At 45.1% G+C, this 144,179-nt stretch overlaps 2 protein-coding genes across 11 annotated transcripts; one reads left to right on the top strand and one right to left on the bottom strand.

Annotated features, from left to right (window-relative positions):
- Nucleotides 1-5,807: 5,807 nt before the first annotated feature.
- On the top strand, nucleotides 5,808-24,541 carry LOC146057908 (mitochondrial ornithine transporter 1-like). Of its 4 annotated transcripts, XM_083169736.1 has the most exons (8): nucleotides 5,808-6,062; nucleotides 9,222-9,298; nucleotides 9,405-9,663; nucleotides 9,863-10,000; nucleotides 12,477-12,649; nucleotides 18,223-18,381; nucleotides 21,976-22,142; nucleotides 22,337-24,541. In XM_083169736.1, exons 2-7 carry the CDS (start codon nucleotides 9,244-9,246, stop codon nucleotides 22,098-22,100), a joined length of 909 nt encoding a protein of 302 aa, XP_083025862.1. In that variant the 5' UTR covers nucleotides 5,808-6,062; nucleotides 9,222-9,243; the 3' UTR covers nucleotides 22,101-22,142; nucleotides 22,337-24,541. The 4 variants fall into 4 exon arrangements, with proteins under 4 accessions (XP_083025862.1, XP_083025859.1, XP_083025860.1 ...); XM_083169733.1 differs by having other exon boundaries at nucleotides 5,809-6,062; nucleotides 21,976-24,541; XM_083169734.1 differs by having other exon boundaries at nucleotides 6,060-6,185; nucleotides 21,976-24,541.
- A 32,770-nt stretch (nucleotides 24,542-57,311) lies between these two features.
- LOC146057907 (phosphatidylinositol 3,4,5-trisphosphate 3-phosphatase TPTE2-like) lies at nucleotides 57,312-140,786 on the bottom strand. Of its 7 annotated transcripts, none has more exons than XM_083169728.1 (20): nucleotides 140,598-140,785; nucleotides 136,477-136,591; nucleotides 121,410-121,479; nucleotides 114,608-114,682; nucleotides 112,002-112,049; nucleotides 93,900-94,061; nucleotides 92,373-92,492; nucleotides 88,903-89,002; nucleotides 87,788-87,851; nucleotides 85,082-85,146; nucleotides 84,308-84,368; nucleotides 81,662-81,743; nucleotides 81,300-81,388; nucleotides 80,164-80,225; nucleotides 77,518-77,598; nucleotides 75,049-75,154; nucleotides 73,900-73,997; nucleotides 68,854-68,949; nucleotides 62,085-62,155; nucleotides 57,312-58,087 (listed from the first exon to the last, which is right to left on the bottom strand). In XM_083169728.1, exons 3-20 carry the CDS (start codon nucleotides 121,457-121,459, stop codon nucleotides 57,961-57,963), a joined length of 1,557 nt encoding a protein of 518 aa, XP_083025854.1. In that variant the 5' UTR covers nucleotides 121,460-121,479; nucleotides 136,477-136,591; nucleotides 140,598-140,785; the 3' UTR covers nucleotides 57,312-57,960. The 7 variants fall into 7 exon arrangements, with proteins under 7 accessions (XP_083025854.1, XP_083025855.1, XP_083025852.1 ...); XM_083169729.1 differs by having other exon boundaries at nucleotides 140,579-140,602; XM_083169726.1 differs by lacking the exon at nucleotides 140,598-140,785 and adding an exon at nucleotides 140,535-140,585.
- Nucleotides 140,787-144,179: the final 3,393 nt, after the last annotated feature.

Here is a 144,179-nt window from a genome sequence, read left to right as displayed (position 1 = left end):
GGTCCCACCGCCCAGCTGGCAAATGACTGGCACGTGCATGCGTGTGAGACACTTACGCGTCCCAGTCTAATGGAGTCCCACTCCACCAGCGCTCACCAGCAGGGACATTCTGACTCCACCTGTATTGGCTACAAATTCATAATAACAAAGAGCCGTTATAAATTCCCCAAAGTGCTACAAAAAGCAATGCCAGACTTGACACATCCTTAAAAGTACAGTATATACACCCATCAGTCATAACATAAAAGCCACTGACAGGTGAAGTGAGTAATACTGATTATCTCTTAACACTGGCACTTGTCAAGAGATGGGATATACAGTATTAGGCAGCAAATACACATTCAGTTCTTGAAGTTGATGATGGAAGCAGGAAAGATGACTGTAAGGATTTAAACAACTTTAGCATGGGACAAACTGTGATGACTAGCATCTCCAAAACGGAAGGTCTTGTTGGGTGAAACCAGTATGCAGCGTTTGGTACCTACCAAAAGTGGCCCACAGTAAGGCACCTGGTTAACTTGCAACAGGGTCATGCGCACACAAGGCTCGCTGATGCTCATGGGGAGTAGGGAGGCCAATTCTGGGATTTGGGATTGATGGTGGCACTAGCAGGCAGCAGCAGGGCGCAGTGTCTGTGTTCCATCCTCCACTTCCCTGCCTGGAGTGTCACTCTCTGCTGTTGTGCTTCTAGCACAGGTCGGGGCTGCAAATTAGAGCTGAAATACAGAAGCAGAGAGCTACACCCCAGATCAGGAAGAGCAACAGTTTAAGTTTTGAAAGATGCAGGGTGCTAGAATTAACAGTAAGTGTAGTGCGGATGGACAGGTGTGGTTTTTACTGGGCTGTTGACCTTTGACATCCCCGTACACATAGCCGGGGGCAGTAGCAGCCGGGCAACATCTCATCCCGCTCTGGCATTACAGAAGAACAAAAAAGGGCATGCGCTAACTAATCCTGAAATCCTGAGATTGGAAGCTCCAATCCCAGAATTCAAATCCTGAAGATTTTTGGCCAAAATCCTGGATCCAGCTGATGTCACGATTGGCAATCCTTGTGTAGAGTAAAGGATAGCCCATCTGGTCCGATGCTACAAATTGTTGCAAAAGTTAATGCTTGCTGTGGTAGAAAGTAGTGAGAACACACAGTGCATAGCAGCTTGCTGTGTATTGGGCTGCACAGCCACAGACTGGCAAAGTGCACATGCTGACACCTGTCCACTGCCAAAAGTGCCTACAATGGACATGTGAGCATCAGAACTGGATCATGGAATGGGAGAAGATGGCCTGGTTGGATGACTTACGTTATGGGTAGCCAGGTGGATGTATGTTATTTACCTGGGGAAGACATGGCACCAGGATGCACTATAGAGAGAAAGCAAGCTGGTGGATGTGGGCAATGTTCTGCTGGCAAACCTTGTGGTTGTTACTTTGACATGTACCACCTACCTAACATTTTTGCATATCAAATACACCCCTCCCTTCATGGCAATGGTATTCCCTGATTGCAGTGGTCTCTTTCAGCATATACTGTAATGAACCTTGCCACACAAAAATTGTTCAGGAATGGTTTGAGGAATATGACAGAGTTTCAGGTGTTGACTTACCCTCCAAACTCCCAGATCTCAATCTGATCGAGCATCTGTGGAATATGCTAGAAAAACATATCCAAACAATGGAGGTTCCACTTCACAATTTACTCAATTTAGAAAATCTTCTGCTCATGTCTTGGTGGCATATACCACAGGACACAAGTCACGTGGAGTCCATGCCTTGGCAGGTCAGATCTATTTTGGTGGCTTGAGGGAGACCTACAAAAAATAGGCAGGTAGTAATGCCGCTAATAAGGGCCCTTACTATGTGGCTTGTAAGGGCCCTTATTAGCGGCAAAATGGCGTTAGATGAACTTCCGGTTATTGCGCCAGAATTTCCGGTGGAAGCAGGACACATGGAACTTCCGCCCAGCGTCCCCCGGTGGAAGTAAGGGACATTCACTTCCAGGAGCGGCTCCAACCACGTGTCTGGGCGACGGACTCCCGCCCAGCTGCCACCATTTGTATTAATGTGTTTTTGGGGGGATAAAAGGACACTCTTTGCCTGTCTGTACCACACTTCTGAAGGAGGACCCCAGCATCCGAAACGGGCCTTCGTTTAGCGTCCGTGCTATGACTCCTCGGACTTACGACCCCGCCTGCTCTGCTTTACGACCTGCTTGCCTACCCTCTCGCGGTTACGACCTGCCCTGCCTGTTTAGCGACCCTCGTCTCAGAAATATTAAGGGGTTTTATATAGGTTTGCTTAACAACCAATTCGCTTAACGACCGGGTCGTAGGAACGGAACCTGGCTGTTAAGTGAGGAATGTCTGTACCTCAATATTGAAGGTCCCAGCCGCCGATCCCATGGTGCTGGTCCAATGACAGTCCCCAGCACTGTAGCAGGACCGGCGCCTGCGCAGGATCGGCCGTGGTACTGCACATGCACTGGCTCCCAGTTTCTATAAGTCTGCAGCCCATAGAAGCTAAATCTTGGTCCTGGTGCCTGTACACAGGGGAGCCGAGAGAGGGGGGGAGCAGGTACTAATTACCCGGGCCCAGGCTTGCTGAAGGGGCCCCGCAGGGGCCCTGGTTCGACCCCTCCCTTCCCCCTCCGTCCCTCCCGGGTATCAACAGTAGCACACACTTCTACAGCATGTGCTGTTCTGACAGCAGGCTCAGCATGAGTGTCTCACTGACAGTGTGAGAGGTCATGCTGAGCCTGCTGTCAGCACAGCACATGCTGTAGGTGTGTGCTGCATCTGAGATTACAGTTTTTAGAGTTTTCTTTTACCCACCTCTAAACATTTTGGGGGTGTGGCCTAAGTGTGGGAGGTGCCCACACCACACACACTTAGGCCACACCCCCAAAATTTTACCGGGGCCCGGCATTCCTCTCGGCTGCCCTGCCTGTACACTGCAGATGACAGGCACCGGGAATGTTGCATGCGCAGTATTAGAATCGGTACTGCGCATGCACAGATCCCGGTGTCTACGGACTGCCGCCAAAGCAGCCCATAGAGGCATCCTGGAGGGAGGGAATATATCCCAATGGGACTGCCTTTGGTGACTAGCAGGTCAGACTTCCAATAGGAAGTCACTGCCAGTCACAGTGAAGACAGTGCAATATCACAGACTGCAACAGGCTTCACTTTGGAGAGCACAGTGGCAGATTTTTCTTGGGGGGGGAGGGGGGGGGCTGCAGCCCATAGGTAAAAAAAAACACTGCATACAACGTTTCTCTGTTTCAGTATTTTCATGTTATGCACTTGTTTCTATCACTTTCTCTATCACTTGCCTTATCTGACTCAATGACCTTTGTATAGATTTTTTTAAAATATACTACATGAGAATCATATCCTCTTTATACCGCGTTCTTAGCTACACAATATGCCTTCCAAGGGCATCAAAAAATAGAATGGAAAGGGATCTGTGCCATCTCCAGAAGAGGAATATTGGGAAAAGGTGAAATTGGGAATTGCACATACTGTATGTACTGTATCTTAATTTTGACTATGATCAAGGGGACAATTTAAATGATAGATTTTACTAGTTACCAGCCCCTCAAAATGTCAGAAATATAGAACATTAATGTTTCCAATCGTGCGGCTGTGCGCATCAAGTGGTTGCCGGCACGCAAAACACTTCAATTCACCACATAGATGTGCATTATTAGACTTTTATTATATAAGATTTCACCACATGCAAACTATAGAATGTATGAATTAGTCAGCTCAATGTGCTGAAGTGCTATTGGTCATATTTTGTAGAGCTGCCCTTGGAATTAAACCCTATTCGGAACCCTAAATCTACCGTTGAAGTTCCTTTTCCTAAAAGGTGTGGGTGCTGGGGGTGCCGAACATAGTGACCGTGCCCAAAGCATTGCGAGCGATGCAAGGGGATGCGGTGCACTTCAAACTGTGTCCATGTCGACTGTGTCGACATTCGGGTCAAAAAACAGTGAAAAACCCCTTGTTGACCTTTTAACGTTCGACCTAGCCCATGTTGACCTATTGCTTGTGTCGACCCAATGTCATGTCGACATAGACCCATGTCGACCTTGACCCATGTCGACATTAACCCATGTCGACCTTGCTGCGTGTCGACCCAATGGTCGTCGACCTAGTTGTTGTAGACCAAGCGATCCACACCCGTTAATATTGTGTAGCCGTCACTAACATGCTACTACTAGTGTTTTGTAGCTGTCATTAATATCTTCTTAGTATTGTGTAGGGGTTAACCCCACGTACGAGTCTTCCACATTTTTTTGGGTACTTGTTTCCTAGCACGGCCACAATCTTCTTGGTCGTGTGCCTTAACTTTAAGGCACACGATGCCCACGATGGACCCGATTTTCTTTCAAATCAGGTCCATTTTACCGGCAAATGGAAAATCGGGTCCATCGCGTCGGTCGTGTGCCTTTAATAAGGCACACGACGCGACCGACGCGATGGACCCGATTCTCCATAGGCTTCAATGTTAAAAATATTTTAACATTGAAGCCTATGGAGAAATCGCGTCCATCGGGTCCATCGCGTCGGTCGCGTCGTGTGCCTTAACATGGCACACGACGCGACCGACGCGATGGACCCGATTTCTCCATAGGCTTCGATGTTAAAATATTTTTAACATTGAAATCGCGTCGGTCGTGTCGGTCTTGTGCCATTATAATGGCACAAGATAAGATGGACTTGATTAAGTCCATCTTCACATAGTAATCAATGGGAAAGGGGCCAATATGGGCCATTTCTCATTGTATATGGCCCCGTCATGCCCCCACATTTTAAACGCCACCCCACTATTGACGCCAACCCGAAGCGTGGCGAGCGCAGCGAGCCCGCGAGGGGCGGCGGTGCGCGTCCTCCGACCTTTTCATTCCCCTACTATCCACGTCGGCGTGGAGTTGAGAATAGAATAGTGTGGCGAGCGCAGCGAGCCACCGAGCCCGAAGCGTGGCGAGCGCAGCGAGCCCCGCGAGGGGACGCGTATAACTTCACAGGGATACGCGTCCGCTCGCCACGCTTCGGGCACGGTGGCTCGCTGCGCTCGCCACACTATTCTATTCTCAACTCCACGCCGACGTGGATAGTAGGGGAATGAAAAGGTCGGAGGACGCGCACCGCCGCCCCTCGCGGGCTCGCTGCGCTCTCCACGCTTCGGGTTGGCGTCTATCGTGGGGTGGGGTGTACGCCGTGACATTTGGGGGGGTTGGGAATATTTTGCATTGAATCCAATGTAAAATCGGGTCCCAGGGACCCGATTTACATTTCATTCAAAAAAAAAAATCGGGTCCAAAATCGGACGGTCGCGTCTATCGCATCGCATGCGACCAAATCGCATGCGATGCGATCGACCCGATTTTTCCGACACGACCACCCCGATGTAAATCGGTGTGGCCGTGCTAGGAAACAAGTACCTTTTTTTGTCCCGACTGTCGACATAGTCAAGATGGACACTGTCTAAGTGAACCAAAACCTCCTTTTGCCATTGTCGACCTAATACTTGTGTCAACCTTCAAACCCTGTCGATCTTAGCCATGTCGACCTATTTCAGGTCTCAACCTAAGCCCTGCTGTCGACCCAGTGCATGTCGGCCTAAATAGGTTCGACCTAGTGACCGTATCCATATGAACTGCCTTCCACCACAACTTTGCCAACATCTATAGGTTCTGGCAATACATATAAGAGGAGTCATAGCAGGAAGGTGACAGCGGCACATCGAGGTTAATCCCCAGCAGTTTACACAGAGCTTGGTGCTGCCCCTCAACCAAACCCCCTTGTGCACATACTGTAATGTCTGTGTGTATGTGCTATACATACATAGCGCAGGCATTGGAGGCCTATCTCCCTATCACACAGGCGGCAGCAGCCCAGCCCTCCCTCCCTATAAAGCGCAGAGAGCCGGACCTGTCACAGCAGCAGCGGCGGTAGCGGCCTTCTATACATGCAGCCATAGGTCTCCCTATAGCGCTGCATGGGGCGGGACACACAGCAGCCTGTCACTGGCAGCGGGGTCAACGGGTGCAGATCCGCGGTGAGTGAGTGCGTGCACCTTGTACAGTATATTACAGTATGGACAGTATATATACAGTAGCTGCACACATGGTGTATTTACCCGGCCATTGCTCCTGATGCTGCCTCCTGCAACTTCTGTAAGGTACCTTCTCCTCTCTGCTGCTGCCTCCTGTGTTATGTTATGCTGTATATAGTGATGTATCCCACCACGTGTGACCGTATCCACATGTATGTCCTGTTCTATTGCTGTGTCCCACATGGGTCAGTATGTCCTCCAGCACCGGCTGCTGGTGTGCTGTGCACTGCTGGCTGATGTAACATACATGGGCCTTTCCCTCCTAGCCTGGCCCTCATTCCTCCTCCTCATCTCATACTATTATTTACCCATCATGGAGCTGTAATATTCCATTCCCTGCATTGCAACAGGTCTTGCTCTGCCTTGCAGCTATGGTAGGACATACTTCCCATGTCCTAGATTGTATGAGAACTTCATGTTTTTGTAGACAAACCTATTTTCTAACAACTATAAAAAGTTGGTTACTTATGCTTATTGATATTGGGTAATAACGGGAACAGTCTGGACCCCAGAACGCCGATGTGACCAACTTTGTGCAGCAAATTCTGCCATTCTGGAGCTTGTAGTGTCCGTCCCCATCCGGCCAGTGTCCCATCCGTGTGGGTGTCTTTGACAGCTGTCACCTGGGAGGCAAAAAGGGAGAGATTACAGTCTTCCCGTATGGTCCGAGGATGGGGTAATAGCTGGAATGGTACAGCCCATACGGGGGAGACTTTACATATTCCAGGTGTCACAAGCACATCCCCGTATAGAGATGAATGGGGACAAGTACTACAAGCTCCAGAATGGCAGAGTTTGCTACAGGGAGTTGGTCCAGCGTTCTGGGGTCCAGACAGTTCCAGTTTTCATCTAATCCCTGCTTAATGCCATCCGCTATATATGCCGGTCATGTTGTGCATACTGTTATAGGAGTATATAGTATTTGGGTTGTACATTTACACATCTGTATACTGTAGATTCATCTTATTTATTTATTACCAGTTATATATATATATATATATATATTAGCGCACACATATTCCGCAGTGCTGTGCAGAGAATATTTGAATATTCACATCAGTCCCTGCCCCAGTGGAGTTTACAAGGTCAAGGTCGACAGGTGTCTATGTCGACGTGGGTAAGGTCGACATGGGGTTTTTCACTGGTTTTTCCCCCGAATGTCGACACAGTCGACATGTTCACTGTTTTAAGTGCACCGTGTCCCCTCAAATGGCTCGATGTGCTCGCCATGCTTTGGGCACAGTGTTTTTTATTCTCCCACCATACCCTGGTGGATGGTAGGGCATGAAATACCGCCTGTCGGCACGTCAGCTCAAAAGACAGTGAAAAACCCCATGTAGACCTAACCCATGTCGACCTAACGCATGTGTCAACATAGACAGCTGTCGACCTTGTCCCCTGTCGAACTAGACTCATGACGACCTTCTGCCATTATTTACCCATTGCTGAACAGTCTGACGTGTTTTGCATATTATCCATTTAATACCTGAGCTTTTCCTTGCTTACTTTTACGTTATTTAAGTGGTGACAAACCTGCTGGCCCGTGACAATGATACTAGCAGGGAAATAGAACTATCTTCCTGAAGAGACCACATTGTTCCAAGTGTATGATGGGGATGCGGTCAATTTACCTACAACCATTGACCGACCGTCAAAATACCGACAAGGTCACAATACCAATACTGAAATGATTTTTTTTCATTGAAACCGACTTGTACATACTTTACCATCCCAGTGGACATGGAGGGGGAATATAATAGCACAAAACATGTGTCTAATTTTTGTCCTGTATATTTTAGATGTAGGTATTTTGACCATGTCGGTATTTTGACCGTCGGGATTTTGGTAAATCATACCGAACCCGTATTATGTACAATGCATTATTACGGGAAAGAAGCTGGGTATGTGGAGGAGCTTCCGCAGCCTAATTCCCCCAACAGAATCCAGTTCTCTCTTTCTCAGATAAATTATTATTTATTCTTTAGCATGGCAGTGGGGTTAATTAATAGTAAGATATTTGTATGTACTTTCAATGTAGAAAGTGTTGGATGACAGTTTATTAACACAATGGGTAGTATTCAATGCCGCTCGCCATGGCCGGCGAGGGGGTTAAACAGCGGGGATCGCAGAAAACCAGCGATCCTCGCTGCTTAACCCCCTCGCTGGCCGCTCGCCCTATTCAAGCAGAGAGACCCGCGGCTAATGTAGCGAACCCGCTGTATTTAGGCGCAAGTCTCACTGCTTCTTCAGCCGCATACGCCGATTCCCCCTCGCTCAAAAAACGGAGCGAGGGGGAATTGGCGTATGTGGGGGGTGAGTTGAATACTGACAGGGCGAGCGGTGACAGCTAACAGGAAGTCCTGCTCGCTGTCACCGCTCGCCCACGGCATTGAATATACCCCACTGGGTGAAATGTAATAGGGTGAGAGAATCAGAAAGTGACAGATTTGGTAAGAAATCTCCAGGTTTTTTTTAAAGCGGCAATTATTTACACTGCAAAACCATTTTGATTTTGCAGTGTAAATGATTGCCGCTTTAAAAAAAAAACCTGGAGATTTCTTACTAAATCTCTCACTTTCTGAATCTCTCATCACATTAAATTTCACCCATTGAATCATATTTTAATCCAGGGGTACATCCGCTCCCTAATTATATTTTGGGTCTGCACAATCCTTACCCAATGCTGATACAGTTTAGCAGGGTCTCTCCAAGGCTTACCAAACTTTTTTTTAATCATGACACCACAGAATATTATAATTTTTGGCGCGGCACTCCTAGGCCAAAAGTTTGTTATGGAGAAATTCACAAAAATATCTGAAAAAAGTAAATCGTGTTTATATGTCATCCTTCGGTTGAGTTATGTGATGAGGGACAGATCTTGCTTCTGTTTGTCCACAAATTAAATGTTTGGCAGCCAGCAGCACCGGTTTTGCCTAATACATTGACTGTAAATAATTTGAATTGGTAGTGAACCCCCAACCCAGGGCACCCCTGCAAGTGCCCTGAGACACCTTTGGAAACCACTGATCCTTATACACACACCATTATGAAAATCTTATTAATCATAAGAGATGACTATGCTGGTTTTTTTTTTGCTTTTAGATAGAGAAAAACCAACCAAATCATGCCGCCAAACTCCACCATACAAGCTGCTATAGACCTGACTGCCGGAGCTGCAGGTAAGTCACTGATTTCACTGTAACAGCTACAATATATATTCGGGACAAAGGTACAAGCTTTCCATGCTATTACCCTGAAGTAATATTAAATAATCTTTATCCTAAGGTGGAACAGCTTGCGTTCTAACTGGGCAGCCGTTTGACACAGCCAAGGTGAAAATGCAGACATTCCCTAAGCTGTACAGAGGCCTTGTAGATTGTGCTGTGAAAACATACAATCAGCTGGGGTTCCGTGGATTCTACAAGGGAACCAGCCCTGCGCTTCTGGCAAACATAGCTGAAAACTCCGTACTGTTCATGAGCTATGGATTCTGTCAGAGGATTGTGAGGAACATCGCTGGTTTAGACAAACATGCAACACTAAGGTGAGTCTGGTAGCGGTGCCTTCATGAGTAGAAAATAGCCATATATTACAAAGTGGAACATACTGTATGTCTTATATACACAATATTCATTGTACGTTCATTGTACGTTTTACAATAAAATGTTGCATTTGTATTAATGCTGTCACGAGTCACGGAAGGTACATTGTAACATTGATCTAGTACTTGTGATTGTTTGCAGTGATCTCCAGAATGCGGCAGCAGGATCTGTTGCTAGTCTTTTTGCTGCCATGGCTCTGTGCCCAACGGAGCTGGTGAAATGCCGCCTCCAAGCCATGCACGAGATGAATGTGTCTGGCAAGCTGGCACAAGGACATAAGTAAGTTTGAATTAGCTATAATGACAATTAAGAAATCATTTTACACTAAGGGTTCAGTGTCCTGTATGGCACATACTATATTTTGTTATCTGGTTAATAGATGGGGTTTATTTACTAAGATGGGCGTTCTATTTCAGATGACCTGTTGCTTTGAGGAAACATTCAGATACTACCTATTATCTTCTAGAACAGTGGTTCTCAACCTCGGTCCTCAGGACCCCCCAATGAGTGCACTCATTATTCACTGACACATTTTAAAAGATCCGCAGGTGGAGTTAATTATTTCACTTGTGATTCTGTGAGGATACCTGCAAAACATGCACTGTGTGGGGTCCTGAGGACCAGGGTTGAGAACCACTGTTCTAGAAGCTGCTAAATAAATAAATAAATAGATTCTGATTGGTTGCCCATAGCAACATCCCATCTTGAGTAGAACTCCCATCTTAGTAAATAAGCCCCAGAGTGTCTGGATAGTCAGTTCAATAGGTCGAAAGGGCCAAAAGTATCACAGGTAAAAGGTAGACCGTGTTCAATAGGTCGACATTACAATGGCCGATACACATATCGTCGATGCAAGTTTTGGAGGAAATTTTTCATATATTTTTCAACTTTTGCTTGATTTACCATTCACTTGGGCTATGCTTGGCAATAGTAACCAGTGCTGTTTGCTCTAATTGTGGTCTCATATGATTAAATATAGAAAACCTAAATAATTTAAAAAGCTTGTGTCAACCTGTTTTGTGGCCACTATTTTCCTATTGCCTATTGACCTTTGCATGCCGACCTTTTGACCTTGTCATCCATCTGGGGTCAACCTATTGACTGTAATTACTGTAGCTCTATGAACCACACCCCTACATTTTCATGACACGCTGCATATTTAGGGGAATTGTACAGCAGTGGTGTCAAACTCACAGGCCAACAGCTGTTGTGGAACTACACATCCCAGCATGCCCTGCCACAGATTTTATATAATGAGTTGCTTAAACTGTGGCAGGGTATGCTGGGATGTGTAGTTCCATAACAGCTGGAGGGACATGAGTTTGACACCACTGATGTACAGTATTTACAAACCTCTAGATCTCAAATCTACCTGCTACAAACTAAGGTGGTTATTCAGTTATCCACACTGTTATCCCACAGATAATTATGGGAGGGCAACATCACTCATACTGCTGGGTAATACTATGACGGTGCCGGGTAACATGAGCAATGATGTTGCCGCCGTCTGTACGAGTGTTCCTACAGCACATCGCCAGCGGTATAGATAAGAGTTTCCTCCATATTAGTCTGTTTACAGGTTCTGGTCCTGGCACATTCAGGGGCAGATTTATTTAAGCTTGGAGAAGTGGAGAAAAGGTAAAAGGAGATAAAGCACCAGCCAATCAACTCCCAACTGTCTTTTTCAAACACAGCTGATTGGCTGGTGCTTTATCTCCTTTTACCCTTTTCTCCGCTTAATCTCCAGTTTATCTCTTCTCCAAGCTTAATAAATTTGCCCCCAGTCACAAGCTGTCCTCTGCCAGACAAGAATTGATAATGACAACAACTGTTTCTTTCTTGTCATTTACACAAAAAAGTACACAGTACCCCAACTTGTTTAGTGGACTGACACGGTCAGGGCTGGACATGTGATTAGATTGTGCAGTTCAGTCCGGTTTGTTCAGATTAACAAAGCTTCTTCTTATACACAGTGGTTTTATATAAATGTATATATGTACAGGGGCGGTACAAGATCTGAGTGTACACAACTGAACTGCAGAACTTACAATGGCTTTGTATGCTTTAGAACAAAGAATACATTAACCATTACATTTCTGGCTTAAGATTTTAACAGAAGACAAGACCTTGTCTGCTTTTTGTATTGCTATTAAAATTTACAAATTGGCATTCCTTTGTATACTGACCTTGTTACAAGTAAACACTTTAGTTTGTACAAGGTACAGCCAAGGAACCCTATCTACTCATGTTAATAAGCTTGCTTAACCCCTTCAGTGTTATTTTTTTCTTAGGGAATGCTCCCCACTGGGCGAGTTTTTTCTGGGGAGCGCTCCCTAAAAAAACCCCACCACTGTAACTGCCTTTCCGAGTGAATCAGAATAACCCCCCAGGTTTTGATGGAGGAAGTATGATTATCCAGTGGGAGAACATGCCTACCGTGTCCTCATTAATGGCAATGCAACCATATCTTTCTAGAATGTCTTTCTATAACCTGTTGTTAAGTGGGGAGGTTGGGGGGGATTACCAAATCTGCTCATGGACCTTGGTATCCTGCCCAATCACTAAAAGGTTGGATTGATCTATTTAGGAATACCTTAGACCGGCAAGTGCAGATGAAAGATGACCAATTGCTGTCATCTTCTGGCTGGATTTGTGCCCATTAACAATCCACAGAAACTTGATTTAATTCTTTGTGGGCCTTATAAGCTTCAATAATAGAGTTTTCCATCTTGAATGTAATGTCTTTCTGTGTCAGCACAGTGTGGTCCGTGATGAAAGATGTTATACAGCGTGACGGTCCCTTTGGCTTCTATCAGGGTCTGACCAGCACGATATGCAGAGAAATGCCCGGGTACTTCCTCTTCTTCGGAGGCTATGAACTGAGCAGGTCTTTCTTTGCTTCAGGGGGGAAATCAAAGGATGAGCTTGGTGAGTATTAATATGCAGGTGCTATAAAGATCTTGCATTGTAGGACATTATACTAATACTTCTATGGTACAACTTAAAGTATGAGCTTAGTATAATGCACGCTATATTATCCATGTTCTGAGGCAGCAAACTCGGTACATATAGCAATGTGAGACAAAGGTCGCAATGTCAGTGATGGCTAACCATGACACTCCAGCTGTTGTTGAACTTCACATCCCAGCATGCTCTGCTACAGTTTTGCTTTTTGGTCATGCTAAAACTGATGCATGGCATGCTGGGATGTGTAGTTCAACAACAGCTGGTAGAGGTATAACGATGGAAAACATTGGGTTCTAGGTAGAGTTTAAAACCTTGGTGACTTCTGGTCAGTAGAGAGGGTGTTGTGGCTATTATGGACTAGGAATGAATTGTGGAGTTTGAGTTAGATTCTGTAGTCTATAAGGAACCAGTGTGCAATTGGCAGAAAGAGGAGACAGGATGAGTTGTAGTTTTGCAAAAACTTGCTGTGCTCTTTCTTGGTCTCTACCCCCACCAGAAAAAAATATATATATATTTGAGAGGTACCAGTAAAAGTATAGGTTCATGGGGCATAGTGCGTTACAGTTAATACGTACAATGTCAGGATGGAGGTTATTCCCTTTTCGGATGATCCACCTTCTCCCTCTCCACAGCCCTTCTCCTGCTTCCAGGGCCCTGCTTTACCCAGCTCAAACCAGCCAATGTGTGGCTATTGACTGTGGGCTGGCACCTCCTCTGAGACTATCCCTGTGCCCTTGTCTCCTCCTACTTCATATGTCTACTTCCTCAGCCCCCCTTCGCCCTCCAATCCCCTGCTCTCTTGACACCCCATGGCCTCTCCCGTTTTCAATAGGGTTTAGCGGAAATTGTAAAGTCTCATTAGCTTCCATGCACAGCCTCAGCCCGGGTGTGAGCTATGAGTGGATAGTGTCTCATCCTCCTGTACATAAAGTCACTCACCTGTGTATTAAATCCATTCTGCGGTCAGAGAAATATGTTTTCCTCACTTTTGAACTTTTCTCCATACAAAATAAAAGCACAAACTGAATAAATAACTCCAGAAGTAAATTATTACTAATAATAAAACACTGTACATTGTTGATTCTGTAAGTCACCAATATTTCTGTTCCGCAAACTGTCTATACAAACATGGAGAAGTATTACCCCTTTCACATCGCACTTTTAAAACGGTATATTGCCGTTTTTTTTCCCTTTTTAAAACGTTTAAGGGTGCACTGTGAATGCACCACAGCCGATTTACCGTTTTAAGTTAACTGGCATTTCGAACCGTGTAAAAAGCAGAGTCCTACACGGTTCCTTGCCGTTTTTTGTGCAATGTGAATGTGTGCAGTTTGTCTGAAACGGTATTTCAGGCAAACAACACAAGCACAAGCACTGATAGCCCCCCCCCCCCCCCCCCCCCCCCCCGGACAATTTTGCAGCTGCCCCCCCCGTTAAAAGACCTCCCCGGGAGCTTGCGTCACACAATCCACTATCTTAAATGCTAGGGGTGCTGACAAACTAAAAGAAATGACATGACTGAGAAATGACATGCAGATACATGACTGCGGACTGCACGTAGACTGGGGTCGCTGAATCATCTACAGAACTGTCTCCTATGCTGTGTCACATTCCCCTGTTGGCAGCTTATGTCTCCCCCGTGTTCAGGCCATACTCACTCCCGCTGCTGCTTCTGATGTCTCCCGTTAAAAGACCTCCCCGGGAGCTGGCAGGGGGGTCCGTGCGGCGCGGAGGTACCTGTTAAGGGAGAGCCAAGGTCCCTGCGCCGCCTAGTATGATGCTGCCGGGGTCCCTGCAGTGAAGTGGAAATAACGCGCTATCTCCAGCGGAGATAGCGCGTTATTTCCACTTCACTGCAGGGACCCCGGCAGCATCATACTCAGCGCCGCAGGCGCAGGGACCTCCAGGCTCTCCCTTAACAGGTACCTCCGCGCCGCCGGACGAGCACCGGGGATGGCGCTGATCAGTGCATAACACTCTGCCTTGAAACGTGTTCAGAATGAAACGTTTCAACTGCAATGTGTAATGACACTGAACCTGCATTTAAAACGTTAATCTTGCCACTATTAAGGCTCTGACCCGTTTTAATTACCGGTTTAAAATACCGGTTTTTAAAACGGGTCTGCGATGTGAAAGTGGTATTAATTAGCTCTTTATAATGTTTACATCCGCATACGGATGTTTTGTTTGTAAACTTTCCTCATTTTACCAATTCCCCATGTACAGGTTGAGTATCCCTTATCCAAAATGCTCGGGACCAGAAGCATTGTGGATAATGGATTATTCTGTATTTTGTAATATTGTTTTATTTGAATGAGGTATCTTGCATTTATGTTGTCTAAGCGCATCAAACACATGAAATACACACAAATATATATTTTACTAGTAAGCCCGCTCGAAGCAAGAGCTTCGAAAGCTAGTTACCTCTGAGTACATATAGCCGCAAATCGCACCCTATATAAAGAGTAGTTTCACTCGCTGCCAACAGATGGCAGTGTTTCTGAGACACACAGACACTAGACATTATATATATATATATATATATATATATATATATATATATAACATCACTTACCCTGCCTCCAAGAAGGAAAGGAACGGACCAGCACTCACAGGTTTTTGAAGAAAAAGTTTGTATTAGTAGTTTACAGCATGGTATAGTACAAGCAGGCTGACCCAACAGCTGTTTCACTGGATGCCTATCCAGTCTTCATCAGGGGTGCATCTGGGTAACACTGGGCACGTTTAAATAACATGAAAAACGGGCGCCAAACCCGCCCAGCTCAATTCAAACAGGGAGCTGTCAATCAGCACCTCGCAACTGAGCACACAGCGCCTGTCAGATGACGCTATCGGGGGTGTGTGTCTGTGCGCGTCATGGGGGAATCCCTGTGACGTGTGCCTGTGTTAGAAGATGGCCTGTGTAGAAAAGCATCAACCCGGGCTGGTAACTACAGAGTGCGTGCAAAGAAAAATAAACATAATAAAAGGGTGACAAAACTGTAACGGACGGGTCCGTTCTGGCAGTGAATAAATGGAGAGGCTAAATGCGGGGAAGAAAAGGTGAAGGACCTGTGTACAGGATCTGTGGGCAAGATCGTAAACACCACTCGATTGTGCTACCACCTGCAGTGTCACTTTGGCGCCCGTTTTCATGTTATTTAAACGTGCCCAGTGTTACCCAGATGCACCCCTGATGAAGACTGGATAGGCATCCAGTTGAAACGGCTGTTGGGTCAGCCTGCTTGTACTATACCATGCTGTAAACTACTAATACAATTTTTTTATTCAAAAACCTGTGAGTGCTGGTCCGTTCCTTTCCTTCTTGGAGGCAGGGTAAGTGATGTTATCAATTTCATATGGACCCTGCACCACTACCAATGCTTATACCCGCATCGGAGTGCCGTCTTGTACATCTATATATATATATATATATATATATATATATATATATATCAGTCTGCCGTGGAAGCATGGGCGTCACTCTGAGTATTTAAAATAAAGTGCTTTATTCAAGAAGAGGGTACAATCCGACAATTGTTTCGAGCCGTGTGCTCGTCCTCTGAGATCCCTGAGGACAAGCACATGGCTCGAAACAATTGTCGGATTGTACCCTCTTCTTGAATAAAGAACTTTAATTTAAATACTCAGAGTGACGCCCCTGCTTCCACGGCAGACTGACTGATATACACGGGCTTGCACCCTTGTGAAGGACCAGAGTGAGTAAATGATCATTGGTTTGGAGTGCCGGATACCGTCTTCAGGACAATAACCAGGTTATTGTCCTGAAGGCCCGAAATGCCGTTGGCACACACAGTAAAATTACTGTTATTCTAAAGCGCCTGGAGTGACGTTTTCTCCCTATTGTTGCACATGCACCAGAGAGTCTCTCTGGTGGAACGGGCACCCGGGCCAAGCTAAGGCCCTTATTCTGAATCGAGCGGTACGGCCCGCGTGCGGCCGTACCGCCGATGTTTTTAGTCTGCACATGCGCAGAGGTCAATCTGCGCATGTGCAGCCCAATTCGCCGCAGACGTAGTTCGTCCGCCGCAAAGGGGGCGTATAGGGGCGTGAGGGGCTTCATACCCTCATTTCCCTATGCATACGCCCCGCGTTTCATGGGCGTTCCCATGCAAACGCGGGGCGTATGCATGCTAATGAGGGTATGACGCCAGTGATGGGGGCGGAAAGCTGACGTCGCCGGATGTCAGTTCTCCGGCCCCATACAAGCTATCACACGGACGATTGTCCGTGTGGTCTCAGCTTGCGGGACCTGGTGGGGCGTGCGGCCCTGCCTTCGATGGTCGCCGACCATCGAATGCAGGGGGCAGCTCCCTCCATGGTGGAGGCGTACGCCCCACCATTTTCTTGCGGATCGCCAGCCGTCCGTGTACGGACGGCCGTGGCGATCCGTATCGTGGGCGGGGTTTGGTTTGTGCGGCCGGAGCACCGTGTGCGGCTCCGGCCGCACGATTCAGAATAAGGGCCTAAGTGAGGTAGCGAGAGGTGGCAGGCAGTGCCGGATCCCCACACAGATTATATATATATCTGTATGCGAATTGAAGTGTGACTAAAAATCGCCACTTCAAAAAGTGCACATTTTTTTGCCGCAAATCACACCCTATAAAATATGCGATTTTCGGAAAATGCCCGAAAACTGACGTTTTTGCGGAAAAAAAAATCGCAAAAAAACCCCCCTGCACCCTATTACATTTTGCCCACTGTATTTGAATGCCAAGCAATCATTTCCTGTACATATTTAATGGCAGTTACTTATTTCCCCAGTAGTGCCAGTAACAGATGTACTTAGTAGATTTAAGCAAAAAAAAGTAAAAAAAAAACTACATTCTGGAAACTATGGTTTTCGGAATACAATTTGGATAACGGATATTTGGATCGGGGATACTCGACCTGTACTACAATACTTCATCCTCACTGTGTGGAACAGTAGAAAAAGCATAAATAACAAATATCTGGAAGTCCTTTTATCATACAGTGATTAGGAATGTGTGTTTGTGTGGTTTTTTGGGGGGCTTGCTTCTGCTTTTTTTCAATATTGGATACTTATAGTTACTACTCTCATGTTCTGCTTTTTTTTGACAGAAACTTTTGTACTATTGGCTTATGTAGGGTACACACCACGACGACCCGCTCACGATGCACATTGTGAGCGGGTCGTTAGTGTTTCTTTAGACCCGCTCACGATGATGCGGGGGGGGGCACGACCCGCTCACGATGTGCACCGTGAGCGGGTCCGATCCAATGGCGACCCGCACCCGGCAGTATGGTCGTTATTCAGATCCTACCTGCAGCAGGTAGGATCTGAATAACGACCGACCCGCGGGACCGCGCATCGGATCGGTATCGGTCCACACCAGGACAGAAAAGGGCCCAATCACCACACAATCTACATCCAATTGGTCAGAATTGGATCTAGATTGAGGGGATCGGGCCCTAGTCGTCCTGGTGTGTACCAGGCTTTAGTTTTCAAATCACAATGACATGTATATTATAATGTCACCTTTCATCACAAGGTCCTATTGCCCTGATGATAAGTGGGGGCTTTGGAGGAATCGCTCTGTGGCTGGCTGTATATCCGGTGGACTGTGTTAAATCCAGAATCCAGGTGCTTTCCATGACAGGAAAACAAGCAGGCTTCATAAGAACTTGCTCAAGCATTGTGAAGAATGAAGGTATGAGTGTTAGCTACTTTATTATTTATTAGAAACCATTATTTATATATGTGCATACATATTTGAACATTCACATCAGTCCCTGCCCCAGTGGAGTTTACAATCTATATTCCCTACCACATGTACACACAGACATTCTAGGGTTAATTTTGTTAGAAGCCAATTAACCTACCAGGAGTACGCACAGGAAACCCACGCAATTACGAGGAGAATATACAAACTCCGGTGGGAATCGAACCCATGACCTCAGTGCTGTGAGGCAGTAATGCTAACCATTACACTGTCCATGCTGTTCCAATATACTTATATACTTATATATAGTTATATACAATATACCCGTATAGTTCTTTGAGGACTGCTGTGCCACAGATCCACAGTGGATATCTCTGATATCTGCTGCGGACATTTATTTAATACATGCAGTGAACCGTGTGTATGGCAATAAACCTCAGAAGGTTTACTGCATTGTTAGCTCTGATACATCCCACCCATTGTAATTTGTATATTGTATAACAGGGTTTGACAACATTTTTTAAAATCTAGGAGACAGGATGAAAGTGTATAAGCCAGAGACTTAAGTGTCGCTTACCTACATTCTCGTTGCTTGATGCCAGAGGGTTGCATGCTCATTGCCAGGGAGTTGCATGCTAATTGTCACAAAGGATTACCATCCTCCCTCCCCACCGTCATCCTGTGCGGTAACAGCAACAGCCAGGGAGAGTGGTGGACAACCCATCTGGCTGTATCAAAGCAGGTCCGAGGCTATTTCAAAACTCTAGGCGGCTCACAAGCCAATCGGAGCTTACAGTCCAACAGCCAATCAGGAGCTACTACTGCCACTCCTGATTGGCTGCTGAACCATGAGCCGTGGACCTGTTCTGATACAGCCGGGATGGTTGTCCACAGCTCTGCCCGGCTGTAACCATTACCACAATCACTCTGCCTGGCCAGGGGAATGCCGGACGCCAGAGTGCACCTTGCAAATCTGGTTCCCATGTCGACCTGGCCCTCGGGATTTATTGAGCTCTGTAAATAAGGCTAGTGCCATACATTTACCTTGGTAAAATCTTTTTCATCCAATAGGTGGCGATAGATATATATATATATTATGTCCATGAGAGAGTCACTCAATAGGCCTTCCGAAAAAAGTCAAATGAAGTACACAAATGTGTCCGCACTCAACATTTCAGTTGATTAAACTTTGACAAAGGTTATTAAACTAAAACATTGATGGAACCATTACTTTATTTACAAAGTGATGCAGCCCCAGCTGGACTGCCGAAAGTTAAAGTCTCCTTCACGTGCCACAAGCATTAGATCCTACATGCCAGTTGTATATCCTTCGTAACATGCACATGGGCAGTAGTCTCTGAGTGCCCATACACGTGTGTTGAGCTCCATTACGAGGGGAGCTACATGTGTGTTAGCCTAGGGCACCTGGAACATTTAATCAGGCCCTGTTAATCAGACATATGTGGTATAGGAGCAAATGTACTAAGATGTGAAGAGAGAAGGTATAAGCCAATCCGCTCCTAATTGTAATTTTTCAAACAGCCTGTTAGGAGCTAATTGGCGGGCTTATAACACCAGCCACTTATGTGAGAAAGCACAGGATAGTGAGAGAATTGGATTGTGGTCATTCAGTCTGCCAGACACACAATGATAACTGTTCAGTCATTGGGCAATGAAGATTTTCAGACTTTAATGATTAAACTGTCGTTTTAATGTGGGATCTTGTGCCACACATGCAGTGACCATAGAAAAATCTCATCTAGTATGATCGGATTATGCGTTTTCTGTGGTCAATGTAAGACAAAGTAATGGAGAACTTTATTCCTATGTTATATCATACATTTGTGTAACTAATGGGATGTATTAAAGAAACAGTTTCCGTTTATGATCATACTAGATGAGATACAATTCTTATTAGTAATTTCAACATTACACTGCTAAAATCCAAAGATGATTATAGTTACTAATTAATTGCCTCTTAATCATGCATTCATCATACAGTTATAATAGACTATTTAGGCAAATTATTGGTTGCATTTAAAAATGTTCCCGACTGCAGAATTGATGATGTTGGCAACAAGAGGAGTCAGCAGACACGTATAGCTACGTTACCAAACACAAGAACAATCAGAATAGCCCCCTGGGCGCTGGATGTAAGTTCCTCTCTCCTTTTTCCAGGGGAATGTGGACCCAAAAAAAGAGAGACGAAGAAAACACAATAGTGTGATATTGTAACTTGGTACGAGGCACAAATTTTATTGAAAATAGAATTTGATGATTAAGTTACAATATCACACTATTGTGTTTTCTTCGTCTCTCTTTTTTTGGGTCCACATTCCCCTGGAAAAAGGAGAGAGGAACTTACATCCAGCGCCCAGGGAGCTATTCTGATTGTTCTTGTGTTTGGTATTGTATGTTCTTGAAGTGGTTCTTCATTTAATCAGTACGGCACCCAGAGCTGCTTATAAGCGCACGGTAGATTGGTTTTAACCCAAATTTTCAACGTATAGCTACGTCACCAGAGGAGACCGTAGATACAGCCATGTCACCAGAGGAGGCAGTAGACACGGATAGCTACGTCACCGGAGGAGGCAGTAGACACGGAAAGCCACGCCACCGGAGGAGACAGTAGACGCGTATAGCTACGTCACCAGAGGAGACCGTAGACGCGTATAGCTACATAATCAGAGGAGGCAGTAGACAGGGATAGCTATGTCACCAGAGGAGACAGTAGACACGTGTAGCTACATCACCAGAAGAGGTAGTAGGCATGGATAGCTACGTCACCAGAGGAGGCAGTAGACACGTATAGCTACGTCACCAGAGGAGGCAGTAGGGACGGATAGCTACGTCACCAATTTAATTCAAAGACATTTTAATTTGAGTAAACAATGTATAAGTGGATTATCTTCTTCCTGAAGTAGTCCAAAGGAAATGTAAGCAGAGAGAAGTAGCTTGCTCCTACTATATTTGTGATGGGTATGACTGCATTGTTTTGGAACGGTCCATATATCCACATCAGCTAGTAGCTAAACATATATTAACTCAGTGTTCTAGAGCTGTGTCCTCACACATCAAGCATCAATACACCAGGCAGTACAGGATGCATGATGTGATTGTGTGCAGCTCTGCTGGTAGTGAGTATCTTTATTTTATTTGAGGGGGGAGGGGGGGGGGGGGGGCAAAAAAATGCATGTTAGTTGCCACAAATTGTGTTGATAGAACACATTAGGAGACTGTGCTGATTAATGTGATACAGTATATGATACTTGTATACTGTGTGGCTGAAACTATACAAGGAAAAACAGTATTTGTATTGGATAAATGCAGCGGCTGCTACTTCATGTACAGACTCAGAGACTCAGTCGCACACAGTTTCCTTGTGCGTTCTAGTCACATTGCGTTGCCACTGAGAGATTTTCTGCACAAAAAGAAAAGAAGTTTCTCACACGACCTGGCGTGCCAAGAGCGGCTGTTTGGTGTGACTGCAGCAAACGTGTACGAGGGCACATCTGTACATGTATCCAGCACGTTTTGAATCCCTTATCTGCCAGCTGTAATCACGTGTCCTTTACATTTCAGGAATCCTGACGCTGTATTCAGGACTGAAGCCTACAATGATCCGTGCATTCCCAGCCAATGGTGCTCTCTTCCTAGCCTATGAGTATAGCAGGAAAATCTTGATGCAGCAGACTGACTCGTGCTGACCGTCGGCTCACTCTGTCTGCAGGTTGTGCATCATCTCAGGGGTACGTGGCAGTGCTGCACAAAGTGAATCCTATACATGTCTCTTGTGTTAGAACTGACACTTGGCGCTTATCACCCATTGCTGTGTCTATGAGTGAATAGTTATCAAACATTACATTAGGTATTAGAGTCTGCCATAGTACAGATATTGCTGTTCTTCTGAGAGATGATGTTACATTCACGTGTTCACCAGCAGGACCTCATTTACAAATCAAGGACGCCCTGAAAACACCATTATATGAAGGCTCGTCAGGAACATGCAAGCCAGATGAATGTCTCAGGATACCTCATATGCTCCACGGACATTCCTAAAATAGAGGGTGACTGCTGCTTGATTCATGCTTAACTCACAAACTCTTGTTACAGTTATTTTCCATATAGCAGATTCCCACAAATGGGAAATGTAGAAGAATATCTACTCCTCCATGAGGAGTTACTGCCTGCCTCCACCCGTCTCTCCAAGTTCTAAGCAAAAGTTATCATACGGATCATGGGGGATCAAGTCCTTCACTTTGCCAGGGGCTCCCAGACCCCTAGTTATAACTCTGCTGTTGTGGCACACACCCCCACTAACATTGTGTGCGCATGTTGGGTGCTGGACAGCTTGGACGGAACGGTTATATAGATATTTGCTGTCATTATACAGTTCAGTTTTAAAGAATCTGATGTATGTAGACATGGAAAGTACTGTAGTGCCCACACGAGCTCACAAGTGGGAACCTAGTGGGGTCTGTGGAATAAGCCAGAGGTTAATGAATAACCATTGTTTTTAAATACTCCAAATTGTTTTACTCCTAGGTCCCAGCATGGCCAGCCTGCTTATAAATGGTTAGGCTTGTATTACTAGAAGCTACAGCATATCTGTGGACTGCCAGGGTAAGCTGGTACTTGAGGAACCACATGGAACTCTTAGACCTGTACTGTGCGAGGAGGAACTATGTAAAGGAAAAAGAAGCTCTAGATCACAGTCTATCGATAATTAGCCGGACTGCGAATTTGCAGCCGTGTGATCAGGTCTGGGAAACCCACTTTGTTGCTTTTGCAGTGGAAAAATGATTATACATGTGAGCCTAGTTTTTATATATTGGGGATTGGGGTTAAATCGCACACTCCTTTTACTTGGTCCATAATGAGCTTTTCTTTGTTTTACTTAGACACAAAATAGTGTACACTTTTTTTTTTTAATTGGACATCCCTATACATAAAGGGTCAGATTTTGAGTTGCACACAATTTATGTGTCACAGCTATGAGTGATTCTGCTGCTGTCTACTGACATGTGAATGGGAGTTACTGGTTGGAAGCTAGGCAGCCGTGGGCATTTGCTCATAAGGGATCCCTTGGGCATATTCTGAGTTGTGCATCTGTATACACAGGGCTGCCATCACAAATCATGGGGCCCAGGACGGACAGAATGGGCAGGTCCGCAAGGGGGAAAGGCAGGGTCCTACAGCGTAAGTTGCACACACAAACACATATATACATATATCCACCTGGTACCCTTTTACCTCTTTCTCCCTCATCCCACCTCCTATCACTCATCCCTATACCTTAAACCAGTGGTCGCCACCCCGTCGCTCGCGAGCTACCAGTAGCTCACCTGAGCAAAACGGGTGGCTCGACCACTGCTTTCCACCCAGTCCGCCTGCCCGCTGCCACCTTCCCCCGCTGCTTTAACCCACACTCCTCGTTCCAGATGAGACAGGTGCTAGAAGTCATTTGACCTCTAGCGTCTGACAGGGAGACCCTGCTCCTTATCTTTGCATCTCCTCACTGGTCGTTCCTGCTTTCTGTCCATCAGTCTGTGGCCGCGCAGTCTCCTTGTCCAGGAACCCACCATGAGTGAGATAAGCCAGCACCGCAGTGCGCAGCGACACCAGCAGTACTCTGCTCTATATTTCTAATCCCTAGCTGCTGGCCGCGTACTTCTCTCCACGGCTCCCCTCCACCTGAAAATGCATAGCTACTCACTGCTCCCTCCCTACTCCTCCGATGATCAGCTCCCCTCCACCTCCAAAACTTTTCTTCATGCATCCCCTGTACATCATGTTTACCTCCTGTCCCCAGCACCTCGCTAATGCCTCTGGCCCCCAGCACCTCACTTTTGCCTCTAGCCCCCAGCACCTCACCTCTGCTTTCTGCCCCTGCACTTCACCTCTGCCCCCAGCACCTCACCTCTGCCCCCTGCACTTCACCTCTGCCTCCTGCCCCCAGCACCTCATCTCTGCCCCCAGCACCTCACTTCTGCCTCCTGCCCCCAGCACCTCATCTCTGCTTCCTGCCCCCAGCACCTCATCTCTGCCTCCTGCCCCAAGCACCTCATCTCTGCATCCTGCACCCAGCACCTCACCTCTGCCCCCAGCACCTCACCTCTTCCTCCTGCCCCCAGCACCTCACATCTGCCTCCTGGCCCCAGCACCTCATATCTGCCTCCTGGCCCCAGCACCTCACCTCTGCTTCCTGCCCCTGCACTTCAACTCTGCTCCCAGCACCTCTGCCCCTGCACTTCACCTCTGCCTCCAGCACCTCACCTCTGCCCCCAGCACCTCACCTTGCCCCCAGCACCTCACCTCTGCCTCCTGCCCCCAGCACCTCACTTCTGCCTCCTGCCCCCAGCACCTCACCTCTGCCTCCTGCCCCCAGCACCTCACCTCCTGTACCCCAAGACCTTAAGATGCATCTTAATACACATATTTTCATACTAGATTTCCTTAAACCATGTGGAGCGGTTATTGTACATTTGTTATGTGTGCCTGTATCTGTGATGAGTAAACTTATTATCCTCTGGTCCTTTAATCTCAGTAAAAAGTTAAAACAATATATTTAATAAAAAAAGATGGCTCTCTGTAATAAGCTATCAGCTGGTATTTTAAACAAGTATTACAAGATGTAACAAATATGATTAAATATGATAAAAAGAGAAAGATTCCTCATGTGAAGCCTCAGCAGTAGTCAGAACATTAAATCCACCTGCCTGATATTGTGCAGCTCCTCCGCATGCTGCCATATCGGCTCTAACCTGTAAAAGCATGGAGTCCACAAGACCGCCAGAGGTGTCCTGTGTTATATGCCACCAAGACATTAGCAGCAGATAGACCCTCTTAATCCTGTATGTTATTAGGTGGGTCATCCATGGCTCGGACTTCCAGAAATCCCATAGGCGCCCGATCAGATTGAGCTCTGGGGAATTTGGAAGCTAAGTCAACACCTTGAACTCTGTCATGTTCCTCAAACCATTCTTGAACAGTTCTTGCAGTGTAGCAGGGTGCATTATCTTGGTGAAATACAGTAGGACACTGCCATCAAGGAATACTGTTGACATGAAGGGGTGTACTAGACAACAGGTAGATGGTAGGTTTCAAAGTAACATCCATATAAGTGCCTGGGCCCAAGGTTTCCCTGGAGAACATGGGTTAGGGCATCACACTGGCCTTGGGTGCCCATGATCCTGATGATCCTGAAGGTACAGTACTAACCACTGCTTACTGAGAAGCCTTGCCATTTTGGAGAACCCAATCGCCTAGCCATTACATTAGCAATTTTACCTGCTTCCAACACATCAACTTTAAGAACTGACTGTTCACTTGATGCCTAATATATCCCTCACCCTTTTGACGAGTGCCACTATTAAGAGATAGGTAAGTGGTCGTTAGGTCAACTGTGTCTAAGTTGACAGTCATTAGGTTGACCAGTATTGGATAGCAGGCATTCGATCGACACACGAAAAAAGGTCAACGTGGTCAAGGGGTTGACATGAAGAACAGTTTTTCATACCTTCATTCCTTGTTCATACTTCACCTTCCTAGTGGACAAGGAATATAATAGTTTGTCAAGCACAGCAAGCCAAGCAAGGGGACGCAGTATACTTATACGGTGTCCATATTGACCTACAGATGACCTCTAATTTTTGCTGGTGCTGCGCCAGTGCCAGAATCTGGCGGAGAGGCACACCATCTGAATGAGACGCTCGTGCGTCTCACAAGCACGGGCGTCTCAGTTTCCCGTCGGCCTGGGGACGGGAACCCTGTCCGTCTTCGCTTCAAGGAGACTGACAGGGTTAGGGGGGGGGGGCGGCAAGGTGGTGCGCGTCCCCTTATGGCGGCTGGCGGGGGATGGCGGCTGGTCAGAGCGAGAGGCGCTCCATCTGTACGTCAAATTATACAACCCAAAAAACTTTTAAACTTTTAAAAATCTCTTGTCTAGTGTTTTGACGTCAACCTTTTACATGTCAACCTTTTGCTTGTGTCAGCCTTTTGACCCTGTCGAACTAATGCACATTGGCCTTTTTCATGTGCCGACCTACTGCTAACCTAATGATCCATACCTAAGAGATAATTACATTGCCTTCACCTGTCTGGTTTGGATGTTATGGCTGATGGGTATAAATTTAATTGAGAAAAAAAGACTACGATATTGTACCGTTATCTTTTATATATAGCAGGATAAACAAATGTATCAAAACTCTTAAGGCCCCCATACATAGAGCCGACTTGTCCTAAGGACAAGTCGGACCCTATTCTCCTCCGAGCCGCCCGGCAGCTCCCCGGGAGGCTCACATACGATGAGGACTTTAATGTGCCTTTATCACATGTAAAAAAAATATCAGGGAGCTGCAGGGCGGTGAGGAGCAGTGGGGGCGGGCGGCTGGGGAGGAAGAAGCAGTGGGGCAGCAGCGCGTTACCAGATTGGGGCGGGCGGCGGTGACCATCAGTGTCACTCTCCACTGTCCAGCGCTAGCGGGCGGGCAGCCGCGGCTATTACATCTTTAAAATAACATGTCAAATGACTCTCCGGCTTTTGATTGGCTGAGATAGAGCAGTCTCAGCCAATCAGCGGCCGCGAAGGGAGGCCACTGATTGGCTGAGAGTGCTCTATCTCAGCCAATCATTAGCCGGGCAGTCATTTGACACGTTATTTTAAAGATGTAATAGCCGCGGCTGCCCGCCCGCTAGCGCTGGACAGTGGATAGTGACACTGTCACTGATGGTCACCGCCGCCCGCCCCAATCTGGTAACGCGCTGCTGCCCCACTGCTTCTTCCTCCCCAGCCGCCCGCCCCCACTGCTCCTCACCGCCCCGACTGACCTACATCGCATGTTCCGCCGGTCCGACCCCTGGGGCCGGGTCCGACACGCACAGGACCGCGCATCGGACCGGACCCCATGTCATGAAGAACCGATTTGGGCCGATTTATCGGGCCGATTGATCGCAATCGGCCGAAATCGGTCCAAATTGGGTTGATGTATGCCCAGCTTTAGGGTTTTAATCCGGGGGTTCCGACTGTCGGAACGTCCCAACAGTCCGAATCCTAGGCCGTTTTCACTCCGCTCGACAGGTATAATTCAGTGTTATTTATTAACAGTTTCTTATATAGCGCACACATATTCCGCAGCACTTTACAGAGAATATTTGTCCATTCGGTACTTGTGTAATATGTGGGCGCCCGATTTTGTCATTGTATTGCATCGTATCGCATAGATTTTTCATTGTAAAGACCAGATTTTTAATTGTTGATTTCATACCCCTACTATCCAACTACGCATGGAGTTGATTTTATATAGTGTGGTGAGCGCATCGAGCCACCGAGCCCGAAGCGTGGCGAGCGGACAAAGAATACATGTAAAGTAATCTGCGTCCTCTCGCCACGCTTCGGGCTCGCTGTGCTCGCCACAATATATAAAATCAACTCCATGCGTAGTTGGATAGTGGGGGTATGCAGTGGCAAACGCAGGATTTTCAGAAGGGGGTTTCCAGAGGGGTGGAGCAAAGCACGGAGATGGACACTTAGGTGACCCAGTATATGCCGGGTCAGTTAAAGTATTATAGATAGACCAAATGTATAATAATAATAATTATATATATATATATATATATAATTACACACACATATACATACAGGGGCGTCAACAGCAGTGTGGACCCCTGGTCATAGCAATGTATTGGGGCACCTACTGATCCTCCAGCGGTAGGGGTGGGGGAAGCTTTGCTGTCCCGCGGGTGGTAGGGGGTATTATATCAACCGCTCAGCATGTAAGGCCTGGATCAGTAATTTCCACTAATTACCCCTTTACTGCACAGATGGTGGGAGAAGGGGGCATTAGGCGGAATGAAGGGGCCCTGATACATAACTTCCAGGGTGGTAGAGGATGTTTAATATGCAAAGGAGGGGGTTTATAGTGGAGTGGGCTTATTATTCATAATTTTATGGTGGGAGGACAGCTTTCTTGACTGCAGATATCTCCAGTTCCCGGAAATAGATTTCTTCGATTTTAATGAAATTAAAAACTAGAGAATCCGACCTACCAAATAATACTGGGGACTAGGGGATGAGAGTTCAGTAGGCAGAGCAATCTGCCAATGAGTATATAAAACTACATACCAGGTGTGTGGAACTGGAGCAGTAATCAGCTACTGGAAGGCTGATATCTCTGGTTCTGAGATTAGTAGAGACAAGCTACTAGTGCCCATCAAAGGGGGAGAGTCCCAGCTTTTGGAATATACCCTCAGGAAAACTCTAAGTCAGACAGAACTTGAAATATCTGACTGGGAAGAGCAATTAACAGGCTTGGATGGGGACCACTGCTTTGAAGTCAGATATCTCCGGTTTCCAAGGGCCGATTTTAAAAATTCTTGTACCCATGGAAAGAGGGGACCCTCAGCTTTCAGAATAGTGCCCTTAGACTCCTGGGGGGGTTTCTGGGTACTCAGAAACCCCCCCTGCGTGCGCTACTGGTATGAAATCACCCATGGCTGACTATACAATTAAAAATTGGGTCTTTATAATGAAAAATTGCATTGCATCGCATCGCATGCCTTAAGTAGTGGCATGCAATGAAAAAATCGGGCGCCCAGATAATACACAAGTACTGTCCATTCACATCAGTCCCTGCCCCAATGGAGCTTACAATCTATATTCCTTACCACATGTACACGCACGCACAGACATTCTAGGGTTAATTTTGATGGAAGCCAATTAACCTACCAGTATATTTTTGGATTGTGGGAGGAAACCCACGCAAGTACGTGGAGAATATACAACTCTGCACAGTTCGGGCCATGGTGGGAATCGAACCCATAACCTCAACGCTGTGAGGCAGTAATGCTAACCATTACACCATCCATGCTGTTACGGCTGTCGAGTGTCGGAAAGTAGGGCGTGTCGGCAAAAATTGCGTATTGTCGTTAAATGGCCATGAATTCCTCAATTCGCATCCGTTTCCGACAACATAGATCCGACTTGTTTTAAAAGTGGATCTGTTTTGTAAGAATCTGCTTTCATTGCTGTCGGAAATGGCAGCATTGAATAAGCGGTAGCGTCTATTTCCCCCGGCGGATTGAATACCCCCCTTAATGTGTAAGACTGTAAATGATTTTCAAAATGTAACCCAGCAGCTAAATGAAGTACTTACGCATAGTAGGGCATTTTCTTGATTTAGCGTGAGAACCCATAGACCTGCAAGTGAAAGATTTGCTGCCAGAGATTTGCACAGGTTTAGATACTGTATCTAAATTGAATTACAAATTGTGGGGCCCAATCCATTACAATGGTTTGTTTTTCACTGACTGTCAGCACAAAATACTATTTCCACTGACATTTGTTTTTCAAATAATTAATTCTAGAGAAATATTCAATTTGAAAGGAAATAATAGCCTACAAATTGTGATCATTCATGTAATAGTTATGTAGGTTAGGCTAGTGGTTCCCAAACTTTTTCGAATCATGGCACCCTGGAGTATCAGATTTTTTTTTCACAGCAGCCCAAGACCAATAGTTTATCATTGAGAAAGTTAGAAAAACATATTAAGTTAAGTAAATTGTGTTTATATCTTATCCTAAGGGTCAATTATGTGGTAATGGACAGGATTCACTTATGTTTGTCCACAATTTGTCTATTATATTGGCCATAAATAGCTTGATTTGGTCATGGACCACCAAACCAGGGCACCCCTACAAACTTCATAAGGCACCCCAGGGTGCCACGCAACACAGTTTGGGCACAAACTGAATTATGCAACAAATAGGATTTGTGAGTGTCCATTTATTATGTTGTACAGGTACATGTCTGGTACATGTAGTACATGTGTTGTACTACATGCTGGTAGAGATCAGCATGTTCCTACACGGGCAAATCCTTCTGCTCCAGAGTAACTTATACTAAAATTATCAATACATAAAATTTACATATTGGCCTTTTTTTGCGTTTACCAGGACAATCCCAGAATAACCATGTCCTGCATTTACCAAGATGGGAACATTCCTAGAATAACCATGTCCTGCATTTACCAGGACAATCCCAGAATAACCATGTCCTGCATTTACCAGGACAATCCCAGAACAACCATGTCCTGCATTTACCAGGAGAGGAACATTCCCAGAACAACCATTTCTCCTTCGGGAGACGTCAGGGGCCACAGGCTTTACAATGGGTAGTGGAGTGGGAGAGCACCAGCACCCTAGAGGTTAAACTTCAACTGCCTCCCAGTCAGCCAGGCTCCTCCAGGCCAAGGGACTCAGTTTGGTACTTGTTTCCTAGCACGGCCACACCGATTTACATCGGGGTGGTCGTGTCGGAAAAATCGGGTCGATCGCATCGCATGCGATTTGGTCGCATGCGATGCGATCGACGCGACCGACCCGATTTTCGACCCGATTTTTTGATTGAATGAAATGTAAATCGGGTCCCTGGGACCCGATTTTACATTGGATTCAATGTAAAATATTCCCTAGACCCCCAAATTTAACGACGTAAACCCCACCCCACGATAGACGCCAACCCGAAGCGTGGCGAGCGCAGCGACCCCCGCGAGGGGCGGCGGTGCGCGTCCTCCGACCTTTTCATTCCCCTACTATCCACTAGGGCGTGGAGTGAGAATAGAATAGTGTGGCGAGCGCAGCGAGCCACCGAGCCCGAAGCGTGGCGAGCGCAGCGAGCCCCGCGAGGGGACGCGGATACCTGTGAAGCCCGCGAAGGGACGCGTTTACCTGTGAAGGTATCCGTGTCCGCTCGCCACGCTTCGGGCTCGGTGGCTCGCTGCGCTCGCCACACTATTCTATTCTCACTCCACGCCCTAGTGGATAGTAGGGGAATGAAAAGGTCGGAGGACGCGCACCGCCTCCCCTCGCGGGCTCGCTGCGCTCGCCACGCTTCGGGTTGGCGTCTATCGTGGGGTGACGACGGGGACATCTATAATGTGAAATGGGTCATATTGGCCCATTTCACATTTTTCACATTTTTTAAAGGTGAGATGGACTTAATCAAGTCCATCTCATCTTGTGCCATTCTAATGGCACAAGACCGACGGGATCCTCACGATTTCAATGTTAAAAAATCGGGGGCATCGCGTCGGGACCAATGTTAATGGTCCCGACCGACGCGATGCCCCCGATTTTGTACCTTTGCCGGCAAAATGGACCTGATTTCAAAGGAAATCGGGTCCATCGTGTGGATCGTGTACCTTAACTTAAAGGTACACGATCCATAAGATTGTGGCCGTGCTAGAAAACAAGTACCCTCAGTTTTTTCGGGTGCTGGCAGGAACCAGAAGCACCTTTTAGAGGGGCTGCTATTTTGCAGCTTAACTTTACTTTTATTTTATTTTTTAAAAATGTTCTCACTGACAGTCAGTAACATAGCAGCAGCACTGGGGGTCTGAGCAGACACCTGCGCTGCTGGCTCCATCACCCGGGTCCAGAGCTGCAGTGCCATTTGCGGGTGGGGACCGCAAGTGGGCACTGGGGAGCCACTGCCGCCACCAGGCGCCGGGACAGGTAACGCGTTCCCTGCTGAGAGCGCGCGCGGTCGTGCTAGCGAGACTCATGCGGCTTTGGCAGTTCGGCGGGGGGGACAGCCGACTGCGATGACAAGCGGACAGCTGGTCCGCAACCTGCTCCCACTGGACCACCAGGGTAACAGTTTGTGGGCAGTGGCTTCGGTATGCGGGCCCGCCCTGCGCGCGCTGGATCCCTGCCATTTTACGGGCGCCGCATGTGGACACTTCCCTGGGGGTCATTTGTTAGCAGGGCTAGGTGGCTCCCCCACATCAGCCCCTCCCCCGGGGACAGTAGGCAAGGAACTGTGCTCTGCATAGAGAGTTCCTGCCACTGACATCCCTTCTGCCTGCTGCATGTGAGGAGGGACACAGAGGAGCTCACAGCCACCCAGGGTACCACTCCTTCACTGCCAGGACACTTGGACAAGTACCCCCTGTACCTCTCCTGCGGGACACAGGGTACAGTATTGTGCCCCAGCCAGCCATAGCTGCTGCAGGAGCCTAGTGCCATTATTTCTTGCATTATATGCCTTTGTATGCTTGCCTGTATTGTATATTAACACTTTGGCTGCCTGTCAGTTTATTTTGTGTTAAGCTGTAGTATATAGCCCTCCTGTATTGCCCTAATTATGTCCAAAAGAGGCAAGTCCAAGAGGGCAGAGGCCCCAGCATTGCTGTCATGTACAGCCTGTAATGCAGGCCTATCTCCCCAGGACTATGTACAGGACGGCTTATACGCGAGCTGCTACAATGCGCAGGCACTGCCCACGCCTACGGCCTCCTCACAGGAGCCTGCTTGGGCCACATCACTCACGCAGATGATGGAGCAGCTAATGGATAAAATCTCAGCTGCGCTCCCCCAGCAGCCCGTGATGCTGTCCTCATCCATGGCGGGTGTAGCCCCCCCAGAGCTGGATACCCAGTGGGAGCGCTCAGTACCTGCATATAGACACTGGGCTCTAGTCAGGAAACCCCTGTCATGCAGGCTCCTCCGTCAGCATGACACTGACACAGAGGATGAGGACGCCCAGGATGAGGATTGCTTAGAGGAAGCCGTCGACGACGGTATTGACGAAGGGGAGGCCAGTGATAAAGAGGATTCCCCATCTAGTCTTGATGTGCCGGCATTGGTCTCAGCTGTGAAAGAGGTACTTAACTTAGACGACCCCGCTGAGCCGCCTGCACCTTTGGTCCCTATATTCAAACGCCCTAAGCGTAATCTGGTTTTAGTCCCTAAATCAGAGAACTTGACTAAGGTCATCAGGGAGGCTTGGGAGGTACCTAACAGGAAGTTTAGCTTGCACCTATAAAAGGAATAACACCGAAAAACGTCACCCGCCACCGGAAGTCAGTCCGGCAGTCGCACGCGGCGCCAGGGAAAGCATCAAGAACATCAGCTGCATTTATTGATAAGAAGCGCCGATGAACACCTTAGTAATGGCGCTATATTAAGGGAAACTATAAACACATAATGTGCAGTTTTATAAAGTAGGAGATATTATCCCACCCACATCCGGGATTTGGACAAACAGGAAGTGGGAGGAGATTGAAGAATAAAAGGGAGAAATGCACACAATAATCTGAGCCTTGATGAAGAGACACACTGAGTCTCGAAACATGTCGACTCAGATTTGAGTGTGCAAGGACCGGAGGACCACAACTGATATCAGGTGTGTATGTATAAGTCCACTACCACTTGGGACCGGAATACTATTTGGGAGTGTTGATTGTGCATTATCACCATCTGCTTAAAGTCTGTGGTTCAAACAGTCTTATATTTGGAGGAATATATTTTTAATTGTGTCTGTGTTTTTGCGTGTACTAATAAAAGGTTTTGGAGAAATTGAAAAAGAAAGAAACCTTTATGAGCTTCACACAAACAGATAACATCGTGAGTATGGGTGCGTGTCACCTAGTAGAAAGACACCTTTATACGTTTGTTTAACCACTATCTATAGTGAGTTTGGTACGCGCTTAAATCGCTTAAAGAGCTGTCAGATATATCAAAGTTCTAAGTGGGAAGGATATAACACATTGCCTGTATATACTTTTTTCCACATATTCAAACAAAATCTGGCGGAGAACATAAGAAAAACCGAGGAGCGGCCATCGTCAGAAAAGAACATCATTTGACCACTAAGGGAAGTAGTTTCTTTGTATACCATTTTTTCTTCTTCCCCATCATCTTCAGATCCTTTCTATGCCCATATGAGGAGCGCCTAACATCTGAATTCCATTTTTATTGATCGTTCTTGTTATGCAGTGGGGTACTTTAGGGTAAGACCCCAAGAAATTCAGAAGGGCGAACTTCAAAACACACCAGGCACCACGTTTACCTTCACTCCAAAATTTTTCCAGGAAGTTTAGCTTGCCTAAGCAGTTTCCTCCCTTTACCCCCTCCCCAAGGAGGACAGAGTCCCCTGGGAGACTGTCCCTAAAGTGAACGCACATGTGGCAAAGTTAGTCAAATCATCTACACTGCCCATTCCTACTGCGTCCCTTAAGGACCCAGCTGATAGGAAGTTGAAGAACTTCCTAAAACTCATTCACACCACTTCCGGGGTAGCTTGTCGGCCTGCCCTAGCATCTGCTTGGGTGGCTAAGGCCTTAGTTGCGTGGACAACTACTCTTGCGGCGGATGCTGCAGAGGGGGTGTCTGCAGATGCTGGTTTGATGGTGGGGCATACCCAAGGTGGACTTGATGGTCTCTCACCAAAACCAGAAACTCCCCCTGTACGGGTCCAGGTCTCGCGACCCGGGGGCTTGCCTGGTAGACGCCCTGTCAGCCCCGTGGCCGTTCACACTGATGTATACATTTCCGCGGTTTTTCCCTCCTCTTGCGAATGATCTGCAAGCTGAAGGCGGAGGGCGGCATATTGATTCTGGTAGCTCCGCATTGGCACAGACGGATCTGGTTCTCGAATCTGCAAGCCCTGTCAGTGGCCCCTCGAATTCGCTTACCCCTGCGCCCAGACCTGCTCTCTTAGGGTCCGCGTCTACACCCAGATTTGAGGCATCTGGCTTTGATGGGGTGGCTTGTTGAGACCTCCCTAAGAGCCAGGGGCTTTAACTCGAGAGTGATCTCCACCATGCTCAAGGCGAGGAAACCTTCCTCGACGGGGGTTTATCATCGCATATGGAGGGCTTGCTTTTCCTGGTGTCGAACTCGCCGCTTCAATCCCAGGATTTACCGCCTGGCTAGGGTTCTGTCCTTCTTGCAGAATGGCCTGGAGGCTGGGTTGCGCTTATCTTCTTTACAGGTTCAAGTTTCGGCCTTGTCCATCTTGTTCCATCGACGGTTGGCGCTGTTGCCGGATGTCCCCACATTCCTGCAGGGTGTCTTGCATATCCAGCCTCCCTTTGTTCCCCTGGTTGCCCCGTGGAATCTCTCTCTAGTCCTGTCTGCTCTTCAGGGACCACCTTTTGAGCCCTTACGGTTGGTGGACCTCTGTTGGCTCACCTGGAAGATGGTTTTCTTGTTGGCCAGGAGAGTCTCTGACATGTCAGCTCTGTCCTGTAAGTCCCCTTTCTTGGTCTTCCATTCTGACTGGGCAGTTCTTCCTACCGTCCCTTCTCACCTACCTAAGGTGGTGTCCAGCTTTCATGTCAACCAGGACATTATTGTTCCGGCGTTTAGACAGTCTGATGTTTCTACTGATCGGTCCTCCTTGGATGTTGTCCGGCATTGCGCATCTATGTGCGCCGCACTATGCCATTCCACAAGTCAGACTCTCTCTTTGTACTCTATGGCTTTCAGAAGAGAGGGTGGCGGGTGAAGGTAGTGCTGCTGCAGCGAGAAACAGCAGCGGGCCCAAGCGGCCACTCAGGAAAATTCAGGGCCGCTCAGAGGGGATGTCGGGCATGCTTAGGTGTTTGGGCGCTCATGTGTTCAGGTGCCCGAATGCCTGAGATTTACCAAGTGGTGCCAGAACGGGAGTGATTGGCGGAGGAGAGGAGCGATGGCGGCGGCACTGAGTGCCCCGCTCGGTGGGGAGTGGACAGGGGAGCCACGGCGACGTGGGTTGATGGGGGGGGCATAGTTTGCTACTAGAAGGTGGTGCACCAGTGGGGGCCTAACTGGCACGCACCTACATATCGTGGTATGACCAGGCATACAGCCGAAGCAGTTAAAGGAGTTTGCTTTCCAACCTGAATTGGGCCCAAAGATTTAACAATGTAGTTGGACCCGATTCTGATTTTATATGTAACATCATTTGTTTAATGTACTTTTTTGTTTGTTTTATAGGGTTACTAAATAGAGTAACACTTATGAAGGAAGGAGACTCCTAAAATTCATCATACATGTATGCCCGATTTATCAGGGCATTGTATTTCAGATTTATCATGACCTGAGATGGCCAGATTTACAACTGAGCTCAGAGATCTAGTTATTCGAAGGGTGTGTCAATTTATAAAGAACATACTGTAATAGTTTACTATTTCTTTAGCATGAATATATCGGTAACTCATTAGCGCATAGTGTATAAATATTGTATTATATACACAATGTATTAACAAATATAGGTCAAGGTTCAGGTACATGGAAACATTCTCTGTTCTGTGATCACTTGTTTCCATGATGCATGACTGATAATGATAATTACTGCTGTCACACCCAGTGCAGGGTGTCTGAGTATTGCTGTATAACAATATATCGGATAATTGGATTAATGTCCTGTAGTGTAAATTATGGAACTATTATTAGCCACCAAAGAATTTCAGCACCAGATAGACACAGAAAGACGAGTACATTAGTACATAGAACAGTATTGTAACTTATGTATTTACAGTTTCTTATATACTGTAGCGCAGAATAATCCATTGCGCTTTACAAAAAGAAATAGTGATAAAACAAACTGGGTAGTAACAAACCGACATAGAGGTAGGAGGGCCCTGCTCACAAGCTTATAGGGATAAGCAGGGATATTGTTAGGTGACTTTTAATAACTTTTAAATATAACCTTTTATATTGCCGTAACACTATTTCCATAGTACTCCTTTTACACCAAAGCAATAACATGGGTGTAAATGGGGTAAAAAAAAATACCCAGGGAGGAGATGAATGGATGCGGCATCCATTCACCTCATGGACGGAGGCTGCTCAGCCCAGCAGCTATCCCGGGTGCTGGGCTTGCCCCCAGCATGTCGGTTGGCAGCACGGAGGTCCCGGCTGGAGGTTTTCCCAATGCTTGGAGATGACATCATCCCCAAGCTCTGGCTCAGGACCCGCCTCCACTGGCGTCACGTGCCCGGCATTATGCCGTGTGGGGATGCTGGTGTAAAAGGGGTCGAACTCTGAGACCAAAAACATGGGTGCGACCCAACGTTTTGGTGTAAAAGGGGTATAATACCCGGTACTTGTTTCCTAGCACGGCGCCCATCGTGGGTCATCGCATACCTTAAGTTAAGGTATGCGATGTACACGACCGACGCGATTTTTGGACTATTTTTAGCCTTTTTCCCGACAATTAAAAAATCGCGTCCATCGCTTGCCTTAACTTAAGGTATGCGATGTGACCGACGCGATTTAACATTGAATGCATTGTATTCAATGTTAAATTCCTATGTAAAATCGGGTCCATTGTATGCCATTATAATGGCATACAATGCGACTGATGCGATGGACCCGATTTTACATAGGGAACAATGTTAAATGGCCCAATGGACTCAATTTTTTATTGTATACCCACCCTGATGGGTAATTTGTATGTCAAATGCCCCCCCATTGTTAACGCCACCCCACGCTGAACGCCACCCGAAGCGTGGCGAGAGGCGGCGGTACGCGTCCTCCGACCTTTTCATACCCCCACTATCCAACTGAAAGCAACACATCTGTATATGCTCACTGCACAATCGCTAGATGTGGCTGCATTTGAAGTTGCACTTGACTTAAAGACAGGTAATTAGAAATCACATTGCCTTTGTCCATACACTCCTCTCTAATGCTGCCCATACAGTACATATGTGCGATCAGATGCAATGTCCCATCGCATCAAGTGGTGCCCAGTGCAGCACCCAATGTCGCATGACATCCTGCGATGGACATCGGGTGCTGGAAGAGGGGTGGTGTGGGGCTGTGTAGGCGGGACCGGAGCTGGGGACCATAGCGGTGGAGCTTTCAGGCGGCAGGACTTGTCAGCAGCAGCAGTGACTTTGAAACACTGGGACTTCCCTCTGATTGGTTGAGAGAGCTATCTCTCAGCAGCCTCAGCCAAACAGAGGGCCGTTCAGTGTTTCAAAGTAATTTGCTGCCTGAAAGCTCCACCACTCTGGTCCCCACTACATAGCCGCCATGCCTCCCCTGCTGCTTCATCGTCCCTCCGGTCCCCAGCATTAAGGTACCGGCTCCCAGCCAGCGCTCCGGTACCCATCCCGGCCCCGCTCCCCGAACCCACCGCTGATTGCATTCGAACAATCGCATGTGATTAAAAACCACATGCGATTGCTCATGCAATTTGATAAATATTATGTGCAGCTCATAATATCTATCGATGCGACATTCGACGGCGTGCCTGCGCATCGCATTGAATGTCAGCTTAAAAATGCATGCAATCGTTCGATTTATCGACCAGATGTGGCTGAAATCGAATGATTGCATTCGATATCTCACATATGTATGGGCAGCATTAGATGCATTGCTACATGGAAAAATTGGCACTTTCTATAGTTCTAACTACATAAATGATCTGATTATCATTGTCCTACTCCAAGCATTAGGGCATTATTGGTCTATGTCACCTTTATGTGTTACTGGATGTCTAGCTACCATTCTTAGATCTTAACTCTATTTGAAGATGATATAATCGTTTGCACAGAGCACACATATAAAGCAATCAATTAATATGTATCAATTAACAAAAAAATGCCTCATTGTTTGTAAGGGACTAAATGATGTTTGTAATCTGTACTATGGGCCTGATTCACATATGATCGCTGCAGTGCGAATTGCCGAGCTCTCCGAACAGGTAGCTGCCGCCCCGTGAAATCCTGCCCGGTGCAAGGCTGTGACTCGATTGCGAATCGATTGCTGGGCCGCAAATCCATTCACAGCTCACTCACCATCAAATGATTTCCCCGATCTGTGCAAGTGGGTGTAACTCTGACCCTTCCACAAGTCTGCGACAGAGACAGATTGATCGAGGTCGGAGCTGACACACATTCTCCCTGAAACACCTGGGTACTTCTGCGTTTTTCCCGACACTCGCAGAAAACAGCCTGTAACCACCCACAAACAGTCAATCAAACTGCGGTTGGATTGTGAAAAAAGAATTTGCTGATTTTGGCACTGTTTGGCAGCACTCATGCGCGCTGTGACCCAGATGCATATGCAGTCATTCGATAATCGATCGGCTTGCAAATTCGCACAACAGCAATCAGGTCTGAAAACCCCCCTATGTTTTATAAACCTGTGAATCCAAAATGATATACGGCCATTTTGTATGTAAATAAATGTTGATCATGGGCAACTGTTTTCTACTGGCATAGTATTGGTAATAATTGTATGTATGGTAACACTCCAGCAATGTATGTGATTGTCTGTACTCTCAATGTATTTGTTCTTCAAGAGATTGGCACTAAGCAGCCGGTGGTCTTGGGCAGCAAGCAGCTGGATCCTCCACTGACTGGCAGGGGAGTGACATGTTTCCACCAATGAAAGTGAGGCTGCACCTGCCAGCAGGCTAGGTTATGCACAGGTCATAGGCCCATATGCTCCAATTAGCTGAAAGGGAACCTGAACCTCTGATACTCCCTCAGCTTGAATTAAGTGTGATTGCAGTTCAGGCTTTGGCACTACTCGGTTCAAAGTTGACTGACTGGACAGGTGCAGCTTCACTGCTTGTGTAATGGTGGAGAAACGTCGCTCTCCTACCTGTCGGCAGATAATGCGGGTATTTGCTGCCTAAGCCCACCTGCTATTGTTAGGTGACAATCCTATTTCCTAGAACAAAGACCATAGATCATAGATTCCTGCAAATTACAGGTTTTCCATTGTTTGTATACTATGCACTCTACTAGCAGAGACCCGATACTTGTTTTTCTTTAGAAATATGTTACAATAAAATGATTCCCCAGAATGCTTTGTGTGTGCAGTCAATACTTGTATCTAGTATGTCTATGGTAATAGGTGGAAAAGAGCATCATGGGCTCCATAGCAATAAGATGCAACATTGGCTCCATAGTAATATTTGGGTAAGGGCTGGCGGGTGAGGTATGGGGGTCCGACAGTCAGGATTCCAACGGTCATTAGACCAACGTCGGCATCCCGACTGCCAGGACTCCTCCAGCATAGCAAGCTCAAAGAAGCCCCTTGTGGGCTTGCTCTCCACAGGCTATATTCTCCCTCTATAGGGTTCGTGGACCCCCACGAGGGAGAATAGCCCCTGTAAGTCAGGATTCCGACTGCTGGGCTTATAACAGTCAGGATTCTGATGTTGGTCTACTGACCATCGGAATCCTGACTGTCGGAAGGTCATCAGGCACCCAGGCTGGTGAGGCCATAGTAGAAACAGTAAATAGATTCCAAAGAAACAATACTGATCAGCAGATCAGTTCAGCGGAGACAATCCAGATTTCCTCTTTGGTTTGTCCTGTCACCCATGGAAAAATAACACTGTAGAGCAGGGGTGGCCAAACCTGTCCTTAAGATCTACCAACGGTGCATGTTTTCCAGGCAACCTGTGGACATAGGCGAATCTAGGGGGTGGTCCGGGGGTGCACAGGACCACCCATTTTGTAGCTGAGTAATGGGGCTTTCCAACGAGCCCAGCCGCGTGTCTCTAGCCCCCTGGGAACCGGAGATACTGCCAGGCAAAGCTGGAACGTTTTCCCTATAGGATAACATGGGACCCGCTAACTCCGACCCCCACCCAGTTCAACGGCTGCCAGTTCCCCCTTCGGCATCACTGAAGCTCGAGGTTGATCTCAGTCGAACCCAAATCGCTGGGCCTTCAATCTGATACCAGGCTGGATCCATATGGGTTAATTGGTTCCAGGGATATTGAGGTTAAACCGTTTTGTTTTTTTCATTTCTTAAATGTAATTTCATGACACGTTTATGTTCTTTGAGGACAGATTTCTCTGGAACCAAACAGCCCAGATTCACGGGACCAAAATCATTCAAAGCCAACTCAAAAGTTCTTCAATATGATACTGGTCTCATGTAAATGGGTCATTTGGTTCCGAAGATAGAGCTGGTTGGTTAAAGGGGGGTAGGGAGAGGGGAGTGGTTGTCTCTCCCCCTCACACCAGAAAATGCAGGGACTAGGCTGGTGAATAAGGGGTCAGCCTGGGAATGTCCCTGCATGATCCTGAGACAATATACCCGGGTAAATCCCTGCATTTTCTGTTGTGAAAGGGGTATTATTTCAAACAGTCGTGACCTGCAGTGCTCTGAATACAGCTGGGCAGCCCCCTGCTCTCTGCCCAGCTGTCAATGACTGACACCACTGCAGCTTCAGCTCCAATTCTTCTCCCCGCTTTCCCCTCAGCCCGCCCCCCCCTTTAATCATGTGGTGCTGGCGCCCGGCGTGCTCCCCCGATGTCACGCACAACAACAGCGCGCACAATATTTCAAATGTCCACTCGGCTAGAGGGGACACTAGGAGGGGAGTGAGAGCGTGCTCTGCGCTGCGCTCTGCTCCTCTCCCCATAGAAGCAGCTGCACCGCTCTCCATCTCTCCCTGCAGCAGCAGCGAAGGCAGGGGCGTAGATACTGTAAGGCAGCCCCCGCTACCGCTTGGGGGAGCAGGGGCTGCGTGGGCGCCGGCACCCGCCCGGGCCCGGCACACACACTGACTGAGTCTGCAATTCTGCAGTCAGCCACACTGTGTAGAGCCTGGCTGCTGCTGCCCGTGCTGCCAGCCTAAGTACAGGCGAGTCGGCTTCGGCGCGGGCATCAGTAAAAAAAAAAAAAAGAAATCCCTACTTGGGTGACGGGTGGGCGGTCGCATGGGAGGAAGGTCGGCAGCTGTCACCAGTGATCGGTGATCAGTGTGTCCAGCACCGGAGCGGCGGACAGCAGTAGAGCAGCGGCAATTACAACTTTAAAATAAAGTGTCAAATGACTGCACGGCTATTGATTGGCTTAGATAGAGCACTCTCAGCCAATCAGCGGCCTCCTTCCGCGGCCGCTGATTGGCTGAGAGTGCTCTATCTCAGCCAATGAAGAGCCGGAGAGTCATTTGACACTTTTTTTTTTAAAGTTGCAATTGCCGCTGCTCTACTGCTGTCCGCCGCTCCGGTGCTGGACACACGGATCACCGACGTCCGCCTGCCCACTGCGGTGCTGGACACACTGATCACCGATCACTGGTGACAGCTGCCGACCTTCCTCCCATGCGACCGCCCACCCGTCACCCAAGTAGGGATTTCTTTTTTTTTTTTTTACTGATGCCCACGCCCGCACCGAAGCCGACTCGCCTGTACTTAGGCTGGCAGCACGGGCAGTGTACTGATGTATAGGGACATCTAGATGGGGAAGTAGTGATTATCAGAATTTTTTTTTTAAATCTATAAATATATGTGTGTGTATATATATATATATATATATATATATATATATATATATATATATATATATATATAAAGAAAAGGGGAACAGAGTGCGCTTAGAGGTGAAGGTACACAACTTTTTCCTCAGTTTTAAAATTTATTCAATAAAAGCCTTACAATTCGGCTCATATAAAATACACAATACATATAGTCATTTTAAAGATAACCATTAACATAATGTACAATTTTTCCAATACAACAGCAGGCCCAACGCGTTTCGTCAACTACGTGACTTCATCAGGGGCATTCGATGACTTGGTTGACAAAGGTACAATTGCACTTTATGCAGTATCTCAAAATGAATGGGTACAGAAAAAGTTTTTTTTGCAGGAAAATATATTTCACCAGTTAACAGCGCTCTTGTTATAACTGGCTCATACAAATAAACAGTGTTTTGTCCCAATTACACTGAGCACACCCACTCAGTGGCAGATGTCAACATCCAGGTCAGAAAATGCTGTATGACCAGGAAGTAACCTCTAGTGTATTCAATGGCAGAATGTTTTGGCCCCGAAACGTTGGTCCTTTTGAGACATTTGTAGTTTGTGCGTTAAATATACTTTTTGCCATATACCAAACTTCAGAATGCCACAGCTTCTTCCGAATATGTATATATATATATATATATATATATATATATATATGTATATATATATATATTTCATTTTTTGGTCTTACCAAAATGCCATGGGGGGGGGGAGGGGGGCGCCACAAACTTTTTGGCAGGGGGGAGCAAAATTTATAGTTATGCCACTGAGCGAAGGCTCATATAAAAATTTACAGTAAGTGGCACTTTTGGGGGCATTGCTTAAGGCAGGGGTGGGGAACCTTTTTTGTGCCAAGGGCCATTTGTATGATGAAAAAATTCCTTCGGGGGCCATATGTAAAAATTTCTCTTACAAATTGGCCTGCTGCAGCCATCCCACGCTCTGGCGGCTGCCGCTGAATAGGACTGACAGTCTCCAGCTGCTGTTAATTAAGAGGAAACTCGCAAAAACTACCAATTTCTCACCAGAATTCCCCTGTACTTGACTCCTGGCAAAAGGTTGGGAGGGCCACTCAAATGGCTACAGGGGCCACATACGGCCCCCGAGCCTGAGGTTCCCCACCCCTGGCTTAAGGGATGCTACAAGTGGCGGTATGTGGGGGCATTACGCATAATGTGTGGCTTAATGTGTAAGGGGCATGACGGTGTGCAGCATCATGTGGAAGGGGCATTATGTGTGCAGCATCATGTGTAAGAGCATTATGTGTGCAGCATCATGTGTAAGGGGCATTATGTGTGCAGCATCATGTGTAATGGGTACTATGGTGCGCGGCATCATGTGTAATGGGTACTATGGTGTGCGGCATCATGTGTAATGGGTACTATAGTGTGCGGCATCATGTGTAATGGGTACTATGGTGTGCGGCATCATGTGTAATGGGTACTATGGTGTGCGACATCATGTGTAATGGGTACTATGGTGTGCGGCATCATGTGTAATGGGTACTATGGTGTGCGGCATCATGTGTAATGGGTACTATGGTGCCATCAAGCAAGAACCCCCTAGCAAGGAGCACGTAGGTAAGCAGCACTTATGTGGCAAATATGTAATGGGCATTATGGTTTGTTATATAGTATGTAATGGGCATCATGATGTGTGGCACAATGTGTAATGGGCATTATGGTGTGTGGCCTTATGTGTAATTGGTATTACGGCGTGTGGCTTTATGTGTAATGGGTATTACGGAGTTTGCTAAAATGTGTAATGGGCATTACTGTGTATGGTCTTAAGTGTAATACCACACCCCTTTTTGTGATACCACGCCTCCTTCCCATGAGGCCACACCCCCTTTTTTGACACGCGGCTACGCCGCGCAAAGGACCCCCTGCTTTTATGTCTAGATCTGGGACCACCCATTACCATAATTCTAGATTCGCCTATGCCTGTGGATCTATAGTAGGAATGAATGCAGCAGGTTTTAAAATGTGACAGTTAGTAATGACTACAGTTGTGCACCAGCTAGGTAACCTGGGAAAACGTGGACCGTTGGTAGATCTCGAGGACCGGTTTGGCCACTCCTGCTGTAGAGGGCTAACCAGGCTCTCCCACGAAATAGAAGATAAAGAGTAACTGAGTGCAGGTCTGTTTGCAGTCTCAATCTGCTACGGTCTTAAAGGGATAATCGTCCCTTATCAAAACCCAACAGGCAAAGAAAATATAACGACTGCGCTGTTTGAGATTGAAGCAATTCAAAAATTAATAAACAATAAAAAGTTACAATATAGTTGATCAACCGGCCGGTAAAAAAAAAAAACATAACATTTTTTTTATAAAATATTCTCCCATTTGGGTCAACTTAGTTACCAATTTCTAACAGTCAAACAAGCAAGGGTTAATTGGTGTTTATGTTCCCAACAGCTCTCTCACAGCTGAAATGAATTAGTACCAGAAGGAAAAGCAGATTGATTATCCTCTGACGAGATTAATTAATAACTGAATATGAAGTATGGGTTAAATGTTCTTTAGCAGTAGGATGCAGTAGTGCCGAGTATATGTCAGTGTACTTGTGGCTTGCGGTTTCTTTTTCTTTTTTTTCTCTCTGTTCTTTTTGTCTCTTGTTTAGGTCGGCAAGGGTACGTGAAATATTAGAGGAAATTTGGCTGGGGAGGTGGGAGGGGTGGGGATGAGGAACCACGTTAAAAAAAAAAAAATTGCTAACAAATATATGTAAACTAGGTGATTCATCGCGCCCTACGGGCGCTCTTCACACCGTCGTAAGGGACTGCGCCCCCTTAATTTGTGAACATTTGTATATGAGAAAGATGGTTAGAATTGTATGAAAGATGCCTGTATTGCAACTTCAGTTATACTGTAGGTGAAATGTTTTAAATAGAGAGCATATGATGTGGAAGGGGGTGTGTATTGTTTTGTTTAATTAAAAAGCGGTTACAGAGTAAGATGTACATTGATAGTGTGGATGGTACAGTGACATTTGTGGGTGTGGGGGGGGGGCTGTGTGTGCATGTTGTTTAGGAGTGTGTGTGTGTGCAATAGTATAGTAGGGTGTTTCTGAGTCAGCGGCTCCCCACTGGCGGAGGTCACGACACAGGAAAACAGGAGGCTGGGTAGTGATAGGGGTGTGTGGGAATAAGGGGGACTAAAGAGGAGGGTGGGAGATACTGTGCTGCTTCTGCCAGTGGGTGAGTGTCCAGCGTGGCAGCACAGGAGTACAGGATGGTGGCCCTTAGTCAGTGTCTCCTCCTACTGGGTGGGAGTTCGGGTGCATGAGAGCAGGAGGCTGGGCTATGAGGCATGATAGGGGCATGTGGGCAAAACAGCGTCAGCGACTCCCCAGCGGTGGAAGTTACGGTTCAGGAGAGCAGGAAGCTGGGTAGTGATAGGGGTGTGTGAGTATACGGGGGACTAAAGAGAGGCTTAGGGGTGCCGTGAATTGCGGGAGGGGCGCGGGGGTGCCGTGAATTGCGGGAGGGGCGCGGGGGTGCCGTGAATCAAGGGAGGGAGGGGGCGCAGGTGTCGGCAAATCGCGGGAGAGGGCGGGGGTCCGCAAAGCGTGGGAGGGGGCGTGAATTGCGCGAGGGGGGGTTGCGAATCGCGGGAGGGGGGTGCGCGGGGGGTCCATGAATTGCGGGAGGGGGGGGGGCACGGGGCGCGATGAATCACCTAGTTGGTTATATATTCTTGTAGAAGGATGGTAGGATGTTGCTGTCATTCAGAATGCATTTACATAAACAGTAATAGTAGCAGTAAAAGGTCTGACTTAAAACACCTACAGTAAAACAGAACAGGTGTTATATATTATACAAAGAATTGGTTGATGATGTGTAGGTTGACGTGCACATAGTTCATAGTTGTCACTGGAAAAAAATTGCTACAAGAAAAAATCAACACAGAAAGTTCAACACATGTAAATGTTGACATAAGTGTGGCACTTCATCGGTGTCCATGTCGACACATGAGAATGAATATGAAAACATTCAAAAAAAGAAAAATAAATCTTCAAAAACTCATGTCAACCTTTTTCATTGTCGACCATAGCCGTGCCAGTGTTTTGCATGTGCCATTTAGACCTGGGGTTGCCGTGAATCACGCGCGGGGGTAGGGGAGGGAGGTGAGGGGTGTCTGCGAATCACGGGAGGAGGGGTCGTGGGTGGATGCCGTGAATTGCGGGAGGATGGGTCGCGTGGGGGGGGGGTGCCGCGAATCGTGGGATGGGGGGGGCGCGGGGGGTTGCAGTGAATCGCGGGAGGGTGGGTCGCGGGGGTGGGGGGTTGCTGCAATGACAGGAGGGGGGGTCAGGGGTGGGGAGTCGCGGTAGGGGGGCTCGTGGGGGGCACCGTGAACCGCGGTAGGGGGGGTCGTGGGGGGCACCGTGAACCGCGGGGGTTGGTGCGAATTGCAGGAGGGGGGTGTCACGGGGTGGGGCCACAAATCGCGGGAGTCACCGGGGGTGCCGCGAATTGCGGGGAGTGTGCTGCAAATCGCGGGAGGGGGGTCGCAGGGGGTGCCGCGAATCGCCACAAGAAAAAAATCAACACAGAAAGGTCAACACATGTAAATGTTGACATAAGTGTGGCACTTCATTGGTGTCCATGTGAATGAATATGAAAACATTGAAAAAGTGAAAAATAAATCTTGTCAACCTTTTTCATTGTCGACCATAGCCATGTCAGTGTTTTGCATGTGCCATTTAATCGTGGGGATGCCGTGAATGGGGGGGGGAGGGAGGGAGGGAGGTGCATACCCAACATGACCCTCTCCAGGAGGGACACATTGCTCTGTTTCTGGACTTTCTTCTTAATTTATGGATTACCATCACCTGTGCTTAAACACCTTTCTTATCAATTACCCTGTTTAAAATGACAGGTGATGACAATCATAAATTAAGATGGAAGTCCACAAACATAGCATTCTGTCCCTCCTGGAGAGGGTCATGTTGGGAGGTATGTAAGTGTGGGGCGCTCACCTGGTGTGTCTGGTGTGTAGCTGTGTCTTTGCTGTGTAACATGGAGAGGCAGAGGGTGTCTGGCACTGTCTGTGGGCTCACTGGGCTGGTTCTCTGTCATGTGAGTCAGTCATGTGAGTCAGAGGCTCCACCCAGGGTTATATCTCCAGACACACTTTGAGTGACAGATGTAGCCAAATATATAAGAGATATATGCACGAGCAGTAGATAAGATGCATAAGTATATGTCAGAGAGCCCACTGAATTGGTGGTCATAAGGAAGAGATTACAAAATTTCGCCCTGTGAAGAAGTAGTAGGAAATAGTCCTACTGTGTATGCATGAATGTGTAAGAGTGTAAGGGGGGCTAGGAAGAGGGGGGGTATGGTAATAAAGTATACTTTAACGGGGAAGGTATACAGGGAGTGGGGTGGGGAGTTGGGGCAAAGGGGAAAGTTGCAACATATCACTTCATTAAGGATCACGAAAAAAGGCATGGAATAATGTGTACTGCACGAGATGTAGATATGTATTCACACAAAATATGATTAATCACATAAAATGGTAAAGGTACTATGTTGGAATGTCTGAGGACTTAACGACAGAATTAAAAGAACCACTGTAATGAATGCAATTAAAAAACAAGGGGCACAAATAATATGTTTAAATGAAACACATTTAATAGAGGAGAAAATAGTAGTGTTAAAAAAGGGCTGGGTGGGAGCAGCATATCACTCAACATTCACGAATAATTCAAGAGGGGTCTCAATTTTAATTCATAAAAATTTGCCATTTCAATGTAAAAGGAAAGAAATAGATAAGTATGGGAGGTACAGTATGTCTTTTTAGAGTGGCAGGTAAACAGGATAAATATGTGCATTTTGGCTGTATACATCAGCCCGCCATTTCAATACGAGACTTTAGAACGAGCAGTGGAATTTGTATCCAAATCAAATGGGGCAGAAACAATATGTTTAGGAGACTTCAACAATGTGATGGACCCCAGCCTGGACAGGTGGAATCGCACCAGGGGGGTGGGGAAAACAGGGAATAAGGGGTATGACAGGTTCATGGGGGACATCGGTTGGAGGGATTTATGGAGGTGAGACACCCCAAAAAAATGGAATATTCATGTTTTTCAAGATCCTTGGAAGCCTTATCTCGAATTGACATGGTTATGGTGGATGACAAGATGCTCCCTAGAATAGAAAATATAGAATATTTGTCTCACGGGATATCTGACCCCTCCCCAATGTTGGTACAAATAAGACAACAGGAGGAAAAGGGATGTAATATGTGGAAATGCCACCCTGTATGGTTAGAACAAATGGGAGCAGGATTGGAATTAGAGCAGGAGTGGGAGGAATACTTTAGCAAAAACATAGATTCTGCATCATAGGCGGTGGTACGCAACTACGCATGGAGTTGATTTTATATAGTGTGGCGAGCGCAGCGAGCCACCGTGCCCGAAGCATGGCGAGCACACTCATAAGAAAAACGGGAGCCCAGATATTACATAAGTACCCAAAAAGTTTTCGGGAAAAAAAACAGGAGTTGGAAAAAAATAATAAAACACTAGAGAACCAGTATATGCAAAATAAAACGGAAAAAAATAAGGAAGAGTGGATGCAAGCAAATAGAATGTGGACAAATACTCTGTAGGTAGAAGCCGTGAAACAAGAAGGATTCCTAGCCCACTTTAAATATATTAACGAGGATAGGCCTGGGAGTTACTTGGCCCAGTTGATTAGGAACTCAGCACCCAAAAATTATATTGCACAAAAAGAATCAGAGTCTGGGGTGCTTGTAGACACGACACCAGGAATTACACAGTTATTTGTTAAGTACTATAAAAGATTGTACACATCTACACTGGAGTATGGGATGGAGGAAATTAAACAGTTCCTGGCTGGGATACAGATACCAAAAATATGTAGAGAACAGTGTGTATTAATGGATAGTCCCATCACAGTTGAGGAAGTAAAAGATGCTATAAATCAACTAGCAGGTAATAAAGCACCAGGGTGTGACGGAATCCCGGCAGAAATCTACAAGAAGCATAAGGAAAAAATAGCTCCCTGGTTCAGTCCTGTTTAATAATAGCTTGATAGAAGGGAAATTACCAGAGTCAATGGATGAAGTCCTAATAATAGTAATTCCCAAGGAAGATAAAGACCTGCGCAGACGAGAATCATACAGGCCGATCTCATTGATAAATATGGATGCCAAAATACTTGCTAAAGTATTGGCCCAGAGAATGGAGGTAGTCACTAATGGTGTCATCCACCCAGACCAGACCGGGTTCCGTAGGAGTATGAGTACAGGGGTAAATATTAGACGCTTATATACAAACATCCAGTTAAAACAAGAACAGGAAAATGGAATGGCTATAATATCATTAGATGCGGCAAAGGCATATGACTGTATTGAGTGGATATATCTGTGGGCGGTGATGGAAGTATATGGGTTCGGGCCTAAATTTATAAGTTGGATCAAACTGTTATACAGAGATCCTAGGGCCAGAGTCCAAATTAACGGGTACAGCACAGAACCGTTTGAGTTAACTAGAGGGACAAGACAGGGGTGTCCTATGTCCCCAGCCCTGTTCAACCTTGCAATAGAGTCGCTGGCATGTATATTTAGAACTACGCATGAGATAGCAGGATTTGGACAGGGGAGGGGAGATAGAGAAATAATATCAATGTATGCAGATGACATGTTGATCTACCTGAGAAATCAGACGGTGGAATTGGCTGTCATGCTAAAAATAGTCGAAACATTCGGAAAGTACTCGGGCCTAAGAATAAACTGGGGGAAGTCTAATATGATGCCCTTGAGAGGGAATATAGAAGAACAGGAAAACAATGGGGGCCTGCTGCGCTGGGTGGATGACACTAAATACTTGGGTATTCGAGTTACCAATAAGGCGGAGGAGTTTATAAAAATGAATGTTGAACCACTTATTAAGACGTACCAGAGTAAGGAACAAACATGGATCAGATTACCCTTGACAGTAACAGGGAGGGTAAACCTGATAAAAATGGCAATATTTCCAACATTTTTATACATTTTTCAGAACTCACCAGTATACCTACCCATGAGTATATTTAAAAAGGTAGACAGTATCACAACCTCATTTGTATGGGGGGAAAAGCGGGTAAGAATAAAAAGGAATACCTTAATAAGACCAAAAAAACTGGGGGGGTCTAGGCTTACCACACTTCCGCCTGTAGTATGTGGCAGCTCAACTAACTCATACCCAAGCATGGATAAGGGGGCAAGAAAGGTCCCGGATAAATGACTTAGTCACACAGGAATGTGGGAACATGACCCCAAGACAAGCCATTATAATAGGGAATAAAATCAAAAAACAAAGAATCCACTAATCAAACAGGCCAAAGTAGTATGGGAGAGTGCAAACAAAATAATGGGATATAAAGGCTTAGACCCAGAGATCCCAGTATGGACCAAAAGAGTAAAGGGAGGAAAGTATGAAGCAAGTGAAGAAGAAACTAGGATCTTGTGGAAAAGAATAGGGATAGAAAATATCGGCCAAATGTATCAAGACGGGGTACTGAAGACTTATAGCCAACTAGATCTGGAATATAAGCTACCCAGGGGTTTTTTCTTCCGATTCTTACAACTGCGAGATAACCTTAATCAGACATATGGAGGAAGTAATGTAAATATAGAGGACTCCCCAATTAAGAAAATGCTAGACAAAGAGAAAAAGGTGAAGGTGGCTGAAATATATAAGAGATTAGTAAATGAGCTTGAGAATCCCCAAATAGACAAAATTAAACAAGAGTGGGAGAAAGATGTGGGGGAAATTAGCAATCAACAATGGAATTGAGCACTAGCCTCACCAACAAGGGCCACAGAGTCTATCCGGTTCCAGTTATATATCTTAAGCCCCGTACACACGGGGGAGATATATTGCTCAGCCATATATTGCTAGCAATTTGTTGTTGAGCAATATATTGCTCAGTTTCTCCTCTTCATCAGCGACCAGAGATGGTCACTGATGAAAGCGAACCTCTGCCGGGGGAGCAACAGAGGTAATTAGCTGGTCGCCATTAGAAAGGGGCTGAAAACGGGAGCGCGCACCCAGCGATTTATCGCCGGGGCACACTCCCATCACTGGCAATATGGCCGCCTGCAACCATATTCCCAGCGATTTCAGCCCCTATCGCCCCCGTGTGTACACAGCTTAACAAATATCTGTATTAAAAATTGAGGGAAGTTCCTGATTGTTTGATCAAATTTTGTCTTTGTTACAGCAAGACCAGATATAATGGGGCCTATTCATACCTGTTCATTTGGGTCCGAACTCGTCCCCGATGTTCGGGATTTGCGCATGCGTGATTAGTGATTATGGAGGGGTGGTAGCAGGGGAACGTCCAGCCTTTTATGGTCACCTCCATTAAAACGCCGGGCCCCCTAAGAATGCAGGTGTGGTGATGTCTGTTTGTGGCGGGCGACTGATGTCACATGATGCCAGCGATCAGTCCGAATATGGCGGATGGTGGCCAGAATAAAACTCAGTCTAGACTGACTTTTAATATCGAAGGGGAGAAAAATCATTCGATGGTGTGCGACCATCGAATGATTTTTCTTCCGTTCGGCCACATGCGAGGGGATGTGTTAGCACATTAGAGAGGGGATTTGTGTGGTTGGTGGTGGGCAATTGGCCGTTAACTTTTCTCTAGGCTGCGAACATACACAGCCTAGCAAACAGGTGTGAATCAGGCCCGATGTTCATTATACAGGTATAATGGATGTGAGAAATGTATTTATATAACCTTGTAGCAAGATTAACCTAGTGATAAGCAATCCTGAGTACGCGGCATTATTACCCAGATTCTTCTGGAACATATCATTGTTCACTTAATGCAAGCATCTCATCTTATGCGATCCTTACTGAATTAGGCCCAAAATGGGGAACAGTAAATAATGGGAAACACTAGAACACAGAACGATAATGTGTACTGAGACTCCGCATACAGCCCTGTACAGACTGCGGCCACAACAAGCAGAACGTCTTACAGACACAGGTGAGCGATTGACCAATCGTAGAAAGGATCACTAATGATGCTGCCGCATATTCATGCGATGTACACCCAGATATAAATACAGGTGTGTCAGCCAGCTGGGAGCAGAACAGTTTGTTCCGGTCAACTGTTATTTTAGTAGCAAGAAACAGCTAGAACATTTCAGCTGTGACAACCAATGTCTGATTCCAGTGTTTGCTCAATACTTGTATATATAAACCAGACCTTTCCAGTTTGGTAAGTGTGGTTTATCTCTCCATCCAATTTCTAGAAGGAATTTATTTGTGATAGAACTTCCAATACCGCGCTGGGAGAGAATTACTTTCTAGAAAATCTTTGTAAAAAAAATAAAAGAAACTAGCAATGAAAAGAAAATACCATGCAAATACAATATAGGGCCTAATTCAGAATTTCGGACCTGATCACAGGACACATTTGTTCTCAAAATGGGCAAAATCATGCTGCACTGCAGGTGGGGCAGATGTAACATGTGCAGAGAGAGTCTGCGAAGGGTGCACACATCGCTGCATGCACTGTCTATCTCTGCAGGCAATGGCGACATGCGGGACTGCGCATCGCCATTTTGAGACAAATTTGTCCTGTGATCAGGTCTGAATTAGGCCCGTAGAACTGATATTTGAGATCTGATTTGTCTCAGGTAGGAAAAGGGATACGGTCATTAGGTCAACCGTATTAAAGTAGACATGCATTGTGTCGACCACTGAAGGTTGACACCTGAAATTGGTCGACATGGCTAAGGTCAACAGGGTCGGAAAGGTCAACACATGCATTAGGTCATCAATGGGAAGGCCAACAGCCAAAAGGTCGACATGAGTTTTCACGGTTCTACTAGCCGTTATGTGCCGATAGGCCATATACATGCCCTCCCCTCCACTACGGCATGGTGGGAGAATTTGATAGTGTGACAAGCACAGTGAGCACATGCGAAGGGACATGGTGCACTTAGACGTTGCCCATGTCGACTATGTCGACATTCGGGACAAAACCCGTGAAAACCTCATGTCGACCTTTTGACTGTCGATCTTCCCATTGTCAACCTAATGCTAGTGTCGACATTAGCAATGTCAACCTATTTCAGGTGTCGACCTATGGTCTGTCAACTTTCAGTGGTCGACCCAATGCACGTCGACCTAAATTGGGTCGATCCAATGACTCTGTAGGAAACATACTGGGGGGGGGGGTATTCAGTTTTTTTTAGGCACCTTGTAGAACTGGAGAAGCCTCAGAGGGTAGGGGTCATAGGGTCAACAGTAAGAAGGTTGACAGTTAGTAGGTCGATCATTATTGGTCGACAGTCCATAGGTCAAAGTGCCTTAGGTCGACAGGGTTGCAAGCAATATGTTGACATGGAAAAGGTTGACATGCGGTTTTCCCTGTTTTTGGTGTCTACTGTATGTCGACATGGACAAGGTATAAGTATACCGCTTTGCTCGCCATAGACCTATAGACTGTCTACCCTTTTCTTGTCGACCTGCCAATTGCATCTGTCTCAGCTTATGCAGCCTGGCTAGACCATTTACATTTTGGTAGAGAGAGGGGGTCATTCTGATTCCCTAGGAACAGTCCATCTCTGAATCCCTGTTCCCATTTGTTTGGTTGTAGTCAAGCAATCTTGCCAATATTAGCACAAGGGAATGTTAGTTTCCATCATGGGTCTATTGGATCCACTATTACACATTCAGATTCCAAAACCAGAGCTGATTCTGAGTCACATGTAGGCCCTTATTCAGATCTGATCGCAGTACAAATTTGTTCTCAAAATGGGCAAAACCATGTGCACTGCAGGTGGGGCAGATGTAACATATATAGAGAGAGTTAGATTTGGGTGAGTTATATTGTTTCTGTGCAGGGTAAATACTGGCTGCATTATTTTTACACTGCAATATAAATTTCAGTTTCAACACACCCCACCCAAATCTAACTCTCTCTGCACATGTTACATCCGCCCCACCTGCAGTGCACATGGTTTTGACAAATTTGAGAAAAAAATTGTACTGCGATCAGATCTGAATAAGGCCCATAATGCAGTCGCAATTCATACACCTACAAAAAGCAAATATCTAAAGTAACTACAGCAGAAATAGTCACATAACATGGAAGAAGTAATAACCTCCCTGAGCATCCTGTGCAGCCCAGACCTCCCCCAACTAGGTGAGTTTATAGTCCTTAAAATCTGAACAGAGAGATAAGAGAGCAATAATACTGTCACAAGCATGGAAGACCATATTGTCACTGTGTCCACAGGATTAAAAATAAATCCAACCTATGGAACTCCTCAGTCAGATTGCTCATTTTACCATATAAAACTTCATGCACAGTACTTGGTGTCATCCTCAGTTGGTTGGTGTGATGCTCCCACTTGCTTCTATCTGAGTATGCTTCCTTCCCCTAGAGGTGTGTGCGCAGTACTACACTAGTTTTATTTGGTAGGGAACATTATGGAGATGGCATTTTATACGAGGCTTCCCTGTATGAACAGCTCTCTTCCAAATCACACATTTAGCAATTGTTCTCGCAATGATACTCGCGCAGTACTGCTGTTTCAGTAGCAGTCTCTACCAAACCAAGGGTCATACACAAGTGCCCGCGATAGCTATTGTTGTATATTGAACCATTGTTCTCCCAATTATACTGCACACTGGTGGACTACGTATACAGGGCTATTTAAAAAGGCGCAATAATACTAAGGAAAAGTAATACAAAACTCCAGTCAAGTCACAGTGAGGTCTGGTAATCTTAATTTGTGGAATTCCGCAGGCTCCGCTGAAACGCAGCACAGATTCTCACCACTTGGTCCTCCGAAACTCACGGTCATCCTGGACTTTTTCCTTTACACAGACACCCACTCTCTAGAAACTGTTGAAATCACCACCGAGTGCTCTTAGGAGAGTGTGAATTAATGATGAATCAAACAACTGAACATTCCTAGGGGAGCAACACAACTACAGCGCCCCTGTGGCAGTCATTCGAAATTTAGAAACCTCCTCTTTCAAAGGGTCAGTGACTCATTTCATGACGATGCTTGAGAACTGAAATCAATGCGTCATGAAATAGGTTCATTCTTTTTGAATAACCCTGTAGTTATATAAAATATATTGTATATGCAAGTTTGAACCTTGATTCCAACAGAAAAACCTCCAAAGTTCGGATAGATAGATAGAGTACGGATGGTGTAATGGTTAACATCACTGCCTCACAGTGCTGGGGTCATGGCTTCGATTCCCACCATGGCTCTAACTGTGCGGAGTTTGTATATTCTCCCCGTACTTGTGTGGGTTTCCTCTGGGTACTCCGGTTTTCTCCCAAAATCCAAAAATATACTGGTAGGTCAATTGGCTTCCAACAAAATTAACCCTAGAATGTCTGTGTGTGCATGTACATGTGGTAGGGAATATAGATTGTAAGCTCCTCTGGGGCAGGGACTGATGTGAATGTTCAAATATTCTCTGTAAAGTGCTGCGGAATATGTGTGCGCTATATAAGAAACTGTAAATAAATATATATATATCTACGAAAAGAAATGGACCTTGGTGGTGACGCTCATGTGTGGGATAGTCATCCATTGGGTGTCCGACTGCACGTGGGGTCACGTTATCACTGAGGCCGGTTGCCGTGGTGACGGACGGGACGCCTGACACCCACGGTGCGGGGCTTGATGACGTCAACATGACGTACACTGCACGGAGAGCGTCCCCAGACGCGGGAAACGCAGGGGAACGCACACTTGGGATTGGGGATATAAGGTAAGCTGGTGTTTTGTATTTTTATGCCTGATGACGATTTTAATAATAAAATCGAAACGTTGCTGCTAAATCCTGCTGTCTGATGTTTACTGAATCCCGGGTGCTGCTGTTGCTGCTTGACCAGGCAGCGTGAGTAATTATATATATATATATATATCTCAAAAGAGAACATGTGACACTTCCCCAAATATCTATATTGTTTTCCAAACATAAGAAATGAAAGCATTGTATACATTACAGATTTGTGTAAGCTAATCCACAAGAGCAGTCACCTTTAGAAAGGTCAAGTGTCCTGTTATCCTTGCCCCAGGGAGATGGTATCAATCAACTCTCCACAAAACCGGCCATATAAGTGTTTTGACAAATAGAATTTAAAAATAAAAAAAAATGACTGATATCTATAAGTTTAAGTCAAAACATTATTATTGAGCAGGTTAAACACCCTTTCATTTCACAAACCAAAACAAATTTCACTTTGACAAATTTCAATGCAAGATTACATAACAGGCAGGTTGTACAGAAAATATGCAATATTATTTTATGCAATATAGTGTTGTACAAGCAGAGGGCACATCACAACAGAACTGTTATTCTACTAGTAAACACATTTCTGGAAGTTGTCAACATTTCTACTCTAGTCTATTCCAGATAGAGAAGTAAGATAGGAGACATTTTAATGGAAAACAAAAGAAATGACTGCATCTATACACACAGGATGAGGCCATAGTTATCACCACTGGGGCTGCCTCTTCCGGGAGAGGGCAGCCAGGTCGGCCCAGTGGTGGTCAAAGCAGGGGGCGTGGCTTGGCAGAGGAGAAGGAGCGTAACGTGAAACAAGAGGTCATGGCTGACTTTTTCCAGTCACTGTAGCCATGCCCCCCCCCCCCTGTACAATGCCAGAACCTATAGCTACATCATGTGGACCAATCATTTTGACATAACAACAGGTCACTTGAAATGTGGTCAGAATATATAAGGCACCATAAGTGTTAATCCTGATGCACCATGGAAATTCAATAGTGGTAAAGTACACACTACAAGGATGTGGTATAGGCCACAGACAATGGGGGGGGGGGGGGGGGGGGGGGGGGTGCAATCCCGAATCACACCTTTTGATACCTCCCGACATCCGTGATCCTTGCCTGTTTGTGGTTTGCCCCGACAGCAAATGGGCAAGCAGGATTTAATGTCCCATCTGCACTTGGCACACTTTACCAGCCCCACTCGGATGGTAAAATAAAAAAAGTCCATAAATTGAAGAAAAAAACCTGTAAAAAACTAATGTCGAACTCTTCATGCCTTGACCGTTGCCTATTGCTTGTGTTGAACATTATGCACCTTTTGCCGCTGACCCAATGACTGTTGACCTAAAGACTGTCTATCAGCCATCCGGGTACCCTAAAGGGGTGTATAATGTTCTGACAAAAGCCAGGACGGTCTTCAGAAAACTGGGACTGGCGGGACTGAGCACTGACTGACAGAATGTTCACCCGCAATTTACTAAATGTATTATTGGAAACAAATTCCATGTGTTATCACCAACAAACAAAACGCTCATCTAACCAAGGTTTCCTACTCAAAACACAACAAAATAAACGCACAACGTTATAACAATAGTATTATATACTCACAACAGTATAAAAAAATAGTTTAGAATATTTAAAAAACCACCAAACAACATGGCACGTTGGCAACTTTCAGGCACTTTAATTGGTCACAGAGAGGTCCGCACACTCTCTAGGTGTCTGTCGTCCTTACATCTTGTGCACCTTCAAAGTTTAGCTCCACTGCAAAGTTTTCCTTGTATAGTTTTCCAGATTTCTCCTTGTGGGGATTGTCCAGCTCGTTTTTTGACAGATAAAGCCTAAAATAGAGGTCAGGGTGTAAATGTTTGTGCATTACTGAGGATTACACAGAAACAAAAGGAAAACCTTGAGCACAGCAGAAGAAAGGGTTGAAAAAAAATGTAATTTGGCAGATGTACTATATGTACGCACCGTACACACTAGACGATATATTAACCGATATCCAAGATAACAACCATCGTAACAATTCATGTGTATTTACTAGTGTCTACGCAATACATCATTAACTCCCGGAGGTTGTTAGTGATGTCATCCATTGTCTGTACATGCAAGATATAATATCAGAAGTGGGAGCCCGGACACCCTCACCCCCCTTCCCCTTTGTTCCCAGCAGTTGCAAATGCCATCTACTCCGCTGTGTCCCATATATCAAGCTGGGTACACATCGTCTTATGTGTACTTAGCTTAAGCTTTGAAAGTGATAAAGTGGAGAGGGATAACCTATCAGCGAAGCAGCTCCTTACTGCCATATTACAGCCGGTGATTGAAAAATGTCAGTTAGGAGCTTGTTGGTGGTAGTTTATTGCGCTCCATTTTTAGCATTTTTGAAAGCTTAGTGCATCTGTCTACAAAATGGAGGAAGGCAAGTGTCCAATAACTGTGCCCTGTAGTGCTAAGTAACACTGAATAGTATGTGGTGCTATAGTATACTTAGCTTACTAGTATAAATGATCAGCATAAACAACTACTTCAGGTGCGAAAGATGCATAACAGATATGAGGGGCCAAATATAATAGCCTCCGAGTTTGGCGGCTGTGCGGGATGCCGGACGGACCCGGGTGTTTTTTTAAAGGAAAAATCACTTACAAGGCAAAACCATGCCATGCAAACGATTGACCCTTTAAAAAATTCCGAGTTCAACCGGCATCCTGCAACTGCCGCCAAACTCAGAGGCTATTACATTTTACCTGATATTTCTGTCTGACTAATTAGTACTCTATAACTTCATGAATGATGCATTACTGTATATAACAGTTGCTAATTAGCTTTTCGGCGAGACCTTCTGTTATTATTATTTTCTTGGCACATTCTTCCCCCAAATATCATTATATTGTCTGTGTGCACATCACACTACATGATGCTAATAAAACATTACATAAATAGGAATTTGTTCTGATATCATTGTTGTGAGTGTAGATGACAAACACTGAATTAGGAAAGTGTATATTACAAAAAAAAAAAAAAATGTATCTCTGTCCGGTGTATATTATTGTGGTCATTCTAAGCTTCCTTGGATATCTCTGCGCTCTCATTCAATTATAATCATATAATATAATCAGTTACATACTGTAAATACTTTTGGGCTTGTTCACACCTACAGTACGCGCTGCTCATTCACTATGCCAATGTGTGACAAATGCATAGGGTCAATCCTTTTTAGTATTGTGATCTAAAATGCTTATTAAAATGCAGCACAAACATGAGATGGGTTCCACATTTTGTCAGCGAGCACATGTGATCATACCCATATTGTTTAAGATCAAATAACCCTACTTCAGCGGTCTGGATTCATTACCATCCAAGGGACACTGCATTAGTACTTACAGCTGGGATAACTGGCAGTAGAAGTTTGGCACTGAACTAGTTTAAGCAAAATAACTCTGTCCCTCTTATAACCCCACTTTGGCCATCAAGTCTGCCCCTATCCTTGCAATACACTTTGTTGCCTTGAAAGATCGGTATGCAGTCAGTGGATAGACAATATCTAGGTCAATAGTGTTGCTGACACTGCCACAAGCTTATGATCCGTGCCTGAAGCATGGCGACCTACAATTACATAGACACCTTGCCTATGTCGACCATAAGCTTATGTTGATCTTTTGGCAGTGTCAATACATATGTACGATTACATAGACACCTTTTGTCGGTGTCGACCATTAGCGGTCGACATAGATATTGTCTATCATCTATACCATAACTGAAAGATCACACTGATAGAGAACATAGCACATCATTGGTTTTCCTATTTGTTCTTATGGGTGCCTCCCTAAAGCTGGCCATACATCTAAAGATTTATTGTCAGATCTGACTGGTTGGAACAAAAATCTGGTGATGTCTGAATGACCGTTTTTGTCATTTTTTCAGCATTTCGAAGCAAATGGTCAATTGTTATTTGCTCCCATAAGTTACCACCTTTTTGTTCCAACCAACCAGATCTGACAATAAATCTTTAGATGTATGGTCAGCTTAAGGCCTGAGCTGGCTAGTGCTTCAATTATTAGATCTATAGACATCTGGTTGGCTCAGATTATTTTTGGACATCAGTCTTAGGAGCCCATCTCTGACTCTTGCTATAGGAGAGCAGATACAATTAGCTCTGGTTTATTTGGTGATGCGATCTCTGTGTGGGCAACAATTTCTGCAATTTCTGAAATCTGCTCATAGGTCAGTTTGGTTCAGTCTTGGAACACTAGCCCTTATTTAAAATGTACTTTTGAGGTATCCCATTTGAGAGGGAATTTCTTTTTGGGTTAAAGCTTAGAAAAATGATCTCCCAGGCTACTGGTGGTGAGCCTTAACCCCACAGTTTCTACTCCTAAGACAAAGGCTCCTGTTCTTTTATTGTATGTCAGGATTACACCTTCAGGTACCAACTGGTTTGTCTCTAAGATAAAAGACTAGCCATCTGCATGCTGTTCTGTTGGCCTAGCATGAAAGCAGGTGGTCGGAGCCTGCCTCCTCAAATTCTGGGACATCTGGCATCTGTTGGCTCTAGATCTGTGTGTGAGTGCCATTGTGTCTAATGAGTACATTCAGAACTTGGAGGATCCTGTGCCACACTGTCACTCCTCTTCCCTAAGTTCTGTTTAAACGATGGTCCCTCCTTCTCCCTAAGATCCATCTCGATGATTGTTCCTACTTCTCTTTCGGATTCAGAAGTTATTATTCCGGTTCCAATTGACCAACAAGAGCTGGAGTTTTACTCCAGCCATTTCTAGTGGATAAGTCAGGTGGGTCCTTCCACCCAATCCTAATTCTGAAGTTACTAAACCCATATTCTAGCGAAATTTAAGATGAACTCCTCCTGCTTTGTTATCTGTACCACGGAAGCCGTGGATGTTTTTGCATCCGTAGACATCAAAGATGCATATCTTCAATCAAGAAGGATCATCACCACCTACTCTGCTTTGCATTAGAGGATCTCTATTTTTAGTTTTAGGCCCTGCCCTTTGGCCACTACACAGCTCCAAGGGTATTTCTCCCAAAACAAATGTGTTGATAATTTAGCTGCAAGTTGATTTCATTAATATAAACTGGTACCCAAAAATGTTAGAACTTATTCAAGATATTCAAAAATATACTGGTAGGTTTATTGGCTCCCAACAAAATTTACCCTAGAATGTCTGTGTGTGCGTGTACATGTGGTAGGGAATATAGATTGTAAGCTCCACTGGGGCAGGGACTGATGTGAATGTTGAAATATTCTCTGTAAAGCGCTGCGGAATATGTGTGCGCTATATAAGAAACTTAATAAATAAATAAGATGGAATTTTTGAAAAAAAAAAAATTGCATGGGATGCGGTCAAAATCCAGTAGTTAGTATCCCAACAGTCAGACAAGTGGCAGCAGGATTTTGCAGCAATGGATGGGGTAATAATGACCGAAACTCGAAACTTGATCATCAGACTCCAAAATTATAAGCAACTGTGGTTTTAATATTAAGATCTTGGGAGTCTCAGACCAACGTTGTGTTTTTAAGAGTCTCTCTAACCTCAATTCCTGTAAACACCCCATTGAGGTACATATTTTCTTGCGTGCTGCAATGGGGTGCAAGAGAAAATTTGTAATGTTGATGGCCACAATGTGCTGGCCCTCTGATTGGTTCACCAGCACCTCACAGCCATTGCCGTTAATTCAAATGCCTCCATATAATTCCCTAGGTCTCAAAGTTACCAGAATAATAATGGAATAATGCACTCATGCGCTTTCTCTCTTCAGAAACATCTAACAGCACTCATCAATCATTATGTGCAACAATACATATAGATTCCTTACCTATTGTTTTCTATGAATGAAGTGTTGAACCAGAAATAGAATGGACAATCATCATAGCCTTTGGGTAGACCCTAAAAAGAAAATAGTATGAACATTTTGTAACATCAAAGAGATAATCGAATGATGAATGCTGAAATATTATTCTGCAAATCTATCCCATCTGTGAAGATAATCGGTGTAATTCGGCAACTTTATGCAAATGCAGTTTTAAAGTCCTTCCCTGGTGTACACCCGAGTGTGCATAGACACAGATGACCACTTTGAGTGACTGTAGATGCTGTACTACTGCCTGGTGCAGCTTAGATGCCATCATTGAGCGCACTATGGCAGTTGAGTTTTAGTCACAACTAATTTTAGTTGCAGAGATGGGGCTGTGGCACAGTCCAAAATTCAAATAAAGGAGCTACACGAACTTCCGCCCCAAATGCTGCAAAATGTTACCTTCCGGTACTCCCTGGCAGTTAGTGTGTCTGCCTATTTGAATTTTGGACAGTACTGCAGCCTCACATCTGCTTGCAACTGCGTAGCATATGTGCAACAATAGTTTTTAGGGATTTTCATACATGTGCAGTAGAAAAATAGGCTCAACTCCATGAACATTGCATGCACTCTAATTCAGGCCATTGTGTGTTTTTTTTTTTAACAGCGATGTTGTGAAACACTTGCCATCACACCATAATGACACATCAGTAATAAAATGTTGAACTGACTGCATTGGTGCATACAGTTGTGCTAAGTTTACATACCCTAGCAGAATTTGTGATTTTATGGCCATTTGTCAGAGAATATGAATGATAACTCACAAACTTTTCTTTCACTCATGGTTAGTGGTTGGGTGAAGCCATTTATTGTCAAAAAACTGTGTTTACACTTTTTTATTTAAACTACCCAAATTACCCTGATCAATAGTTTACATACCCCAGTTAATACTGTGTATTGCCCCCTTTAACGTCAATGACAGCTTGAAGTCTTTTGTAGTAGTTGTGCATGAGGCTCTTTATTTTCTCAGATGGTAAAGCTGCCCATTCTTCTTGGCAAAAAGCCTCCAGTTCCTGTAAATTCTTGGGCTGTCTTGCATGAATTGCATGTTTGAGATCTCCCCAGAGTGGCTCAATGATCTTAAGGTCAGGAGACTGAGATGGCCACCCCAGAACCTTCACTTTATTCTGCTGTAGCCAATGACCGTTCAACTTGGCCTTGTGATTTGGATCATTGTCATGTTGGAACGTCCAAGTACGTCCCATGTGCAGCTTCCGGGCTAATGAGTGCAAATTTCCCTCAAGTATTTTCTGAAAACATATTGCATTCATCTTGCCATCAATTTTGACCAAGTTTCCAGTGCCTTTGTAGCTCACACATCCCCAAAACATCAGTGATCCACCTCCGTGTTTCACAGTAGGAATGGTGTACCTTTCATCATAGGCCTTGTTGACTCCTCTAACGTCTATGGTTGTGGCCAAAAAGTAAAATTTTGGACTCGTCACTCCAAATGACTTTGTTCCAGAGGTTTTGAAAAGAAAGGGGGGTATACACTGCGCTGTCACTGACTGGAATAAATTTGTGATAATATCTTATAAATGGGTTTAAATCACGTTGTGCACAATGATGGAGGACACGCTGTAGATAGCAAAAATAATTTTTATATATAAAGACAAAAATAATAATAACATGTAGGTAATAAACAGAAATTGGATGGAAAAAATACACAAAACATTAATATTATACTGATATCAGTGTTAAAAATATATATCACAGTGGATAAAAAGCAGACTTGTGGAGATTCCTTAATTGCTGGCGTCCCAGCTAAAAGTAGATGAAGCAATGATGTTAATTCAGGAAATTTGGCCCATAAATACCAAGCACTAGGAATGGCTCATTACTGCTTGAAAAAGTCTCCAGTTTGCAAGAGACGAAACGCGTTGCCCCACTTCCGCCAGTGCTACCAGCAGACGAGATTCTCACTTCCGCCCTCACTCAGAGACTGGCCGCATCAAGCCGCATCTACATCCGGCCAGCAGCTCCGTCTCCACAGGCGCCGTGGAGCTGAGCGCTACATCTCTATCCAGAAGCCGCACACAGCAAAGTCAATTCTCTGCCGCACAGACTCTCCAACCACCACGGAGGTACTATCCCCACGCTTATTCCACCAGTGGACGTTATTTACATCTCTCCACTTAAGCTACATTCTGGGACTCCGTCTGAGTAAGCATATCATTAACCGTGCTTTTTCCTGCTGACACTAACCCGCAGGCACCAGTGCCAACACCTGCATGAATTGTTGCTTGTTAGCCCACTTGCTAAAACCAGGTTGTTCGGCTTACTAACTTTCCTACCACTGCTACAGATTACTAATCAATTATGTGTGCTTAGCGACCATTTCTGAATTAACATCATTGCTTCATCTACTTTTAGCTGGGACGCCAGCAATTAAGGAATCTCCACAAGTCTGCTTTTTATCCACTGTGATATATATTTTTACCACTGATCTCAGTATAATATTAATGTTTTGTGTATTTTTACCATCCAATTTCTGTTTATTACCTACCTGTTATTATTATTTTTGTCTTTATATATAAAAATTATTTTTGCTATCTACAGCGTGTCCTCCATCATTGTGCACAACGTGATTTAAACCCATTTATAAGATATTATCACAAATTTATTCCAGTCAGTGACAGCGCAGTGTATACCCCCCTTTCTTTTCACTTCTGTATAAGAGAGAAATCTCTTTGAGTCTGGCAGACTCACTACACGTACAGCAGTCACTGTGGTCCTTTACATAACTTATTATATAATTTTTTTCTATATATATAGCGCCGGGGTCCCTGAGAGACCGGCTAACCCCCAGTCTCCCAGGAAAATTCTTCTCTTTTTTTCCAGAAGTTTTGAGGCTTGTCTCTGTTCTGTTTGTAGTATTGTAAGCGGGATGCTTTGTGGCATTTGCATAGTTAATGGCTTTCTTCTGACGACTTGACCATGCAGTCCATTTTTCTTCAAATGCCTCCTTATTGTGCATCTTGAAACAACCACACCACTTTTTTTAAGAGAGTCCTGCATTTCAGCTGAAGTTATTTGTGGATTTTCTTTGCATCCCGAACAATTTTCCTGGAAGTTGTGGCTGAAATTTTTTGTTGGTCTACCTGAACGTGATTTGGTTTCCACAGAATCCCTCATTTTCCACATCTTAATTAGAGTTTGAACACTGCTGATTGGCATTCTCAATTGCTTGGATTTATTTTTATATCGCTTTCACCTTTTCCCACAGATCCTTTGACAATTATTTTGCTTTCCCAATGACTCAGAATCCAGACACGTCAGTGCAGTACTGGATGAAAGATGCAAGGGTCTTTCAGGAGACCAGAAACTCACTGACCTTTTAAACACACACACACACACACACATTACAAGCAGATCACAGGTGAGGATGGTTACTGTTAGTAGCCATTCAAACCTGTTTGTGTTAACTTGTGTGCATGTTATTAAATGTGCCCCTATAAGATAAATAATTGTATAAGCACCGTAATAGGTGCTTACAATGTTAAAAGCACCCCCGCGCCACCCGTGCTATCAACGCCAACCCGAAGTGTGGCGAGCGACGTGTTTGACGATAAATGGCTTCACCCAACCACTAACCATGAGTGAAAAAGGTTTGTGAGTTATCATTCATGTTCTCTGACAAATGGACAGAAAATCTCAAATTCTGCTAGGGTATATAAACTTTTGAGCACAACTGTAATACTATACTTATAATTTATAGCATTAATGATGTACTGATGGTAGCTCTGGGTTCAAATGAGCTACAGGGCCCAGCTATGACCTAATGTAAAATGACAGCTGAAAAGATCTTCACAAAGCTTTTTGCTCAATTGGCTGTATAAATGAGTTCTGTTTAAATGACTGTTGTGTAAATTGCAAATAAAGCTCCATCTGTTATCAGCGGTGTTCATCGTTTACTAGGAGTTGAACATCGGGCTCTGTATAAAATTGTCCTTCCTGTTATGACCTATTTCTGATGCCTTAGAGATGAGTATGAACATGTTCTAATATCCCAACGACAGAATTCCTGTCCATTGCTTAATCTGTTTATAGAACACTGTGGTAGAAAAAAGCAATATGTGATGTAACAATATGGATACTAAGTATGTATAAAGCTAGTCAGTCATGTTACTCCAAAGTCATAATCGCACTTGGATAAGTAAAACACAGTTAAACAAGAGCTCAGCAACAATATACCGGTACATATTTTTTGATCCAAGATAAATGGATCACAATAATTAAATGTAATTGGAAATCTGCTGGGTATTTTGTAATATCCTGTAAACCAGTAGGTAAGGGTCTGCGGATATAGGGAAACTTAAATTTGCAAATCTATATTTAGCGTTATGAGTATGGTCTGCTGCACTGCTTACTACGCTTATGGAAAACTCTCTGTTGGTCCCTGTAGTGGCCAAAATATCCTGAAAATGATGACTAGTTGCTTGACTATACAGTACCATGTCTACAGTTGAAAAAATTAGAGAGCCCTATACTCTAAGACAAGCTATTAAATAACCAGGCAGGTCTCCAGGGATGCGGTCAATATGCCAGCGGTTGAAATACCGACGCCAGAATCCCGACCGCTGCAATGCCGGCACTTTGTCCCTCTATGAGTGTCGACGACACCCATAGAGGGAGAATAAAATAGTGTGCCGAGCGTAGGGAGGCACCGGGCCCGCTGCGTAGCGAGCCCACAAGAGGGGGCAATTCACGGCCCCCCTTGTCGGCATTGCGGCGGTCGGGATTCCGGCGTCGGTATTTCGACTGCCGCATTTCATACCGGACCCGGTCCCCAGCGGTTAGATCACATGCGATACATCATATGTGGTCATTCTGCAAACATTGGGCCTTATTCTAGTTCACTCTTTCTGACAAAATCCTTCTTAGATGGACAAAACCATGTGCACTGCAGGTGGGGCAGATGTTACTGTGCAGAGAGAATTAGATTTGGGTGGGGTTTTACTTCAAAGTGAGATCTATATTGCAATGTAAAAATAAAGCAGCCAGTATTTACCCTGCACAGAAACAAAATAACTCACCCAAATCTAATTCCCTCTGCACATTTTACATCTGCCTCCCTGCAGTGCACATGGTTTTGTCCATCTAAGAACGAATTTGTCAGAAAGAGTGAACTAGAATAAGGCCCAATGTATCACATGCAATCCCATTCACCGCCCTGGGAAACGATGTATCTTTTCGGCAGCAGTCAATCTCCAGATCCAATGTTACGAGCACAGGAATCGGATCGGAATCATAAGTATACCACATACGAATTGGCGCTTTTCACATGATTTACAGTCCCGATGCTTCAAAATGGTGCAGAACAGGGACAAATCATACTAGTGTATGGAAACCTTTAGACATAAGTAATACCATTTGTTCTGAAAAAGATAAAAGGAATCTGCAGAGCTTTTGCAATACAGATAAATTGCCTATCAGTTGAATATAAGGTACTTGTTTCCTAGCACGGCACCAGCGATTAAAATTGTATCCATCGGGTCCCAAAATATTGCGTTGATCGCATCGCATTCAACCAAATTGCATGCGATGCGATCAACGCGATTTTTACATTGGAACCAATGTAAAATGGTCCCTGAGACCCGATTTTACATTGGGCCCAATGTTAAATGCCCCCCAGACCCCAATTTAGTGTGGGAGCGCAGCGAGCTACCGACTCCGGATCGTGGCATGCGCAGCGATTCCCGCGAGGGGACGCGCATTACTTCACAGGGATTGCGCGTCCCCACGCGGGGCTCGCTGCGCTCACCACGCTTCGGGCTTGGTGGCTCGCCACACTATATAAAATCAACTCCACGCCAACGTGAATAGTGGGGGTATGAAAAGGTCGGAGCACGCGTACCGCTGCCCCTCGCGGGCTCGCTGCGCTCGCCACGGTTCGGGTTGGCGTTCATCGTGGGGTGGCGTTAACAATGGGGGGGCATTTGACATGCAAATTACCCATCAGGGTGGGTATACAATCAAAAATCGGGTCCATTGGGCCATTTAACATTGTTCCCTATGTAAAATCGGGTCCATCGCATTGGTCGCATTGTATGCCATTATAATGACATACAATGGACCCGATTTTACATAGGAATTTAACATTGAATACAATGCATTCAATGTTAAATCACGTCGGTCGTGTCGGTCGCATCGCATGCCATTATAATGGCATGTGATGGACGCAAGTTTTTAATTGTCGGGAAAAGGCTAAAAATAGCCCAAAAATCGCGTCGGTCGCGTCCATCGCATACCTTAACTTAAGGTATGCGATGACCCATGATGGGCGCCGTGCTAGGAAACAAGTACTGAATATAATTTTAAATATACATATGCAATTTAGGAAGACATGTTGATTGTGACATCATTATTTCTGATGTGTCAATAAACTGCCTCCACCATTATCAAAACCTGTTGTATATATATATATATATATATATATATATACGTGTGTGTGTGTGTATTTTACTTGTGTGTGTGTGCTTTGATATTGGTGCAGGCATTGATCACACTATGCACCTCAATGTGTGACCATGTTTCATACAGCCGCGCCACCTTGCACCTGATATAGGGGCAGGATGAGCGATATGTGGCACAGTGCAGTGGCAGTTAGGGGAAGCCGTGGTCTACCTGATCTAGCCTGGTGGGGTTGTAGAACGTAAGAGAACAGTGCACATGTGAGAGGTCTTGTTACCCTACTTACAGAATATATACAGTATATATAAATACTCACAGCACTAGACTCAAATCTGATCTTGATGTCTCCAGAGATGAGTGGACAGCCTTCCAAGCTAATTACTGTTGAATTGTTTCCAGGATCAAAGAATAGCTGAGAGACAAGAAGATCACGTTACACAAGTCTTACATGGAGTCTACTGTTCAATGTGCATTTAATACGGAGAGTACTCAACGATACATGGGGCATGGATGGGTCGTTTGCCATTACTGGCATTTGCACTAATAATAATACAACGTTTGTGATGTTGAAAAATAACAATTGTCCATCGAGTTCAACCTATATTAAATATACGTCCAATAGTAATTTTAAGCTATTGGAACCCTCCTTTGGAGGGTATGAAATCTCCTCTTTTCTAATCTAAAGAGGTGCCTGCGTGTCCTATGCATGGGTATGGATCGTTAGGTTGACCCAAGAAAGGTTGACACTTCTTAGGTCGACATCGGAAGGTCGACAGGGACTAAGGGTCGACAGGGTCCTTAGGTCGACTGGTGGAAGGTTGACAATGAAGAAGGTCGACACATATCTTTAGATTATTTCCGGCGTCTAGATCTAGACCTAGGACCAATGAGGAGTTTTTAGATAAAAAATTAACATTTATTGGTACACATACAATAATAATAAGTACAAAATAAAAAAATTAAATATTAAAATGAAAATATAGTTAAATCTGTTTTAAAAGTTCATATTTTCATTGTAATATTTTATTTTTTATTTTGTACTTATTAATATTGTATGTGTACCAATAAATGTTAATTTTTTATCTAAAAACTCCTCATTGGTCCTAGCGCTACCTCATTTTTCTCCCCCTTATTATTGGGACCTACTCAGTCCTATTGGTAACCACCTGACAAGCACCCCTCGCCAGCACCCTTCTAGCTACTTAGTAGCTTTCTTTCCTTCGTCTAGATCTAGACGTCTAGTTCTGGACACTGTCTAAGTGTACAGCAGCCACTCGCATCGCTTCTATTCTCCCTCCATGCCCTAGTGGATGGTAGGGCACGAAAAATCGCCTGTTCTGGAACCAAAGTCGGAAAAAAAAAAAATGCAAAAGCCAGAGTCAAACTTCTGCATTGTCGACCTTCCACCGGTCGACCTAAGGACCCTGTCGACCTTCAGTCCCTGTCGACCTTCTGCCTGCCAACCTAAGGAGTGTCGACCTAATGACAACATCCCCTATGCATAGTCCTCAAAGTAAACAGAAATCCTGACAGTTCTCTATACTGAACCCTGGTATATTTGTAGATGTTGATCATGTCCCCTCTTAAACACCTTGGGTGACATTCTATGGGATGCGATTTTCGTTATTTTGCGGTAATTAGACCACAAAATGGCGATATCGCATTTTCCCATGAAATCGTTTATTTAATGGGATGCGCACAGGGGCTGAAATCGCATATTATGTGCGTTAAGGTCTGGTGAATAAAAATGCGAGATTAATTCGCATTTTTATCGCATCCAGATGTTTTCGCACAGAAAAGTATACAAGGCGCTTATTTAATGCTATGCGCATTTGCACATCGCATTTTTTAAGTGACTAATTATCGCACTTATTTCAGACCTGGGTCTGTTAGGCGAATTAGCCAGAACCCTGCACAGATCGCAATGTTCCGTGCAGGGTTCTGCTGTAAAAAATAAAAGAAATGGTTAAATACCAAAAAAAACGAGCGCGGGGTCCCCCGCCCGAGTCTAACCAGCCCCGGGCTCACTGAGCCGGTGCTGGTGACATAAAATCAGGGTCCCCGACAAATAGGGGTCCCCTTGATTTTATGAAACCAGCACCAGACTCAAGGTCCGGCGCTGGTTCCCAAAATACGGGGGACAAAGTGACTAGGGGTCCCCCGTATTTTAAGAACCAGCACCGGACACAACCAGCCAGCAGGGTAATGCCACAGCCGGGGGAGACTTTTTATACAAGTCCCCCCGGCCAAAGCATTAACCCCCTGGCTGGTCAGCATGGGCAGGGGTCCTGGGGAAGTGGGGACCCCCCCAATGAAGGGGTCCCCCCCCTCCAGGACTTACCAGCCCATGCTGATAGTCCGGGGCTGTCCTCCATGCCCCTGGGCTGTGGGCATGGAGCTGATGATTTGTGTCAAAAAAAGAATGAAAACTATTGTTTTACACTGGCGAACTAGGAGTCCCAGCAAGCCTACCCCGCATGCTGGGACTTGGGGAACCACAAGTCCCAGCATGCGGGGCATTAAAGGGCCCGCTGGCACTTGTAGTTCTGCAGTGTAAAAAATAGTGCACAAAATCACACTGACACCCTGTAAAATAAAACTTTAATACACACAAAACACACACACACTGATACTTACCTACCTTGAGACCATAGGTCGGTCCCTGGGTCCGTCCTCCGGGGCTCCAGGGCAGAAGAGTCCGGTTCCGGGGCCTTGGTCCTGGTTCCGGGGCTGGTCCTGGGGTTCCGGGGCTCCTGGCGTGAAGAATCCGGGGTCCGGGATCCGTGGTAGTCCCCAGGGGTACCTAAGGAGGAAAATCCAACTCACCTGCTCCCCGGCGGCGACCTCCGGTGACAGCGCTGCTCCAGACTGGTACCTGGCTTGCAGGAGTTTGTCCGGCGCTGAGATGTTTCCTCCTCGCCGTCTCTGAACAGAATGATTTCTCAGCCAATCAGGAGCCGAGAAAGTCGGCTCCTGATTGGCCAGAAATCATTCTGAATACAGACGCCGACGAAGTAACATCTCTGCTCTGGATGCGCTGAGATGTTACTTCGTCTGCGTCTGTATTCAGAATGATTTCTGGCCAATCAGGAGCCGACTTTCTCGGCTCCTGATTGGCCGAGAAATCATTCTGTTCAGAGACGGCGAGGAGGAAACATCTCAGCGCCGGACAAACTCCTGCAAGCCGGGTACCAGTCTGGAGCAGCGCTGTCACCGGAGGTCGCCGCCGGGGAGCAGGTGAGTTGGATTTTCCTCCTTAGGTACCCCTGGGGACTACCACGGATCCCGGACTCTTCACGCCAGGAGCCCTGGAACCCCAGGACCAGCCCCGGAACCAGGACCAAGGCCCCGGAACCGGACTCTTCTGCCCTGGAGCCCCGGAGGACGGACCCAGGATCCAGGGACCGACCTACGGGCTCAAGGTAGGTAAGTATCAGTGTGTGTGTGTGTTTTGTGTGTATTAAAGTTTTATTTTACAGGGTGTCAGTGTGATTTTGTGCACTATTTTTTACACTGCAGAACTACAAGTGCCAGCGGGCCCTTTAATGCCCCGCATGCTGGGACTTGTGGTTCCCCAAGTCCCAGCATGCGGGGTAGGCTTGCTGGGACTCCTAGTTCGCCAGTGTAAAACAATAGTTTTCATTCTTTTTTTGACACAAATCATCAGCTCCATGCCCACAGCCCAGGGGCATGGAGGACAGCCCCGGACTATCAGCATGGGCTGGTAAGTCCTGGAGGGGGGGGGGACCCCTTCATTGGGGGGGTCCCCACTTCCCCAGGACCCCTGCCCATGCTGACCAGCCAGGGGGTTAATGCTTTGGCCGGGGGGACTTGTATAAAAAGTCTCCCCCCGGCTGTGGCATTACCCTGCTGGCTGGTTGTGTCCGGTGCTGGTTCTTAAAATACGGGGGACCCCTAGTCACTTTGTCCCCCGTATTTTGGGAACCAGCGCCGGACCTTGAGTCTGGTGCTGGTTTCATAAAATCAAGGGGACCCCTATTTGTCAGGGACCCTGATTTTATGTCACCAGCACCGGCTCAGTGAGCCCGGGGCTGGTTACACTCGGGCGGGGGACCCCGCGCTCGGTTCTTTTTTTTACAACCTTGCGCTGTCCTGCAAATGTGCGATTTTCAGACATGAAAATCGCACATTTTCAGGACTAAAAACAGCGCACCACTTCGCTGCAAATCGCCCCTATTCGCACTTTTCAGCCTCCAATGCGCATCACATTAAATATGCGCATTTAGGCTGAAAAATGCAAATTTAAAATAGGCGATTTGCGGCGATGTGGTGCGCAAATAAAACATGCGCTTTTTGCGCAAAGCATAGAATGTCACCCCTTTTCTCCAGCGTAAACGGAATGGGATCATTCGTCAGACTGAATTTAGGTCTACAAGCATTAGGTCTACACCATTAGGTCGACTTTCATTTAGGTCGACCTGACTGAAGGTCGACATGGGTTAGGTCGACAGGGTCATTAGGTCGACAGAGAAAAAGTAGACATGGTTTGTTTTGTTTTTTTTGTCATTTTTTCAAGCGTCGACACAGTCAACATAGCACCGCGTCCCCTTGCATGGCTCGCTGCGTTCGCCATGCTTCGGGCACGGTGCCTCGCTACACTCGGCACACTATTTTATTCTCCCACCACACCCTAGTGGATGGTAGGGCATGAAATACCACTTATCGGCACATGTCGACTCATAAAACCGTCAAATGACCCCATGTTGATCTTTTGCCTGTCGACCTTCCCCATGTCGACCTTATAAAAGTCGACTTAATGACCCTGTCGACCTAATGACCCTCAATGTAACTCAAGGACTCTAGACCCCTGATCAGTTTAGTTGTGCTTCTCTGTACCTTTTCCAATAATATCCTTTTTATGGTGTGGTGCCTAGAATTGCACACCAAGAGGGGCAGATGTATTAAGCTTGGCGAAGTGATAAATTGGCTGCTAATTTATCACCGGCATATCAACTTTTACCTATCACTTTACCGTGCTTAATAAATCTGCCCCACATAATTCCAGGTGAGGCCTCACCAATGATTTATATAATGGTAACATATACTATACTTTTATTTAGTTTAATCTACAACACATGCACAAAAGAAACTTGTATAATTTCCAATTTATATCATTATCTGTCAATTCCATTTATAACCTCTACACAGGTATTATTCCCACTACACATATGCATGGCATGCTTAAACCCTGCTGAATACACATATTGCATTATTACTGCTCCACCCCTGACAGACCCTAAGGGCTACATTCTGATGTTATTTTGCATACATCTGCTGCCAGGTCACAAACAGAGAGAAGCGCCCTAGATGTTAATTGTTGTTATTCCCCAATATACTGTACCTTGCAGTTTTCTTGTGTCTCACATGTGCACTGGAATACCACTTTCTTTGCAGAGATTATCTGGACTTTCATATCACTTCCATTGCTTTTACCGACTCCTATACCATAAAAATAAAAATAAATAGCGTAAAATTGCATCATGTCACTCTGTGCAAAAACATAAGAAAACACAAGGTATCTACTAAACCAGGGCTGGGCAACACCGGCCCTCCAGATGTTAATGAACTACACATCCCAGCATGCCTTGCATCAGTTTCAGCATGGCCACATAGCAAAACTAAGGCAAAGCATCCTGGGATGTGTAGTTCATTAACATCTGGAGGGCCGGTGTTGCCCAGCCCTGTACTAAACAATGGGAAGGGATAAAGATACTGTTAAGATGCTACTTAATGAGCATTCACAAATAAACAGTCAGAGGGCCAGATGCACTAAGCTTCAAAAGTGATAAAATGGAGAGTGATAAACAGCCAGCCAATCAGCTCCTACCTGCCATGTCACAGACTGTGTTTGAAAAATGTCAGGCAGGAGCTGATTGGTTGGTTGTTTATCACTGTCCATTTTATCACTTTTGAAGCTTAGTGCATCTGGCCCAGAGTTTTTTCAATTGAAAGATGTATTTTTGTCAATAAAGTAGCAAAAAAGACACCCAGTGCTAGAAGATGCTCACATGACCGGGCGTGCCAAGATGGGCTGCTTGGTGTGACTGCAGCAAAGGTGTCCGAGGACACATCTGTAGCTGCCAATGCAATATTGGAAGAAAGGACGATACTTGCGATGGTCCTAACTAATTCATATCTCTCTGAACCTCTTTGTCAAGACACCTATTTTGCGGTCTGTCAGTATTGTTAAAGGAGAATATAATGGCAACATCACGCTTCTCATTTCATCAGTGCCAGAATATATTGTAGCGTCAAGACTCGGGGGTAAATTTACTAAAGCTTCTAGAAATGAGGAGGTGATGTTGCCCCTAACAACCAATCAGATTCAGTCTTTTAATTTTTAAGATGCAATATAGAAATGATGGACAGAATCTGATTGGTTGCTATAGGCAACATCACTTCATTTCTAGAAGCTTTAGTAAATGTACCCCTTAAGCTGGGATCTTATTAATGTTTTAATGAATTACAGAATGTTGAGAACTTATATTACCTTCAATGGAATGGATTCTAAAGCTTCGGATCCTGAGCTGTTTCTGTGGTGGGAGCTGTAACTTGTACTTGTTCTTAACAATTTCATAGTAACTGACATATCTGCTCTAAAATGCAACAGAACAAATACATAAGAAATAAGAGTGTCAAATACAAAAACAGCAAAAAGGAGGGTCAATTTCCCCCATTACCTATAAAACAACAGCCGTGTCTACATGAACTTCTGTAAACTAGAAAATCAACACCCAGCTGTGCTGTACTGTATGGCCTGGTCAACTGTGCTGTACTGTATGGCCTGATCAACTGTGCTGTACCGTATGGACTGGTCAACTGTGCTGTACTGTATGGCCTGATCAACTGTGCTGTACCGTATGGCCTGATCAACTGTGCTGTACCGTATGGACTGGTCAACTGTGCTGTACTGTATGGCCTGATCAACTGTGCTGTACTGTATGGCCTGGTCAACTGTGCTGTACTGTATGGCCTGGTCAACTGTGCTGTACCGTATGGCCTGGTCAACTGTGCTGTACCGTATGGCCTGGTCAACTGTGCTGTACCGTATGGCCTGGTCAACTATGCTGTACCGTATGGCCTGGTCAACTGTGCTGTACTGTATGGCCTGGTCAACTGTGCTGTACCGTATGGCCTGGTCAACTGTGCTGTACCGTATGGCCTGGTCAACTGTGCTGTACCGTATGGCCTATTCAACTGTGCTGTACTGTATGGCCTGGTCAACTGTGCTGTACTGTATGGCCTGGTCAACTGTGCTGTACTGTATGGCCTTTCAACTGCGCTGTACCGTATGGCCTATTTGACTGCGCTGTACCGTATGGCCTATCCGACTGCGCTGTACCGTATAGCCTATTCGACTGCGCTGTACCGTATGGCCTATTCAACTGTGCTGTACTGTATGGCATGTTCAACTGCGCTGTACTATATGGCCTGTTCAACTGCGCTGTACCATATGGCCTGTTCAACTGCGCTGTACTGTATGGCATGTTCAAGATGATCATGGTCATGGTGCTACCGTACCTGACAACAGTACATACATGGTCCCAGCACAGATCCTCTTCAACCACAAATCCGTTCTGCCCTGACCACAACCCAAAATCACCCAGCCATGCACCAAATTTGAACCTGACCCATACGACCTACCGGGTTTGGCCTTAGATGGATGAATACCAGTACTGCACAGCATGTTATGCACTGACTGTTAGTATAAACAAAAATGACGAGACCATTGGCTCCCAATCGGTGTCCTTTAATGCACCCTAACAGTACAGGTTTTGAGGAGATTCATGCTTAATCACAAGTGAAACTTCAAGCACTATGATTATACGAACTGTGAACAATTATGGATATCCTTAAACTAGACTGAAAACCCTGAATTAGACCATAGATACTCCCTACGCAAAGGCTGAGGTAAAACATTTAAGTGGGAAACTGTAATGTCAGCTCTTTATTCTAGTGTGTAATTGTCTGCTACAAAAATGATTAGTATAATATAGTTAATTTTTATAAAAAAAATTATCTATTTAAAATAAGGCTAAGCTCTCCTGCCAGAATTGGGCAAAGTTTGCTCTGAGAGAGTTTCTGATCTTATCTATTGAAGCCAATCCCATTTTTGCAGTTCTGGAATTCGGGATTGAAAAAAACTCTATCTCAGGATTCATGAGGTTGATTCTCCCCAACTATACCCAACAGGAAGTGGAACGCACACATTGACCCCCACAGAAAGAAAAAAAAAACATTATTTATTGCTTCAGCCCCCCAATAAAGAATGACCCTTACCCGTCTGACATCTGTGTCGCTTAAATTTGCAGTGTGCAGATGTCAACAGGGAAAAAAAAGGAGCAGTGCTTCCAGTGCCGGCCACAGAAGCCACTCCCTAGTACTATGGTTTCCAGATCAGAAGATGCAATGTACTCCGTGTGGGCTGGACTGATGGGGAGCGTGCAATTGCATGACCTATGACATTACAGCATAGACCAGGCATTCCCAACCACGGTCCTCAAGGCACACCAACAGTGCATGTTTTAGTGATATCCAGGCTTCAGCACAGATGGTTTAATCAGAATCCCGCAGATACTAATTAAGTCACCTGTGCTCAAGCCTGGTTATTTACAAAACCTGCATTGTTGGTGTGCCTTGAGGACAGTGGTTGGGAATGCCTGGCATAGACGTTCATTGTTCACAGGCTAGGATTCGTCTGAACCATGGAAGATCCCAGGGCTGCCTAAACCAAAATAATTGGCTAGGACTGCAGTGATTGTACCACTGCAGAGGACACTACACTCACTGTACACACACAACAGTTAGCAAAAGCAATTTACAACTTAATATACAATCTTAAATTCTTAAGGTTATGTAGCTGGAACATGACTGCTCTGTACTAACAGGACCTACACATTTCTGGTTATTTGAAGCAACAAAACATTCCTATTAAAATGATCCGCACCACAGGACTAACCTGAGAAGGTGTTTCCACACCTTGAAACTTAGTGCTGACGGATTTGTCTGTCCGGCGCTCACCGAAGTAATCCAAACTTTCCTAAATAAATAAAAGAAGAAAATAACATGGTCACTGAAGATTCTGATTTATTGCAATACAAGGAACACAGCACTAAGCAGGGGACACTCCTTAGTCCAACTATCACAATGTTTTGTAACTGCAGACTAGTTTGCCACACACACACACACACACACACACACAGTTTACCGAAACTGGCAGAATCCAGATTTTTAGGGCAGACCTGGACCCATAGAAGAGTGGCAGCAACTCCTGCATCACGCTTGCGCCATAGTGATGTGTGCAGGATGAGGAAATTGTGCAGGGAAATGTGGTGCCATCTCTAGGGAAATGTGGTGCCTTCTCTAGGGAAATGTGGTGCCATCATCCCCTACCCGTGGAACCAAAATCATTTTATTTTGGAGTAAGGCCTAGCAATGTGCAGCCTGGCAGGATGTGTCTCCTTTTTGGGCTTCCCTCGGAGAGTTTAACTGTCCTACCAATAATATGCACCTACTTTGCTCTAGGAACAACAGTGGTAAATGCACCTGGTTGTGACGTCATAGTGGTAGCAGTACAGTTCATACCCAATATAGAACATGTCTGGACAGTTTTATTAATAACTTATAAAGTTGCATTTACTGAGTAAAAAGAACAGAGGTCAACATTCAAAGATGTAAGTAATGATTTTGTTCTGATCAATACACACTTATGTCGCATTCACCTATTAAAATATCAAATGGAAATCCGCTTTATTGCTGCAGACAGATTTCAAATATTACCATATTGGTGCAAAGAAATTGCCACAACCACATCATTATAGTACTGCATTAGTACAAGTGGGTGTGAAATGGAAGCAATCAGAAGCATTCATTGACCTTCAATAATAACTTGCAGTTTGCACTAGGGCGCTGAGCAGCTGCAACTGGTACAGCTCCAAACAAGCGCACAGCTTAGAAAGTTTTTTACTGCTCTTTGGCTGTGCTTACATGCTTTTCTTACATGCTGATCCTGATGAAGCTTTTTGCGAAGCGTACGCCGACCAACAGCACACGCTGTGCAAACTCCCAGTACCCTTCCCCCCATACCATTGCATTTTGACCTGTACTAGATAGCTGTGAATCCCCGGGTCTCCGCTGTACACGGATTCCTAAATTGAGTGACGCAGTGTCTGGCATTCCAACTGACCGAGGCGGTGTATGCTTACACACCTCGCATCATCCTCTGTAGCGGAAGCCCGGTGATAGGGGTCTGGTATGGTGGGCTGGGCTGAGACAGGATCACCACCCGTAACCAGTGGCAGCCGTGTGCACTGTGCACCCTAACAGTCACCCCTCAATCCCCGTACCCATAGGGGGCACAAGTACTAACCAACCCACATTTATATCTAATAAGTTAATTATTACACTTTGTTCTGTCGGCCTGATATGCAACAATAATTTTATTTGTAACATCACAGTACTAACGGTCTTAATTATGGACGGCCCATAGGGATACTACCCCTTGAGAAGAAAGCTACACTGTACTGTTAACAAACTGTCAACCAATTCTTATTTTCAAATTGTTGCACCTACACACCAGGGGATCTGACAGACTGTACTGGGGTCCCACTGAGTGAGGATTCTTATCCTTTTTAATTCACTAAGTGTGTCTATATATGCATGCTTTGTGGTTTTATTTCACAATGTTTTAAATAAACTGTTTCCCACATCTTATACTATTCAGTGTCTATGGTAGAGCACACCCTCATTGTCTCAAACAAATACTAATTGAAGAGCCTCAAATATGGGGGTCCACTAACAAGAAATTAATATCATTTTCCTGTGCCACCGGCAAAATCTTGCTCTCTGAGATTGAAAATATTACCATATTGGTGCAGAGAAATTGCCACAGCCACATCATTATAGTACTGCATTAATACAAGTGGGTGTGAAATGGAAGCAATCAGAAGCACTGACTCCTGCTTCTCTTTCAGGTCGTTAGCTACATAGACAAAATTTACCTGCATGTTCAGCTGGTGTGGGAGGTCGTTAACAATGCACGAGAGCGCACACCTTAATAACATTGTGCATAAACACAAAAAACATTTTTTTAAAGGTATCTCTCAGAGCGGCCCTGAAGGGTGGGTATCATACCTGCTGTCTAACAGGTAGCAAACATGCAAAAAAAATTACTAAGCTCAGACAGGCATGACTCCAGAAACATCTAGAGGGGCTATGGATCTTACTCAGAACAAGATACATTACAACTTTCTCCTACAATGATCCTATATCTTTCACATTTATACTCCACTGTTTCTATTAACGATGCTTTCTATATATAAAGTAGCACAGTTAAATTAATCGAATAATTTCTATTCCACAGTTGTCTGTTTCTATGAAGTCAGCTGAATAGAATAGCTTCATCAGTGATTCAATAGAAACTGCCGCCATATAGAACAATCCATTGCAGCTGTCATATAGAACTCAATGGCGGTTCCAGTTCAGACAAATGAAAACTGTCATCATTCAGCAGCTGTTTTGAAATGACAACAAACCCATCGCTAAGTAGATTTAGCCCCCAGAGAACTTCATGGAATTACACAGACCATACATTGCTATACAGTACCTCTGCACTCTCAAACTGGTCGGAGTCCACAAGGCAAGTGCAAACCATTGTGCCTGTCCTGCCTAGAACACAGAATGTACATGTCTGTTATTTCATAGATCATAGATGTATATCTAAGTACATAGCCATTTACAGTGTGTTGTCATTGAGGAAACCAGATTCTAGAGACAATGGCCCTTATTCAGATCTGATCACAGTACAAATTTGTTCTCAAAATGGGCAAAACCACCTGCACTGCAGGTGGGGGCAGATGTACCATGTGCAGAGAGAGTTACATTTGGGTGGGGTGTGTTGAAACTGAAATCTAAATTACGGTGTAAAAATAATGCAGCCAGTATTTACCCTGCACAGAAACAAAATAACTCACCCAAATCTAACTCTCTCTATACATGTTACATCTGCCCCACCTGCAGTGCACATGGTTTTGCCCATTTTGAGAACAAATTTGTACTGCGATCAGATCTGAATAAGGGCCAATGAGGCTTATGCTGTGTACACACCAGAACGATTTGGGCTTAATTCCCCTAATTTTGACACGTCTTATGACCTACTGAATGTAAAAATAGCAGAATTGTGCATGTTTTCAATGCGATTCCGATCTGATGCGCGTCCCCGCCGGTTGTTGGGTCGCTTTGGAGATTTACCTGCTCCATCTACATTGGATTGGGTACAGATCATGTACTCCAATCCAATCGTGCAACCATCGAGCGCATCGAGGTTACATGGTGCTACATTACAGTGCCCATGTCGACTGTTTCGACATTCGGGTAAAAAAACTGTAAAAGAAACCCAAGTCGACCTTTTGACTGTCGACCTTGCCCCTGTCAACCTAATGCTTGTGTTGACCTAATGACATGTCGACCTTGCCACATGTCGACCTTTCAGCATGTCGACCTAGTAGTGTCAACCTAATGACTGTCGACCAACATGCTGTAGACCTAATGGTCCACACCCCCTAAAACAGTTACAGCGCGCAGGGCACAGCATGTTGCCAAACAGGATCAGCACACGTGTCATGTGCACACGTGCAGATCTCACACCATTGGAGATGTATATTAAGCACAGCCATAGCGCTCAGCTCTACAACAAGCCCAATATCACTGATACACATAAAACTGTCCTCTTGTTGCTCTTACCTTTGCCTCCTTTACAGTGAATGGCTATAACATTTTTGGGATCCTTCGCCATCCAGGTACGTACGCTGGCTGTAAATTTTAACATGTCCCTAAATATAAAAGTCGGGTCAGTTTCATTTTGTGGACAACGTAAGAGACACCGGGGGAAATTTACTAAGAAGTGTATTCTACTTCACATGTGATATTGCTATGGGCAACCAATCAGAATCGACTTCTTATTTATTTAGCACCCTCTAAAAGATAGTAGACAGGGTCTGATTGGTTGCCCATAGCAACATCACATGTGAAGTAGGATACACATCTTAGTAAATTTCCCCCACCGTGTGCAACTGATGACTGTGTAAAGACTCATAAACACTTACGCCAGAGAAGGTACATTGTGATCATCTATAAAGACTCGCTCCACTCTGCAGTGGAAAAATTTCGGATCATATCCCTTTTCACCTGTAAGAGACATTTCACATATTTCACATTAGTCACCGGTAAATACCGTGCTGCATATGTGTTTCCGAGTGCTTCTTGTAGGAGAAATTACAAAAAGGAAAATTTTAAAAAAAAAGAGAAACTACGAGTGGCAGGTTTCTCAGTGTGTTTTTACCCAGGAATTTCAAACGGCAACCATTGTAAATGCAAAACATGAAGCGTTTTGCTTTTAACCACATTTAAAATTTCAGAGGTAAAACACAAAAAGAAGCGACCAATTGCAATAACCTCCATTTAGTACATTTACCACTAGAGTTTACACAACAGAATATCTACCCTCCAGGGCATCCCAGAGGGGAAGGAGGAGGTATGGGCCCATGAAGACTATCGGTGCAGCCCCGCTTCCTGCTGTGGAATGATATGGCTTGAGGATGGGGCCATTAGTACAAAGAAACGTGCAGGATCCAGTAGGCCGGTCTACTCACTTCCCACTGGTCTACTCCAGGGCCGGTGGAAGGCACCGGAGTGCCCCAGGCGGGGGGGTGTCGCTCCATCACTACACTGGGGGGGGGGGTTTGACGGGTACTCCGGCACCGCTACATGGGGGGGGTGGTGTTGGGTATTCCAGCGCCGCTACACTGGGGGGGGGGGGGTGCCGGGCACTCCGGCGTTCACCTGCTCTGGACGCTCCAAGAGGGGGGAGAGGGTGCCCAGCAATGCGGCGTTCAACGGGAGACGACGGTAGGGGGCGGGTGTGATGCGGTTAGGGCCGCAGAGTAACTCCACGGGGGTGATGCGGCGGTGGCGGCCGCCGAGTCGCTCCAGGGGGAAAATGGGGGATAGAGTTGCTGCTAACCTCCATCGCCGGGGACCTGCTCCTAACTGCCGCCCTGTAGTGGCCAGCGCCCTAGGCAAATGCCTAAGGCTGCCTAGTGGTGGCGCCGGCCCTGGTCTACTCACTTCCCACTGGTTTACTCACTTCCCTGGAATCCAAGAGTCTCCTGCACATTCCGGGAAAGTAGGACAGTAAGGTTTATGTACATATAGGTGGTTATTCTGGTTCACTTGGAAAGGCACAATAACTCTCTAATGGACAAAACCATGTGCACTGCAGGTGGGGCAGAGAGTGAGATTTGGGTGTTTTATCATTTCAGTGCAGAATGAATACTGGCTGCTTTAATTTTACACTGCAATTTAGATATCAGTTTGAAGTACAAACCGCACCCAAATCTCACTCTCTCTGCACATGTTACATCAGCCCCACCTGCAGTGCATATGGTTTTGTCCATTAGAGAGTGATTGTGCCTTTCCGAGTGAACCAGAATAATCTCCATAGTACAGGCAGCAATCTTTGGTTTTATCACTGAAATACTGTTTATAATAGTCAGTGATTTAACCAGATACAAGCTTCCAATTTACAGATATATATACTTACAGTACATTACTGTAAAATGGAAAACTCTATCAGTCACTTGAAGTTCTATATCCTGGCTTACTGGCTACAGCTGGGGTGGCCAAACTGGTCCTCGAGATCTAGTTCATGTTTTCCAGACCACCTAGCTGGTGCACAGGTGTAGTCATTACTAACTGTCACTTTCTACAGAACCACAGGTGGCCTAGAAAACATGGACTGTTGGTTGAGCTTGAGGACCGTTTTACCAGTCCTGGGCTACAAAAACAGGGCACCTAAGTGACTGCTAATATCAATATATTTTACAATGTATTTTACAATGTTCCCCCTCTTCCTCATAATGTGCAGTACACAAACTCCTATTATATGTGACATCCCTATTGGACAACGTGACATGGCTGCTGGCAGTTCTCAACCAAGGGAAGCAAAATAAAGAGGCAGAAATACATTTGAATAATCTGTAGAATTAATCCGAGATGTTAGAAAGAGTAATAGGTGTTATACTGCCTGCAGATACTTTTTGCGCTATCCAATATCGCACTCCCGGGAACGTGCATCGCGTCCACCCCTAAACACGTTCCGATTATCGTGCAGGCGATGCGTTTTGTACTTTAAAAGTACACAATGGATCCGATAATCGGAACGTGTATGGGCACCTTTAGTGTAAACCTACACCCACATTTTGTGGGCTAATCCAATATTCAGTTTATCCACTATGTATTAATTAACTAGGAAATAATAATATGCTGAGACATGAATAATGTTATTATTTCTTTGTTAATTGATAGGCTGCATTTATTCTAAATATTGGTTCAGCCCACAAAATGTCTGCCTCCCAGTGGGTGATGGGTATCATCAGGGCAGGTGAGAGGTATGGGGGGTGGCTTAATTGTGGGGGCGGGGCCACCTCCCACAATTAGGCCATGCCCCAAATGTTTATGGGGGGTGAAAACACATTTTAAAGTCGAGGGGGGAGTGTTATTCCCCCCCCCCCCCCCCCCCTCAGAAGCAGCAGCACATACCTACAGCATGTGCTGTGCATGTGTGCCGCTGCTGCCCAGGAGAGACGGAAGGGAAAGGGGGGGGTCGGACCAGCATGCCTGGGCCCGGGTACTTAGTACCCTCCCCCCCCCCCCCCCTGTGACCTGTGGACTGCTCATTCCCGGCTACTTACTGCACAAATTGTAGACCTTGTAGTGATCTTTATGCTTGGAGTCCAAAAATCTTGCAACATCCTGAAACAAAATATAATAAATAAAATCATAGAGATGTAATATAAGAGAAATTACTTGAATTAAGAAGACAAGCCCATTTTATCAGTGTTTTAAACAGGTTAATGGATAATAAAGGTGTTTCTACACAGGTGATATTAATAAAAAAATCAAGGTGCAGTCCAGGAATAGAGCATTCTGTCCCTCCTGGAGAAGTTTATGTTGGGAGGTATGTAATTCTGAGCCAGGGTGGGAAAAGGGCCCACGTGGGCCTGTGGCTGAAAATATTTAAGGCCTCTTATGAGAATGGGAGGAGTTGTCACAGTGCTGTGTGGGTGTGACCATTGCCATGTGGGTGATTACAGTGATGTGGGGGTGTGGCCAAAGCCAAGTCATTTGTTTCCCAAATCTGAAAATGGACAACAACTGTCACTAGACAATGTACTGTAGTTGGACCTATTTGATTTAAACAATTTCATTGAATGTTTTTGTCCATTCTCCTGATTTTGTGAGCAAATTGCTTATTGGCATTTGCCCCCATACAGTACCAGATTTTCAGTCCAACCAACCAACTAGTTGGATGGTTGGAGGAAAGTTGGTCTGATGTGTGGCCAGCATTAGATTGCAGGTTTGTGGTATCAGCATAACTTGAAATGTTAAAACAACCACAGGAAAACCTTAAATCTCTTAATGCAGTTAAATATACAGTAGTTACCACCTCCTCTATCACCACTTACCGATATAGGATTCCTATAGAAGGACTGCTGTCCTGATGATGGAAATGACATGGCAATTATACGATCTACAAAAAAACAAAGAAATAACACATTTTTGAAAGCATGAAAATCCAAAAATTACAGCAGCGACATAAATGACAACAATATTTTATAAATTTAGGGGGATGCTGGTAGGTTCCGAAGGGTGCTGGGATGAGCAAGGGTTGCTGAGAGAGTTCTCCCAGCGACTGGCTGTAGGGGAGGTAACACTACATGGGGGATGCACATGCACTGGGGGTCAATCAAACACACACACACACACCCCTCAGACACTTCATACACACTTACAAATTCTCTCACACATCCTGCTGCAGAAAACCTGGCTTCCAACTCCCGAAGCTGGATGCAGAAGACACTGCTTCGAAAGATGAGTAATTACTGCCTAATTAGTCTAATTGGACTCAGAGACCATATTGCCCGCGATATTACACAAAATTGCCCTCGTGTCTACACAGCCTTAGGTTTGGCAGAACATGTTAGCTAATTTATTGAAATCACTTTAAGCTAATTAATTTTATTATAATTAATTAATGGTGGCCAAGAAAGAACGGCTAATTATCTAAGCTCCACCCCAGAACTGACAGATGTAAACAAACAATCCCTAAACAAGCGGTATCCGCTCCACCCACTGCTTTGACTGCCCACCCATCCGAGTGGGGTCGCTGCCCCGAGCGGGTGATCCAGCGAAGGCCTATAGTCAATGAGAGGCGAGCGCACAGAAAAACAACCATATACACTGCATCATCACTTAAGGAAGATCTAAATCAATTAACCTGCCATTCTTTCCCACCTATCAGCCAACACAATCAACACCCACCCACAAACAAACAAGCCCACAAGGGAGGGAGGGCGGGGACATTTTCAGGACCCTGATATCCCAGCTAACTTCTTATTGGATCCGAGTCACATGCTTCCCTAGGTACACACAGCCTTGGATGTTTAACCCTCTCCATGCCTATTGCAATCATTTCGTTATTCTTCTAAAAGGTATAAAAAGAGTAATATTGTTTCATTAGCTAAGTTTATGATGTACTACATTGCGCACGTGTTTACAAAAAGGCCTATAAACTGTTTTTATTGATTCTGAAGGGTAACTATAATTTGGCATAAAGACAATTGGTCTGATTCAGCAATGTACACACATTTTCTCTGTAGGAACACGTTGTCCTGTCATCAATACCCGAGATTTACAGACAAACTTCACATTAAACACAAAACAAAAACAGAAGGAAGATAGCGAATGTACAGGGACAGAAAAAAAGGTTGCATATCTGTCAATAGAGATGTCCAGGTGTAGGTCAGAACCCCATGCATTTTGCCTATGATCTAGATTTCTGTGTACTGTACTGAATAAATAACTTTTGTGTTTAATGTGTATTGTATGCAGATACAAAAGATTTCTCCCCGGCTGCGGATGGATGATTATGCAAATCATCCGTTCGCAGCCGTGCTGGGATTCGTGGGGTATCACGGTGTGGGAGGGGGGCGGCCGGCACTCTGGGCAGCATCTGGTGGACTTGCAAGGCTGCAAAATTTGCAGTCTTGCAAGTCAACCAGAATAAGGTCCTAATACCCTAAGACATTTGTTCCCAACCCGTGTCTCTCCTGTACCCCTTGATTAGGCTTTTCATTTCTGAGTACCCCCTCCTCTCAATTTGAAATACCCCCATTACTTACGAGTGGGGTGGAAGTGAGCTGGTATGACTATCCTTATGTGTGTCCTTATATTAAGGAGTAGCGAAGGAGTAGTGTGGGGTCAGGAATCGGGTCTCCCTATGTGTCTGGCCCCTGGCTGTGTACTGTCCCCGGGGTTCGTGCTCACATCTGTAGGATTAATGCTGCTGCTTCCTCCAGATGATCGCTGATGTCTGAGGGCAGTGAAGGTAGCTCCCAGTGGATTGCTGGTCGGGCAAAACCAAGAGTAGAGGCTTATGACGCTGCAGACAGAACCGAAAGTGATGTGGTTCAGCTCCATGACAATGGGAGACGTCTTCTGCCACTGGGAGACTTTTTCCTCTTGTTCCGCCATTGCCAATATACATTTTAAGTACCCCCATCTGGTCTGCAGTGTGTACTCGTACCCCAGCTTGGGAACCACTGCTCTAAAACCATTTTGCTTAACTAGGAATAAGGTGATCAGCACCATCTCACTGTTTGAGCTATATGTAAACACTATTTTCCTTCCTATGGTAAATATTCACCCTCTTCAAAACCTCCATTGCAGAACACTGGCTAGAAGCTGCCACCCATCACTTTTGGGGAATGCAACAGACACATTGGGTGACATTTACTAAGATGTGAAATACACTTCACAAAGCATGTTGCTATGGGCAACCAATCAGAAGCTACTTCTTATTTATTTACCACCCTCTAGAAGATAGTAGACAGGATGTGATTGGTTGCCCATAAAAACATGACCTGTGAAGTGTATTTCACATCTTAGTAAATTTTAACCCATTATCTTTATTACTGTGTTTCACTGGTCACATGTTCTTGTATTATCACTGCTTTACTTTGTATATAAGGGTTTTCTAGTATACATGTGCCAGGGTTATCATCCCCCCTTCCCTATCATAAGGATAACACTTCAAAATGCTTCCTGCACCACCCAGGGCATCATCTGATGGAAATGTGCAGTCTATTCTGTAATAAATACAATATAATTACCAGTTATATAGGTCAGATCTAGGTCAAATCCGTCTTTTTGATATCTTCTTTTATTTTCAGAGACCTGCAAAAAAACATAATTAGTCAGAAAATACTTCTTTGGAAATAGGTTAATAATTTCTTAGAATTTATTGAACCTCAAAGTACTATTTATTTTCTACCTCATTACATAATTTCTCAAATCTATTTTTCCACAGTGACGTATACACACTAACTATAATGCTACACAGGATATTCTAACCAATTACACATTGCCAATCACAAATCAACATTTGTAGACCCATAGTCCTGTAAAGGAAAGCATAGAATGACTGTAGTTTCCACATGTAGGCCCTTATCCAGATCTGATTTGTTCTCAAAATGGGCAAAACAATGTGCACTGCAGGTGGGGCAGATGTAACATATGCAGAGAGAGTTAGATTTGTGTGAGTTATTTTGTTTCTGTGCAGGGTAATTACTGGCTGCATTATTTTTACACTGCAATTGAGATTTCAGTTTGAACACACCCCACCCAAATCTAACTCTCTCTGCACGTTACATCTTTACAATATCTTACAACAGTGTCAGGGGGACACCAACAAGTAGTATAAATCAAGTTCAGTCTATACGTAGTTTTGTTACTGAGGAAAATGTTGGACCTTGGATTTCCCTTTAGTTCAGTCTTATATGACTAATGGAACGATTCAAGAACACACATTGAATGTAAACAGATTCATGGTCAAGTATAGCTAGGCACTGACCTTAATGGTCAATTCAGGGTGGTCTACCCTCCCAGAATGGCCGGGAGGGTCTCGGAATTTGGATCCCCCTACCGGCCCCGGAAAGGGTGCAACCCTCCCAGAATGCATCCAGTCTCCCTTGGCTAGAGAGGCAGGGGGGTCGTGAGAGCAAAAGACGCAAATTGCGTCTTTATAGCCCTAACACCCCCCCCCCCCCCGTTGAGCAATGCCTGAAATACCAGCATGGGGGCGTGGTCACGAGGATACGGTTGTGCTGACCATGCCCCCACTCCTGCCTCACTGAACTGGCTGTCCTCTCCCGGAGGGGGCAGCCACAAAGTAGGCAACGCTGGGTTAATTACAGGTATATTATACTAATAAGACCAAACAACTCACCATTCTCCGAGTAACCTTTTCAAGCTGTTTCTTCTGAGAAGCCAGACGGAATATTCTGACCAAGATGACGATTCTCAAAGCTCGGAAAAAATTGACCAATCTAAGAGAAGAGATATATACGTAAGTAGCTAACACCTGTATATTTGCCTAGATACTATATGGCATTGCCAGAACTTGAATCTAGAAACCGAGTAACACTGTCAACTAAGGTGTTGCATCTTCCCTTACAGTATTTTAGCTCAGACCAATATCGGAATATGCTATATTTATTTATTATTACCAGTTATTTATATAGTGCAAACATATTCCGCAGCGCTGTACAGAGAATATTTAAACATTCACATCAGTCCCTGCCCCAGTGGAGCTTACAATCTATATTCCGTACCACATGTACATGCACCCACAGACATTCTAGGGTTAATTTGTTGGGAGCCAATTAGCCTACCAGTATATTTTTGGATTGTAGGTGGAAACTGGAGTACCCCGAGGAAACCAACGGAAGCACAGGGAGAATATACAAACTCCACACAGTTAGGGCCATGGTGGGAATCAAACCTTCTAAAACAGGACAATTAGAGATGTGTTATTTAGCAACTAATCAGATTCTCTAATTTATCTTGTACATTCTACAAATTGATAGCTAGACTATGATTGGTTGCTATGGGCAACACTACTAGTAAAGCATGTCCCCAGGGAAATCATTTACGTTTAATTCTAAAATGTCTAAAATGTTCAACATGTAAAAGCCAAAGGAGATTGATGATGAATATCACATATGATATATTCTTTTTTTTTTTTTGGCATTTAGATTTTATTGCATAGGCATCACATTTGTCATGAAGATTGTACTGAGTGAGAAGAAAAAAAATATCATAGCGAAAATATATATATATTTGCAAACAAGAAACAACATATTGCAGACAGCAATGTTAGTATCAATACTTTAAAAAGTTTCCAAAAGACAGAAATATCTCGCAACAACAAACATTTAAGCATAGACACTCATATGTGGAGCTACATGCTCCCTCCATGACGCATCATATTGTAATTTTCCTGATTCTAGTTTTCAAAAGTAGGCAAGTATGCAATGAACATTGGGGGTTATTCTCGTTCATTCGGTCCTCCGTGAATTCGCCCAGCGTTACATGGGCGTTCTCATGGGACCGAGGCGGTGACGCGGGTGTGGGGGGAAGGCAGCTGACATCACCGGATATCAGCTGCCCGCCCATATTCATCCCAGCGCATCCACATCTTTCGATGGTCTGCGACCGAATGGATGTTTATGCTAAACATTCATTCGCAGCCTGTGCGGGTGAACCTGCACTGCGAGGGGAATGGGGGGGGGGGGTGTCTGACATTAGCCGGGTGGGGTTTGGTGGATTTGCAAGGCTGCGAATTTGCAGTCTTGCGAATCAACCACAATAACCCCCACTGTCTTTCTACAGAATTGGAATGATAAATCTTGTAAATTGCTCCTAACTGGAACTGAAGTTTTCAGCCTACTACATCGGAGCAGTGCCCTCGCTTCTGTGAGCATGCAATATTTTGTAAGATTTCACTGTAAGTTTTCCATTCTTGGAAACGCATTTTGATTGCGGTCTTATTATGAGAAGGCCAATAAATGATGTGGTTTAGTTATATTGCTTTTTGCATTATCACTCATTCGGGGGCTTTCATAGAATCGACTTCACAGATCCAACTGTGCAAAAACATAATCAACGAATGCAGCAGAGAATTATAAAGCCAAACGGTCCTACATTTATCCTGCCTGTTCTTATAAATGTTCTCCGATTGTTTAACTATGTTTCACCTGGTATAGGACAAGTTTAGTACCAAACTGAGATTTATTGTCACTTACACTAATTACCTTGGGTAAATATCATGCCTGTCATTTGAACGTTGTTCCCATTTTTACATAGCCCCACTTCTACCGCACTATACGCAGAGTGAAAGTAATGTTTTCACCCAGCAACACAAATGTATTGCAGTATTATACTAAATATTGTAGGTTCCTTGTAAGGAAACAGGGCCCTATTCCGCAATGATCCCTTAGGTGGTCAGTACCGCAGTTTCCTGATTACCATGGAAACCTGCTCTGCATTGTGCATAACCTGACCGCTGGTAGCGCCATGCAAATTTATAGATCTCTTCCATCTTGTATATTCTGCTCTGTGCATTTCAGTCCACATATGATATATTCTATTCAAACTCAATATTTTTGTTCATATTGCTACACCGATACTTTGCTAAATGGCAGCAGCAATTTTTCAGATGTACTGACATATTTCACATTATTTGATTTATGATGTGAGCACAGTGGGTTTAGATCCTTGTGTGAAGGTGCCAGCCATTTTCTTACTGGTTTACCATGACACCAGTGTAGTTTAAGCCTGGCCTATTTCCAATATTCCGATCTGCTGCCCGTTCATCGGAAATGATGGTGGAACCAGGGGCAACATAACGATTAATTAACATTTCTGCAAAGGTCGTGAGGCATGCAAAAGTGCCCCCCCTCTCTCTCTCTCTCTCTCTCTCTCTCTCTCTCTCTCTCTCTGTGTCCCAACCACAAACCACCCAACTGCCAGTCGCCATACTTGCCTCATCACCCAGCTGACATGATGCGCATGTGACATTCTCTTGACTCCTTTTCTCTTATTACTTGATGTCATGTCATTAATTTTTCCCTGGGGTGATGACATGCTTACTAATGTTTACTAATACCAAAGGGTGCACACCGGTATTATATTACCTTGGAAAATTGGTTATATAAGAATATTTACCATGGAATAATAGTTATATTGTAATATTTACCTTGGAATATTGGATATATTGTAATCTTTACCTTAAAATATTGGATATATTTACCTTGAAATATTGGATATATTGTAATCTTTACCTTCAAATATTGTAAGATTTACCTTAAAATATAGGTTATATTGGAATATTTACCTTAGAATATAACTTGGAATAATAGTTATTTTGGAATATTGGTTTTATTTTAATATTTACCTTGGAGTAATGGTTAAATTTGAATATTTACCTTAAAATATTTGTTATATTGGAATATTTAACAGGTGCCACATAGGAATGTTTACTTTGGAATATTGTATACATTGTAGTATTTACTTTAGAATATTAGACATATTGTAATATTCACCTTAGAATATTGGATATATTGCAAAATTTACCTTAAAATATTGGTTATATTGGAATATTTACCTTGGAATAATAGTAATATTGGAATATTTACCTTAAAATATAGGTTATATTGGAATATTTACCTTGGAATATACCTTGGAATAATAGTTATATTGGAATATTTACTTTGGAATATTGGTTTTATTGGAATATTTACCTTGGGATATACTGTACCTTGGAATAATAATTACTGTGTATTGGAATATGTACCATGAAATATTGCTTATATTGGACTATTTACCTGGGAATATTGGTTACATTGAAATATTTACCTTGGAATAGTGGTTGATCCACTGAAGTCAGTAAAGGCATATACTAGAGTCACGATCAGCGTGATGACAACAATAGCAGCATCAAAAATATTCAGTTTAGAACTAAAGTATTTCCGAAATCTGAAAGAAAAATAATAGAACAAGGAGTTGATGTATTAGTTTCTTTACAGTTTAAGAGATTGTGTGTGTGTGTGTGTGTGTGTGTGTGTGTGCGTGTGTGTGTGTGTGTGCGTGTGTGTGTCAGTTCTGAAAAGGTGGAGAAAGAAGAGTGCACCGGACAATGGGTGGCAAGCAAGTCAGAGATCGGAGCACAGGTGGCAGCCTGATACAGGAGCGCGGAGCGCTGGGCACAATAAGGAAACATGAGGACATGGAAACAAGTCACTGTATCTGTGTCTCATCATCTCAATAATTCATAATGTCGTTCTATCCTCTTTCTGTCCATAAACACTACTCTCACCCATTCCAATGTTTCCATTCTGTTGTTGTTATCATGTCATTATTACTGAAATATAAATAGTACATTTGTATACACAACATGTAGCTGGGTTTTTTATTATTATTTAAATGGAGTTGCATATGTCTATACATCCATAGAGTGCTACTACTGTGACTTATTTGGCCCTGATTCATAGTTGTACAGTGCAATACTATACAGCTAATATGATATTGCTGCGTTAGGCAGGAGGCATATTAAGGAAAAAAGCATCGGGCCAGCAACGCAGACCCGAATGCTGTGTCCAAAGTCACCGATATTAGCCCAAGTACTCCTCTGGGAGCCTGGGAATCTGCTTTGGAGGTCACAGACAAGGGCGTAACTACCATAGGTGCAGGGGGTGCGGCTGCTATGGGGCCCAGACCTGAAGGGGGCTTATCTTTACTGTATAAGTAATATGTTTTACATACATTTATCACCATCAGTTGCTAAATAGGGGGCCCTTACAAACTTTTGCTTTGGAGCCTATGAATATCTAGTTACGCCCTTGGAAGTTAGAAAGGTCTAATAGTAGTAGTAGTAGTAATTGAGGCAGGAAATGATGATAACATACAGTAAATGAAAGTTTTCTTGGCTTCCAGGGTGTGGAAGGCCTGATTCTGGAAATATTGAGGATGAAGTAGAAAAAGGCAGAGTCAATGGACTTGGGGGATGGAGGAGAGTGAGGCATTGTTAACAGAAGGGGAGAGTATGAAGACCGTGGCTGTGTGAAAGACAATGACTTCAATGTTAGGAATATTGAGTTTAAGGAACCACTGTGTTATCCATAGTGAGATGGCCAAAGTCACGAAGAGAGAGGACAGAGAGAGAGAGTTCGATGATGAGAAGTATATTTGGTTATTGTCTGGATAGAGGTGGTAGCGAAGTGCAAAGGAACAGATAACCTCAATGTGTATTTTTTCCCCATTTTATATTATGTGCATTTACCATGTGCTTATAAACAGTTTGAGATTAATGGTTACAGTATACATACAATGCACTGTAGTAGGTTATTGCTTATGCAGCTAACATATCATTCCAGTGTCACGTACCCTTCCACAAAGATCCGAAGCAGGACATCAATCAGGAAGAAGAGGGAAATAGATAAGGAAATGCCGGAAATGATAGCCGCTGTCTCTTTGCTCTTATCAACCACAGACAGATCCACAATTACAAATACAAAATCCACAATGATGAGGAGAATCCCAAATGCCCTAGGATGAAAACAAGAACAAGTAAGGGAATACTCAGAATAGAGCAGCATATATCCGTTCCCATGAACATAGATACTAAACATGATTCCTAAACACCTACTGTTACTTATAACCAGGCATAATACTGCATAATTAGTACACCTGTTGCGTTCTCATAGGCCTCATTCAGATTTGAAAGCAAACAGAAAAAAAGTGCAAATGGGTAAAACCATGCTGGTCTGCAGGTAGGGCAGATTTAACATGTGCAGAAAGAGTTAAGGTGGCCATACACTGCTGCGAAGTCTCCCGGACCTTCCCAGGTGGCAGGGACACATGCGATCCATCACAATTTGTTGTGATGGATCGCATGCGACCCTGCCCGGCCCGGGGAGGGAGGTTTGAGGTAGAACGGCCAGCAGGTCTGACCACCGACTCAGGTCCGATGAGCACAGGACTGTGCATCAGACTTTAGAGGACATCAAACTCACCCGATTCGGGCTGATTTGATGGCCCGATTCATCGGAATCGGACAAAATTGCCTGAAATTGGCCCAGTGTATGGGTGGCATGTGTTCAAACTGAAATTTAAATTGGAGTGTAAAAACAAAGCTGTCTAACATCTGTGGGCTACATGCCGAAACATCCCATATTTACTCTACACACAAACAAATAAATGCATTTGCTCCCCTTGCATTGAAACATGGTGTGTTACAGAGATAAAGGGGTACATTTCTTAACCCTTTGAGAGCCAAGTGAAGTTGACAAAATAGGTGTGAAAATTGCCAAGCAAACATTTTTATTAATCATAATGACCTGTAAAGTTGAGAAATATAGGGTGGCATTTATTGAGATGCGAAAATGTGACTTTTGCGATATTTTCGACAAAAAACGGCCGAAATCGCATTTTTTTCCCGAATTCGCATATTTAATGCGATGAGAAAAAAGGCAAAAACAGACGATTTTGCCGCGAAATCAGACTTTCGGAAAGTGCAATTTTTACTCACGCCGGAACTCGCATCCAGATGTTTTCCCATTGAAAAGTATACAATTCGCATATTTAATGAGATGCGAATTCGGAAAAATTTGTCTAAAAAAAGAACAGGTTCTGATATGCGAATTGGGCAGAACCCTGCACAGATCATTGAGATCTGTGCATGGTCCTGTGTTAAAAAATGTGTTAAAGTGTTTTTTGGGGAAAAAATGGCATGGGGTCCCCCCTCCTGAGCATAACCAGCCCCGGGCTCATTGAGCCGGACCTGGTTCCAAGAATACGAGGGACAAAAAGCATAGGGGACTCCCATGGGCGCTGGAACTGTGGCGCAGGCTCCCCCCGCCCTGCTTGTTGGCTCCCCGCTTGCTCGCTCTCCGCTGTGCCCAGCTGAGCTGCGGCGCAGCCCTGTCCAGCAGCCTTGCGGTCCAGCAGCCAATCAGGACAGGGAGCTGTGGGGGGGGAAGGGGGGCGGGCTGTAGTCCCCCTTGGCAACAAGCTATTTAGTCCCCCTTGGCAACAAACTATTTAGTCCCCCTTGGCAACAAGCTATTTTAGCCCCCCTTCAGTCCCCCTTGGCAACAAGCATGAAGCCCCTGGCATCAAGCATGAAGTTCCTAGCACTGATCTATACTTTTGCATCATATTTGTACATCATTTGTTTTGTAGGATTATAGGAGACTGATGATCACAGGTGCAGTGGATTGCAATAAGGCAATACTGAGATATGACAGATAACAGCTCTGGTCTAATATACATTTGAAGTGAGAGAGGATTTCAGCACTAGAAGTGCGGAAAGCCATATGATAGATTAATAACATTATTAGAGATGCACTTAAGAACTAGACTGTGTACAAACTTGTGTTTTCAGAAATGTGACCTCCTGCTGTTCCAGTTCATAGCTGAAGATTGTTGCAGCTATCCGATGTGATGTGCACAGGACCACGCATCGGACCGGAATCGTAAGTAAATGACAAACAATTTGACACTTTTTACTCGACTTATCGATCCAATGGATCAAAAATGTGTAAAAACTGGCCAAATCGTACTAGTGTATGGGGGCCTTTACTGAGGTGGGCCACGACAGCTATACCATCTTTGCCAGGTTCCCTGGTGGTAAATTGGCCTTTAAATCACCATTTTAAGAAATGTATTCAAGTGAGACATCATTTATGAATAACAATGGTAACTTCACTGTCCTTTAAAATGCTGTTCTCAAGTGTTGTTCTGGAAATCCCAGCTCCACCTAAGTCTACATTTAGTCTGTTTTGTAAACTGGAAATGTTTCCCACACTGACAGAATGTTGTTTGGTGCGGCTGGAACAGCCCAGGTAATCAGGACACGCTCCTTCTACGGATTGCAATATCTTGAACTCACTGTCCTGATACAATTATGTAATTTTATAAACATATAACCATGTTTTCTGTGCCTAATTTCTTTTATTAGAGTTATCAATTTAATACTTGTTTTACCTGGGGTACAAATACAGACAGGCTAGAATAGTACAGATGGAGCCGGCGCTGTCTTTGCAGGGGATGGCATCAGAATCGCCAGCCACCATCCCCCGCCAGCCGCCATCTGCTCTGCGAAAGGGGACACGCGCGCACGAGATGTGCGCGTCCCCTTCCGATGGCGCTTCCCCCGGGTCCCCACCGCCTCCCCCGCCACCTCCCCTAACCCTGTCCGTCTCCCTGAAGCGGAGACGGACAGGGTTCCCGTCGCCCCGCTGCCCGGAAACTGAGACGCGCGTGCGTGCACACGCGTCTCAGTCAGATGGATCGCCGGGCTGCTGGCGGATCGCCAGCGGAGACAGTCTGTCGATTCGCCAGCAAGAGGGAGCCCGGCTCCATCTGTATGTAACATAGAAACATAGAATTTGACGGCAGATAAGAACCATTTGGCCCATCTAGTCTGCCCCTTTTTTATCCTTCAGGTAATCTCTGCCCTTTTTGATCCTTATTTCTTTGTAAGGATATTAATATGCCTATCCCAAGCATGTTTAAATTGTTCTACTGTCTAAAGCTGGGTACTCATCTATACAATCCCTGTTTTCTTGCGACCGTTCGACTGACGGTAGACGCGACCGACCATCCAGAAACACCAGCCGATACGTACGTACACACCTGTACAATTTTACTTGCGACGTTCGATGTACTCCCGTCCAAACAGTCGCAAGAAAAAGATTGTACCACCGTACACACTCTCTCGATTTGGGCTATTGACACGATATATATAAACAAAAATGGGCTCAGTTAAGGGCATACCAAAACAAAGAGGTGTGAGCACAGAACCTAAACAAAAGCGATTTCCTTTTTTACATCAGTGTTGGCTGTGCTTTCGTTCATTCGTTCTGTTTGTTTTCTACCACTTTCATCATGAGCTTGAGGAAAAGAAAGGTTCATGCTTGCATTCTTGCTGCTATGGCCACAACATTGCAGTCTATATAAAAAAAAGAGGAGCAGGAATCGCAGCTGCTGGACCAGAGACTGGCTTCTGAGGCGAGACACCTTCTCCCATATGCCATTGGTAAAGGAGATATGGCTGAACAGCCCCGATGACTTCAGGAATTATCTTCGTATGGATGACCCTACCTTCATGGAGCTTCTGACACTAGTTATTATTTATTTAATTTATTTATTAACAGTTTCTTATATAGCGCAGCATATTCCGTTGCGCTTTACAAAGGAGACAGGGTATTTACAGACAGTCGAAATGTAGGAGTCCCTGCTCGCAACCCCTTTAATCCAAAAATAGTACACCTATCATCCCGACCTTATGGAAGTCTTCCACACCTCCCTCGATGAAACAATGGATAAAGAAAATTGACTACTTCTTGGATATGGAAGATCTGATCTCCTATTCCTCAGGCCAGCCCATTATCCCACCGGAGACATATAGACTATGGCATAATTTCAAACTTACACCCACTTATAGGTCATATATGTCCACATAACCCTTACCCCTTACTTTTCCTTTTCTTTACTTCCTTTATCTCTTTCCTTTCTTTCTCCCCTCTTGTATATTTTATATTGACTTAATTGTAATGTAGACATATTACCGATTTCAACTTGTGGATTGAATGTTATGATCAATGATGATGTTTGCTGCTTCAATAAAAACAGTTTTCCTAAAAAAAAAAAAAATAGGACACCTATTTCAGGAGGCCTATTGCAGCTGAGCAGAGGCTGGTGGCAATGCTACGTTTCCTGGATACTGGGAGTACCCTTGCGGATCTGAGGTACAGCACCGCTATATCCTCTCAAGCTCTGGGACTAATAATACCTGAGACCTGTGATGCCATCATCCAAGTTCTACAGGAGCAATACATGATGGTAAATATATGGCAAATAATATACATGCACCCCATCTTTATTGCAGTTTGCCGTATGTCTGTCCTTAGTCACCCTGCCGGCTTACTAAAATTTAGACTCTTACCACCCGTATCTGACCATAGTCACCCTGCCGGCTAACTAAAATTTAGATGCTTACCACCCATATCTGACCATAGTCACCCTGCCGGCTGATTAAAATTTAGACGCTTACCACCCATATCTGACCATAGTCACCCTGCCGGCTGACTAAAATTTAGACGCTTACCACCAGTATGTCTGTCCCTAGTCACCCAGCTGGCTGGCTAAAATTTAGACACTTAGCATTCGTATCTGACCATAGTCACCCTGCCGGCTGACTAAAATTTAGACACAAACACCAAATAATATATATAATATAATATTTTAAAAGTAAAATGTTTTATTATAAACAACAAACTTGTAAACATTTAGAATATAAATATAAAAACTGTATAATAAATACTGAAAACAGAACTACACATTTTTTACATGTGATGGTACGTGATGGTACGTGATGGTATCCTGAGGATACTGCTCCTGATCCATCGCAGTTTGGGAGGGGGATGGGGTTTCCCCCAAATCCTGGAAGGGACCACTGGCTGAACCTCCTGCCGGTTGCTGCCGTAGTTACGCAGAAGACGGATGTGTGCGCATATCAAACGGGATAGTGGGGATAATGACTTTGGTGATACATTTGGTGGTGTGGTACTTTGGCTGGGCTTATGGGTTGGAATTCAACCCGTGGCATAGGGGGGGTCATCTGTAAGGTGAGTTTGTCGGGTAAGGGTCCCAACACTGGCTGGCCCTGTACAGGGTGTCACTGATGATCCGCTCAGCCTCTGCCCTTGTTGCAGGATCAAATTTTCTCAGTTTTTTGGCAACTGCGTTCCCCACGTGGTCCTGCTCATCCTCATCCAATGCCATCTGTTGATTGGCAGACTATAGAATCTGGCAAGTCATGACCTCTGATGTATCTGGTGTCTGCCTTGGCCTTTTACGGCCTCTCCTTGATGGAGCTTCAGGCTGCTGCGTGGCTTGCTGAGTGCTGGGTGTGGGTGTAGGCGTAGAGCAGAGGAGGGGTGAAGGCAGCTGTGACGCCACATCCAGTGTCGGTGAACACTCCTCTTCCACAAATAGAGAAGGCTGTAAAACATAATGTAACAACAAAATCACTGTTTTTTTTTTTTAAACCTCTTTACTTCTATATTTCAGTTCCCTACGACTACTGAGGAGTGGCAAGCTATTGGCCAAGATTTCAAGGATCTTTGGAATTTCCCCAATTGTGGTGGTGCCATCGATGGAAAGCATATGCGCATCATGCCCCCCTCTAATAGTGGCTCTTTTTTCTACAATTATAAGGGCTTCTTTAGCATTGTTTTAATGGCTATTGCCAATGCCAAATATGAATTCATCTTTGTGGACATTGGCAAAAATGGCAGGGTGTCTGATGGTGAGGCTTTGGAAAAGACCATGTTCCATGACAAACTTAAAAACAATGGACTTCATTTACCAGAGCGGACACAGAATGTGCATAGTTTAAACTTTGATTTTGTGGCTGACGAGGCGTTTGCCTTGCACGCCAATGTTGTAAAACCCTACCAACAAAGGTCACTTAATAGAGAACGCAGAATTTTCAATTACCGCCTGTCACGAGCTAGGCAAGTGGTTGAAAATACATTTGGCATACTAAGCAATAAGTTTAGGATTTTTCATAGTGCCATAAATCTGCGATTAGATAAAATAGACAAGGTAGGTATGACCTGTTGTGTGCTGCACAACTATCTACGCAGAAAAACACAGTCTGCACACCCCAATGTTTCAAGCATGGATGACAGTGAAACAGTTGAGGAGCCAGTAGGATTAACATGCTTGGAGACCAATCTAAATACAAGAAATGCTACTATGCGTGCAAAATTGACCAGTACTTTAATGGTGTAGGCGCAGTGGATTGGCAGGATGACATGATCTGCTAAATTGCTATGACATGCTACGTTTGTACTGTACTTTATTTGTACTTTTTATCTTCATTTTCAATAAATAATTCAAATGTGTGTAATCGTTGTACTTACTGTGCCAGCCAGGGTTTCCTCAGGAAGTTCAGGGGTGCGAGGTGTGGCGCATGGGGCAGCCTGGGCCGCAGTCATATTGCCAATGGAGTCCCTCGGCAGCTCTTGGTCTACTGTGCAGAGGCGGAACTAGCGCGTTGTGGGCCAAGGTGCAAAAATATGCGTTGCCCCCCCCCCCCCCCCACTCAAAATGTGAACAGTGTGTGCCAAATGGGCTGCAGGGTGTGTGTGTGTGTATGGTTAGGGTTATAGACTGCAGTGTGTGTGTATGGTTAGGGTTATAGGCTGCGGGGTGTGTGTGCGTGTGTGGTTAGGGTTATAGGCTGCGGTGTGTGTGTATGGTTAGGGTTATAGACTGCAGTGTGTGTGTGTGTATGGTTAGGGTTATAGGCTGTGGGGAGTGTGTGCGTGTGTGGTTAGGGTTATAGACTGCAGAGTGTGTGTATGGTTAGGGTTATAGGCTGCGGGGTGTGTGTGCGTGTGTGGTTAGGGTTATAGGCTGCAGGGGGGGTGTATGGTTAGGTTTAGGCTGTGGGGAGGGGTGGGGTTAGGCTGCAGGTGAGTGGTGAATGGTTGGACTATGGGGCGGTGTATAGATAGAGTTAGGCTACTGGGGGTGTATAATTAAGGTTAGGCTTCAGGGGTGGGGGGTGTATAGTTAGAGCTGATCTGCAGGGGAGTTAGGCTGGGGGGGGGGGCTAGGGTTTGTGCCCTGTTACATGTTAAGTTTATTTTTGTGCACCCTGTTATATTTTAATTTTATTTTTTGTCCCCCTGTTCCCTGTTATATTTGAAGTATATTTTTGTATCCCCAACATATTTTTAGATCATTTTAAATTTTGTCTTTGCCTCCAGCCCCCGTTTAATTTGAGTTTTTTCCATTAAAGTAACTTACCTCTGCCCTTGCTGCATTTTTTGTCATAGACGCTCCTCCTCGATTCCTCCGGGCTCAGCCTCAGAGCAGAGCAGACAGGAATTCACTTCCTGTCTGACTCAGAGACTGAGAGCAGCAACAGGCAGCCTTGCGATTGGCTGCCTGTTGCTGTGGCTACCGTAGGAGACCAGCAGCAGTCCACCGGACGGAATGGATGCAGAGGTACAGGGCGCTGCTGCCGCTGCCTCTGCGTCCTTCTATGTCTGACATACCGCTGCCACCTGCGGACGCGCATAGCGCAGCACATTTAAAAATGAAAAAAAAAAAAAGATAACTTCTACATGCCGGGCGGACGGCGGCACCGGGCCCCTTTAACCTCTTGGGCCCCGGTGCACTGCACCGCCTGCACCGGCGGTAGTTCCGCCCCTGCCACCGTGAATGCCAGCAGATCATAGTACCAGAGCCTGGGTACATAAACTTGGTCTGTACCAGCCCCTGATTTCTTGGATGCCTCTATCTTGTTCAGCTCCTTTTCGAACACTGTCCTCATGTTGGCAATCCTTGCCCGCACCCATTCAATGTTCGCCGCTCCTCCAGCGCTACAGCTCTCTTCTGCCTATTAGAGTAATCTCTGGATTTGCTGTTCCAGAGACAATTCTGGTCTCTGTAGGCCTCAAAGAATTCCTTCATGAATTCCATGTTTTTCTCTGCCATTTTCGAAATGTCTGTTCAAAAATAAAACATAATGGACATTATCATGATACACACAACAAATACATCAATAAAGCATTTGTCATAACAACAATAAACTGTGGTTGAGTACTCACCAAAGGAAAGAGTGAAAGGAAAGAGTTTGTATTCTGCTGTTTACGTCCACGTATTGCTCCAGAATGAGGATTCTTCTGTGTCGCAAGCATAGAAAACGTTTTGCTCGCATGCAGAGAAAACTATGTAATTGGTTAATAGCGCTCGAATGTCCTGCCCATGCACATGTTCAGTGGCACAAACAACGTGCCTACAAGGAGCCATGTACTGCTCTCAGATCACAGAACTGGCTTTTGACCCTGTATTTGAAAACCACTATAAAGATGGGGTACACGACTACAGTCAGCCGGCAGGGTGACTAGAGACAGATACGGCAAACTGCTATAAAGATGGGGTACGTGACTACAGTCAGCCGGCAGGGTGGCTAGGGACAGATACGGCAAACTGCTATAAAGACGGGGTACGCGACTACAGTCAGCCGGTGATATTTAATATATACTCCCTATTGAATGGGAATGAAGTCATACATATTTCAACGATTATTTTTTTAAATATACATGGGGAGAGGTGAACGCTTCTTGTGCTGTAGGAGAGATCATGCAGCTATGGAATGCCCAGTATAGTCGCAAGAACGGCCAGCATATCGATCGAACGTGCGTACACACTGCACTTTTGTTCCAATAAGGGCCCGTCCTGTCGGATGAATATTAAACAGCACTGAACCTTCGAGTGACCAAGTATGGACGGACAAGACCGTTTTCGGACGTTTATCGCTCATACAGAGGTAGTCGGACAGCATACACACCAATACAATCTGGACGCCCGTTCGTCCCAGAACGGAAGAACGGCCCGACGATTGTATATATGTGTACCCAGCTTTAGCCTCTACCACCTCTGATGGGAGGCTATTCCACTTATCCACTACCTTTTCTGTGAATTAATTTTTTTCTAACATTTCCCCGGAACCTCCCTCCCTCCAGCTTCAGTGCATGTCCTCGTGTTCTATTACTTCTTTTCCTTTGAAGAAAATTTCCCTCCTGTACCTTGTTAAAACCCTTGATATATTTGAAGATTTCTATCATGTCCCCCCTTTCCCTTCTCTGCTCCAAACTATACATGTTAAGATCTTTTAGTCTTTCCAAGTAAGTTTTGTGATGTAGGCCATGCACCATTTTAGTTGCCCTTCTTTGTACACTCTCCAATGTATTTATATCCTTCTGAAGATATGGTCTCCAGAACTGGACACAGTATTCCAGATGAGGCCGTACCAATGACTTATAAAGTGGCATTATTACTTATTTTTCTGCTATGATTCCTCTCCCTATGCAACCGAGCATCTGACTAGCCTTCCTCATTGCTTTGCTACATTGCTTTCCTGCCTTTAAGTCACTTGAAATAGTGACTCCTATTGGCAGAGTGTATATAAGTACGTGCAGTGTGGTTGTTAGACCTCACACTTAGAAGATATAACCAGTTTGAAGGGTTTATTCAAGTGGCAGGCTTGTAGGTTACAACAGTACTTTAGTAGTTAACTTCAAGCGGTAATACAACTTGTACATTTGGTAACGACAGTCTCTGGTTGTTACTTAGCTGTAGCGTTTTGGCGCGTGCAGGGTAAATGACAGTCTGCTGGTTTACGCTGCGGTATCTCTCCCAGTCTCGCTGCTGCCAATGATGACTGATCTCCCTGTGCAAAAGGTCACGCTGGTAACGGGTTTACAGCGGGGGCTTGCTCCTATGCGCTCCGGTGCACGTGGAGCTACAAACAGCATGGACGGAGTCACACACGATCTGAGGCACACTCTAACGCGGGGACTTCCTCACAGGAAAGAGTAACGCTGCCAGCAGGGTCAGGGGTCTCTGCCCTGCTATTCGCTTAAGCGACCTGTCACTCAGGGTGACGCTTAACTACGTTGGCTGCAAGGGGGAAAAGGAAGACTGTAAGTCTTACACTAAGCAGTGTATGCGGAGACAGGCGCTGAGCGCTGCAATCTAACACTCCCCCTCGCTTAAGGCTGTCTTCGGCTACATAAAAGAACTCAATACAATGCTTTGTCCTTTTGTAATACCTGTAACCGAAAATATGGTTAGAGAGAAAAGACATTCAGAACATCAAAAACTTCAAATCAACATTTTTTGAACTTAGACAAGTCCACAGTCCTTTACGAACTTAGTAAGCAAGTTTCCCGACAGTCCTTTAGTAAGCATGTCAGCGACATTCTGTTCACTTGCAATGTATTCAACATCGATGGACTTGTTCTCCACTAGTTCTCTGATGAAGTGATGTCTTATCGCGATGTGCTTTGACCTTCCATGGTGCTTGGTAGTACAGGAAAGATCTATTGCTCCCCTGTTATCACATGCGATACTGATAGTCTCTTCTTCATAAAGTAGACCTAACTCACACAAAGTCTCTTTGATCCAGAGTGCTTCTTTTGATGTCTCTGTAAGAGCCATGTATTCGGCCTCGGTTGTTGAGAGAGCAACGGTCGGTTGTTTTCTACTCGCCCAACTAACTGCTGCTCCGGCCAGTGTGAACAGGTAACCGGTGTGGGAACGACGATCATCTTCATCTGCTCCCCAGTCGGCATCGCAGAAGACTTTCAAATTTGAATTGCTTGTCTTGGCGAATTTTAATTTCAAGGAACTTGTACCTTTTAGGTATCTCAGAATCCTCTTCACTGCGATCCAATGTTGTCTTCCAGGATTTATTGCAAATTGGCTCACCCGACTGACTGCATGAGTGATGTCTGGACGAGTTCCAATACTTGCATACATAAGACTTCCAATTACATTCTTGTAAGGAACATCTTGCATTTCCTCTACTTCTTCTTGTGTGGTTGGTGACATACCTTTTGTAATCTTGATGCTTTTGTCAATTGGTGTATTCACTGACTTGGAGTCTGCCATCCCATACTTCAAGATTGTTGCCTCGATGTACGTTTGTTGGTCAACTGTGACTGTTCCCTTTTGCAAGTTTTGAACAATCCTCATGCCCAACAGATGATTGGCTGGACCTAAGTCTTTCAACTTGAATCTCTGTTTCAGTTGATCTCTTACACTTGTGATGTGATCTTCGTGACCTGCTATAAGTATATCATCCACATAGACTGCTATGATGAACAACTTTTCTCCCAGAGTTTTATGATAAAGGCAGTGGTCAGTCTCTGATCTAATAAAATTCATTTCAAGTAGTACTGTGTCCATTGCAGATTTCCATTTCGCCCAATCACTGCACGCTTTCGCTTCTTGAATACTCTGAGGTTCACTGAAAGCAATATTCGCATATTCTTCCTCATATCTTCTGGCTGGTATGCCCTTGTTTCTTCTTACAGAAGCTCTTTTAGTTGGTTCGCTTCCTTCTTCAGAATTTTCTGTTGCAGGTATGCTTTCTATTTCACATACCTCTACTAGTGCTTGCTTTTCTTGCTCTTTTGCTTTTGTGGGTGATGCTGTTTCTTGAAATATCACATCTCTTGATTTCAGAAGACGTCTGTTCTCTGCATCCCAGAGCCTGTACCCTTTGCTCTCCTCACAATAGCCTAGCAATATGCACTGTTTTGATTTTGGGTCAAGTTTCTTCCTTCTCTCTTTTGGTATATGTGCATAAGCTCTGCTCCCAAAGACACGAAGATGACTGATGTCTGGCTTCTTCCCAGACCAGGCCTCTAAGGGAGTTTTTCCCTTCACGGCCACTGTAGGTGTTCTGTTTTTCAGGTATACTGCAGTAGATACAGCTTCTGCCCAAAAACTCTTCTCCAGGCCAGCATCGTTCACCATCGCTCGTGCTCTTTCAACGATTGTTCTGTTCGCCCTTTCACTTACGCCATTCTGTTCAGGCGTGTAGGCCATCGTCAGCTGATGCTTTATGCCATGCCTTTTTAGGAAGTCGGTTAGTACTTCATTTTCGTACTCTCCCCCATTGTCGGATCTCAGGACCTTTAGCTTTAGGCCCGTCTGAGTTTCCACTAGGTTCTTGTACTCCACAATTTTCTTGACCACCTCACTTTTCTTCCTTATGAAGTATACGTGTGTCATTCTTGTGGCGTCATCGATGAGAGTCATGAAGTACTTGTAACCACTGGTTGACTCCTCTTCCATTGGTCCGCACACATCTGTGTGCACCAGAGCTAATTGCGTTTCTGCTCTGCCTGCTGACTTGGGAAATGGGTTGCGGGTCTGCTTGCCTTTTATGCAACTCTCGCACACAGGTCTTCCGGTGTCTTTCACTGTGATTCCTGTTGCCATCCCATCAGCTAATTTCTGGACATTATCATATCCTAAGTGTCCCAAACGTCTGTGCCAGAGCTCCATTGACTCATTTTCAGCAGAGGCTGCCAAAGCTACATATTCATCTGTGTCTAGGACGTATAGTTGGTTGCATCGGGTTGCTGAAGCAATTACAGTCCCTCTTTCATTATGCACCATACACTTGCCCTTTGCAAACTGGACTCTGTAGCCTTTTGCCTCGAGTACGCTGATAGCGATGAGGTTACTTCCCAATTCTGGTACATACAGGACGTCTTGGATATCTGTGACTACTGTCTGTCCCTCAATTCTTAGTCTCACTGTGATTGTCCCAACACTTGAAGCAGTAAGGATCTTTTCACCAATCCCGGTAACTGTTGTGGGTGTACACTGTGTTAAAGAATTGAACCACTCCTTGTTGCAGCTGAAGTGTCTAGAGGCTCCCGAGTCCATGTACCAGAGATCCCTCCTTGGCTTGTCTGTTACATTCAGTGCTGACTCGTTCTTTTTATCATGCCGCTTGTGCATGCCACTAGTGTTCTTCAGCCTGCATTCTGAAGCCTTGTGCCCTACTTTGTGGCACACATAACATTTGAATGTGCATTTCTTGGGTTTCGCACCCTTTGCTACTAAGGCAGAACCCTCAGCCATGGCATCCTTGTGGATTCTCTCTTGGAACTGTAGTAGTTTGGCTCTCACAACTTCAGTTGTAAGCTTGGTCTCATTTGACTCTAGTGCGACAACCAGAAAGTCAAATTCCTCTGTCAAATTCTGCAGCATTACCATTGCTACTTCTTCCTCATCCACTTTTGCTCCTACACACGCCAATTGCTGAGCTATCGATAGTATCTTATCAATATAATCGTTCATGTCCTTGCATGCATTCAATTTTGTTCCATACAGTGTGCGTCTCAGACTTATCCTTCTCATTAAGCCTTTATTTTCATAAGCACCTTGTAGAGTTGTCCACATGTCCTTAGCGGACTCCTTCCCACAGATAGTAGAATAAACATGCTGCTCCACAGCCAGGCCTATTGTGCCAATGGCCTTGTCTACCTCTTCTGGGTTTGGACTATCTCCTGGGGCTATTGTGACTTTCCATAGCTTCTCCCTCTTAAGCTGCATTTCCATAGCGAACTTCCATGTAGTATAATTCTCTGAGCCTTTGAGCTTTGGAAAGTTCATGCTATGCCCTGTACTGTGCATTCCCGTTAACTCTTCCACAAATGGCAATTCAGAAATAATTCCTTTGTGTTCTTTTATGTACTGCGCTAGCACTTTGTCTTCAGGGGGTTAATCTTCGCGCACGTGACGTGCTGGGCCCATAACCTATTGGCAGAGTGTATATAAGTACGTGCAGTGTGGTTGTTAGACCTCACACTTAGAAGATATAACCAGTTTGAAGGGTTTATTCAAGTGGCAGGCTTGTAGGTTACAACAGTACTTTAGTAGTTAACTTCAAGCGGTAATACAACTTGTACATTTGGTAACGACAGTCTCTGGTTGTTACTTAGCTGTAGCGTTTTGGCGCGTGCAGGGTAAATGACAGTCTGCTGGTTTACGCTGCGGTATCTCTCCCAGTCTCGCTGCTGCCAATGATGACTGATCTCCCTGTGCAAAAGGTCACGCTGGTAACGGGTTTACAGCGGGGGCTTGCTCCTATGCGCTCCGGTGCACGTGGAGCTACAAACAGCATGGACGGAGTCACACACGATCTGAGGCACACTCTAACGCGGGGACTTCCTCACAGGAAAGAGTAACGCTGCCAGCAGGGTCAGGGGTCTCTGCCCTGCTATTCGCTTAAGCGACCTGTCACTCAGGGTGACGCTTAACTACGTTGGCTGCAAGGGGGAAAAGGAAGACTGTAAGTCTTACACTAAGCAGTGTATGCGGAGACAGGCGCTGAGCGCTGCAATCTAACAACTCCTAGATCTCTTTCCTCCTCAGTAGTTTCCATTATAGTACCCTTGATACTATATTGAGCTTTTGGGTTTTTGAGTCCCAAGTGCATAATTTAGCAATTTTTTGCATTAAACTGTAGTTGCCATACTCTTGACCAATTCTCAAGTTTACCTAGATCATCAGTCATTTGATTTACCCCTCCTGGTGTGTCAACTCTGTTGCATATCTTTGTGTCATCTGCAAAAGGCATACTTCCCCTTCAATACCATTTGCAATATCACTAACAAAGATATTAAAGAGCACTGGTCCAAGTACAGATCCCTGGGGTACTCCACTGGTAAGATGAATGATAGAACGGTAAGCACACTGTTACGTAGGTTGTGATACAGGTTGAGTCTCCCGTATCAGAAATGCTTGGGAACAGGAGAATTTGGGATTTTTCTGTATTTTGGAATATTTGCATACCGTAATGAGATACCATGAGGCCCAAGTCTAAACAGAGAATGCATTTATGTTTCATATACACCGTCTACGCATAGGCCCTTATTCTGGTTGACTCACTTGGACATGAATTTGCACCCTTGCGAGTCATCCAGAACCCGCCTCGCGAATGGTGGTACGTCTGCTCCCATTCGCACGCCAGGGTCGTTCATCCGGCACGTGATTGGATGTTTTATATAAACAACCATTCGCATGCCAGTGGGAACCTCCCCCATCTTTCAATGGTCGCCGACCTTCGAATGATGGGAAAGGCACACGCATATGTGTACCACTCGTACATATGAACAAAGATATGGGCGGGCAGCTGACATCTAGTTATGTCAGCTGCCCGCCCCCCACTCGTGCGTCACTACCGCATTTCCATATGTACGCCCAGCGTTTTCTTGTTTCTTGGGAATGCCCATGAAACGCAGGGCGTATGCATATGCCTCTGGCCAGCACCCCACACCCCTTTCCTGCCCCCGCTCGCAAGGCCGAGTTTGTACGCTCCCACCATATGCAGATGCGCATATGCAAAACATCGGTCCCAGTGCGAATTTGTGCCCAACCGAATCAATCTGAATAAGGGCCATACTGTAGCATACCTTCTACATTTAGCCTGAAGGCAATTTTATAAAATAGTTTTAAATACTTTTATACATGAAACAAAGGGCCTAATTCAGACCAGATCGCTAGGCTGCGAGTATACGAACACACCGCACTACTGGACTCCGGCCCCTCCCCCCGCCCAGAGTCCGCTTGCTTGCACGTAAGTGGATGTGTTTGCATACACATTCGCTCGCATGGGGTAGAACAGAATAAAAATCATTCAATGATCGCTCACCATCGAATAATATCTTTTCTGTTGGAGCAGGCAAAGCAGGTTCTAAGGGGTACGCCCAGCGTTTCAATGGGTGCACCTACAGTTTTTGTGGACATACCCATGAAATGCCAGGCGTACCCCTCTCCCATCCCTCCCTTCGTGGAGCGAACGGTCCGGCGAATGTGAAACTCACCAAAGCCGTTCACTCCCGGGGTTTGCACACGCGCATATTCGCACATTGGCAAACCTCGAACATCGGGGACGTGGCAAATTCGACCCATAATGAAAAGGTCTGAATCGGCCCCAAACTTTGTATACAATGAACCATGAGAAAGCAAAGGTGTCACTAAAAATATTTAGGATATAAAATTTTCAAATATGGGAGCCTTTAGTTATTTTTTCCTGGAACCGTGGCTACCAAACTTTTTGAATCACGGCGCCCTAGCGTATCAGCCATGTTTTCACGGCACCCAAACTTATGCTGGGTACACACCAGGACGACTAGGGCCCAATCCCTTCAATCTAGATCCAATTCCGACCAATTGGATGTAGATTGTGTGGTGATTGGGCCCTTTTCTGTCCTGGTGTCGACCGATACCGATCCGATGCGCGGTCCCGCGGGTCGGTCGGTCGTTATTGAGATCCTACCTGCTGCAGGTAGGATCTCAATGACGACCATACAGCCGGGTGCGGGTCACCATCGGATCGGACCCGCTCACAGTGCACATCGCGAGTGGGTCGTGCCCCCCGCATCACCGTGAGCGGGTTGGACGAGCCACTGACGACCCGCTCACGATGTGCATCGTGAGCGGGTCGTCCTGGTGTGTACCCTACATTACAGTTTTTTAAATCAATTTATTAGAGAAATTAGAAAACAATTATTTAAATTGTGTGTACCTGTCATCCTCATGTTCAGTCATGTGTTGTGGTATACAGTTGTGCTTCTGATTGTCTACATGTTTTATGAGTAGCAGCGGCCAGCATTGGTTTTTCCTATCTCTTTGACCATAACATAATTTGATTTGTACCTGGACCAACCTGAGTCACCCCTACAAGTATGCACATAGGGGGTTATTCTGATTCACTCGGAAAGGCACAATCACTCTCTAATGGACAAAACCATTTGCACTGCAGGTGGGGCTGATGTAACATGTGCAGGGGGGTGTCCCGTCCTGGGGGTGTACTGTCTGGGGGGCTTCACCTGACAGTGGTCACCAGGGAGTGGAGGAGGGAAAGAATAAAGCCTCCCTGTATAGTCTGGGCATGTAGCAAAAACCGGAACGGTCCGGGGTCTTGTCCCAGTCCGGTTTTTACATACTGTAGTAGTCCCTGTGGAGCATTCAGTCACTGTTTGCTTTCTACAGAACATACACAGTTTGCATATATCTGCGAGATCCAGCCACGTTTATTGCTAAAAGCTGACAAAGGCTGATTGATATGTCACGAGCAATCGTTTTTTATTTGTTTTGACATATTGATAACTCATAATATCCCAGGGCATTTCTCTATGTACATTGCTAATCTTTCAAAAGCTGTTGTATTAGATGCAGCTATTTGGGCTTCCACTGTTCTGATCAGAGATTAGGAAAGTCTCCATGGGCACCCGCAGTGAAGACCTGCACATGCGCACAAGTGAATATGCGCATGCGCAAGCAGTAATCATCGGTTGCTATTGCAAATTCGCAACGTAGGGACCAGAACAGATTGAGGGCCATTGGACACTGTCTTGTTGTCCCATCTGTGAGTCAGTGTCCTGCAGGCGAGGGGACAGTTGGAGAGCCGGTGATCACCACTACGCTGCTCTGACCGGAGATCGCTGAACATGTGAGCACTGGCCATGCCCCCCGCCCCCCCCCCCCCCCCCCAGCGGAAAAACCGATATGTGGTGTCGCAATCACGGACATATCAGCAGAGCCACACCCTCTTTACACGAAGTGCGGGCATCTTGATCATGAATTATTCCGAGTTGGGAGGTTTGCACTTGTGGTGCTGGGAGTATTTGCACTTTATACCTTTTACAAACATCGCCAGTACTGTATATCATTGTGACAATTTTACTACTAGGGGCCCCCACAAGTCGCGGCATTGAAATTTCAGTTCATTGAATCTACCCCCATCTTGGTAGCTTTGTCTCAGGTAGAGACACATGGATCCCTCTTCCTGAATTAAGGCGCTGTATATCTAAATCACCAGAGAGGGACTTAGATTTGCAAATCATTCAAAGTCGGCCACCATTGAATGATTTCATCCACACACGCAAGCTGCCAATGGATGTTTATGCAAAACATCCATTCCCATGCATGCGGGTAAAATGGGCGTGCGTGCGGTGGGCATTTGTGCGGGCAGTATTTAGGGTAGTTGACTCGTAAAGCTGTCCATCAGAATGACCTCCTTTGTCCTTTAACCGATAAGGTTTCATTACATGATAAGGGTTTTGCTTCTTTACAACACACAGTATTTCCTACCTGAAACCAAACGACATCACAAGTGGAGAGATCACTTTCTTCAGCTTGCTGTAAAATAAAGACAAAAGCCGTTAAAAAAAATTGAGGGATAGATTCTCTCAGGGCCGGCTCTACCATTAGGCAGCTTTAGGCAGCTGCCTAGGGCGCTGGAATCTGGGGGGGCGCCAATAAGTCTGCCTATCAAAAAATCAATGATGTCTATGAGGATCCTTGCGGCTGTGGAACCTCTAAGACTTCACTTCTATACTTTTGCCCCCTCCTCCTTGTACTCTGCTTGTACCAATTTTTGGGAGCCTCGCCGCCATTCCAGAATGTTAGGCAAGTATGCCTTTAGGGATTGGAAAGTGGGTATTGACAGTATGGGGGGGCGGTAGGTTGAACATTTGCCTAGGGTGCCGAATAGCCTTACACCGGCCCTGGATTCTCTACAGCATACAGCAGCTATAAAATGTATCTACTCAGTCATAAACAGACAATAACTGATTGTATAAGTATATGATACACCAACATATACCCTGTAGAAGCTACAGTAGATATATTCAGTCATGTCATAATGCAGCCCACCAGTGCACAATTGCAAAGTTTACATTGACTCAAAGGAGACTCCCTGAAATAACAACAATCTCCCTCTCTTCCTCATTAGTCTAGCAATCTCCATCATTTCCCCTAGCCCACATTACACTGTTACATATTTGAGGAAAAAAGAAATGAGAGGCAGATATATTTACACTGAATCATCAGCACCATATCCCAGCACTTTACCAAGTATAGTAGCTCTTACTAACTGCTTTGGGGCTCATCTACATTTGGATATAAGTCATTTTAAAAGTTTCCTCTCAGATGTAGCAGTGCACACCCACGCTTCTAGGTGCCACGTTCACGATCTCTTTTCACAATCTCTCCATATATGGAAATAGACACGCCCTTTGGGTGGATCATGACACGCCCCCTCAATGGGGCGCTGTGCAAAATTCTACTGCCAACTATAATCTCACTGAAATCAGTAAGACCTGTCTATCGGAACACATACAGAGCTTCATCATCAATGCATAAATAATAAATCAAAGCAAACTTCAGATACTGCAAAGTAGGGATGAATATTAGTAGATTTCAAAGACATTTAATATTACCCAGAGCACTAATGGCATCTTACAGAATGATATATCTTTGAAAATGGAACTTGTACGAAAATGGAACTTGTTAGGAAGGCCACTAAGATGGCAAACTGGGTTACAGCTTCTGATGGCAGAGGTAACAGTAGATGTTATGCTGTGCATTATGGGAAGAGGTTTGCCAGAAAGCTTAGCATATTGAAGTAAAAGGCCAACTGTCATTTGTTCTCATCCATTACCAGGTTTTTTCCCAACCAGCCAGATCTGACAATAAGAAAGGTATGCAATGTGCCGCCGTTATTTCCAACGTGGGTAATAGCGACGGCTCCCTATTCAATGCTGTCATTAACGACAGCATTGATGCAGGATCACGGCAGAACGGGCCCGACTTCAGAAGCTGTCGGGCCCGTTCTGCCGATAACGGCCGTGGATTGTCGTTATCCGGGCCGCAGATCGGCAATTAACAGCCATTTTCGTGGCCATGCACCCTTTGCGCCCATTGGCAGGCGGGACATTGAATCCCGTCCGTCGTTATACGGTCAATCTGACCGCAAACGGGCCAGGATCATGGCTGCTGGCGGGGATCAACAGCCGTGATCCCAGATTGCATACCCCCCTAAATCTCTAGATGGCCAGATGTGAGAAGAACAGTACGGGCAGTACAAATGGTGTAATGCAGCGGTTCTCAAACTGTGGGTCCTGACCCCAAAGTGGGTCCCAACCTTCTCAGCATGGGGTCACGACTCCATCAGGCTGATGACTTTTCTAATCTCAGTCAGTGATCCAGTGATCCAAGGAGTCTGGAAAATCTTTTGAACTGTCTGTTATTTTAGACTCCTCCCATCATTTTGTGCCTCCACAATGCTGCTATGTATGTGCCGTCTGCTGACTACACATGTGATGTGATGACCTTCTGCAGTAACTTGCTGGGGTCCTGTAATTATTTTTATTGTCTGATGGGGTCCCAGAGCAAAATAGTTTGAGGACCCCTGGTGTAATGGATAGCATTCCTGCTTCACAGCACTGAGGTCAGGGGTTAAATTCACACCATGGATTTTGTATGTTCTCCATGTGATTGTGTAACCTTCCTCCTGGTACTCTGGGTTCCTCCTGATACAAATAACTGATTGCAGAGAGGTGCTGTGAGTGGGGCTTTTGTACACTCCCTACTGTACATGTGCTATACAGTAGTAAGAAAATCACATATACAAGCAAACACCTGGGCAACTTCTTTGATGCGATCCTGTATTTGGCTTTGCATGGCTCCAAATAAATCTCTTCTCATACCCTGAGACATTGGGACCTTTACAGCTGATGTTTCAGAGGAACCTGAGAACTTTCTTATTCTACTCTGAAATCCACATAACTATCTCCAGCATGTTGTAAGTCATTCCTCCTTCATGAATGTGCCCCCTATTTAGAGCAAAATGAAGGGTAATGTTCACCCACAAATTCCTAATTTACAGCCAACACTGCCTGCGTGCTGTCACTTACTTGTTCCATGTTGGTGTCTCCTCAGCTTCATTCTTCCCATCATCAATCTGTACTTTCTCCTCAGTTTTGGGAAACCTGTTGTTTGAACATGTATATGTATTATTTATATATCACTTATGTAGATTACATCTTTAAATATAAATATATATATATATATATATATAAATGTCATTACTTTCCATCCCAAGCAAGTATTACATCAGCAAATAAACAACTGGACTTAGTTTTGTATCATGTGAATTTAAATAGTACAGTGTCCCAAAGCTGCCTGGGGAAACAGTCGGTGATAAAGCTGGGTACACACGGTTGTTCCGTCCAGTGATTGTTCCAAACCAGGATTCGTTCGCACGGGGACCGATGGTGGCACTGTGCGCATGCACAGGGTGCGTGCACACATGGCGAACCGACTGTTTGCCTTGTGCACGCACCCAGGACAGTGGGCGGGGGGTGGAGAGGGGTGTGGGGCAGTGGGTGGCCCATTAGCATATAGGAACATCCAGCGTTTCATGGGTGTTCCCATGAGAACGCTGGGCGTTCTTATGCTAATGAGGCCATGATGCGGGTGCGAGGGTGGGCAGCTGACATCACTGATTGTCAGCTGCCCGCCCATTTCCTTCCCAGCGTGCTTGCATATGTAAGTGACTCGTGTCAGCGACCATCGAAAGATGTGGGAGGTTCCCCCTGCCCTGCGAATGGAAGTTACTGTGTAACCTCCATTCATAAACCCCTGTGATCGAATCACCCTTGCGAATGGGTGTTGCCAGCAAGGCTGCGAATTCACAGCCTTGCGAATCAACAGAATAATCCCCATAATCCAGGCTGGCGGGGATTCCTTTCAATATTAGAACAAATACTCATCACTCTAGAGTGTTTCCAGCTTATGAAATATCTGCCGAACCGACCAAGGGGTACATAATCATACCTTCTAAAGTGTTAAGCAACCAACCGATCAAATGCCAGATATCTATTATCTGGTACATTATATAAAATGAAAGCTTGAATCTGATTGGTTGTATGGAAAATACCTCCACTCTCTGGTTGCCTTAGGGAACCTGGGCGGGATGCTGTAACATCCGCGCCTCCTGTCCGCCGCACATCGCCGGCTACCGCACACCTAATTATCACATATGCTGTAACATATGCGATAATTATGGCAAAGGACAGCTCTTGCGTTAAGAGCTATCCTTTGCGATCTTGCCGGCGATGTGCTGCGGGTCCCAGCGGCTCCCCCCTCCCTCCATTACCCGGGGCAGCAGCTGCCGGGTGGCCTCTCCTCCTCCTCCCTGCACCCGGAAGAGGATACAGTACAGGGAGGAGGTCACAGGTCCAGGCAGCACACGCTGTGCTGCCTTGACACAGCAGGTGAAGGGGGGGGGGGGGTGTCGGCGCGAGGTGGCGGGGGTCTGTTTGGGGCGGCGTGGGTCGCGTTAAGAAGCCCATAGGCTTCTATGGGGTATTGCCAGCTTTTGCTGGCGATACCCCTCGCAGCGAAAACCCGCCATGCGGGTTTTGCTGCATATCAAAATGCAGTAAAAACCCAGATAACGGGGGTTTTACCGCATTCTTGCTTTACAGAATCCCCCCCCCTCATGAGTTAAGTCAGGTTTATAATATGGGAAATTTAAAAAAGCATTAAATATATCTATTGTGAGCTCATCATCCACTAAAACACTATATAAATACAAAATAAAGGGCCTGATTCAGATTTGCAAGGAAAGCAAAAAACAACAAGGAACTGGTCAAAACCATGCTGCTCTGCAAGTGAGGCAGATGTAACATGTTCAGAGAGAGAGTTAGATTTGGGTGAGGTGTATTCAAACTGAAATCTAAATTGCAGTGTAAAACATAAAGCTGTTCAACATCTGTGGGTGACATGCAGAAGCAGACAGTATTTACTCTGCACAGAAGCAATATAAATGCATTTGCTCTCCTTGCATTGTAACATGGTTTGTTCCAGACACAAAGTTATTTGCTTTTTTTGCGTTACTGAATCTGGACCAAAGAGTGTTGCACCACTGATGGGTCATTTATAGATTTCGATTAACCCATTAAGAGATAATTAATAAATTCAAAATCTGCAGACAAGCAATGCGTCTTTATTTATGCCGGGTTACATACTTGTCCACTTCGCTCATTCCAAGTTCCATGCGCATATGACGGTTTTGAAAGCACATTTTTGCACCTTGGTGGCCCTCAAGTTACTACCGTACTACCAGTTCATGCGATGGATTGGAAGGTCACACCTATGTAACTGTGATGGATTGGAAGGTCACTATGTAACCCCACCACTTGGAGTTGAAGGGTAGAAATAAATTGTACAAAATGTATTTTAACTTGTACAATTCCCCTAATAATCTGCTAAATGTACTTTACTGGTGCCACAGGGAATTAGGAACCTCTAACACTAAAAGATAAATGTATTGAACAAAATAAACATAATATGGTAAAGAATGTCAACACAGATCAGTATTTATAGTCAATACTGGACATTTCATCACTATTTGTCTTAGAAATTGGTGTCTGCTCTGTTTATACCGTCTACGTGAGTTCTTTGAAGGCAACTCTGTGTAAAGACCGTCTCGTTATCTGCTGGCTTCATTGAGTAAAACTGTTTAAAAGTGTTGTTAAATTTCATATGATCATGTTCCTCCACCTGTATCACTTATACTAGCGAAATGCTCCAGCTACGCACAAGAGCAATTCTGAATTTACATGTACTACAGCCTATAGTCGCGTTCTGTCTAGGAATAATGATAATACAAAATTGAAATTTTAATTCAAGAGAGACATCTTGACTCCACAGCAGATGCATTTACTATGGACGAGCCACATGCATGCATGCCGGCCACACATGTGTCTGCAACTGTGCACCACTGGCGCATCACCTGCATATTGGTAGTATGCCCGGAAATATTCCAAGTGGTCGCTCCCCCCTCCTGTAGCTCCTCCCCTCCTGTCGCTCCCACCACCCCGGCTATCGTATGCCGGAGCTCCCCTGCCGCTGCCCCCGCCGCCATTCGCTGCATTGAGCATACAACGGTGGCAGGTCCTGTTTGGGAAAGTTTGGGCGCCCGAGCCACCCCAAACATCCCTGAGCCTGCCGTCTGGTCACTGCTGTGAATGGCAGCGGCAGGGGAACTCCGGTAATCACCGGAGGGGAGGGGCTGGTGGGGAGCGAGTGGAGGGATAAGAAGGGGGGAGTGGTCTGTTCATCTGTGGTGGGTATTTACCCACCACTCAAGGGGTTATTAGATGTAAGATCTCAGAGAAGCTCTATCAGCATAATAAGTTACTTAGGTTCTTACAATGGGTTATTACTTAGATGCTTAAAAAAGTACAGGGGCAGCTAAGGACCCAGTCCAAAGCCTAACAAAGACTCTGCAAACTTTCCCAGTCTCAGGTACAGCACATCTATTATACGCTTAGACTTTCAATACTTTAGGAAAAAATAGGGGGCTTGGTTATGTGATATTCAATGACAGTTCTTCGGTTGACACAGCACTATTTATGGAATATATAGGAAATTGGAATATATTCTGTGTACCCTAAATACCGCTGTTTGAAATGAAGGGGTGATCTGTTACTGTCACTGGGGAAAACACAGCTCACTCTACCTAACCGGCCGGGTCACAGAAGGAGGAAGCTGCAGGAGCCAATCCACGTGTGGTGGTGGTGATCAGCAGCAGTGGAGGGGTTGCGGGGGGTTGGGGGAATCACGACAGGGAGTGGGTGCCAGTAGTGGTGGTAGCGGTGATGTAGACAATGGCAGCACATGCTGACCATAGAATTGGGTTGGGGTTTTTTTCAGAAAAATGCCCCAGTAATGCTGTGGAGACCCATCACAGGGACAGAGCTTTATCACAAGCTCTGTCCCTGCATGCGATAATTGAAACATCCATGCAGTGTAGTAAATGATCACATAGTGAGTTGGGTCAATGGGCCTTATTTAGACCGGATCACCGATGTGCGAAGTCACAAAGCGCCGCAATGCGCATGCGCGACACATGCTAGCGATGAAAGTGCTACTTTTCTCCTCCGCTAGCCGTTCACGGGGTGATTGACAGGAAATTAATTTGCAAATCAGGATTTTATTATAGTGGGGCGGCATCCATCTGTTCGCTGGTCACTTCACATTCGCACAGCAGTGATCAGTTGTGATTTAGGCCCAATGTTATCACAGGACACCTGCACCATCAGGTGCGGATGCGATAAATCAGCTCTATAGACGGATTCGGTATGAAATCCCGACGGTCAATATCCCGACAGGGTCAAAATCCCGAATGGGTCATAATACCGACAAGGACAAAATCTCGACATTTAAAATCCCGACAAGGTCAAAATACCGACATATAGAATGTACAGGTGAAACAGTCAACATGACTTTCCGTCGACAGGTCGTGAGGTCGATATGGGTTTTTTCACTGTTTTTGGACCCGAATGTCGACACAGTCGACATGGACTCATTTGGACATCGCTCACGATGCTTCGGGCACGTTGCCTCTCTGCGCTCGGCACACTATTTTATTCTCCCACCACGCCCTAGTGGATGGTAGGGCATGAAATACTGCCTGTCGGCACATGTCGGGTCAAAAAACAGTGAAAAAACCCGTCGACCTTGCGACCTGTCGACGGAAAGTCATGTTGACTGTTTCACCTGTACATTCTATATGTCGGGATTTTGTCCTTGTCGGGATTTTAAATGTCGCGATTTTGTCCTTGTCGGTATTATGACCCATTCGGGATTTTGACCCTGTCGGGATTTTGACCGTCGGGATTTTGACTGCATCCCCTATAGACAATTCAATCAGCTACAATGTTATGTGTTCCATATTAGATGGATGAGATGCAAATTGCTCAAGGCAACCCAAGGTTAAACGAGGAACTTTTTTTTCTTGTTGCTGATCATCGACCCATAGTTTTTCTTTTGGAGAGCATAGATGTTTTGTCAAGTGAGACCGGTCTATAACTGTCACCCATTTTTATTTTTGCGTGAATGTTTGTGTGTGTGTGTGTGTGAATGTGTTTGTGTGTGTGTGTGGGTGTGGGTGTAGAGAGGAGCTTAACAATAAAACAATTTAAGGCAGTGATGGCTAACCTTGACACTCTGGCTGTTGTTGAACCAAACATCCCAGCATGTCCTGCATCAGTTTTAGCATGGCCAAATAGTAAAACTGTAGCAGGGCATGCTGGGATGTGTAGTTCAACAACAGCTGGAGTGTCAAGGTTAGCCATCACTGATTTAAGGGCTTCCTCACCATTAAGTTAGAAATGTTTTAAACAAATAATAAAAAGAACAGCATTCTACAAATAATTTGGACAGTTTAAGTGACTCAGCCATCTGTGAAGCAAAGTCCTGAACCATATGTTGTTGGATCTAACCGCAGTAAACGAGTTCTTGGACAACAGGCTTTTATATGACACATACATCTGGAATGGAGAACAAACAGCAGAAAATGACTGAATTACTGGCTGCAGTCAATGTATGACACTCAGGGAGGATGTATGATACTGGCATGGTATTAGTCTTCCTGCTTTGCCTCGTTACAGAGGCGAAGCAGGAAGCGGTAGTGACGAGATATATGATACTCCTGTTTGCCAGCGCAAGGCGAGTGAAAACTTCCCCCTCCAGCAGGATACGGTCATTAGTTCGACAAGCATTGGGTCAACACCATTAGGTCAACATGCTGAAAGGTTGACATGGGTCTAGGTCAACATGGGTTTAGGTCGACAGGTCATTTGGTTGACACAAGCATTAGGTCGACATGGGCAAGGTCAACAGTCAAAAGGTCAACATGGGTTTTTTCACTGTTTTTTGAGCCGACATGTGCCGACTAGGGCGTGGTGGGAGAATAAAATAGTGTGCAGAGAGTAGCGAGGCACCTTGCTCGAAGCATGGCAAGTGCAGCGAGCCATGCGAGGGGACACGGTGCACTTTATCCTGTGTCCATGACTGTGTCGACATTCGGGCCATAAAACTGTGAAAAACCCCATATACCTTTTGACTGTTGACCTTGCCTATGTCGACCTAATGCTTTTGTCAACCTAATGACCTGTAGAACTAGACCCATGTAGACCTTTCAGCATGTCGACCTAATGGTGTCGACCCAATAAATTTATATCAAAGTACTGAATGCCGGAGCATTAGCCATGGCCAGCCCTCCTTAACACTGTCTAAATACCATACAGTATGAGCAAGACCAGTTTCCTCAGCCAATTACACTTTCTTATCAGTATTATGGTGCTGTCCTACAAGACCTGATGCCATATCGGCCGCTAAAAACAGACTGGTATCCAATTAGCGCCTATTTTAGGCCGAAAAAGGACCCACGATTGGGTGAAAACATGTTGGAATGGAAATAAATCCCTAATCCCATGTGTTATCAGGGGTCCTGGTGGCTGCTAATCAGGGATTATGATTCTCATGACTCAGGCACATGAAGCGTAATACCAAATAACAGCAATATTGGGGTTAAGGGATACCTGAAGCACCTCTGCTAACAGGATATGACCAGGGCTCAGCCCACTGAGGTAAAACTAAATAATATCGTAAGAAAACAATCTGTATTGAGTTTATCTTCTGATTCAGATTCATCACTATGGTAATATTTGGGTAATATTTATACAGACTGGGGCAATAAAAATGAAGTTTACTCCAGCTTCTTGGCATGTGCCAACTTACTTTTGCCATTTGGAAAGGGAAAACAGACTGTCAAGAAAGATGCCATTATTTTTGTGCAAGATAAGCAAACGGTGTCAATGCTTAACAAATGCTGCTTACATATTATCTTAGCTGACCACTCACCCATTGCTTTCAGCGCCCTCCGGCCTGGGTTCAAATTTTACACTTGACATCTTGTCAATGAATCCGGGAGCTAAGACAAATGGAAAAAAAATAGCATTTAACCAGAGTGAAATCACAGAATAGCCTTAGAGATAAAGTACACGTACTGTAGTAGGTCTTATTTAGAGATCATAGTAAATCTAGCTATAAGGTTAGAGGGATTCAGTACTGAATCCCGGCGGTCGGGATCCCGGCGTTCAGAATCCCGACAGCCAAAATCCTGACAAGGGGGGGGACGTGGATCGCCCCCCCTTGCGGGCTCGCTGCGCTCGCCACGCAGCGGGCACACTAATTTATTCTCCCTCCAGGGGTGTCGTGGACACCCACGGAGGAGAATGTGTCGGGATTTCGGCGGTCAGGATCCCGACCGCCGGGATTTTAACTGCATCCTGGTTAGAGTAGTAAAAATTAAAAAAAATTATGATGGGTTCACCCCTAGACAATTATCGGCTCGTGCAAACAATAAACAGGCAAAGGATTACATAGTAGGTGTGTACGCAGGAACATTGTAGGAGCATAAGTTGATATACAACTTATAATGTTCTTTATGTACAGTTATATAGGTATCTCCCCGACCTCCCAGTCCCATAGAACCCTGTACCCATTAAGCTATTTCTTGCACAATGGCCCTTATTCAGATCTGATCTCAGTACAAATTTGTTTGGAAAATGGGAAAAACCATGTGCACTGCAGGTGGGGCAGATGTAACATGTGCAGAGAGAGTTACATTTGGGTGGGGTGTGTTGAAACTGAAATCTAAATTGCAGTGTAAAATTAATGCAGCCAGTATTTACCCTGCACAAAAACAAAATAACTCACACAAATCTAACTCTCTCTCTCTGCACATGTTACATCTGCCCCACCTGCAGTGCACATGGTTTTGCCCATTTTTTAAACAAATTTGTACTGTGATCAGATCTGAATACAGGCCAATGTGTTATAAGCTCACAAGGGGTCAAGCTGGAGGCGCAGTACTCAGCTGATCTGGAGCGTTTACCTGAGTGTCGCATCAGTGTGTATCTAGTTTAGGAATCAAAATTTAAGTTTGACAGTGAAAAAAAAGGAATCTCATTCAGAATGACTGCCAGACGGACTACATTAACAAATATGGTGCACATTTGGCCCAGTACTGTATGACTCATTTACTAGAAACCAGTGACTGCTGTAGACCGCTAAAATGCAAAAATATTTGACAAAAAGAAAACATATGCATGCGACCATAGGCAGCCTAGCGAACAGATCTGAATCAGGCCCTTAGTTAGCTAAACAGTGCCTATATTACACATATCAAGCAGCTTTCCCAATGCTCTTAGTCACCCATCGAGGCTGGACGGAGAGACATTACTGAGGTAGGCATGCACACACTATGTACTGGCTGCTGGATGGCATACATATTATTGCATCATTTCAGGTACTCCCTGTGTAATAAATGGGATTTCCTTGTCTGATATATCATAAGCACAACCTACATATTCTTTGTGGCTATACTCTCATTGAAAACAATGAAAATTAGGTCATGCTAACATCCTATACTAAACATACTGTAGGTCTCAATGTGAAAATAACGTTCCCAGGTAACTACAGTACTACATCTATATATGCTGTACGCTCAAGTTAGGGAAGGTAAATGAGAATCAGCATCAGTATTACCAACACGGCTCTGTTTTTAAACACAGAACCATGTCAGCATCATGATGTCGGCAATGTCGGTTCCAAATACAGTTTGTCTACAAATTTACTGTTGACAAACCATATGTATGCAGATATAATTCTTTATTTCATGTGGTATTTATTTCCTACTACTATAACTGCCAGTGTTCCCAACGATCCCACCAAAGCCACAAACCAATTTGTACTTTGATATTCAATTCTGCTTCTTTTATTGCCCACAAATTGGGACAGTGCCACCAAACCCAGGACGTCAGGATCGGATGTAAGGTGATACTTCTGGGTGGGACTCCACCACCTACTTCTGTAGCATTTAGGCACATGTGGGGTACACAATTATTGTACTTGGACTTCAGTAGTATACTCGTTTTATTTTCCTTTACATTCATATTATATTGGACAATGTCATCTGAGGACTGTGGAACTCCACCGATGGTTACCTGAGTGCACGTTTTTGTGTTGTAGGAGGTAAGCTATTGCTGCAACAAGCACGCCACAGTTCACATACGTGGCTCAAGTTCCTTTATTACTAGGGCAGCAGGGTGGGGATTATTAGATAGACAGGGTCTAGATAGAAAGTCAACAGGTTGACACCAGAAGTTCGACATGCAACAGGGTGAAAAGGTTGACCGTGTCAAAAGGTCAACAGGGTTAAAATGTTGACATAGTAAAGGTCGAGACATAAAAAAGGTTGACGTGAGGTTTAAGAATTTTTGGGGTGTCAATGTTGACAATTGTCGACATGGACCCCTAATTAGTGTACCGCATACCCTCCCATGGCTCGCTTCACTCGCCATGCTTCAGGCTTGGCACACTATTATATTCTCAATCTATGCCAACATGGATGGTGAAATAAGAACAAGCTGGTTAAAAAAAAAATCTACCTTTTCATGTTGACCTTTTGACCCTGTTGACCTACCGCATGTTGACCTTTTGGGGTACACCTATTGACTGTATAGACACTAGCTCTATCAACCAAAACAAAGCTAGCAGCTACTAAGGTGCATGGCAGCACTCATACTCTCTGTGGCGGAACCTGTGGTTGGTGAGCCCAGGTGCAAATATATCATTTGGGCACCCATCCTCCACTCCAACCCAAGTTCACACCGTGCCACACAGCAGTGGATGGCAGCAGTGGGCCCCTTAGTCCTCAGGGGCCCTGGTGCAATGCACCTGCTTTATGAGCTCACTACTGTGTTCCCACTGACCATACTAGTAGTTAAATTGTCTCTAATTAGCCTCTGAGCATAAGTACGGACCATTGCACAGTGAGAAAGGAGTAGAAGTGGGAGGGATCTTGGAGGTTCAAAACAAGAATAAAGAAATTGCGCTTTTTGAGGAAGGAAATCACACAATAAATATAACCAATTTACATAAAAAAAAATTAAAATACATTGAAAAACATATTTGAATAAATGAATGTAGTACATATTACACCACCACCCCTCGACTACCCCTTGACCAAAACTGCTGCTAGATTTGAAGTAAGCCCTAAACAGCGCCTGTTCATTACCCTAGGCCTAGTGGTATTACATATTTGTTTTTCTCCTATTGGGATCTTGGAGGTTGTCTACTCTTTCTGGAGGGCAGGAGATTTTTTTGTGGTGATATTACACAAGTAGAAATTAAGTGCAAATGAGTGTTTACAGAATATACAGTAGTGATGTGTTTGAACACTTGGGTTGTCCACCTGGTGAGCATAACATAAACATAAACAAACAAGTTCCACAGGAGATACGCCCCTGTACAAAAGTGCCATTTGCACTGAAAGTAAAACTAAATAAAACAGCTAGTGGTAGCCAACCCTAGCCCTCAAGAGCTACCAACAGTTCACATTTTCCAGACAACCTAGCTGCTGCACAGCTGCATTCATTAATCACTGACACATTCTAAAAGATACACAGATGGAGCTAATTAGCTCACTTGTGATTCTGTGAGGAGACCTGCAAAACATGCACTATTGGTAGCTCTCAAGGACTAGGGTTGGCTACCCCAGAGCTAGACCAAACGTAAGCCTAGGGTGCGATCGAGTAAGTTGGCTCATGAGTAATTGTGGTGAGCTCATTAGTAATGGAAGCACGCATCATTAATGATATTGAGTGTGCACACTAGATGGTAGTAAAAGATATCGCTGAAAAAGCCTTTTCTGAGCGATATATTTTACTATATCCTCTAGTGTGTATGGGGCAACCGGTATAAAAAAAAAAAAAATTTAAAATTACAAAATAAATAAATAAGGAATACAGTATATGCTTCACAATTTGGCCTAGGAAGGAAAGCATGGCAACCTGTAATCTATGCATCTACAGTTTTGACAAGTGGAAGGTATGTTCTGATAAAAGAGGCTTCCTGGCAAACTTATGCTTATAAGACTACAGAAATAAAATGTACAATTGCATACCTCTCAAATTTTGTTGTAGTCAAGGAGGGACATCCTTGCGTGTCGAAGGCGCACTGTTTCGCGGCAAGGGTCCGTTTTCCGACGCTGTGGGGGCATGGCTAGCAGCTCTGTAAGCTGCTGGCCAGCCTCCAGCCCCTGTACTTGCGGGAATAGACGCTGTGCACATGTGCACAGCGTCTGTTCACTGGGTGACAGGGGGGACTCCCAACTGCCCCGCCTCCTGCTTCAGGACACTGCCGGCCGCGGGAGGGACGCGGGAACATCCCCAAAAACCGGGACATTCTTGCGGTATGCAGGACAGTTGGGAGGTACACAATTGCTGTAGTGTCCTGACGGGCGTATCAAGAGAGGAGAGGAGAGGACCTGCGTGCAGCCTCTGCTGCAAGCCCCCTCTGACAGCGAGTATTGAGCATGCATTGGTCTCTGGAAACATGGTGCCTTGTTTCCGGGGACATATCCAGTGCGCATGTGAAAAATCACTTGGAAATGGCCGCAGCAGCCATTTTTCAAGTTATTTCAATATCCGATGCCAAGATGCCACAGCTGGACTATGGAGGGGTAAGTATAATATATAAGGGCTGTGTGGGCCCCCCTGGATCTAAGGGACCATGTACACCATTATAGAAACACCTATGTGTCCTGGAAAAACATGTACATCAGTGGCGTAACTACAGTAAGGCAGCCCCCACTGCCGCTTGGGGTAGCAAGCAGCAGTGGGGCCTGTGTGGGCACCGGCGGCCAGCGCACGCAGCACTTACATACCTGCCGCAGCGCCACTGCACACCCCGCTGGCTGAGGCTGAGTGTCAGAGTCAGCTGAGGCCATGAAACCCGCTGACTGTCTCTCAACTACTGTACACAGCGCCGGCTATTGGCTGCTGTGTACAGAATAGATGGGCGGGGGGCAGTCTGGGACGTCAGAGGGGGAAGCAGCAGTGTCTTCTGGGCTCTCTGCCTTTCTCCTGCTGCTTCCGCGTTATGCTTGTGGCCTGGGAAGCCAGCAGTGAGAGGGAGCAGATAAACAACCCCACCGTCCACCCAGTCCAGTCCTCACAATTATTAACATAGAGGTGCGTTTTTTTTTTATGTGTGTGTGTGTGTGTGTGTGTGTGCAAAATTTATAGTTATGCCACTGATGTACATTGCTCATATGCTTTCTCGTGCTGTGGAGCAAAGTAAAAGTTTTGAAAGCCTGATGAACAAGGAAATAAAAGCACATACAAAAATAGATTACAAAAGGAACAGACACAATGTAAGTGTTAACATACAGTAAGTAATTGTGAAAGGATGACAATCAGAGCCATCTATTGTCTATTCATGTTTATTGGATGTACTGAAGACACCTTACTGTCTTCAATAAAGCCGGGTACACAGGAGACATTTTAAACAAATTTGCCAAGAACGACTATTCATTACGGCAAATTCTTTAAATTGTTCCGTTTGTACGCACTATGGGGGTTATTCAGATCGGATCGCTGTGCTGCTTATTTGTAGAGATCTGCAATCAGGTAACTGCCCCCAATCAGAGTGAAATACCTCAACCATGCGATTAGTTGCAAATCCATTCGCAACCGGTCACCATCAAATTATATTTTCAGTGTGTGCAGCCCGTGTGTAGCCCTCAGCCAGTGCGATAGAAACAGGCTGATCGAGGCTGGAGCTATCATCCCATACCCTCCCAGAAAACGCATGGGCATGGCTGTATTTTCCCTGACACTGCCAGTAAACGGCGGGGTAACAACCACAAATGTCTGATTTTAGGTCCGATACCAAGTCTGTATCATGAGAAAGGCATTGGATGTAGATAGGCACGCACAAGTAGCACCAAAATCTTATACAATGTACAAAAAGTGTGGAACAGAACAATAAATCAGGTGAATTTAAAGGTCCATACACACTGGTCGACTATGCCCAGTGTGTATGGACAGCGAATATCGCGTTCATCATTGGGGGGGAAAGCCCCTCAGTGCATACACACTGAGGGGCTTTTCCCCTGCCCGGCACCATCAGTGGGGGTAGGACGGCTTTGCATAGCGCAGTGCTATACAAAGCCGGCCACAAAGCCGTTCATCTGCTGGTAATACATGCTGTTTTGAGCGACTTTCAGCTCAAAGTCGCCCAGTGTGTATGGGCCTTAAGACTTCGCCCTTACCATCATTAAGACAAAATGACTGAAGACTATTAGCCACCTGCCATGTAAAATAATCTTGATGCCATTTACATATTACTTTGTTGCGTAGTAGCACTGAAGTATACAGGACACTGGGATCGGATGCTACAGTATATAACACAAAAATCATAGAAATAGTTAAAAAAACAATTATGATATTTTGCATTCTTTCTTGCATTTTTTTTATATTTCCTAGTTAAATCGCAAGTAAATAATGTTCTTGGCTGTCCTAAGAAAGCTTAATAAATAATACAGCATTTGGCCTGACAGCAGTTAATGTATCACCTGCTACACAGAGAAGTCAAACCATGCGGATCCTTTTGAAAATATAAAAAGTGCTAAAGAAAATGAAATCCTTAGTACAGTACATTAATCTTTTCGAATGATTATGAATGTGTGTATATGTGTGTACAGTATATATTAGTGCTAGGCACGTTAACTCACCAGCACTTTAACGCAAATAAAATGGTGACACTGAGGTGCAGAGTCTCTGACAGCATTACAGATACCCTGCGCCTCTCCAAAAATGGCCACTGCCACAGAGAAGACAAGCTAGAAATACTCCTGTACCTCTAGCATCTGTCTCCTCTGCTGCGGCGGCAATTTTTGGAGGGTCTGTATTGGTTTCAGCCACTGCACCTCCGCGATGCCTCTCCCCCTGCCTCTGCGACTCCCCCTCCCGCACAATTAAGATTTATCTCCCCCTGGGCAACTAGCATTTAACCCCCTTTGGTAGGAAGCATGTAATCCCCCTGGTAATGAGCATTTAACCCCCTATGGCAGCAAGCATGTAATCCTCCTGGCAATGAGCATTTACCCCCTATGGCAGCAAGCATGTATTCCCCCCCTGGCAATGAGCATTTAACCCCCTATGACAGCAAGCATGTATTTCCCCCTGGCAATGAACATTGAACCCCTGACAAAAAGCATGGAAGCCCCTATGGAAAGAGCATGTAATCTCCCTTGGCAGCAAGAATGTAATCCCCCTGGCAACGAGCATGCAACCCTGGCAACAAGCATGGAACCACCTATGTCAACAAGCATTCAATCCGCCCTTGGCAACAGCCATGTAATCCCCCTGGCAGCGAGGGTGGCATATCAACAACTGCTGTAATGGTGCCGGTGCCGGGGTCAATAAGTTGCATATTAGTATTCACAACAATTTAGTATTTTGTTATGGTATTATTATATACATAGATTTCATTCTATATGCAGAATGTATTGTAGCATGTTAATTATATAAAGATTGAGAAGAAAAATTGATACAATAGAGTAATTTACAAAAAAAAGAAACTTGTGGCATAATTTTAGTATTCATTAAAAGAGATCTATCGTAAAGAGACAAATATAAATATTACTGTTGGCATTACTATATTCTACAAATATTTTAGAAAACAATATTTACACATAATACATGCACATTCCAGCTAATAATGTGGAAAACCCGAAAGACACCACTGTTGGATTCTATATTACGTCTCCCCTGACCTCTGCTCATGAATAATGTTCTTTGATAGATAAGCCATAGAATACTGATGACGCATTGCGCTTGTCAGTACGCTAATGGTAGACCATAAGCACTCATGTGACTGGAGGAATAGCATAGTAAAGAACAGCAGAAGAGTGAGCAGACAGTTGTTTTTGGCATTCTATTAGTAGGTATATAGGCCCCCTTACACTTGTCAACTTATTGTCTCAACAAATTGAACCTGATTGACTCGAGATTTATCCTATGTGCAGGAGGTTCAATCTCTTCCAATCTCTTGGTTATACCCAATGGCACAGGATTGTGGATTGTGTCCTACACATCAGGCACATAAGATTTTGTCAGACGGCACATCAGATCTTGTCAGATAAATTGACTCAAATTGGATGAAATCTCACAAAATCTCACAAGTGTAAAGGTGCGTACCCACGGTACGATTTATGTTCCGTAAGATATCATATACAATTCCCCAGAAAAGTCCTGGTGGTTAAAAAGCATAAGATTTGTGCTTAAAATAAGGTACGATGTGCATAAGATATAGCAAACGATCTGACGTCACAGCTATACTACACTATACTATCTTATGCTTTCTAGACAGAATTGGGTTGCATGTTCACCCGATCAGCTCCCTCCCATACGACCTGCGGGAGCGCGCATTGTACGTCGGATAGTGCATACACACGGTAAGATATAGTGCACTATCTAGCATGCTATTCGAAACTGGCTAGATAGTGTGCTAGATTGTGCACTATATCTTACCGTGGGTACGCAGCTTAAGGGGCCCTTTAGTTTGTATTATTATTTATTTATTAACAGTTTTTTATACAGTATAGCGCATACATATTCCGCAGCGCTTTACAGAGAATATTTGAACATTCACATCAGTCCCTTCCCCAGTGGAGCTTACAATCTATATTCCCTACCACATGTACACGCACACTCAGACATTCTAGGGTTAAATTTTTTGTTTTGGAGCCAATTAGCCTACTAGTATATTTTTGGATTGTGGGAAGAAACCAGAGTACCCGGAGGAAACCCACAAAAGTACGGGGAGAATATACAAACTCCGCACAGTTAGAGCCATGATGGGAATTGAACCCATGACCTCAGCGCTGTGAGGCAGTAATTCTAACCATTACACCGTCTGTACTGCCGTATTATAACAGAGTGGTTTTAACGTATAGGTAAAACAAGAGCGCTTTAAGTTGCTGCTATTCCAGATCAGTGCTGCCCCAGTTGAACTTTTTCCTGCTTATTTATCTAACCATCTGGTCCCACCCATTGGATGTCTTTGGCCTATTACCCTGGATGAATTGGTCGTATACTTGTGTGAGGTTACAGATTGGTCCACCAACCATCACAGGACCGATCCCTCTAGCCTCACCCAGGAGTCTCACTGCCATATGGACTCCATCCAGTGCGCTGCTTTCTTCTTCTCTTTTTTTTCTTATATGTTTGTATTATGTCTAAATACTCTTTATATACTATTTTAGTTTCTCAATAATTCTAAATATATTTACAATATATTTAGGCTTAAATAACACGTCCATTGATTTTTTAAATTTTTATTATTTTATGTTCCTGATAGTAATCCGCCACGATTTGCGGTGGGGAATAAGGATTGCTCCAGTACTTAAGTATCCACCACCACAAATGGCAGCGAGTGGCATACTCTGAAATGCATAGGACACTTCTTCATAATCCCGCCTTCCAGTGGTGAAGCTATGGGGCCCTATAGCAGAATTTCAACACACATACACATGACATGTCGCCCTCCACCCATCATCAGTGAGCCGGACACTGCAGCAGTACACTGCTAAGAAATGAAAAGCCACCCACAGGGCCCAGGATGGGGTCATCCACCTGCTGGCAGTCTTACTGGATACAGGCAGAGGGCTAGGCCCCAGAAGTGTCCGGACCCCATAACAGACGCACCCCCTGCATCTACTATAGCTGTGCTTTTACCTCCTTCCCATAGTAAGGTGAGCGGCTCTGGGAACCAACGCAGATAACTGCAGATAACCTGAAAGTTCTAAATATTAGACTGATAATAAATGGGCCTGCAGTAACTAGCATTGATTATGAGAGGCAACACTAAGGGGGCGGGACGTTCTAATATCCGCCACCCGTTTTCACCTCCCTCTGCCGGCTACCGCATTTTTACTAATCGCGTATGCACTAACATATGTGGTTAGTAACGCAAGGAACAGCTCTTGCAATAAGAGCTGTCCCTTGCGATGCCGTGCCGTCACAGGACTTCTGGGTTTGAGATCCGGGAGTCCCTCTGCGCATGCATGACGGATCCTTACACAGCGCTACAGAGAGAAGAACATAGGCTTCTATAGGGTATTGCTAGCAAAACCTCACGATACCCTCCGCAGCGCTGACCTGAGGGGGGTTAGAGAATACGAAATACGAAAGTGCAGTAAAAACTGATAACGGGGGTTTTACCGCATTTTCGTGATAGTGCGTCCCGCCCAGGGGCTTATTTATCATCCGTTATGGGACTGTGACACGTGCAGCAGATCGTTTAGAGTGAACAGCGGATGCACTGTAATCATTACATCACATTACTGGTTCACGTTGGTTAAGGTCACCTAAGGTGAAGTCAGTGTCATTGGCAGCAGAGAAGAGGGAGCCACACTGTAAGCATCAGCACTGGTTCTCATTGTGGATTGGCCATAGACCTTACAGGGAAGCTTCCGGGTAAACCAGTGCACCTAAGAAGATTGTCAGTCAGTGACCATTTTTTTTTTTAAAGATGTGGCCCTGTCCAGAGCAGTGGCCCCATCCCCTTCCATTTATTAGTGACACATATTGTGATATATAAAGTAACTGTATAAGCAGATTCCAACCACTGTATCCAACAGCACCGGTGTCAGACAATGGAAATTAGGGACATTTTGTTGCTGAGCGCTGGTACGGTGAACTTGCCATGTTGATTCAGGTTTTATCTTATAATCTATGTTGCATAAAGCAACAATCATCTTGCTGCTGTTCTAGGTCACAAGTTACCTGTGCAGTTATTTCCTGTACTCGTGTGTACTTACAATGAACACAAAGTTCTACTATAATAATAATAATAACAACCGGTATTTGTTAATAATAAAAATATCTCTGGATGCACACAAACATAAAAGTAAAAATTCCTTGGCATGTAAGTGGATCAATAAGTCTGGTTACATTATGGTAGCGAATCAAACATACTAGTATATCAACCTCCCCTCTCTTATAAAACCAATACTGTCACCCCTTCCCCTTCCGATTCCAATTAAAGCTTCTTACAATCACTTGCAAAGCACTCACCCATTCCTCTTACATTTACATATCTGACCTCACGGCCCATTTCATCATCAAAAACCAGCCGCCTCTCATCCTAACCCTCTGCTGCCTGTCTGTCCCTCCCTTTTAGAATATAAGCTCTCACGAGCAGGGCCCTCTCCCCTCATGTGCTTTTCCCTCTACTCCTTACTCCATACGACGGCAGCCTCAGTGTCATGTCCTCTGATGCAGCAATGTGTCCAATATTATCTTGTACTGTAAGTTGCCGGGGATTCGGTTATTAGGTACCAGTGTCTAGGTTGACAGTGAAAAGGTCAACCACTATTGTTTGGCAGTCAAAAGGCTGACATGTGAAAATGTCGACATGCATTAGCTCGACATGGTCAAAAGGTCAATATGCAAAAGGTTGACATAAAAACGGTCAACATAAAAAAGGTCGACAATGGTTTTTCAAAATTTTTCTTAAGAAAAATGACTTGTTCATACTTTACCATCCCTGTGGCTATGGAGGATGAATATAATAGTGCCCAAGGCATGGCGAGCACAGAAAGCCATCCGAGGGGATGCGGTACTCTTATTAGGATTCAAGCTCTTGTGCAGTTTGCGGCCAGTAATGACAAGTGGGAGGGGCCCCCTGTCTAAAGTGACCTGGGCCCCCCGAAGGCCTAATCCGCCCCTGCCTTTAGCACCATAAAATAATGGGATGCGTCATTTGGTCTACAGCATGTTGGTCGACAAGCATTGGGTCGACACCACTAGGTAGACACGGTTCTAGGTTGACATGGGTCAAAGTTGACATGGGTCTAGGTCGACATGGGTTTAGGTTAACAGGTCATTAGGTCGACACAAGCATTGGGTCGACAGTCAAAAGGTCAACGTAGGGTTTTTCACAGTTTTTTTAGCCGACATGTGCCGACAGGCAATATTTCATGCCCTAGGGTGTGATGGGAGAATAAAATAGTGCGATGAGCGCAGCGAATGAAGCAAGCAATGCGAGGGGATGCGGTGCACTTTAAACTGTGTCCGTGTCGACTGTGTAGGCATTCGGGTAAAAAAACAGTGAAAACCCCCATGTTGACCTTTTGACTGTTGACCTAGACACTGTCGACCTAATGCTTGTTTCGAACTAATAACATGTCAACCTTTCCCTACGTCGACCTAGTGGTGTCGACCTAATACTTGTCGACCAACATTCTGTAGACCAAATGATCCCAACCCAAAATAACAACAAACCAAAGTTAAGAATATACCTCCCAACATCGGAGCTGTCCAGCACCGGACGGTGTCATGATGACCATGGGAAACTGAGGGTACATGCGAACCCCTGCAAATCCAGACCTTAGGACAGGATGGTTGGAAAGTACGGCAATAATACACTGTTTTGTTTTTTTACATTATTAGCAGCCATCCCAATCACACAGATGCGCAGTAGTTTGATGTTATTAAACCAACCATGGAAGGAGAATTACAGCCATTATCCATTGGGGCAAGGGGAGATGTGTGGTATGTTTAAGAGGTAGATGGATTTCCTGAGCTGTAGTTGGCATTTATTATACTATAATTATAGATAGTATCCAGTTTGTCATGTTGGTAGCATGGCAGACTCTGTGGCAGATACTAGGTAGCCCCCCAGCTAAGCATATTTATGAGAACACAAAACAAATACTGATGTGATGAGTTACAATAGATCAGGGCTGGGCAATTGCGGCCCTCCAGATGTTGATGAACTACACATCCCAGCATGCCGTGCATCAGTTTCCGCATGGCCACATAGCAAAACTAATGCTAAGCATCCTGGGATGTGTAGTTCATCAACATCTGGAGGGCCGCAATTGCCCAGCCCTGCAATAGATGGATTTCTGAAGGCTATCCATAACCAAGGTGAACTCTATAGAAGTATAGGGCATTGCTTCAGGTGTGGATTTAGCGCAGACACCTGGCACTGAGGTAGTCACCAATCAGTACAGTGGCTGATACTAAGCCATTAACAATGGAGGTTTATGTAATACCCATAACACATATATCAGTCTGGTGTCAGTGACAGCTACCCTGTATTATCTGTTATCTGTGTCTCGGCAGAGTACCAGCCTGTTTTGTTACAAGTGTGATGGCATGAAATCACCTCAACTAAATACTGTTATTCTGCAAACAATAGACCCGATAGTGACAGTACAAGGCACTACTAGTAATAATAATAATATCACACAGCACAGGGTAATCAAAAGCTATCAATAACACTTTTTCAGTCTAATGGATACATTACATTACAAGCATGACACCTTTTCAGGATTTCCCTGTTTAAAAATGTGTAATAAGCATCGGCTCATTATTTAGGTATAAGGTATGCTTCGCTTCCTCTAATTTCAGAAATAAAAGACGAACTAAAATCAAAATGCCGCATTATGTAATGAATAAAAACCACTGCAATATTTTTGTGGAAATTTGGATTTAGTTATAATGTAGCCCTTTATGTGATTCCATAACATCCACCTCCACCTATATAGTGTGGCGAGCACAGCGAGCCACCGAGCCCGAAGCGTGGCGAGCGGACGCGGAATACATGTGAAGTAATCTGCGGCCGCTCGCCACGCTTTGGGCTCGGTGGCTTGCTGCACTCGCCACACTATATAAAATCTTATCTGTAGTACCTCATTACTGGTAGAGGCATCATGCCACTAGTAAGGAACAACCAGTTCTAACGAAACAAGTTACATGCAGAATCACCTGGTACATAAGCTGACAAAGTGCCAGTTACAAATGTAATTGTGCCACTGGTGACAGGCTGTTAAGTAAATAATAAACAATAGTATTGCATGTCATTAGGGTCAACGTAGTGGCAAATCTCTCCTTATACTATTACTCCACTAAGTAGTGACTATACTTAGAAGTAATCACTACTATAGAGTTTGTGTTTTGTGTATGCTGTAGTGTGAATAAGTGTGTTTTATGTGTGCTGTAGTGTGTGTCTGTGGGTTAGGTGTAATGTTAGCATTGCTGCCTCACAACACTGAGGTCATGGGTTTGATTCCCACCATGGCTCTAACTGTGCAGAGTTTGTATATTCTCCCCGTACTTGCGTGGGTTTCCTCCGGGTACTCCGGTTTCCTCCCACAATCCAAAAATATACTGCTAGGCTAATTGCCTTCCAACAAAATTAACCCTAGAATGTCTGTGTGTGCGTGTACATTTGGTAATGAATATAGATTGTAAGCTCCACTGGGGCAGGGACTGATGTGAATCTTGTAAAGCGCAATGGAATATGCTACGCTATATAATAAACTGTAAATAAATAAATAATAGTCTGTGTATAGTATACTGTAACTTTACTGTGTTAGATATGTGTGCTATATAGTGTGTGTCTGTGTGTTAGATATATGGGCTGTAGTCAGTGTCTGTGTGTGTTTGGTGTGTAGTATACTTTTCTGTGTTAGATACAGTATGTGTGCTATATAGTGTGTGTCTGTGTGTTAGATATCTGGGCAGTAGTAAGTGTCTGTGTGTTCGGTGTGTTGTATTCTTTACTATGTTAGATATGTGTGCTATATAGTGTGTGTCTGTGTGTTAGATATGTGGGCTGTAGTCAGTGTCTGTGTGTTTGGTGTGTAGTGTACTTTACTGTGTTAGATATGTGTGCTATATAGTGTGTCTGTGTGATAGATATCTGGGCTGTAGTCAGTGTCTACGTGTTCGGTGTATAGTGTACTGTGTTAGATCTTTGTGCTTTATATAGTGTGTTTGTGTGTTAGATATATGTGCTATATAGTGTGTGTCTGTGTGTTCGATATGTGTGCTATAGTGTGTGTCTGTGTATTCTGTGTGTGTGGTATACTGTATACCATGTTAGATATGTGTGCCCTATACTATGTCTATAGTGTGTGTCTGTGTGTTAAATGTGTGCTGTAGTGTGCATCTGTGTGTGGTATACCGTACTTTGTTAGATATGTGTGCCCTATAGTGTGTGTCAGTGTGTTAGATATGTGTGCTGTATAGTGTGTGTGTGTGTGTGTGTGACTGTGCCTTACCTCCAACTACTGACTCCTCTCTGCATGTATCCAGTGCATCAGGAAAGTGAAGCGCAGGGAGGTTGTACCCAGTTGTCTCCAGCTCTCTGTCACCTCCTCACATTTCTTGAATGAACTGAGTTGGGATAGAAAGGAGTGAGGGACCAGACAAGAGGGGAGGGAGCGTGTACATAATTACATATACACAACACACTGGCAGTAGGCTCAGCTCACCCTTTCTGCCAGATCTGTTCCTTATTCCTTACTCTGCTTTACTTCCTTTCACCCAATGACTTCTCTCCCTACTGTCTAGTCTTCCCAGTTATCACCGCCTTCCTGTGCCTCTTCCCTAATATCTCCCTCTTCCTCTCCAACTTCTCCCCTTCTCCTCTGCAGACCCAGCACTTTCCACTTCCCGCTGGGTGAGGGAGTACAGCCTCAATACTGCTGTGTAATGTGTTTTTCTGGTGATACTTGTACAGGACGCTGTGTAACACCACTGCAGTAAGCTTGCATACAACTGCTGAGATGGTGATCATTATCATACAATTATTATCCTTAACCCTTATAGTGCTGTAAGGTTATATCCAGGTCACATTCCGGGAACTACAAGATGTTCCATCTGGTGAGAAAGCATTCCCAGTAACAGGGCTGCTGTTTGTATAACACCCAGCTGTGGTTGCAGAGGAAACACATTTATGCACAGCAGAGTTTACCCAACTCATGGCTGTACAGCTAACGTAGAACTGTAAGTGCCAGCATTCTCCAACAGCCACCATGAGGTAACTTGTGGCTTTGCAAATGCTGTGGAAATACAAATACCAGCTTACTAGACACAGCTTTACATCCATAGATATTATAGCATAGTTGCATACCCTCCTGCATTCTGCAGGAGACTCCCTGAAATAGCAGCAATCTCCCTCTCTCCCTCATTAGTCTAGCAATCTCCCTCATTTCACCTAGCCTACATTTCACTGTTACATTTTTGGGGAAAAAAGGAATGAGAGACAGATACATTTACATTGGATAATCAGCGCCATTTCCCAGCACTTTACCAAGTACAGTATCTCTTACTAACTGCTTTGGGGCTCATCTACATTTGGATATGAGTAATTTTAAAAGCTTCCTCTCAGATGTAGCAGTACACACCCCATGCTTCTAGGTGCCACTTTGACAATCTCTTTTCACAATCTCTCCATGGGCGAGATGTACTAAAGGGAAAATGCGGTAAAACCCCCGTTTTACCGCATTTTCCTATGTACTATTACCCGACCGCACCGTCACCGCAGTGTAGGGTATCGCCACCTTTGGGTGACGATACCCTATAGAAGCCTATGGGCTTCTTTTCGCCGCCCGACGCCTCCGCCGAAAAACCCGCCGACCCCCCTCTCCCCCTCCCTCTCTTACCTGGTCCAGGTCCTCCTGGACCCGGAAGGTAACACCTTCCTCCCCCTAGTGACGCAGCCGGACGTCCTTCCGGCTGCAGGGGGGAGGAAGAGGCGCCGGGGACAGCTTGCATAGCTGTCCCCGGCGTGAGGGATGCAGAAGGGGGCAGAGAGGTGACGGAGACCCCCCGCACACCACATTCCAGGTATCGCGGGGGGCCTCCGTCACCGCATCGCGATGCCAGCCGCATATGTTAGTACATATGCGGCGGCATCGCGGCGGGGGGGCGCGATGGGCGGCGATGTATTTTAATACATCCCGCCCCATATATGGAACTAGACACACCCTTTGGGTGGAGCATGATACACACCCTCAGTGGGGCGCTGTGCAAAATTCTACTACCAACTACAATCTCCTTAAAACTCCTTTTCAAAAGTAGGCAAGTATGTATTATAGGCCTGATTCAGAGTAACAAGCAACTCGGCCTAGTTCCTGCACTGCACATGTGTTTGAGGCCACCATAGGCTTGCATTATTGCGCATCATAGTGGATCTGTGGGGCTATTCATACTAGTAGCTTGGAAACCATCCAGATCTACACTTGTGGCTAATTGGATATAACTGGGCACCACTGAGGGGTTCACACTTATACCCCTTTCACATCTCACAAATAACCCGGATCGGACCCAGGTTGCTGTGCCACAACCCGGGTTCAAGCGACCCGGGTCCCATTTTATAGGGAGGAGGCAGCGTCAGCTACAAGCACTGCCTCTTCCCCCGCCCCTTGATCATGCGCCGTTGCTCATCCCCCTTTCTGATGTCAGAGACCTGGGATATTGCAAATGCCGGGTCTCTCCTGGGATGGACCTGTGTCCAAATCGAGAATGCGAAATGTAACAATATTGTCAGTGGCCGGAATAGTCCAGTGTGTACAGGGCTTTAGTTTGCCATGGTCATGTTTTCGGTGTTCAGACAGAACTGTGGAATAATTAGTTAGCACACAATGATCCAGAAATTTTCCACTTAAAATGAACCTAAAATGGACACCATGGAGCACACATATACACCTGTCTGAAGGTCATGACTTGTGGATACTCAATGAGAGGAGGAGTCCCGTGTGGTCTCACATGTGCCCCCTTTTCTCTGTAGCTGGCAGGGCAGATCAATAGACCCTGGTTGTACTACCCATGATGTTAGCTGGCTGCCCGCCTGGCAGGTCTGTCCCCCGGAATTTGCGTCCCTGGTGATGGTTGCTTGGCAACCAGGGACACCGAGGCACTTCCGCCTGGCTGCGGGTGACCTGGGTGACCACTTCTGCCCGGCAGTTGCCTGGACAACAGGAGATGCCAGGTAACACGCGCTCCCACAGCTGATATCATCAGGGCTGGAGGGCTGGCTGGAATTCCTTCAGCTGATTGGTTATGCTAATATGGGCAGAAGCAAACCTGTGCAAAAGAACGCCCACTGCGATCACATCATTTGTGTACAGTGCCGAATGCCTGCAGAACCATCGCTTACATTGTCATAATCGAGTCGCCATGCAGAGACTGAGGGGCAGATTTATTAAGCTCGGTGAAGTGATAATGTGGCTGGTACTTTATCACCGGCCAATCAGCTCCTAACTGTGAAGTTACAGGCTGGGTTTCAAAAATGACAGGTATGAGCTGATTGGCCGGTGATAAAGACCAGACACTTTGGGGGAAATTTACTAAGATGTGTATTCTACTTCACATGTGATGTTGCTATGGGCAACCAATTAGAATCTTATATTTTTAGCACCCTCTAGAACCGGGCTGGGCAATTGCGGCCCTCCAGATGTTGATGAACTACACATCCCAGGATGCTTTGCGTTAGTTTTGCTATGTGGCCATGCGAAAACTGATGCAAGGCATGCTGGTATGTGTATTTCATCAACATCTGGAGGGCCGCAATTGCCCAGCCCTGCTCTAGAAGATAGTAGACAGGATCTGATTAGTTTCCCATAGCAACATCACATGTGAAGTAGAATACACATCTTAGTAAATATCCCCCTTTATCACTTCACCAAGCTTAATAAATCTACCTCCTCCTGGTTGGGACAGCCAGAATATGGGCATCATGCCTAAAACAGATTGCTTTATACAGCGCATACTGGCACAACACTAGGAGTCAAGCAATGGCTTCTCTGCTCATTTGGGGTACACGATACAGCTGAGTTTCCACAATGGAGGGATGTAAACTACATAATTAACCCCCTGACCTGGCTGCACCAATGATTGCCAAGTGTGGTGCAGGGACACAGGCAGAGGCATAACTAGATATTCGTAGGCCCCATAGCAAAAGTTTGTAAGGGCCCCCTATTTAGCAACTGATGGTGATAAATATATGCAAAACATATTAGTTTGACAGCAAAGATGGGCCCCCTTCAGGCTTCAGCTCTGGGCCCCATAGCAGCTGCACCCCCTGCACCTATGGTAGTTACGCCCCTGGACACAGGTGTACTATATGTTTCTTCTAGGTTAGTGAGTCGATGCTTTCCCCACAGATGCACCTGTTCTCCTGCTGTCTGGACTGCGCTCCCCTTCTCAGCTTCCCTGACCAATGGTGCTGGATGCCCAGGGCCCGATCTCGTTATTTGCCTCTGATTGGCTCGTTCTTGCCCTAAATTTCTACTTGCCACCCAGTAGCAGCTCCTCACCCTAAGCTGTTCCTCACCTTAGACAGCCATGTCAGTTTCTCTCTCTCTCACACATACATACCCCTCCTCCAGTCAGTTACCTCAGACCAACTGTCACTCTGCTCCTCCTGGGTTGCCCTGGTAACCTCCCTTGGTAATTCCCACACTGCTGACATAAGCATAAATGCAGGGGTGCATCAAGAGAGGTGGAGGCCCTGTGTGCAGTCCCCATTTGGGCCCCCTCCTCTCTAGCTGGCAGAGCAGTAGACTCTGGACTTGAGGGTCACTGGGAGCCTAGAGTGCATGCACAGTGATTTTCCTACTGCACATGTGCCAGGAAAATGGACACTGCCCAGTTTTCCCACAATACCCCACAGCGAAAGTATTGGAAAAATGAGTGCAGGGTGTGCAGTGTGGGCCCCTGTGGACTTTGGGGGCTGTGTGCACCACTAAAGGTATGACCACTGGGTATGGTTCTGCCAAAAGAAAATCAAGCTCATCTGTGTGGTGAAAGTGGGTCTAGCTGGAAAGTGAGCGCGAGTGCTTACATAAGTGGATGTTGTCTGTTGCAGAGATTGCCCGAGGTGCCCATACACAGTACATGTGCCGGGTGCGATGAGATGCGTGCTCCCACGCACATGCCATCGGACAGCTCAAAAAGTATGTGCTGCACATACTTTTTGTACTAGATCTCATCTCATTGCATTGCAAAACTTATACAATGCGATCTAGCCAAATTGCATACAATAATTGCACCGTGAATGGGCACCATGACATTGTGGGTGTTTTCAGGCAGACATATCCCTTGGGTTATCGGGATGCATGTCGACAACAGGTGGTCGACATGCATTATGTTGACAGGGACAAAGGTCGACTGGTTCAAAAGATTGACATGATGTCTACACACAGATGGTGACGTTGTTTTCATGTTTTCCTAACATTTGCTAGATTTAATAACCAGGTGGAATATGATTGGGAATAGTACCCAGCCTGAAGTATGGCGAGCCAGCGAAGGGTATACAGTATGTTTTTATTGATGGTTTGACCGCCAAAGAATCTGAAAAAATGTGTGTCGATTATTTCTGTGTTGCTTATTGGCATGCTGAGCTTCTGATCCTGTTGACCTTTCTTTGCCTGTCGACCATATGGTGTTCCATCTATATCGACCCATGCCTTGACTGTTTTGGCAGTCACTAGAAACAGTGGTACTTGTTTCCTAGCACGGCGCCCACGATTTTCAGTCGTATGGCATCTTATGCATTGTATCCCATCACATGCCATATTGCCGCAAGCGATGCAATGCGATTTAAACACCCTATACGATTTTTAATTGTATAAGCACCCTAATGGGTGCTTACAATCTTAAATGCACCCCCACGCCACCCCCACTATCAATGCCAACCCGAAGCGTGGCGAGCGCAGCGAGCCCACGAGGGTCGGCGGTACGCGTCCTCTGACCTTTTCATACCCCCACTATCCACGTCGGAGTGGAGTTCATTTTAGATAGTGTGGCGAGCGCAGCGAGCCACCGAGCCCGAAGCGTGGCGAGCGGACGCAGAATACATGTAAAGTAATAAGCGTCCCCACGTGGGGCTCACTGCACTCGCCACGCTTGGGGCTCGGTGGCTCGCTGCGCTCGCCACACTATATAAAGTCAACTCCACACCGACGTGGATAGTGGGGGTATGAAAAGGTCGGAGGACGCGTACCGCCGACCCTCGTGGGCTCGCTGCGCTCGCCACGCTTCGGGCTCGGTGGCTTGCTAGTTACTAGTAACCAATGTGTTGGGTATAAATGCCGGGCCCGGGCAGTGTCAGTTAGCTGCTGCTCCTCTCACCATGGGTTTCCCCTGTGACATCGTTGATTGCTGACACCATGATTTAACCAAGTAATGTAAAACTTTTTTTGTCTGTTTGTGCATAAGCAATGTTTTTGTTTTGGTTCCCTGTCTGCAGGTTACTAAAATGCTATTCCATGTGTTTATAGGCTCCTTGATAAAGGTCCGCTACTTTATGGACCGAAACGTTGGGGCACATCTTCTTTTATTTATATAATAAGTTGAAGAGTCTGTGTGTGTGTGTGTGCATGTCCGTTGCATTGCGGACACACCGTGGCACTCAGAGACACCAAATTCAGCAACAAGATACCTCTGGACCCGGTGGTGTGCACCTCGAAGCCGTTTTTGGGAAATTTCAGTTAGAAATTTAAAAAACACCAAGTTTTAATTTTCCTTCATTGATGTTTTAGGGAAAAGATCGACGATCTGGGAAACCGTTGACGAAGGAACAACCACACCTGATTTCATTGCTGCCATTGAGAATGAATGACACATTCTAACATTATGGTGAAGGCTTTAAACAATTAGGAAATAATTGAGGATATACATAGACCAGACATAACACACACACACGTACACATTGTACACGCACACACACACACACACACACACACACACACAGTACACCACATACGCACACATAGCACACAACACACACATTTATACGTAGAGCACCTCACACACTTACACATTGGACAGATACACACACACAAAACACACCACATGCAGTACAATACAAATCCATACACACTACAACACACACCCAAAAACAGTACAACAAACACACAGAACACACACACTTAAACATTGCCAGGGTACGCACAGCACACTACACACACATACATACGTAGCACACCTCACAAACTTACACTTTTGGCAGATACACACAACACACACACATAACACACCACTCACAGAACATTCACTACAACACACACCCAAAAACAGTACAATACACAGAACACACACACACTTAAACATTGCACAGATACACACAGCACACTACACACAAACAGTACAGATTTATACATAGCACACCTTACACACTTACATATAGGGCAGATATACACAACACACACACACACACACACACACACATAACATACCTCTAACAGCACAACACACGCCCACATTCACCACACACACCCAAAAAACAGTACAACACACACAAAACACACACTTAAACATTGCACAGATACACAAAGACACAACACACACATACTGTATATACAGTACATAGCACACTGTATATACGTACACTGCACTCACCCTGTTAGCATATCTCCCAAATTTCGTGCTGAAGAAAAAGCGTGCTGAAGAAAAAGGGACACTCGGCGGCTTCGCCGCGCGAGCGCCCGAAAAGGGGGGTCTCCCAACTGCCACCCCCCGCAGCGGGACAATACCTGCCGCGGGTGGGACTAATGGGACAGGACCCGAAAATCGGGACTGTCCCGCTGTAATCGTGACAGTTGGGAGGTATGTGTTAGTCAGTTGGATATCAGGCACTGCTCTGCCTTAAGGGTTTCCCAGACTCTTTTGGTTCATAGATAATGTTTGTTCGATGGGCATGAGCGCTGCATGCATTTGTTTGAATGTTATGTGTAAGAAGTTGAAGAATCAGACTGAGATTAAGATTTGTCACGTTATAGTGTACAATTTACTCAATAAATCGTGAAAAAAAATATGTGTACATAGAAGTACAATCAAGAAATGAAAGTAGGATTAAAAAAATGAATTCTGATTCAAACTGATAATTGTTTGGATGGTGGTGGGTTGCGAAACAAATCTATAGGTGGAGGGGGTATGGATATTGTGGCCATAATTGGTGTTTGGTACACCTACAGGG

The sequence above is a fragment of the Crinia signifera genome, chromosome 2, assembly GCF_055691185.1.
Source record: "Crinia signifera chromosome 2, ASM5569118v1, whole genome shotgun sequence".
Classification (NCBI taxonomy): Eukaryota; Metazoa; Chordata; class Amphibia; order Anura; family Myobatrachidae; genus Crinia; species Crinia signifera.
The sequence above is the reverse complement of the archived record's forward strand: the minus strand, read 5'-3'. Positions and strand labels throughout refer to the sequence as shown.

Bases quoted from the DNA above. Each gene is read 5' to 3' on its own strand.
- LOC146057908 (XM_083169736.1), top strand. From the start codon at position 9,244: ATGCCGCCAAACTCCACCATACAAGCTGCTATAGACCTGACTGCCGGA. The intron at 10,001-12,476 runs GTAAGTTTGAAT...TTTCTGTGTCAG, and splicing joins AAGCTGGCACAAGGACATAA to CACAGTGTGGTCCGTGATGA. The intron at 18,382-21,975 runs GTATGAGTGTTA...TTTACATTTCAG, and splicing joins AAGCATTGTGAAGAATGAAG to GAATCCTGACGCTGTATTCA.
- LOC146057907 (XM_083169732.1), bottom strand. From the start codon at position 121,459: ATGTCAAGTGTAAAATTTGAACCCAGGCCGGAGGGCGCTGAAAGCAAT. The intron at 80,226-81,299 runs GTAAGAGCAACA...TCTGTGTTCTAG, and splicing joins TCACTGTAAAGGAGGCAAAG to GCAGGACAGGCACAATGGTT. The intron at 68,950-73,899 runs GTACAGTATATT...CTTGTCTCTCAG, and splicing joins AGACACAAGAAAACTGCAAG to CTATTCTTTGATCCTGGAAA.